Source organism: Falco rusticolus, chromosome 13, assembly GCF_015220075.1.
Source record: "Falco rusticolus isolate bFalRus1 chromosome 13, bFalRus1.pri, whole genome shotgun sequence".
NCBI classification, from domain to species: domain Eukaryota; kingdom Metazoa; phylum Chordata; class Aves; order Falconiformes; family Falconidae; genus Falco; species Falco rusticolus.
In genome coordinates, this window is record NC_051199.1 from 26,569,641 (window position 1) to 26,713,819 (window position 144,179).

The 144,179-nt window shown below is 39.9% G+C and overlaps 1 protein-coding gene and 1 long non-coding RNA gene across 2 annotated transcripts; one reads left to right on the forward strand and one right to left on the reverse strand.

Moving 5' to 3' along the window:
- The first annotated feature begins 6,325 nt into the window (after positions 1-6,325).
- Positions 6,326-59,501, forward strand: SI (sucrase-isomaltase). The gene is made up of 47 exons (XM_037407571.1): positions 6,326-6,449; positions 7,983-8,056; positions 12,351-12,471; positions 12,560-12,669; positions 13,356-13,507; positions 17,098-17,269; positions 18,630-18,729; positions 19,326-19,438; positions 20,237-20,362; positions 21,198-21,329; positions 21,509-21,628; positions 22,814-22,927; positions 25,397-25,481; positions 26,060-26,177; positions 26,587-26,758; positions 27,434-27,550; positions 28,113-28,267; positions 28,926-29,010; positions 30,307-30,363; positions 30,801-30,925; positions 31,318-31,406; positions 34,137-34,186; positions 35,567-35,737; positions 36,660-36,809; positions 38,389-38,598; positions 39,426-39,580; positions 40,817-40,985; positions 41,748-41,844; positions 41,956-42,068; positions 42,170-42,295; positions 43,107-43,235; positions 43,354-43,461; positions 43,714-43,776; positions 44,035-44,169; positions 44,620-44,704; positions 45,514-45,652; positions 49,524-49,657; positions 50,157-50,191; positions 50,283-50,399; positions 51,639-51,787; positions 52,704-52,788; positions 52,885-52,941; positions 53,592-53,716; positions 54,002-54,090; positions 55,389-55,438; positions 57,258-57,428; positions 58,711-59,501. The coding sequence occupies exons 1-47, from the start codon at positions 6,326-6,328 to the stop codon at positions 58,771-58,773; spliced, it is 5,436 nt and encodes a 1,811-aa protein (XP_037263468.1). The 3' UTR covers positions 58,774-59,501.
- Positions 59,502-71,998: 12,497 nt separating this feature from the next.
- On the reverse strand, positions 71,999-75,149 carry LOC119156722. The gene is made up of 3 exons (XR_005107269.1): positions 75,118-75,149; positions 74,571-74,630; positions 71,999-72,063 (listed from the first exon to the last, which is right to left on the reverse strand). It is a non-coding gene; the product is annotated as an uncharacterized LOC119156722 (long non-coding RNA).
- Between the last annotated feature and the right edge of the window lie 69,030 nt (positions 75,150-144,179).

The following is a 144,179-nucleotide window of genomic DNA, read 5'->3' on the forward strand; positions in this document are numbered from 1 at the left end:
TACGAACTATGACAAGCTAACAAGTTTTTCAAGTTGAAAGTGAATTAAAAATGGACCTGTTAAAAGCTAAGAGATAAATGCCGCTTTTTAAATTATGACATTTTGAACAGTACCTAACTTCCTAGCTTGTTTTCCTACACTATTCTCTACAGTCTAGCTTATACTCCTGGGCTTCTAGTAATTCTTCTTACCAGCTGTTGGAAACAAATCAGCTTTTAATTCCTGGAAACCAAAGCAGGACACAGCAGAGACCATGCTGTTCCTGCTCTTGATTCAATAGAGTTCTTGGTTGTCTTTATGGTCTCTCAGTGTCCCTGACTGAAGAGCCGTCCCCATTCCTCCTCCTTGCAGTTCGATATCACATCTTGACCTGAAAGCCCTGTTGTTGATATCCTTTGTAGACTAATGAAAATATACTTAGCTAGGGAACCTGCTGGTTAACCCTCTTGTGAGACCTTTTTGTTCAGTGCTTTTACACTCTCAAGTTGCATAGAAAATGTTCTCTAGGTGATTGATAATATGTTTGTAGCACTGTGAATTCAGGAAAGCACTTAAGCAAATGGTTATATTGATGGCAGGGTGATTGCAGACATGTTTAAATGAAACACATGGCCATATGCTTTGCCAGACTGAATACTTTCCTGGAACAGTTAAATGAAGACATAAAACTTGGAAAACAGACATATATCAAACAAAACCCCCAGGCCTCCCAAGCTACTGATACCTTCATAATCCATGTGAAACCATTATTTCTCAATATGCACTCATAACGTATCATATTTGGCAATATTGAGAGGGATGTTAGAATTAAATTTCCAGAGTTTACTTGCGCACGTGAAGACATACATGATGTTACAATGAAATGGAGAGGGTGAGGTAGCTAAATAACAGGCTGCTTTTCAAAAACAGAGTCATTGAGAGTGGTGACATTGATTTGTGTAGAGATGGATGGTTACAGGAAAGCCCTAGTGCTCTATGTGTGTGATTGATTTTCTTTCTTTCAAGTGCTGACTAAGGAATAGAGGACCATTCCCTTTGTGCTCAGAGAGGACACATCTCATTCCTGCACTTCACAGTCGGAGGTGAGATATTGAGGAAACTGAATAAATTTATGAACAGTTCAAAGTATACAAGTGGCCCTTCTGAGCTTTTTTTTGTCATTACTGACAAATAACTTGTAAATACTTCAATAGTATGAATTGAAAGCTTTCCTTTGGAAAATAAGGATTTAATGATAAGAATCTATCTGTTGTGAGAAAAAGACTAAACCCAGTTATGTATGAAGATTTTATATTAAGATCATTATTGAAACCTCTTCCTCATAAACTCTTTTCTATATTAATCTTTCATCTTTTTCTTCTGCTTTTGACATTTATTTTTAGTATCTCATGAAATCTGTTTATATTAATATTAAAATTAATACCTTCTAATTCATTCCTAAAAAAGCTTGAATGGTCATGAATTCAATTTTCTCCTGCAACTATTTCAATAGCTCTTTTCCTCATTCAGGAACATTTAATGATTTTTTGTGGTACTAAAAGCAGAAATGGTAGACAAAGAATGTGAAGGTTCCATGAATGTTCTAGTAACAAAGATATGAAAAAGAAGACAATAAAAAATGTTTAGTCATGCAACATAGATAAGGTTATTGACATTTTATGGCTGCTTTTCTCTCATTTGCAGAATCGGATGCATCATATTGAACCAAAATATTATTAATTAACCAGCCACTCCTTGGCTACAATAACCACAGTATCTGTTTCGTACAGTTTCTGCAATCTGCCTGTAATTACGTATGTACCTGCCATTGGTAGACTGGTTAGCAAACAATGCAATGAACTGATAACAGCAAAGGATAAAGCATCAGTTTTAATGTTGAGCATTACAATCGAGAGCAGCAGATGAAGCAGGCAGAGGAGCTTTAAGGTATGTCATTCCTTCTACTGCATCCAAGTTTCTGGAGATTTTTGCCTCACTGCTGAGTACATATTACAAAACAGAACTTACCTTTATAAATTATAAAGCCTTATTTTCAAAGCCACAGGTTTTAGGGGAGACCATGAGAAGGAATGAACTGAAATGCAACATTATAGCTGGGAGGGGTTGGGGCTTGGTGACAATAACTGTAGTAAAATTCTGGTTTTCAGAACAATGAACGTTGCTTTTTAAGACTCTTAACTGACACACATTGAGCCAATGTTAAAGGGAACTCAGGGGAGGAACTGCTGGAGTATCATTTCCTCCTCATAAAGACCAGGCCTTTAAGATGTATGCTTTTCCATGTGCAGTGTGGTTGCAGGCTTTAAGTACAGTACTCCTTGGAGGAGTAACAGTAAACATAGTATTAAAAATGGCTACAAATTTTGATGTTAATGGAGAAAGTACAAAAGCTTCTTTATTAATCACTAGCCTGAAAAGCACTGTTATCGAAGTACTAGCTTCGCTTTTCTGGGGAAAGTTGATGGGGCATTTCAGATATCTGAAAGGGTACTGGTGGGCCTTGGAGATGGAGGAAATCAAGAAGCTGTCTACCTTGTCTGGTCTCCCAGAGGACCCTTCTTGTTGTGGGGTTGCTGAAGGTCAAAGAACAGGTGCTGGTTGCTACCACAACAGTACATCAGTGACAATATTGCAATGAATGAGACTCCCTGATACCCTTTCATCGGCTGGAAAGGCAAGGAGTGATCAGCAGGGCTCGCTCACCCAGTCCCATATGGCCAGTTCAAAAGTCTAATGGAGAGTGAAAACTGACAGTAGATTACTGTGGCCTGAATGAAGCCGTGCTGCTATGGAGTGCAGCCATAGTGGACAAGCTAAGGCTTTGTTATGAACTGGAGTCAAAGGCAGCCAAGTGATATGACACAGCTGATATCACTAATGCATTTTTCTCAATCCCTTTGGTAGCAGACTGCAGGACACAGTTTGCTTTCACTTAATGCACCTGGAATTAACTGCCCCAGGGGTGGAAACACAGCCCTACCATTTGCCATGGACCAGGCTGCACTGGAACAGGGTGAAGCTCTGAAACATCTGCAATACGTTGGTGACATCATCATATGAAGCAACACAGCCAAAGAGGTTTTTGATAAATGGGAAAAAAAATTAGTCCAAATCCTTCTGAAAGCTGGTTTTGCCAGAAAACAAGCAAAGGTCAAGGGACCTGCAGAGGAGATCCAATATTTTAGGAATAAAATGGCAATGTGGACGTCATCAAATCCCAATGGATGTAATCAATAAAATAACAGCTATGTCTCCACTAACTAGCAAAAAGGAAACACAAACTTTCTTAGGTGGTGTGGGTTTTTGGAGAATGAATATTCTGAATTGCAGTCTTAACCATGGGCACTATTGCACAGGTTATTCACATATGAAACATGCTGCAATCAAACAAGCCAAGTGATTAAAGCCTCTTTGGTATGGAGGACAAAGGCTTCAACATAAATATGGGGAAGCTGGGCAGGCTGACTATATCACACTCCCACAGACCTGTCAAGTTAAACACTGTGTGCTTACAACAGTGGAAGCAACCACCAAATGTCTGGAAATATATACCGTGCCCCATGCCACTGTCTAGAACACTATCCTGGGCCTTGGAAAAATAAGTCTTACGGTGATGTGGCACCCCGGAAAGACTTGAGTCAATTAATGGGATTAATTTCCAAATCAAACCCTTAGGCACTGGGGGCCAAAGCGCATGGCATTGAGTGGCATCCTTTCTCACGCACCAGCTTCTGAGAAAATTGAATGATGTAATGGACTGTTAAAGACTGCGCTGAGAGCAATGGGTGCTGGGAACTCAGGGTGCAGATTTAGCAAAAGCCACCTGGTTAGGCAGTACTTCAAGGGATCTGCCAATCAAGCTGGCCCTGCCCATCAAAACCTTTACATACTATAGGAGAGGATAAAGCCCCTGCAGTGCACACAAAAAGTATGCTGGGGAAGATAGTGTGGGTTATTTCTGCATCAGGCAAAGGCAAACCCATTCATGGGACTGGTTTTGCTCAAGGACCTGGGCACACTTGTTATGTAATGCAAAAGGATTGGGAAGTCTGATGTGTACTTTAAGAGGATTTGGTTTGGGGTGAGAATATCCAATGATGTGAATTCATGATGTTAATTGCCATATAATACTGTATGCCATTAGTACTATGGTTTCTATATACGATATCTATGGTATTACAGTAAGAATTACCCAGATTGCTGAAGAATGAATTCTGATGAAAGCAAGCCAAGTTCGGCAATGATAGAACCAGATAAATGCAGTGGTGATGGAATCGCAACTGGCTTCCGCATGCAACAATCTAACACTGCACACCATCTCTTGTGCCCTGCAGGACTGTTATGATAAATGGAGCCCAAAGTCTAAATGAGCTCAGCAGACATTTTAGAGGGATGGCCCATAGGTTAGGAGAATGATATCTGTGTGTACATATCAAGAGACAGGAAAGGCAGTGGTGATTAATTGGGTTGTATTGGAAAGTGAGGTACCTGGGCTTGACTTAGATGGTATAGAATAAGGGGTGGGTGTGGTCCTGCTTTCAGCTGGGATAGAGTTAATTTCTTCCTAGTAGCTGGTACAGTTCTGTGTTTTGGATTTAGGATGAGAATGATGTTGCTAACACAACGTTTTAGTTGTTGCTGAGCAATGCTTGGACTAAATCAAGGACACTTCAGGTTCTCATACTGCCCTGCCAGTGAGTAGGCTGGGGGGGTACAAAAAGCTGGGACAGCTGGCCCCTGCTGACCAAGGGATATTCCATACCATATGACATCATGCCGAACCATAGAACTGTGGGGAGTTAGCTAGGGGGTGACAGCCCGTTGCTTAGGGACTGGCTGGGCATCAGTCAGTGGGTGGTGAGCAACTGCATTATGCATCACTTTTTTTGTGTGTTCTTTTATCAGTATTATTATTATTTGTTCTTTCGTTTCTGTCCTATTAAACAGTCTATCTCAACCCATGAGTTTTTTCCAGTTCTCTCCCCCACCCCACTGTGGGGGAAGTGAGTGAGCAGCTGCCTCGTGTTTGGCTGCCTGCTGGGTTAAACCATGACAAGCCAGTGTTGCTTTTACTCTTCCTTCATTCCTGTGGCTGTGGGATCTCCATGAACAGGGGGGTGCAAGTGGGTTGATGAGTTACACCTGGAGGAAATGGGAGGCAAGCATATACAATAGACTTAAACTGTTATTTCACACATGCACCAACAAAAAAAAAAGTTTCTTCTAAAGTATTTTTCATTCCTTTGGGTCATCATTAAAACATGTAGAAGCATTTTGATAAACCAGTGCAATGCACATGTATTCCCACACTTTCTTGCTTTAACTAAAAAACCCCCACCATTTCTATGTATTTAAGGTTGTTTTATAAGGTTAAATATTCTTAACCAAATGCAAAATGCAGTAGCAGCTGTCAATGTATCTTGATCTGGATGCTGGAGATTAGTTTTAATTAGTTTTATTGCTGGTGTGCAGTTCAGTGTTCGTGGTACGGCGTTGGTCTCACGGGGCCGAGCAGCTGGCTGTGCAGCCAGCGCAGCCCCTTGGCGCAGCGTGCCTTGCTCCTCTGTGCCTCACAAACAGAAGTAATACCGGAAAAAGACGACTTTTACAGAGCAGTTTAAGGCACTGACTCCAGTGACGTACGCTTCCTCATTTCAGTTGTGATTCCAGCAGCAATCAGTGTAGCTCTCATGGCATTTTGTTCTGCTTTCACTGCACTGAAGCCCCCATGAAATCCCATGGGCTGATACACATGATATGTTCTGCTTCTTCACAAATAAGAAACTTAGCCTGTTACCTATGTCTTGTTTTTCTCAAATGTCATGGGCATGCTATTAGAGCTCATGAGAGGTATTTGTCAAGTCATACTTTTGTCATCCTCCTTTATTAAACAAAATATAGTTTGTGTTCTTGTAAAGAAGAAAATAAAAGAAAGAAAAAGAGGTTTGTTTTTTGTTTCAGGCATTTCAGTAGCATGTAAGAAACTCCATAGTTAATCTCAGGAGAAAATTGATCTTTGTGTATAAAGTGGGTTTACATGGAAGAAAATACATTTCACAGTGATTGCCCACTAGTGTAACATTGCAGTAACCTGTGCTGTGTGAACTATTCTGAATTTATCGTTAAACGTGGTTGAATAAATAGGAGATTTATTGCACGTAGCCCTTGAGGAGTGTTTTGTTTAAATGCAGGGATTAGGGGGCATGGTTTAAAGCCTGAATCATTTATTAATTTTGCTAATTGAATAAATTGGTACTGTAATTCATGAGTTTTCAAAGCTGTTCCTTGTGTTTTCCTTTGACTAACGGTGTTTCCCTGGGTCTAGATGGGCAAGAGGAAGTTCAGTGGGCTGGAAATCACACTGATCGTCATCGTCTGCCTGGTGACAGTCATAGCCTGTGTCCTCATTGGGCTTTTAGCATCAGGAGAATCCGGTGTCAAAACTGCAGGTAAGTAGCTGCTGCTGGTGTAGGACCAGAGCAAAAACCCTGGGTGGGAACTGCTCAGCTCTGCTTGGTGAGGTTGTTGTAAATGTTGCAGAGATCAGGAACTACCTGTTGGCATCATTTCTGTCACTGATTCAGACTTTGCAAGTACATGGACGTTCATGTGAGGAAAAAAAAAAAATCACTCTAAGCACTGTAAAACAACAAAAAAAAGTAGATTTATGACTCTTAGTGTTACTATGATGTTCTTATCATTACCCGAAGGTGAATATTGGTCATTCCTTCCTTCAGATAATATATGTGAAGTTATCAGTTATGAACATAATAAATAGTGTAACCCAGAATTTATCGTCATGGTAGCAACTTTTATCCCTTTCTCTCAAGGCTGGACTTGTTTTATAAACATATAACTAGCATGATAAAATTTTTGAATATAAAAAAAGAACACTGAAAAAAAAAAAGAAAAAGGATCAGGAGACTATGTGGGAGTGGCCACATTGTGTGGAACATAAATTGTAACTGAAGAAACCATATACTGTTTCCTGCTAATGTGTTGGTCATTAGAAACCACTTGTCTTACAGCGATGTGATATAGAGCATCCGGCTTACAGTCCCATTTTGTCTGAGTAACCCCATTTACACATGGGGATTGAAGTGAAAAGCTTGAAAGTGAAAATGGCAGTAAATATAAATAAGTGCTTATACAAAACAAACACTTTGGTGTTTTAGTAAAACTGCCTATACAGGCTAATGCCTCCATCTTTTCTGCTTGTTTCAGTTTCAAGACAAGTAGGAATCTGCCTGAGCAAAAAGCACAAGTGCATATATGGCAGATAACATAAACGGGTGTGTCCATGTATTTGTGTGCATCTTGGCCTGAGACAAGATTTCTACACTTCACAGTTCTCATTCCAAACATACACAGTGTTCCAACATATATGTAAAGTGACTTTCCGTGTTGGAAGAAACTGAAACGAGCCATCAGGTGCCCTTTTTGCAGCTAAAGTTGCCGAGAGATCACCTTAAATTCAATCTGACAAACCTGAGATCTAAAAGAGCATCCTAATGGAGCTTTAAGGTGCTTTGGCCTGATGCTGTACTTCAAGCCCCTGTGAAGAGCAGTATTTCAGGGGAAGGAACACCTCTGAGAGCAGTGGCACAGTACACCTTAAGAAAAAAGTCCTTCCAATTTCTATTTGGCATGTGTTTTCATGAGAAGCAATGCATATTGAGCTACAGGATGTACTGAAAACTGGATTAAGGTATACCTTAAGAAATAAAATTATCAGTCACCCATATGTTCAAGAACCCTAAAGTGAAGTTGTCCTAACTTTATCTGAAATAATTGCATGCAATTTTTCAAAGGTAAAAATGAATCACACTAGCTGTAACTTACACTCATTTGAATCTATATTAATGGTTAGGGTTTCAATATGGTTAGAAACAGCAGAAGTAGTCATTGAGTTAAGAGGTGATCAAGTTATTCCTACATTTTAGAAATGCTGGTAATAACCTGTTATTTTATTTCCCTAACAGAATTTTCACCAGAATGTCCAAACATATTAATAGCAGAGAGAATTGACTGCATCCCAGATCAAATATCAACAAAGGTCTGAAAACATTTAAGAAAAAAATAGAAAATAAGACTTATCCCATAAAGCCTTGTGCTTAATTGCAAAAATGTAAATTGTCTCTACTATAACAGTTGTTTACTTAATTTTTATTTTTATTTTTTTAATCTGTGATTGCCTGAATGCTTTGCAGGGTAGTGTAACTCCTGTATAACCTGTTTCAGCCCATTGACAGGTCTCATTTTTCTAGCCACTGTAGCCATTTGCTGTCAAAGGTTGAAGACCACTGGCAAAGTACTCCCTAGCAGTGTGGTTTTGGGATAGGTGGGAATAAAATTCATCAGACAGCAGGCAGCTGAAAAAAGCCACTCTTTTAACAAGTTTGCCTGAAGAGTTTCCTTTTGTCTGATGGTCAAGTACTAGCATTTATAATAGATCAGAAATAGCAGGTGAGGATGCCCTTTACCCAGATGCACAAGACTTTTATAATATGAGACATTGTAGCAGTTTCCTTTCAGAACCCATTTGAATCTCAGGGAATCTTGCTTGGTTGTGGTGTCTCTCATTTGGGAGAGTGCAGAGTTTAGAAATGACGTTTTGTCTTAAGGATCTATGAGTTAAGATTCCCAGTGAAAAGAATCATCTGAATTTTTCAGTGCTCTCACATTCAGAACATTTGTGTAGTGGTTGGTCTTGAAAGGCTATTATTATTTGTATTATCATAATTATTTTTCATCTTTATGATGGATGTTGTCATTTTCTGTTGGAAGCTGGTGAATGCCTGGCATCTTTCTTTGGGGGGTGTGTGTGTGCAGCTTAGGAGATAAAACAGTGAATATATTTATGATGTGTGGTGTTTGTCATTCACAGAGGTATAAAAAATTCTTAACCAGCTGTCTCAATCTCTAAGGAAATTCCATCTAATTCTGGAAATGACAGTTGTTAAAGCTTCTGTCATGCCATGGGTTTTGTTACAATATATAGTTCAATAAAGTCCTGTGAGTGAACAGGTTTGTAAAAGCTCAGAACACAGTCTGTTCCTCTACTCTTTTTGTTCCTTCACCCCACCCCCATCCCTTACCCCACCCCCACCCCCAGAAGCAAGCATACCACAGTAGGAGCACTCATGCAGATCACTTTAATCTTGAATTACTACCTTTGAACCAGTCACCCCACATTCACTGTATGATAACTGCAGCACTTAGGGAAGTAGTTTTGCTCTGGTTGCAGGTGTAAGCCTTATTGTAAGTCTGTCCTTGCTTTTTACCATCAGTGATCAGAAAGAATTAAAAAGAATGAAATGATAGATAACAGCAGAAATGTAAGGCCAGATGCAGGTTTGAACATTGGGGTACTTGCTCTGGAATATTCTGTTCTGAATTATTTCTAAATCTGTTTTTTTTCATTAGTGAAGACCAGGCAGCAGATTTCACAGCATTAGAGACAAACATCACCTTTGACCTGTGCCCTGATGAAAGCTGTTGGGTCCTTGCCTGACACAATCCAGTCCCACCCCAGTGTGTCTGTTCATTCTTGTATAAATTTTCTGCTGGAAGCATTTTGATTGTCCTTTAGGCTATTCTAATACAGCAACCAGCAGAGCTGCAAAACTGCAGGTACCTGCTTAGAATAACATAACTCTTCTGTAGTGGTTTCCATTAGTGGTTTTCAGAATAAACAGCAGCTAGGAAAATTATGATTTGCTTAAGGTCTTATGGCAGGTTAGCGTCTGTCTTGATTTCTTTATTCACTGAAGATGTCCTAGATGATGCCAAAAAATAAGTAGGATTGCAGGGGATAGAAGTATGGAAAGCAAATAGATATTTATTAACTGATCACAGGGCTGATGAAGATAGACATGCTGAAAGAAAGTAGATGTGTATTAGCTGTTCACTGCTGTGGAAAATTGCCATGAAGTTTGATTAGACAATAATGCACCGGTAAAAAATGAACTACCATGAGCAGAGCTAGTAATAGTCCATTATTGGACTCATACCTCTGAAAGCTTAGGGGAGGGGGTATTGTTTTTGTTCTAATTTGTGTGGTTTTTTTCCCAAAATAGCCTGCTGGTAGAGGTTTGTTTGGATACACGTAAGAGAGACATTTTAGTTCAGCACATAGACAAGCTATTCTTTTAATCCTTGGTGCTCAGTTCAATGTTCAGAAGCTATCTCATACTGTACCCCAGCATAAATTATTTCCTCATATCCAGGATTAGTTCTAATTAAGTTTTGGCTTTCTTGGGTATTAGTATCTGTTATGCTGGTTTTATAGCTCAGAAGCTGTGATCAGCTCACATCTTTATTTACACTAAATGATAGCTTTTATAACAACATCTCTGGTGTCTTGGGATGAACTCTGCTCCTTTCCCTGTGTCAGCTGTATAACCAGTCTTGCACTTCTGTATTTATTTCCTTATGCAGCATGCTCAATGTACCATGAAAATACAGAGCTATAGCTTACAAATCCACTAGAACAAGATCTAGCTAGATGAATATCACTGGAATGGCAAGCAACTGCTGAAAACAGTCAACAAGTATTCATGAGAAGTAACTGGAGAAAAAGAAAAGCATGCTTATGAAGTTGGGAATGCAGATGCTTAAACTACCAGGCTTTAGGAAAATGTGTTTGAGCTATTCTGCATTGCATGGGATAGTCACTACTCTAGGAAGGGATAAGAGGACAGAGGCAGCAACTCAGTTCTTATGTGTTTGGGATCTTCCCCTGTCTATGAATGAAAAGAAGTAAGGGAGTAAAGCTGCGATCTCTGCAGTCATGGAAGGGATCAGTGCTTTTTGTCATTTACTCTGAAATAGTTTATAAAACGGTAAACAGGGAGTCTCATGGTAGAGTTGGGAAGGTGGAAAGTGAGCATGGGGTTTTCACAGCCTTAGAAAGCACATTGATTTGTGGATCGATGTGGGGGAAAATGAGTCACTACATCTCTCCTCCAACTGTCGTTTTTGCTTGGAAGATAATGAAAATGACAGCAGAAATGTTTTCTGATGTGATGATTCCATGACAGAGAGACAAATATCTTCTCCATTAATCTGAGTTTTATCTTGGGTGGGTTTGCAGAGATTTCTGTGCTCTGTGCAATCACTACTGAATAAATGCACTAAGACCTCCCAAGCCAGTGCGTCTGTGAGCTGGCTCCATGCTTTCCTTCAGCACTTGCACGACTCGGGCTGGAGGTGGCTTGTCTTTGCTCTGTTCAGAGGCTGCTAAAAATTTTTGACCTGTACGGACCAGTTTGGCCTCTATAACCCAAAACCAAGTGCTCTCAAAGACAGCAGCAATAGAGATTTTGGACCATATCAAGAGGCAGAATACTTTAAATAAGAATGGCACAAACAACAAAAATACTTGGGCATGATCAGATAGAGGCAGAAACAGCTTCTGTTAGTGTGCAAGGTGGAGGGAGGTCTTGAAGAGCTGTATGTTGGAATTGGATATCTGAGATTAGTTATGGACACTGCCCTTTGCCCACAGTGAAATTTGTATTACTACTACTGCTCTTTGCCCTAAGTAATGAATTGAGGTTCTTAAGGTGAGAAAATGTGTGGAATCTTAGGGGTGTATTACCCATATCTTATCGTATTACCCAGATCTTATCTTCAAACATAAAACTTAAGGAAACAGCACATGAATAAATTAATTTCTAACAAAAAACAAAGATAGAATCGTTTTGTAGCTTATTAGACTACAGAAAAGTAGTGTAAGGGTTGGTGCCACTACACTGAGATACATGCTTTAAACAACAGGTTTATTTGTTTGGGATTTTGTTTGTTTTTCTTTTGGGTGGGGAAGTTAATTTACCTCAATTTGAAGTTCTGCAAAATTAATATGAACATTTCTGCTTTTTGGAATATTACACTAAAATGTAGATATTATACATGGCAATCAGTTATGTATATGTTTAACCAGTTGTTTACAAGATATTAAGCCAACTATAACTTTCACCCCCTCTCCAGTGAGTGACTTTTGGTCAGACTGTACTGTATCTACCACACCTCAAATGTTTCATATAATTATTTTAAAATGCTTATGTTGCCTGTGGACCTCATGGTTTTAAGAAAGAATGAATGGCTACTAAGCAAATTTCTGCTCTGAATGCAGAAAAAAAATCCTTTCCATTTAGTGTGTTCTGTGCCATTGAGTTCATTCAATAGAGTTTTAGAGAATGAGTAGATCTGATTGCAGATATTATTAAGGTTTCTGATGTTTGGGATAAAGTGAACTCCATGTGCATTTTAAATGTTTTAGTATAGCTATATATATATTTATATGGTTTAAAATCAGCTCACATGTGCCCCTCATTTCCTTGAATCAGCTCACCTGCATCCTGCGTGGCTGCTGCTGGAGTCCCAGCAGTGATACCAGTGTGCCCTGGTGTTTTTTCCCTTCAAACCATGGGTACAAAGTGGATGGGTCAACAAGATCAACACAGGCAGGTAAGCTTCAGGCTGAGCTCCCCAATTTATGTACGTGCCAATGTTCAATTCAGTACAGTAACATTGCAACACATGTTTTTTTCCAAAGGATTCGAGGCTACGTTAACAAGGCTGCCATCACCTTCCCTCTTTGGAAATGATATCAACACTGTTCTCCTCACAGGAGAGTATCAGACACCAAATCGCTTCCGGTTCAAGGTTAATCTTTCTTTTCTGCTGTTTTAAGGTTCATGTTCTGTGCAAGATTTTAGGTGGGTTGTAACTCTGCAGTGAGGTTAGAAGGGCTGGACTAATTCCTCTGATACAGTCTTAAGACTCCCATTGAAGTGTTTGGCTCCTCTCTTCTTCATCCTCTGCTGTTGCAATGCATCAGGTTAATGAGCGTTTAGCACAGCCAGATTTCTGCATGAAAAATTACTGAGAATTTTGAAAAGCTCAGCTTTTATATTATCTATGCTTTTTCCCCATCCTAGGAAAATTTTGCAGATAAATATATTTGTTTACTTTTTATTTATGGCCTGGCCAGATCTCTCAATCATTTTAACAGACAACATTAATACCTCCAATGATTTGTTTACTATGGAAAACTCAACAGTCCATGCATGAATGTAGAGTAGCAACGGGTTCTGGTGTTAAGCAGGGCTTCTGTGGGAGATTTTCTTCTTGAAGTGGGCTCCTGCTGAGCCAGGGAAAAAAAGTAAAGTATTTTGATGGTAATGGCTGAAAAACGAGTGATGAAAATTGGAAGTGAATAACGATGAAGGCAGGAGTCTGGGACGGGTTAGGAATATCCTTAGCCAGAACTGTATGCTAATATTGTAGAATATTTGAATTAGGCAATAATTTTTAAAAGCTCAACACTTCTGTTGTTTAAACATGTGCAGATCACTGATCCTAAAACGCAAAGGTTTGAAGTCCCTCATGAGCATGTGCAACCTTTCACTGGATCCGCAGCCTCCAATTTAAACTACAAAGTGGATGTCAAGCAGAATCCCTTTGGCATCGTGGTGACCAGGATAAGCAACGGTAGAGTGCTGTATGTAATACTACTGCTTTTTCTGAACGACAGGGATGTCATTGGTTTTCTTTGAAAGCCGACGTTGCCACACAAAAAATATATGTCCAAGATGCCACGTGCAATGTGCCCTCTTGGACAAGGAATCATAGAAAGGTTTGGGTTGCAACTGACCTTAAAGATTGCAATCTATTTTTCCTCTTCTGAGTGATGGATATTCTGCAAGGACTCTTGCAAGGCCTTTGGAAAAGAATTCTGTGATATGGAGAGCTCTGTCTAAAAGGTTTTAGGACCGGTGCTCTGTTCACTTTCTCCCAATACCAGAGAAACCTTTACAGCTTCTTCGTTCCTTTAATTTGGGGAATTTCTGTTTTCCAAAGTATTCCTTTCCAGTGCTTCAAATCACATGGGAACACTCTTCATTGCATCTTTTATTTCTCACAATCATGCTGAAGCCCTGAATCACCAAAACCAGGTTGCCCTTCAGACCGGTGTGATATCCAAGCACAGCTGGTGCAGGCCACTGATCAGCCAGGCAGGTCCTGCTGTGAGTAAAATACTTGGTGGACTTCCACATTGAATGCTTTCGTGCCATTTGGGTTCTAAAAAGAGATACATAAAGCAAACCTAGAAATCTAACATCATGGCTTAAAGAACCATTAGAAAGGGGAAGTGTCAGGACAAACATGTTTATTAAATCAGTCCAAGAATGATTACCTGTGGGAGTGCTAGAGCAGTTGGATTATTAACGCTTCAAGTTTAATGAATTAGCGGTTACTTTTGTGCTCTTATTAGTATTGTTTTCTTGCTTAGAATCCTCTCTAATGATTGATTTGCAATTACAGAGAGAGCACAAAAGATGGACTTGGTGTTCGGTAGTGCGTGACTGATTAGGCAGGTATATGGAGAGGGAATACAGAGCCTAGTCCAATAGAACCATGTTGAAAGAGCGCTCTGGAAGATTGTCTGTCTTTCCCTTAGGCCTTTCTTTAATTTGGTAGAAGTGGCTGCACTTCTGTCTCCTAAAGAAAAAAATCACAGCGGTGCTTGACTCTGAGCCTCTGAAAGCAAGCTGTTGTTAGCGTGGGGTAAGGCAGCCCCTGGGAGAGGAATCTTTGACAAGTTTGTCTACACAAGATGAGTGCTTTTCCACAGCTCCTAAACCACCAAAGGAAAGGGAGGCCTCTTTGGAAGAGTGGGGACCAAGTTGTCATTACAGTTCATTACAAAAGTCCTGATTATCCAGGTTGTTATGAAGCCTTCAACCCTCCATCACTGTTTGTTACACTTGAGATCCCACCCCCCCCCAGCCAAGAGTTAGAGTCCTGACTGAACTATGACTGTCATCATTTGCAAGAAACCCTGAGATTGCCATAGTTTCACTGGAAACACAGGGGCGCGCGCGCACCCCCCACCCCCCTCCAAGAAAGCAGGTTTCAGTACAGTTTGTGAGCAGATGGGCATGCTAGGCTTGGAATTATTAAAACTGGATAGAAATAAATCAGGTGAGGATTTGACCTATGAAGCCCGTCTCATGTGTTAGTATTTTTAACTTAAAAAAAAATATATATATGTAAATGAGCAGATTAAAATTTTAGCAAATCTAGACTCTGCTGGTTTGGTTGCTTCTTTGTGCAGTGTTTGCAGTTGCTAATGCACTGTGTATTTAATAGTTTGAAGACCTCTTTATGCATAAAAGGATTTTCTGATGGTGACATAGTCATATATGTAGTTACAGTACACTAATACACCTGAAGTCCCTTAAAATTAATGTGGCTGTGTTTGCGTAAAGCCAAGAGAAAGTTACCTTGCTCTACTCCGTATGCATGTGATGACTGTCAAATGTCACAGATATCACAGAAAATACAGTTGTAAAAAGAGTTTCTAATTAAAACTACATAGAGTGGGGAAAAGCATATTCCTTCGGAATTGTGTATGATTTTAATATACATCGAGGTAGCTTGCTGTCTGAAGGCCAGTCACTTTCTCAGATTTCAGGGAAAGACTGTGTTTCTGCATATCCCTCTAAGCTTTTGGTTTAATGAAGCTGAAGGTAACCTTCAAATCTGAGAATCAGCTTCATTCCAGATGCTCTCGGTTTTACATCTGGTTCAACTCACAATTTCATTCTCTTTATGATTGTATCATTTAGAAAGTGATGAGTGGTGGAAACTCCAACTAGTTCTGGGGAGGGGTCAGTTGTGACACATTTGCCGGTTAGAAATGTTCAGTATGTTAGAGGAATGAAAGAGGACAGTGGACATGATTGAATTTCATTCCTGTTTTCCTTAATGTTTTGACTGATCCATGAACTCGCCCAGGGTGGTATTTGCTGTAGCTTCGGAAACCACCCTGGTGCACCTGGTTTCTGAGGGAGATATTTAATTGTATTGCTAAGATAAACATGACCAAAATAACAGCATTATTGTCACATGACAAAAAAGGACCACATTTTGGTGATGATGTGGACACAGACCTGTAAAAAAAGATCCCAATGGATGGTCTCCTCTGTCCATCGGGAGGGAGGATGCTTATGGCTGTACTTCTGTCTCCTAAAGAAAAAAAATCACAGCGGTGCTTGACTCTGAGTGTCTACTTGGAGATGCCTGATGAAGCCTCTTTGGCACCATCAGGGACTGCAGGAAGGAGCGAAACCTGAAGCTTCACTGGCCAAGGGAGCCGAGGCTCTGGTTCACCGTTACGGCAAGCTAAAGGAACGAGAGGAAATCACAGAGTCCATTGCCCTGCAGCGAGCTGCTGCTTGGGGCATCCCATGGCAGGAATTGGGCTGCCTCCCGCCCCTCCCTGCCTCAGCACTGACAACCAGGCTTCCCCACCGTTTCTCATGTCCTTTCCATAGAAACAGGGAGTGACGTTAGGTTCTGCTGAAGTATTTAAAGTTGTCATGATCCTTATTTGGAAGAGGAGTTGTTTGTCTGCAATGAAAGGAATAGAGGAAGGTGCAAAACTAAATGAAGAGAAAAAACTGTATTACTGAAATGGACTTGTCCTGTGTGCTTTGCTAATGGATGTAAAGGAGGAATATTGATCTCGGCTTGTTCTGTTTGTACAGATACACACAGTAGTCTCCGTGTCTATTTTCAACACCAGCAACTTCACACTCCTTGAAAAGCCTCGCGGTGGCTTTATGCAGAATTTGCTGCAGGAGGTGCGATAGCCCTCAAATGGGACTTGATCCATGCTAAGGACGATGTTATTACTTTTAATCTACGCTCATCTGTGCTCAGGTTGTTTGAGAGTGAGCCCATTTCTACCCCTTACTGTGAGCTTGTTCAGGGAGCAGATTCAGGATGCAGCGCAACAGGTGTGGGGTGGGAAGCTGAGGTGGAAGAGGGGAGTGCAGATGTACCCCTGAAAGTAGATGGGCTGTGGGTATGAGACGTTTCTGCAGGATCAACAGGCTCCGCTCACCTCGTCGTCAGTGCAAGGGTCGCTCTGCTCCAGCCCCGCACCATCCTTCCCCCCTCTCCTTTCAGGTCCCTGGATGGACACGGGAACCTGCCTCCCAGCTCTAACGGAAAGCAGTGGCAACAGTTGTTACAACAAGTCTTGGTTAAATACTGGTTTTGTTTTTTAAACTGTTTCATCAGATTTGATACTACCATTGGACCACTGCAGTACGCTGACCAGTTTTTACAGCTGTCAATCAAACTACCTAGCAGCAACATTTACGGTGTGGGAGAGCACGTGCATAAGCAATACCGACACGATGTTAACTGGAAAACCTGGCCCATGTTCAGCAGGGATGTTGGCCCCTCTGGAGTAAGGACTGGTTTTCTTCCGCTTCATTCTTTGCAGATGATTTCTGAAATCCAAGCGTGTTCTGCAGCTGACACATTAGCAGTATCAATGAGGTTTTCCCTAAAGATGTTTCAGGCACTGCAGGTGCCTTACTAAAAGGTAGATGGTACTGATGAATATTCCCTGAGGAAGAGCTTTTTATAAATATTTTGATTTTTGTGCTGATGTGCAGTTGAAAACCGGTTGTTAAACACTAATATATTAGTTTTCAGTTTCTACTGGTAAGGAAAATAAATAAAAGTTTGTACTAATGCATTGCTGTGTGCAGCATTCAGTACAGATGACACATGCTTCTCCAGTTAACATCCTTGTTGCTTGGGACACGATGGAAACGTTTTCTTTAACAGCTGCCTCTTCCCAAGATAAAATACGTCTCTTAGCTGTTATTAGTTTCTATAGTCGGTATGGCTGTCTCTTTATGAAACGATTTCCAGGGCACCCATTTTGTGATAATTGTAAGACTATTTGATGCTAATACCTCAGTTTTCTAAAGAAAAAACAACGTGCTTTACTTTGAGAGAGCATCTCAGTGTCTTGCTGAAATGCGAGTTATGCTAACAGAAACTAGAGGGTGAGATCACGATATGTAATTAACTATTAATTTTGAATGTGTATCACTTACTTTGAGACACCTTCTCACTGTCCTCTTTATTAGTTCTTACCTGAATGGCTCTATTGAGTGTAGACTCATTAAGCAAAATCAACAATGAAAAGAATCTAATTAGTTTTATTTTAGATTGCTCAAGTTTTGTTTCTTGTTAATTTGTTCTGAATTTTGTTTTGCAGGGGAAGAAGCACAACTATTACAGCAATTGTTAAAATTTCTAAGCTTTTTGTTGCTAATAATAATGGAAGAAAACACCAGAAAGGAAATAAAAAAGAAGCAAGGCATTCTGTTATTTCCATAGATAGACATAAGTATGATTACCTTTCGGGGTTAATAGAAGTACAGATTAGATGCAAAACCTAATCTATGGTGAAAGGTGACGAAGGCACCTTTAAAATTCTCTTCTTTGCTTGCTGTGCATACGTATTACCCAGAAACAGTAGCGTAATATATGCGGACTTGCCTGAAGATCCGTCATACCTGCTTGCTTATTTATCTCTATATTTGGAGAAACTTTTGTTTTAATGGAAAATAAAGGAGAAGGATGCCAGGAAAGAGAAAAGAGAACTGTAGGAAGGTGTTAGGATTTTTATTTTGGTTGTTTGCTATATTTTGAGAAGTTTCAAGTTCTACCTGTGATGTATTTTGAAACATCCCAGAACGCATGCTGTTGTTAGAATTTACTCAGCTGACTTATTCTTTTTGTCCTTGAAGGAAATGCATAACTTATATGGAGTTCAAACTTTCTTCTTGTGCTTGGAAGACAGCTCCGGAGCCTCCTTTGGTGTTTTCCTAATGAACAGTAATGCCATGGGTAAGAAAGCTTTCTCTGCAGCTCTGACCATTGTAGTTAAATGCCTTTTTAGATGACCTGTGGGATTGGGATCAAAACTGTAGTGTTTAGCATACATGACGTAAGCAGCAAGTAGCACACAGTTAACACGAAGACTGTGTTGTAAACTCATGGATCAGAAACCTCTCTGAAGCCTGTGCAGGTCTTTGCAGATGTGCAGGACACTGGAATCAGAGCTTAAATTTGGAGTGAGCAATACTTGAAAGTATATGCCCTTTAGTCTCTTTAGATAAGCCTGCATACATGTATACTTTACAGAGCTCTACACATCTCTTGAAGATGGAAAAATGTACTAAAAATTTGAAGATAAAAGATTGAGCCACTGGATTTCTTTTGATTCTTTTCCCTAGCATGTAAAGGAATGGAAATATGGACAGTTATAAGTGTCATCTGAATACATTTCCCCTTTGTAAGTTCAACTAATGGTTTTGGGTTCCTGAAGTATTTTTGGTTTGTGTTTTTTTATAAGTAAAACTTATAATCATCAATTAGAATATTTCAGTTATTTTAGATTTAGCTGTTATTCAAAATTGGCTTTGTGCACTCTTGTCTGTCAGAGTTTGCAGTGCAGCCCACTCCAGCAGTGACCTACAGAACCATTGGTGGGATCCTTGATTTCTATATCTTCTTGGGGAACACTCCAGAGCAAGTAGTCCAGGAGTATGTGAAGGTACCTTCAGCTAGAGACGTGATGTGTTGAACAGACTTTTTAAAGTGCTTGGGATTTATTGGTGATCCCCAGCCCCTCCCCTCCCCCCTCCCCCTTATACAACAGGAAGCCTTCTCTATGTTACCTATTAACTGAAAATATGTCTCAATATATATTTAACTAAGAATAACTGTTAGTATGTCCCCAATGTGACTGCTGTCATTAGTAATAGGTAGCTGGGGTTAAGGTGGGGTGTAGATATTTTTAGCTGCCCTGTTACAGGCAGCTGAAACTTAAGTACTACTTGTACTAGCTATGCTGGAGCAGAGACCATGCAGTAGCTCAAGGCTCGAGTCTGTAGCTGCTAAATTCTTCAGTCTGTATGGCTTGACTGATGTGCAGCAGACACTGGAGCTAGAGATGTTCTACATGTAATAACTTGTTTGCTGGGGCTCTCTTGTTATAAGGACAAATTCCTCTTCCCGTGGTAGTATTATAGGCTAGACAATGTGCTTACAGGTATGTCATGATTTTAAGGTCATAAGATATTGCTGATATCTTTTGTACTTCTTGAGATCCGCTTATGTTTCAGTGACATTTTAAAGAATGGGCAGTGTTCCAAAATATTTGTATTTCTTAAAATAAACCGACAAAAGCCATAGAAAAATATATCATTTGGGAGTGATCTGCTCGTTTCACATACTCAAGCTTAGCGTATATTATTCAAATAGATTTGAGGAGTAGGGATCTAGGAACGGGCACCAAGGTGACACACAGTATGCACTGATGATGTATGGGATTTTTGCTCTCAACTTGCAGCTTGTGGGACTGCCAGCATTGCCATCCTACTGGAGCCTGGGCTTCCAGCTCAGCCGCTTCGGTTATGGGTCTCTGGATGAGGTGAAGCGAGTTGTGGAGAGGAACAGGGCGATTGGGCTCCCTTATGTAAGTATGGGGTCTGAGGAGGAAAAAGCAACGCTGTGAAGGCAGACTTCTGCAGGAGGAATGACCAGGAGATCCTGAACATTGTGTTCTGCAACTGGATCATTTCACATCAATTTAAATTAGCAAATTTCCAATATATAGGCTTCTGGTGTCAAAGGTTTTTGTGCATTTTAACAGTAGACCCATTATCAGAATGTGGGACGTGGTGGGACTTAATTACAGTAAGTTTTATTTGAGCACTTTGATATTTCTTCAGTTATACTTTTCATCTGTATTGATTTATCTTCTCATATTACCTAATCCGTGATTTTTTTTTTTTAATTCTCTTGTGAAAATTTAGGGAACCATATGTTACTCTTAATTGACATCCAAAGGTAAAGTATAATAAACTTTAAAAATTAGATTTCAGATTAGATTAGCCTGATGGTTTGGTTCAAATAGAATAAAAATACTGTAATGGTAAACCAAGAGTTGAGTAGGATTTAAGGGGATAGATGTTGAAGTCAGGCAATTGCAATGAAATAGCCACGCATCCAGGGGTTATTTGAAAGGATGCCAATATACACATTAATTTAAATCATGTTAATGTTAAATGCAGCTCTTTATAGGACAAAAGACGTGTCAGTACCATTAATTAGGGCTGTAAGTACGTGATGAGGTGCACATTGTTTGCAAGTGCTCCTGACAGCATACTTTCTGCCAGGTTGCTGTAAAGTCCCAGCAGTACATTCACTATAAGATAAACAGGAATTGTCAGCAGAAGTTGTATGGAACTAATATACAAAATCTTTACATATCGCTTCTAATTTTAAAGTTGAACTCACTTCTCTTTCAGGATGCTCAGATCACTGATATTGACTATATGGAGGAAAAGAAAGATTTTACATATGACAAAGTGAAGTTTCAAGATCTCCCTTATTTTGCATCTTATATGCATGACTATGGACAAAAATATATTATCATATTGGTAAGCATTTCACTATTTCTTTTTCCCTTGTAAATACTATCATTATAACTATTGATTATTATACTCTGCTTATTCTACATAATTATTACATTTATTGCCTAACATTCTAGTGGCCTTTAATAATTGATGGAGTGTATCCTGGTTTCTTATTCTTTGTTTTCCAATTTATTTTTTTTTAGGATCCTGCTATTAGCATAAAAAATCTAGTGAACGGTAGTTCATATGAAAGCTATGTCAGAGGAGAGAGTAAAAAAGTCTGGGTTAATGAATCGAATGGAGTAACAGCATTACTTGGGGAGGTAATTGAATTTTTATGCATTTGAACTTGATCTGTTGTCACTGTTATGGTTTACTTTAGGTCAGAGAGCTCCTCTTGAAGTGTAATTTTCTAAGTTTCTTCTTTCAGTAAAATTCCCTGCCAGTGAGAACTAAGTTTATAAGGACTCACTAAAGATATGATACTTCTCAACCTTTCTTGATTATTTTATTTTTTAGCAATTTTTTACGTTAAACAAAAAGGAAAACTCAGGTAGTTTGAAGGCTCAAGGGACAATTCATCAGCCAGCTCCTATTTATTTTCAGTAGTGACTGAAAAGCCAGTTCCCACATTATCCTTTTAATTTATGATTTTAAATTCTGTTGAGAATTTTTTCTGGTGTGTATAGTTTCTTGTATGACTTAAAAGTAACTGAAAACCTCAAAGTTAAGAAACTCATATTCTTCCTGCTTTCTTTCTGCATGCAAGCTATTGTCACTTTAGCAGTTTGTTGTTCAAAAGTCTTCATCGGAGCTCTGTATGGAGACTGGCCATGATGGCTAACTACGGGGTCCTGCTGGACAACAGGCTGAACAGGAGTCAGCAGTTTGCCACTGCAGCAACAAAGGCAAATTGGACTCTGGGCTTCACCCACGGTGGCATTACTAGCAATGATGGTGATGTGATCATCCCACTCTACTCAATCCTTTTCAGGCTGCACCTGAGAGCTATGTCCAGTTCTGGCCCCAGTAATTCAAAAAACATGCAGACAGACTGGAGATGATCCAAAGGAGGGTCATGAAGGTGATCAAAGGGGTGGAGAACCTGCTCTACTAGGAAAGACTGGATGGAATTGGGTCTTTCTTCCCTAGAGAAGGGAAGGCTCAGGGGTTACTTCATCACAGTGTTCCAGTCCTTGAAAATCAGCTACAGAGAGAGCAAAGGCTGTCTCTTCACAAGGAGCCCCATGGGGAATAGGAGGGATAACGGGTGGAACAGCTGATCACTGGAACAACCTCCCCAGGGACATGGTAGAGTCCCCATTACTGGAGGTTTTCAACTTGCAATTGGACAGGATACTAATGATCTCATCCCAGTCCCTTTGCCAAGAAAGGTGGGACCAGATGATCTGTCAATGTCCCTTCCAACCTGGTCTGTTCTATGATTCTATAAACTCTTATAAATATCATTAAAAGTTAAATTAATTATTTCCCTTTTCATATTTCAGGTGTGGCCAGGGGAAACTGTGTTCCCAGACTTCACCAACCCAGACTGCACTAGCTGGTGGGTGGAAGAATGCAAACTGTTTTATAGCATAGTGCCATACGATGGGATCTGGATTGTAAGTAATTCAGAACTTTCATTTTTATTTTTATTTTTAAAAATAGACAAGCATTGATGTTTATCAAATTCAATTTGCATTCAATTTGAAAGGGATGTTTACTATTATGAACCTGAAATCAGTGCAGTATGTGTATGTCTTCTGGTGTTGAATTTGCAATTCAAATTTTAATTTTAAATTTTAATTTGAATCATTAATCATGGCATTTAAATGATCAGTGTACTGTTTTTTGAATCTTCAGTGACACTTTAAAATGCTTCAATTGATGAACCATTGCTAATGGCAAATGCTAGCACACTCCTGTACTCAGAATGGTAATATTTGCAGACCTGCATACCTGCTCAGTGAATGTGTGCTAAACAGGCTCTGAATATAGTGTAAAATATATATTTATGAGCTCCAAGTAGCTCATGGATTTTCTGGTTAGTGAATCTCCAGTTGCTGTTCCAGATAAGGATTTGGAAAAACCAGGCTCTCTAGACAGGTTCTCCCACAAAAGGGCTAAAATACAGTCTTGCAAAGCAGATTTCACATACAATTCATGGGAATCAGATGAAATTAAGAACCATTTTGGCTGACCAGATTAGTTTTTTTAAGGAATATACTGCAATGAAGCTTCTTAAAGAAGGTGTCTGAAGGAAATCTGTACTTAAACTTCTCAATCCCTGTCTCAGTGCCTTCTTCCCTTTATTCTTTTTGTCATTTTCCTACTTCCTTTTATTTAAAAATAAATAAATATTTTGAAAGAAGACAAGAATCTACTGAATATTTTGCCAAGCATTTTAAAAAGCTGTAACCATTTTAAATTAATCTTTGTGGCAAAATACAGCCCTTCAGCTGCTGTGTGTGTGGTGGGTTGACCCTGGCTGGACACGTGTGCCCACCAGAGCTGCTCTGTCGGTCCCCTCCTCAGCTGGGCAGGGCAGAGGAAATATAACGAAGGGCTCATGGGCTGGGGTGAGGACAGGGAGCTCTCTCAGCAGTTACCATCACAGGCAAAATGGACTTGATTTGGGGAAAAAAAAATATTTCATTTATTACCAATTGAATCAGAGTAGGGCAGTAAGAAATAAAGCAATTCGCAAAAACCCTTCCCCCCACCCCTCCCTTCTTCCGAGGCTCAACCTCACTCCTGATTTCCCTCCCTGCTCCCTGCCAGCAGTACCAGGGATGGGGAATGGCGGTTATGGTCAGTCCATCACATACTGCCTCTGCTGCTCCTTTCTGCTCCCACTCTGCCCTGCCCTGGCATGGGCTCCCCCCATGGGGGCACCCCTCGGGCACAGCCCGCCACGAGGGGTCCCTTCGGGGTCCCCAGCCTGCCTCCAGTCCTGCCCCAGCAGGCACCCCCTGCCCCAGCTTGGGCCTTTCCCTGGGCTGTGGGGGGGGGGGATCTGCTCCCCTATGGGCTCCATGGGCTGGGGGCACAGCCTGCCCAGCCAGAGGCTTCGCCACGGGCTGGGGGGGCATCTCTGCTCTATGCCTGGAGCCTCCCCGCCTCCTCCTGTGCTGCCCTGGTGCCCGCAGGGCTGCTGCTGTCACATACCCTCACTCCTCTCTCCCGCTGCAGTTGTACTTCAGAAGGGAGAAAACCCCCGCACATTACCCCCATTGTGGCCGGGCTGGGCCATGGGCAGTGCTGGGCCCAGTGGCACTGGCTGGCACAGGCTCCACCGGGCACGGGGACAGCTTTACAGGCACCTTCACACCCGGCACCAAACACTGGCCGTGCAAACCCAATACAATTTGATAAAATGAATTTTTCTCACTTATTTTTGCTGATTCTGTGTTCCATCAAGTCAAGCTATTAAGTGTTAAGACTGCACAGCGCTCTTTACGGAGAGCAAGTACTTTGAGTGAAGCAAATTGGTCACTAGACTGTGGTGCCTCCATGATGAATTTGCTCTCTTCTTCCATACATGCTTTTCCTGTAGCATATTCAGGGATGCACGTAGAAATACACTGACAGAATTGCCAAATAAAATATTCATGGAAGGAGGCAGCAAAGTTTGAAAGTATAATGGCTTGGAAAGTATTATAAAAGAGATGTTTAAGAATATCTAGGTATCTTGTGTATTTTGAGAGGAAGCATCAATGTACATTTACTGGTTCAGCATTTCTCTCTAAACAAGCACTCCATACCAAAGATATTGCCTTGAGAGATGTGTGGAGTAGGTCATAGGCAGGGACAACGTATACATAAGCATCTCTTGCAGTTTCTTTCGGTGGAGGGATAAGATGTAGCTCTTGCGACATAATGTTCGCCTGCATATAGAAGTCTGTCCAACAGAGAGCTATGTTAATACAGGAATGAACCAGGTCACTATCTGAGTTATATTATTCTTGCCTAGTTGTATGGTACTAGTTCTAAGTAATTATTCATTAAAGGCTAAGAGAATAGAATGTAAGACTTTGTTAAGAAAATGTACTTGAGGAAAAAATTTTACATTCTGTGTCTTACCTTTTCAGGATATGAATGAAGTAGCCAACTTTGTTAAAGGCTCAAAAAATGGTTGTGCGCAGAATGACTTAAACTATCCTCCTTTCACTCCCCGTAAGTCCATTTACTTTAATTAGAAAGCAAAATATCAAAAAATGTATGAATTACTGTGCAATTGGCTACAAGGATGTAAAGTGATTTTAGTTTCATTCTTACGGGTGAGGTTTGAACATTACTAGTGATAGAAAACACCAATATACTGAAGCTGTAGTTCATATAACTGGCTTTGTTCCATTTTCAAAGTATTACTTAATATTGTCCTTGCCTTAATTATGTCGGATAATATAATGATCTTCTTTCACTATCAGTACTTTTTGAGATGTAGGCAGAGCTAAAATGGAACTCACAGTTTGTATTAAATAGTAGGTTTATGTAACCATTGCCAACATGTTCTCAGATGATGATTCACAATTGTAGAATGTAGGTCTCAGTTGTTCTTTGTATGGGTGGAAAAGGTCACAGACAAATCAAACCAGCAGCCAAGAATAACATTTTGTTTTTACAGTAGTAATACTGGCCTTAGTGCAAACAGAAAAGGGCTTGAATGTCATGAATGTGCATTAAAGAAAAGATTGGAAATATTCATACTGAAAATGTACCTTAAAAATTATATTTGTCTTCCTTTATTGAAGGTATTCTTGATAATCTCATGTTTTCTAAGACACTTTGTATGGATGCAGTACAGAAGTGGGGGAAACATTATGATGTCCACAATCTTTATGGATATTCCATGGCCATATCAACACAGAAGTAAGGAATGTATCCTAAAATCTTTACAAAAAGGTTTCAGAACAGTGCATGGCCTGCGTTTTGAAAAACAGCAAGAGACTTCACTTCTAAAGGGAACCAGTTCCTAGAAAACACTGTATTATATTTAAGACAATGCAGCTAAGGCAAAATCTACTAACTAAAGCTGATAGTAAAAGCCACATGTTGCTTTTAAAAGCTACATATTGCTTGTAAAATCTGTATGGAAGGATTATTTAACATTAATGTATTGAACTTCGCTAAAATACACCTGCTTAACTGTAAAGGAGTTCACATATCTGGTACGAGTAATTATTGTAAATCAGTCAGTGTAAATCTGCCGTATAAAAAAACATTGATGTCCAAATTGTCTTTTTCAGTTTACATAATTCCAGTCTTATTTCCTTTCAAGAGTCATCAATACACTGTTTCCTGGAAAACGAAGCTTCCTTATTTCACGGTCTACTTTTGCTGGATCAGGAAAGCACACAGGACACTGGCTGGGAGATAATGCAGCAACATGGGATCACATAAAGTGGGCGATACCTGGAATGCTGGACTTCAACCTCTTTGGAATTCCCTATGTATCACATTACTTTGTGACATCCTTTCAAAATATATGGATGAACAGTATCTCCATCTCTGTGATAACAAATTATCTAATCAAATGCTATCTAGATAACCATCTTATATTTTCAACTCCAGATTAATCCCCTTTAGGAATTTGATTTAGACTTTTTTTCCCTAATCATTGATTTTGAGTTTAGGCCACTTATTTTGATTGCTGTGTCTGTATGGTGAGATAAATATGGGTAACATATTATCTTATATATCCCAAATTACCTGTTACTTCTAGTAATTTTTAAACACTAGTGATAGATAAGAAGCACTTGCTGTTTTTCTTACCTTTTCTGATTAAATAGAGGCATCTGTTTATAAGGGAAATAGCCAATCTCCTTTCCATGATTTAAATTTGTATGACTCTGGAGCTTTTTTCCTAATGTAGGCATATTGGCATCAAACAGGAAGGTAAAGGTTTGGAATAATAGAACAATGAGCAGTGTTAGTTACTACTCAGTATAATTTTTTGTACAACATAGCTAAATTTGAAAGAAAAGAGGTACAAATATGTTGAATGGCTCAGTCACTCTGGCTAGCAATTAAGTTTGAATTAATGTATATCTGAAAACGAGAAGTTTTATGTACAGATTAGAGGTGCAGCATACTGTACATACAACACATTCTGTTTTTATTTAAAGGTTGGAGCAGATATTTGTGGTTTCTTTGACCACACCACAGAAGAACTTTGTAGAAGATGGATGCAAGTAGGAGCATTTTACCCATTCTCCAGGAATCACAACTCTAAAGATCTCATAGTAAGTTGTGCTTTCTCTTACCACATGTTTTGTTACACTACCATATTGCCTTTACTAGTATCACTAATAGTCATTACTGTCACTGACAGTTATACAGTTGACCAGTTTGAAAACAGCAGAACTTTAAGCTCTCTTTATGAAATCTTAGATTTGAGAGGTTAGGCTCCATAAGGGTTAATTCAGACTACACATTTTTGCCAACAGTTTCATCACCATTGGTTGTGCATACCACTAAGGGCAAATACTAACTGTTATGTGACCCACCAGACTGACTCCTGGCAGCCCTTTAACATGCACCTGACTGCATGCCAGGATGAAACCCAGGCTGACCCTGATGCACTCTCCTTGAAGATGGGCAAGGAGGGATGTGGAGTGCAACATATGGTGAGCCTGGAGGAGCAGGACCTCAGGTCACACCTCTGAAAGGCCAACACCACACAGATGTCCACCACTGAATTTCAGCCTCTCTGAAAATGCAGCCACTTTTCCCATGTTTGGCAGAGCGGTTTCTGCATGGTGAAAATAATAATTATTATTATTATTATCTGATATTTCTTTTCAGCCTCAGGATCCAGCTGTGTTTGGACCTGATTCCATCTTGGTGAAAAGCTCCAAGCATTACTTGAACATTCGCTACACTTTGCTGCCCTACCTGTATACACTCTTCTATAAAGCTCATACTCAAGGAGATACAGTTGTGCGGCCGGTTTTGCATGAGTAAGTTTAGTCATTGCCTTTGGTGAGTTTTATGAGGAACAAAAAAATCAGACACTTGAATGTTGTTAGGGGCTTTCTAAACACTGATGTAGTCTGTGGAAATGTACGTTGGAATATATATAGACAACTTCTCAATTCATGAAATACCATTTTGGAGCAATCAGAAGAGCAATCAGAAACCATCTGTAATTTCTGCATGTACGCATATATTATTGTCAGTCACTCTTAAGAGTTGCTATGAGATGTTATTGTCAGCTAATCAAATTATTCTCCACCATCATCATATATATGTGTGTGTGTGTGTAAGAATCATCCTCTGTGTGTGTGTATATATATATATTTATGTAAGAATATATGCTTCCTTGCCTGGAAACTCTTGAATAAACTGTGTTAAGAGCACATGCACACCTACACTTTCAGACACATGTAGAGAACGCTACCTAAACTAGTAAGACCTTACCTTCTTCAGGTTGCCTCACATTTAACAAAAAAAAACAACATAGGAGAGAAAAAAAAAAAAAAAGGGACTTTTGAGATGAGAGATGACACTCTTCAATCGTGTTTCTAGAGAACCCGTACCCTGAAATATTGGGATTGCTGGTGATGGTGTAGTTCCTAAACTAACCAGTTTACTGCTATATCCTTCACACTTGCTCAGGTTCTACTCCGATGAAGTGACGTGGAGTGTTGACAGGCAGTTCCTGTGGGGTCCTGGGCTGCTTATTTCCCCTGTACTTGACCCGGTAGGTTTGGCTGGTTGAGTACCTATCTCATAACCCTTGGGGGGGGTGCAGGGACACGCTGAGACACCATTTCCAGCTCTTTTCTCTGGCAGGGAAGTGCAGCCTGAAATGCCCAGGTGACACCATTCCTGTCACTCCTTTATTGCTCTGATTAGACACCACCTTCCACTTCTGAGGCTTTGCTGTTCAGCCTTGTGACAATTCTATTATTCCGGCTGGAGGTTATAGCTCCTCTCCTATGCATGTGTTTCCTGCTGAAATCACACACACACACACCCGACCCACTGCTGCTTTTTTATGCTGAATGTGCTGAGGTGCAGAAGCAGGCTCTGCCGTTTCCCTGCGGCTCCCAGGAAATCTGCTCTGGCCCCGTTCTTGTCAGGATGTTTCTGTCTTGACCAGACCTGTCAGCTCTATTGGCAAAGCAATTGCAGAGGGCCTTGTTAATTAGCATCAACACAGATCTATCTCCAGTGCAAATATCTTTTGTTGATGATGTTGTTGTTAGATCCTTAGATCATATTTATTTTTGCGTGGGTTCCCCACACTACTGGCTTGTGGCTGAAGATGGATTTCTAAGAAGCCTAGGGTTTGATTGGGTTTTCCCCCCTCCTTTCCTTGATTGCTTCCAGTGGGAGAGCCCACAGAATGTTTTTATCAGGGTTGAAATGGAAAATCTTGCCCTTTGTGCTATTAAATCCCACTGGTATTTTCCAGTCCCCTTGGGAGTCAGGGTCATGTAGTCCGATATTGTGATTCACTTCACCTGTGTATCATCTCTGGATTTTCTTCAGAATTGGCTTCTCTTGCTGCGTTTCAGCTTGTCTGTGGTGCAACAAGAAAGCAGGTAGATCATGGCTTATTCTGTGGCAGAATCATGTAAATAATAGTTCATGCCAGCAACACATGCCATGGAGAAACACAAAACACTTGTTAAATACATCAAAGAAAGTAAGAATCTGGAAGATGCCAGCCAGGAAAAATTTGAAAATCAAGAAGATACTTGAGGCCACGATCTGAGCCAGTGGATTTGAAGCACTGCCTTCTGACTCTTGGCTGCGTACAACGAGCTGCCACATTGTGGAGTGGGGATTCAGTTGTCTCCCAGTAGCTTTGCAGGAATTGTGTTTGGGTTGTTCTCTTCCTTTCTGTCAGCATCCTCATGAAAACCATGAAAGAAAGCAGCAAAGAGGGGGAGTATCAATTATCTTTAAAGTGTGAATTTTACTGGAAAATTCAGTTTCTTGGAACAGATTGTCTTCAAATATGGACATTGTTTCTTTGTTCACCTTTCAGGGTGTGGACAGAATTCAAGCATATATTCCTGATGCTGTGTGGTATGAGTATGATAAGGTATGTAAATGCATAGGATACTTTGGGGGGATTTTCTACATGGCTCTGTGATGAACTTTCCAGCTTGCTCTGGTGACAGAGACCTAAAGTAAAGCCCACAGGAAGGAAACAGCGAGGCCAGGGGTGAAGGGTGGTGGGGTAAGTGCCTGAAGCAAGAGCGGACACAGCTATGGAATAAAGCACAGGAGATGGGAAGACAGATTGAGTGGAAACTTTAACAAAGACCATATTTGAAATCAAATGAAATAGAATAATTGCAATTACGCTACACAAAAGTGGTAAATTATAATTCTAGTAATTAATAATAAAAGTATAAGCTACAAATCTCTTTTCCACAAATAAGTTTGCCGCTACTGTGGTAATAAGTTTGATTGGTGAAAAAGGACAAAAGTGAGTAATGCAACATGCCCGTTCCCTTTTACATCCCTGTCAATAAGGGGGCAAAAATCCCAATGAGAAAACAATGGACCAGTATGTTCCTGCCAGCCGACAAACTGGGACTCCACCTGAGAGGTGGCTATATTTACCCTACTCAACAACCAGCTAACACAACAGTTGCAAGGTAAGCTTCAAAAGGGGATGCTTTTATGGTGGCTTTTTTTCAAGACCGGGCTGAGGACTTTCACGTTCCAAATCAGTAGCAGCCCCTTGTATTTAACATTTTCACCTTGAAGAAGTCTGGGAATAACTGTGAGCCACACCTCACTTCCCCAACTGCTTACATTACAGGTTCAGTGATTAATCACAGGTTTATTTGCCTAGCGTGTTGTAAATTTGCCATGTATTTTCCTCTGTTTGCATGAAAATGAAAGGCAACCAAGGGCACATCTAAGGCAATTCTCAGAGTATTGCAACCCTGTTGAGTGTCACGTTCTTACCATGAAGAGGAAGGCTTTAGTGGGCCTGCTTCGGTAGTTGTTACACGTGTCAGACGGAAAGTCTCTCTTTCCACAGCCGCAAGAATCCCATGGGACTGATAATTGCCCTGGATGACAACAGTGCAGCTTCTGGGGACTTGTTCTGGGATGACGGAGAATCTACAGGTGCGCAGTTACCAGTACTGAAATAAGCAGGGTTAGCAAAGCATCAATACGTACAAGTGTTGCTCTTCCTGCCGCTCTCACGGAGCAAGAAGGCGGCATTGTTGTAATGTGATACTAATACTTGCTTGTATGTCAGTTGGTTTTCATCGCTTTTAGGTGGAAATCTGTAGCGATTTTAACTTAGAGGTTTTTCTTGATCAGGTTTCACTATAGCCTTAAAGCTGCAAAGGTTTGGTATGTTAGTGCGCTGACTGTCAACCATGCTGTCAAGACTGATATATATTCTGTTACACATACCCAAATTGGTTGCCTTGGGTGCAAGAATGCACATGGTTGGTGATTGATACTAAGAATTGGTAGAAGAGGAATAACTAGCCCTGTTATTAACTCTCTGGGTTTATCGAAATTGCTCGTGAAAACAGTAGGAATGTTGTTAAGTCAAACATATGATATTGGAGCCAACATTTTTTATGCCATGTGGGTTTCCACAGCATTCTGGTGCACGAGCACGTGAGTAAGCGCGTATGGGATACATTTGTCACATTGCCAACCTCGCTGTTAGCAAAGCTTCTGGAGAACTTGTTTCCCCTGGGACAGTCCCTATGATTATGCCCAGGCCTGTCAACCTCATCTCTTGCAACAAACTGGCATTGATACTACTTACCTCACCAGTTTTTTCTGTCAAACAATTTATATCACCACGTACCTCTTTTGCTTAGGGTAAGATTAAAGGCACTGTTCAACTGAAGTTAAAATTAAAAAAAAAACAAAAACAAAACCAAAACAAAAACCCAAAGCTAACAATAACAACAAAACAACCACAACACAAACCTTAATATAAGGTTAAGGTTGTTCAGGCATTCTGTAAAGTTAATAATTTTGGAATACATGTATGACTAAGGAAAGCAGAGTTTGTTCTAGAGCAATGGAAAGAACCTTTCCATTATATATCCATAGATACATTGTTTATTTTAATCTTGAGATGAAGGAAGTTTTGAAAGATGAAGTATCTTGAACTGTGGGATTTTCTGTGAGGTTTCTGAAGCTTTAGTTAGGCACCCTGTTTCCATTAAACTAAAAGTATTTGGGGAACTTTAAATCCTTTAGGCTGCTTTACTAGCCTTTGTCCTCCTTACGTGTGTTTCTGAAAGTCAGCAAGCCATTCAAAGGGTTATTCTGAAATGATTTTTGGAAGAACTTCTACCAAATACTCAAGCTTGCGTTAAAATGATTTAAGGGCTTGTATTTTGCAGATGTTATTGTTTTATTTGCAGTGAGCCATAACGTTCAGAGCTAAGGACTTTGGTTTATGGCGTATGCCAGCTTCTATCGTTACATTTCAAGTAGACCTGATCTCTGATTCATGTCCTACCGTATCTGTAGACTGCTGTCAGTGGCAAAAGCGTCAGAGCTTTCTTTAGCTACACTGGAACAGAATGTAGGTTAGAAAACAGGAAAAACTGCAACCTTAAGAATGGACAGATGAGAATGAAGTCAGAGTGGTATTACGATTGAGGTAAAAATAAATAATGCTACCATATTTTGCACAAGATTAATATATGATCTTGACAGTTAGGTCCAAATCCTTCAGGCAGTTGTTTATGGACATATTTTGTCTAGCCATGCAGGTCCACAGACCGGTATCTGAATTAGTGCGTTCTTACCTCTGTCTTCTAATACAGCTAATCACCTCTTCTAGATACCAAAGTGTCCAGTTTCTCTGGCTTATCCTCCAGTTCCTAAAAGCTGCCTTTATCCTTGGTCACAATCTATTTGTTTCACTTGGGCAGGGGCCAGGTCTCTGCCACAACTTCCACAAAAGCAAACAACTTTTGGTGTTCAAAATTGCCTCCACCTTTCCTAATTGCATAGCTACCTTGTCCTCCACACCATGCATCCAACTGTCGAACTCTCTTCTGGTCTTTGAATTACACCAAACATATCTTCCAGAAAAACTTTCAAGCCTTTACTTTTTCTAAATTTTATGGATGTTAGGGATGCTTTTAAGAAACAGAGCTGTGATTCAGCTGATTATTGCTGCCATAAATTTTGAAGGCCTTGGGTGGTTGCAATACGTATGGGTGACAGCTATATGCACTCCTTTGTCAAGGCCTAAAATAATGAAGCTATATCATTGTACTCACTTCTGTTAAGAAACAAAACAATAAAACATCTTGTGATTTTATTTCCTGTTCAAAACGTATAGGTTGCAGTCTTTTCAGGGAAACTTTACAATTTGCTTGCAATGACAGTATTTTTCTTTTTGTACATGGGAAAAAATGTTAGATTGACTCAACTTTTGTATTTCTTCTCCCCAGATGCATGTTATTTCCTCTCTTATGGTTCTGTAGCAAAGATTATTAATATTGTTGTCATTTTTGCATGAAAAGTGCTTATTTAGGGTATTTTAAAGGATTAACTTTAAGCCATACATCCATATGTAAGAGAAGATAAGAAAAAATAACAGTAAAAATTTGCACGTTTTAGAAGAGCTGATTTAAAAAAAAAATTGAAAAAGTTGGAGAGATAGGTCTCCTGGGAGACTGGGCTATGGAAAAAACAGAAATTTCAGTTCCTCAAAGAAACATTAGTAAAAATTTGAGATGTTCCGTGAAGTCTCTGAATGCATTAATGATAATAATTAACAATTTATTGGTGCCCAGCAGTGGCACATCCTGTTTTTAATGCTGCTTCTGCACTGCAAGTGTAACTTCTTTCTTTACCTTTTAGGTACAGTTGAGAGTAAAGCCTACATTTACTACAAGTTTACAGTTTCCAATGTAAGTTTTTTATTTCTAACAATCATATTTTGATTTATTATTTTTATCAATCATATCTTCAAAAGAACATTCTTTTGTCCCTCCTTATTCTCCTAAAAGATTTGCTACGAAGCAATATATTTGACTGCAAAGTCAAAGCGGAGTCATGTTCAAATTACAGTAATTTAACAGAAGTGAAAATCTGGTGTTTGTCTTTTCTTCTCCTAGTTAATATAAGTGTCTGAAGAACACCTGTTCTTAACCTCCTAGTTAATATAAGTGTCCTGTTGTCCTGTTTCCTTTCACATAACAAACTCAGGAGCAATGTTTATTGAGCAAGACAGCTATAAAACATCAGTGGCAGTTAAAACCGAGTCAGAGAGGAGGTGAATGTAATGTTTGTGATACTCAAAATACTGAGAATTTGAAAAAATCTTTGTATGCTACAAAAATATAGCTAAATGCTTCCAAAGAGTGATGAAAATCTATGCCTAGTCTGAACCCAACAAATCTACTTCATGACTGTTTACTTTTTATTTTTTTTTTTAAAGTGCTTTGGCAAAGTGAATTTATGTCAAGCTGGAGTCCAGATAGCTTTCCTGTTCAATATTAACCAGAGCTATCCTATGACAAGGTTTCCAAGAAAAATGATATCATATTTTTAGTACAACAATAATAATGTCTGCTAATTTCCTTTGCCATGGTGAAACAGCAGGGCAGGAACTGAGAGAGAATGTGTAGGAACGTGGGAGTGAAAGCAAAGGAATAAAAATCGGAAGCACACACATTAGGTTTTGTGGGTTTTTTTGTAATCATATGTAATCATATATTCATATACAGATAAGAAACCTCAGTTACTGTTGGAGTTTGGAACCCTTGTAGCCAAATCGTCAGCTGACTGTAATGATGTTGAATTAAAAATTAATAAGGAAGAAATTTAAGAAGTATAAGGAAATATAATAAGAGTAATAAGGAAGTTATACACTGGCATATGTGACAGCCATGGTACACTTCCACTGTTTGAACTCTTAATGTAAGTAATGTGATTGAACTAGAACTGGCATTTTTATATCAGGAAAAGTGAATATGAACCGTCACTTGTTAGCACCTGGCAAGATCCCAGTCAAGTAGAGGTTATCTGCCTTGTTGCAGACATGTGTCAGACTTTTGCTATTTCTAAAACAAGCAAAAAAAAATAAATATGGAGATGAAACACAACTAGGAAGCATATTACATACATGGTGGAGAAGTATTATTGTAATAACAAACAATAATTAATATTATGAACAAGGTATTGGCTTACCTTACGCTACAGTAAGAAGTTCTAATTAGAAAAAGTTAAATCAGGAGGATTTTAGGTAGATTTTTTAATAAGAATGTGATCAATGCCTTATTTTTCAGAATGTTCTACAAATGGATGCTATAAACAGCAATTATACTGATCCAAACAATCTGAAATTTGAAGAAATCAAGATACTGGGAGCGCTCCAGGAAATAACAGCAGTTACTGTATCTCAGAAAAATGTTGTGGAAAGTTCTCTGCTTAATATCACCTATTATCCTTTAGAAAAGGTAAACATTAAAAGGAAACATCTTTCTTTGGGAGATAAACATCTTTGAAATTGCATCACCTTTATTTTATATGTTGCAAAGGACAGTATTCAGTAATAATGTTGTTTCAACAAAACACATTGTGTATTTTATTACAGAAAAAAGTACAATTGCATTAATCTCAACTGCATAGAAAGTTCATCTAAGTTTTGCTCTCAGACCCTCAGTGCAACAGAAAATATAGTTAAGCAGTTATTTATGTTGCAACATGTAATTTTTAAGAGGAGGACTAGCTTTGTGATTTTGTTTGATATTAGAGGAAGGAAACAAATACTTATGTTTTAGATGTTTCTTTTTGCACTAATCTGTAAAACAAAACCAAGCACAATGTTTAAACCTCCTTTATCACTTATACAGAGTTTTTCACAGGATGAATACAGGAAAGCAGCAACACAGTGCATTTATGTGCAAGGCAAGCAAACGTGCTGCTGCTAGTGGGAAGCTTTCATACAAGTAGTTTCCAACACTAACGATAGTGCTGACATTGCTTTGAACTTGCATTGTACACCCTCTTTTATTATTACAAGCAGCTGAGTTACCTGTTATTTCAGTTACTGAAACAAAATATTTTAATTTTTTCTTACCTCTTGCATTCATATTTCAAAACACAAAGGAACTGTACCTTTATCTTTATTTCTGTTTGCTTCCAAGGAAGCTATGGGATGAAGTAAAACTTTTTTAGATTTTTCAGATTTTTATCTGCAAGAATATCAGTTGTGTGTGTTTGTAAAAGTGACACTGTATCAAAACCTACGGGACAGGGGTTTCTTTGAGTTGTCATGTAGCAAAATGTATTACACCTGAGGACTCTCATCTCTGCTGACTGAAGGAAAGATGGATGTGATGTGAGATTTAATAACTGCTGATTTCTTAATATTTATAGGTTGCTCATATAACAGGACTTCAGCTTGAACTGGGAAAATCTTACACAATAACATGGACTCAACAACTGAGTGTCAATGAAAGGTTTAATTGTTACCCCAGTCCTGACCCAACACAAGAAAAATGTGAACAACTTGGCTGTGCTTGGGAAGTAAGCAAAAATAATTTCCCTAAACTAATGAGACAGAAACATTTCCAGAATCACAGCTTGCTCTTTATAGCTGTTATAGTGTAAAAAGTAGTCTGGCAGATTTGTCAGACTTGGAGAAAATGGGGCACAGACATCAGCTGGCCGGTGCTAGCAGGTTTTATTTACCTGACCAATACATGGTAGTTGGCAACTGTGTAAGCTCTTCCAAAGTATGCCAGAAATCAAGGAAAAATGTGGTCTTTTTGAAAGATGGAAAGAAATAATGTTAGTTATGAAAATATAGAGTAGGCTAGATATCTGCATCTTCAGCTCCCTCTTCTGCTTCACTGGCGCCGTGGGCCTGAAGGGCTTAACCCCTTTGTTTCGCCCTCGTGGTCATAGAAGCATCAGATTCCTCTGGACCTCAGTTTGGGAGGAAATCCTTGAAGCCCCCAGAAGTTTTGGTTCGTATGTGAACTCAATTGTTTATACCTATATTGAGGAGGTATTTCCAAATCATAGTCTCCAACATGCAGTTCTTTACCACCTGGATTCATTCATGACTCTCCCGTGGCCGTAACCAAATGGGAGCAGCATGCTTTGGCAAGGTTGAACTGATAGAGGCTCTCTCCAGCTGAAAAGACTCCACGCTCCTCTAAGTCTAAAATTTGCGACTTAGACATATCTCTTAGGCATGAAGACCCAAATTCTCTGCTAGCTTCTCTTGAGCCAGCTACAGCTAAGGTGAGTTAGGAATATTTTCTGTACTTTTGGACATTTGGAAATGACTTTTCATGTGCAATTGAACTCTGGTCCTGTTCTGGACTTGCGTGTGTTTTGAACACTTACTAAGTGAAAAGGCGCTTTGATTTTGGTGACGGCAGTTGAATGAATATTCATGAGCAATTAAGATGTGCAGAGCAGGCCTGGTTTCATCTGAACAGCTAGGCAGGATTGATGGTAAGTATCCAGAGGTGGGAGGCTAATGCATTAACCTACATCAGCTCATCTAACCTCAGGGCACCTAGTCCGAGTGTTTCTGCTGCACTGTAGCAGGGAACTGAAAGTAATTTTGTTGTCAAGAGATCTTCGATAAATAGGATGTAATTCTCAGTGGATATTTTAAAGGTAATACATGTGAACAAAACCAATGGAAAGGTCTCATCTGATGTTACCTGAATATCTAATGGTTTTGGACACATCCCCTTGAAGGCAGCCAGAGACCAGAGAGTAATAAGATTTAAAGGGGGGAAGCTTTAGGAATTTCAACAGGCCAAGACGAAGCTATGTTGTGGGATTGAGGTGAATATCACAGATATAGGGAAAGTAAATCCACCTTCACTGTGCAAGGATTCAGTTTCCTGACTGAACTATTTGTACAGCCTTCACTGGATTGTTTGAGTATGTCTGATTTAGTGTAGAGATCAATGGGTTCGGTGTTACTTCTTTATTGTTCACTAGTTGCATTAAGTTTTCCCCAAAATTATACATTTGACAGATATCTGATAAAAATGGGAGCTTTGGATTCTGTGCTAATAACCAACACAAAATACAGCAGGGCAGTGTAGCTCACTAACCTGTAACGTATTTCTGTTTGCAGCAAGTAACATCAGGCTTGGATATTCCACCCTGCTATTACAACTCCAGCAATGCTTACTCTGTAGACAAAATAGAATACACCTCGTCAGGTTTGGCAGCCAGCCTCACCTTAAACAGTGCCAGGACCAGGGCCAATGACAATTTCACTACACCGATTAGTACACTACGCTTGGAGGTGAAATATCATCTCAACCACATGCTGCAATTTAAGGTAATGCCATTCCAGAATCTATAAGTATACGTAATGTCCCATTGTTAAAAATAGTCTTATTCATGGAAATTAGATGGGCTTTTTATAGTCAATTCTATATGACAGACAGTAGCACCCTTGCCTAAATATGTTTCTCCTTCTAACCAAGCAGTTTATCTTGCATCTTTTTTTGTCCTAGAATTTTGTGCTTGGTTTTACAATGCAATTATATGAATCAAAGATATAATGTCATTGTATATGTGTAATGTCAACTACAAACTGGAACTGAAGACATGTTATTAACATACAAGTTAATTTATCTAATTATAGAATTTATAGATAAACTTTATGATGAAGGTACAGCTTATGTTTACGTTAATTATTCTACTTCTAAAATTGTTTAGATTATAATTTATTACTGTGCATCTAATAATAGTGATATAAATGTGATGCTTTAAAATTTTCAGGCATCAAGAACTAACTTCTGTCAGCTTTCAGAACATGTAAAGCTTAAAAAAGAATCCCTCAAAGCTTGCTAAAACATGAATCAGAAGGATATTTGCCATACACATACATATACGCCTATATTTTAAATATAAGTATATACTTTAAATTCATATAAATACTTAGACAATCCATTCCTGATCCAAAATAAATCCTTAAGGTTTGGGATTTTTTTCCCTCAAACCAAAAATTGTGAAAGAATTTGTTGAATAATATATATTGAAAGAAAATATTCATCTCAGCAAATGTTTTCAACAATTTTTCTATCAGTTTCAGTTTTCTATCACTATAGATAAGAATACAAACAACTCATTCATTGAAATTAATTGATTATTACTTCACAGATTTATGATTATCAAAACACACGATATGAGGTTCCGGTACCACTAAATCTCCCGAGCTCCCCAACAAGCACTGATACGGAACGACTCTATGAAGTATCAGTTCAGAAAAAACCATTTGGTATACAAGTTTGGCGCAAAAGCACAGGAACAGTCATGTAAGCCATAGCCACTTTGTTTTATTTCACTTGGCTTTGTTAGCTCTTTTCAAGTAAAACCTTGTGTGCTATGTACTTTCTTGTGAACTATGTTGTAAATACCTTAAGACTGGCTTTTGCATCCTTCCCATGAAATGACTGGTGCTGCTTCAGTGGAGGTGGCTTCACCACTGCATTGTATGCAAGCACTGATCATGGGGAGGGTGGAGAAGCTGACATGAACAACGTCCGAATTTTTCTCATAATTATCTAAGGTTTCTCCGCTGTCACTTCATAGTCTGACACTTGCAAAAAGCCTTCTGCAACATTTGAAGTGTTGAACACAGAAAGCTCCAAAGGCAGTGTTTTGTGTAGTTTCCAAGTCTTTGAGAGATACAATGATTTTCTACACTTCCTAAAATTTTCCTTAGGTGTGACCACAGCACTGATCATTAAGGATCGATCATTTGGTTCAATTTAGGAAAAAAAAAAAGTAGACGAAAATAGTGTCACAACTAACTTCCAGATAGGTTTTGGTAACATCACAGCTAATAAGTATGACAGGAGCTTCCACATTTCTTTCCTTGATTTAGCCTAAGTCAGAGCTAGAAAACAGAGAACAACAATGCTAGCAGTCTCTGTGTTACATTTGTTATTCAAAACACATTCTTAGGTCATTATTTTAAGTACTTAAAATTTAATTGCAAGCTGAAGTCCTTTTTGCCAAGCAGAGTAATAATTCAAACTGCAATTCAGCCTCCTGGAATGAGGTAATTCTTTGGCAGAGCACCATCATGTTGTAGTTTGTTTTCCAACTGTAAAGATGGTGATTTAAAATAAATGAGACCTATGAATATACTTTCAATGTAATCTGCACAAAAAGTCCAGAAAATTGTTACAAGCAACTTATTTTCTGTATTTCATGTGGCATCAAGGATCAGTCTGTGACAAAAATCCAAGCATACTCTCCTGAAATACATTTTCTCGCTAAATTGCCGAAATATGATGCAACTTGCGGGGCATGATGCCTGTGTCTTTGAGACATATGGAGGACTTTCTGTCTCTAAATCATGTATCAAATTCTTAGACATTCCCATTTCATATGCTTTAAGTTTTCTCAATAACCATAACAGTTTTATTGCACCTTTACTCAAGAGTGAGATTTTCAGAGAGAGTAGCCTAAAAAAAGTGTCTGCCGGCTAAACACAGCACTGAAGACACTGTATTCTTGTTTTTATTTTCTCTTTTCCATTTTAGCTGGGATTCACAGCTGCCCACCTTCACATTCAGTGACATGTTCATTCAGATTTCTACCCGCTTAGCATCCCAGTATATATATGGATTTGGAGAAACTGAGCACAATACATTTCGACATAACATGAGCTGGCATACCTGGGGAATGTTCACAAGGGACCAGCCTCCTACTGTAAGTAGAAGCAAATGTGGGGTTTGGACCAATGAACCTAATGTGCAGCAGGATTTCAAAGTACAGTGGATGTCTGCTGGTACTGGACGCACCTATTGGCTTTGATTGTATTTATTGTGGTTTATAATTTCGATGGTGTCTCAATGGCAATGGTTTCTCTAAACCTCTTCTTTGTGACCAGCAAGACTAAGGTGTGGAGCTCATGTCCTGAGCCAGATGTTGGAAGACAACAAACGGCTTAGAAATAACTGCATATTCCTCCTTTTTATATTATTCTTTTCAGCTAATTATTCTGAAAGCTAGACATGAGTCAGGACAACTCCTACTGCTCTGGGATTAATTTAGTACTTACAGAGGTAAATCAGAAATCTTAGGTATATGTGTGAACTTGTGTTATTTCCTATGAGATAGCACAATGTATTCAGTTTGCAGGGAATGACCGACGAAATAGTGGCAGTTAATTATAACTCTAATTTCCAGTTCAGGTCTGAATATATTTTTGAGTAAATTAAAGATCACAGAATGCCACCAGCATCTTCTGAACATATAGACACCTGCCACTGTTTGAAAAGAAGGGAGAGTTTTGTTCTGGGGGAAGCACTTTCTCATTTGGAAGTTTTAAAGGCAGTAATACCTTTGCTTTCCTTCCTTGTCTGGTCAGCCTCAACAAGACTAACCACCTTTTATTAAACTTATTAATAAATTTAAATAAGCAAATGCATGCAATATTTCCCCAGTAAAATGTATTTATTTTGTTTGCAGTACAAGTTGAATTCCTATGGTTATCAGCCATTTTACATGGCTCTTGAAGAAGATGGCAATGCCCATGGAGTTCTTTTGCTTAACAGCAATGCAATGGGTAAGAAATCCTTCACTTTATTTTCTCAATGTGTTTTATATTTATGGTCAGTGTTTTACAATAGTGGCAAATCCAGGTATCATTTTCTCATTTCACTTCCTCCATTTCCAGATGTGACATTCCAGCCAACCCCCGCCCTGACATATCGCACCACTGGTGGAATTCTTGACTTCTACATGGTTTTGGGCCCAACGCCAGAACTTGTTGTTCAGGAGTACACTGCAGTAGGATCCTTACTCTATGACAAACTAATCCTGGGTTTTGGTTGGTTGGTTGGTTGGTTTGGGTTTTCTTCACCTTCTCACCATAAATTTCTTATTTTTAGCTGATTGGACGACCAGTCATGCCACCTTACTGGTCTTTGGGATTCCACTTGTGCCGCTATGGATACAGGAATGACTCAGAAATCGCCCAGCTGGTGGAGGGCATGAAGGCAGCTGGAATTCCCCATGTACGCTGGTAGCAGTTAACATTTGAGCTCATGCCTGAACTTTTGGCTTCACCATATTAACTAAGACCATTTAAATAAGAAATCAAAAACTAATCAAAAAAACCCACCACCATGGTAGAGCAGAGCAGACAGTTTTATGCCAGAGCTGAACATCTCTGCACACCCTGGACCATCTTAAATGTAGGCCTTAGGCTGCTTCATTTGCTTTAACGTTCATACCAGAGAGGTAACCAGATGCCTTTAGTCATTCATGGGCTCTTGCCATGCTGGCTATGAAGGAGAAAAGATCAGCAAGAGAAACAAGCAGGAAAGAAAATGAGGCAGCATTATTTTGATGGTACATTGCCCTGTGTCAAGTCAGCTATGATTTGGCATAGGTGGCTGTTGGGAAAGTTGGAATAGCACATAGGTCTAACAAAATTATACTGTAAATGAAATGTGACTTTTCATTTTAAATGTAATTAACATTGTTATTTCAATACAGAACTGTTTTCAGTTTCCTTATAGATATGGTAACGTGTGCAGTTTCTGTGTACCTACACATATATACTAATCCAGGACTCTTTTCTCTATTATCTATTGATTTCTACCCTCAGACTAGATGCAGTAGTGAAAGGTTTATTTTGTATGGACTTTTTGATAGGTTGTGTAATATTCATTTAATAGCTTTAGCTTAAAGTCACATCTGCTTGCAATTTTACAGTTCAAGAGTTCAGTAGTTTACTTATTTTGGCAGATTTTCAATAAATATATATTTGGGGGAAAAAAAAAAAGAGAAAAAATAATTTTACATTGTTATTGTGAACTGCAGGATGTCCAATATGCAGATGTTGACTATATGGAAAGGCAACTGGACTTCACCATAGGCACACGCTTTGCTGGATTACCAGCTCTGATCAACAGAATAAAAGAAGAAGGAATGCGATTTATAATTATCCTGGTCAGTTTTGAATACTGCTTTTAAATTTCCATATATCATTGCAGAACGCAGAATATATTCAACAGCATTTCTAAACTTGTTTTTTTAAGCATAAGGGTAAAACTGTTTTTCATTGTAGGATCCAGCCATCTCTGGAAATGAAACCAATTATCCTACTTTCTCAAGAGGTCTGCGGAATGATGTCTTCATAAAATGGCCCAATACTGATAACATTATATATTCCAAGGTACTGTTCTTAAAAATTAATGACAGTAGAGGCATGCTTGACTTTACATGCTATCCATAGTGGGAAAGTCTGCTAATGGTATAGTCATGCCTGCTGTAGATGACACACTGAATAAATACTACAAACTGGAATGTCTTCGGTTTGTGCTGTCATTCCCATAGGTATCAGGGAAGAATTGTTATATCTGTCTGTTTATGCTCAGTTTATATTCAGTGTGGTTTGATTATTTTAAAATGTTCTTTGTCCTGTTAGGTCTGGCCATTTCTTCCCAATGTACAAATCAATGAGTCACTGCCTGAGCAAACCCAAATACAGGTAATGTTGATATGGTTTGGTTATGGACTCAAATACAGACAGACCAGCACATTAATTAAGGAAAATAGCAGTATGCTTGTTGACAAATCTTACGGGAGGAATAAGGTGCAGAAATTGGCTAGTTTTGAAAGAGCCAAAAAAGTTAGTGAACAAGTAATTTTTAATTTTTTTCCCCATTTTTTTTTAAACAAACACCAACATTTTAACAGCAGGATGCTTTCAATCCTCTATCTGTTTTGTTTTCCTACTATTTTACAGATCTATGGAGCACATGTTGCTTTCCCAGACTTCTTCCGCAATTCCACTGTGGGGTGGTGGAAGAATGAAATCCTGGAGTTCTACAACAATCCCACCAACCCCTCCAGCAGTGTCAAGTTTGATGGCTTGTGGATTGTAAGTATGGAAAGGTATTTGATTACTGGATTTTTTTTTTCTCTGCCAGACACTAGTAGAGGCAGAGGGTATCTAAACTATTAAGTAAAATAAAAAATAGGCTGGAGGGAAAGCAGAGCACCAGGCAGAACCTCAGCCCCCAGCCAAAGACACCACTTTGGTTCTAGATTATACACTGCACTGCTTCAGTATATTGTGACTTTCTTCCTCCGCTATGACACTGTTTGCACTGGGAAAATGGAGCCCAGAGTCATTGTTCTTCCCTTGAAACACTTCATGGCTCCCTGTCCCTGCATTGTGCCACATGTGAATGTGTGGGGAAAACATGGAACAGCAGACAGCCTGCAGCTGTAAGGGCTCTGGAGAACTTCTACAATGCTGCTTGCTTGTAGTTTACTGTGTTTAGTAGGTTTGAAGCAAATACGAACAGGTTTTACTCTATGATTTTAGGACATGAATGAACCAGCAGCTTTTCTGAATGGTGCCATTGGCGGATGTAGAAATGACCTCCTAAATATGCCACCATACATACCTGGTAAGTCTGATCACTCCTTAAAACAGTTTTACATCATTCTGATTATTATGTTATTTCTTCTATGGCATACGTGGCATAAATGCCTGAAGTTAGGTATGTAAACCCACAACTCCTAACTGAAAGTGGCCCTTTATTTCTGAGATTATGGGCACACTTCAACGTCATCTATTTCATTGGGAGCAGTAACTACATGGCACTTGTTTTTAAGAATAAAGTAATTTTCAGCTCCTTGCCTGTATATGGATTTTGATACCTATTTTATATTTAGGTGCTTTGCTTTAGGCATGTTAGAGAATGTAGCTCTCTGATTTGCAGTTTTCTCAGATGAATACTGCAATTAATTAAACATTTAGAAAATATTCTTGTGATACCTCTTGTTACCATTTATCTATACAGTCAAACACTTAAAATACTTCACTTTCTTAGCTTGGCTTTACTTAAGCATTGGTGTAAAGTAGTACTAATTAGCAATTATTTATTAATGGTTTATTAGCATACTCCTGTTTCTTACAGTTGTCTTAGTTATTATGAATAGTTTCTCAGGAATTGTCAGGAAGTTAATATTCACACACAGACCATATCGCCCACCCCACACATTTTTCTGTTTATATGGATGATATGACAGGGTTTACAAAGATTCTCAATATCTTCTGAATTTGAATATAGTCTGTTCACTCTCTGAGCCTTTTCAGTAAAAGCATCTGTAACCTACAGACCCAAATGCCTACATATGAATATTAGAAATACTCTATTTTTAAAAAGCTATTTATATATATATAAATATTTTTTTTTTGTTCCCTCTCCGTTAGATTTGGGATACCGGTCAGATGGATTAAATGTCAAAACTCTATGCATGGAAGGTCAACAATATCTGCCAGATGGTACCCCAGTTAGACACTATGATGTACACAATCTTTATGGATGGTCACAAACCAAACCTACCCTGGAGTAAGTGACGTTTGCATGCATTCTTGCTGTCTCCAAAACATGTAGCAAATGAATACTGTGTGCCTACATTCTTAGAGCCCAGACTTTCATCAGTTTATCTAATATGCCTGAGAAATCTTTCTTCTTATTCAAATGTCTTTGAATCTTCAACTCAGCCAGAAGCGGAGCTGGATACTCAAAACCTTTTGAGCAATACTGCTGAGCTCTGGCAGTTGTTATCATTTCAGTCCCGCTACTGCTCAGCGCAGTGATCTCACCTGTGGTACAAGCAGGGTGACATGAACCTCAGCTGCTGCAGGGGAGGGGGGTCTGCGCAGGTCTGAGCTGAAGCTGTGCTTCCCTGCCTTCACTGCCATAAATACCTTCTGCACTTGGAGCCACCTAGAAGGGAAACCACACCTGCCCAGGCACGTCTGCTCCTGCAGCTGCATCACTGACTGTCTCGGGACAAGCAGGCAAGGTCTCTTGAGTTTAGCAGCTTTAAAACCACTGACCCTGAGCAGAGACACAATTTTCAAGGTACGATTTAAAGACAGCTTACCCAAGCGTGGTGCTAAAGAAACTTATTGCTCCCTGAGCTGCGGAGCAGCTCTGGGTACACTGGTCCCGAGGGCTTCATCCATAGAAATGTTCTGTTGCGCGAGCTGAACTGGTGACCTGTGTTACAAAGTGAGGTGGCCACGGTGCTGTTTCTCATATAGTTTAATTTGGATGTAATTACTCGCCATCGAGCGCTTCCTTGTCTCAGCACCTTCAGACACAACATGTTGCCTTCTCAGCAGAGATTTCTATCATGAGGCAGCGCCAAGGCCACCCCAGGGCGATGCTGTGCGTTGTAACCGAGAGCAGTCAACCCAAAGGCACCGCGCGGGTGTTCCCTTGCAAGGCAGAATGGAGAACAGGTCTGAACGTTTTGATCAGCCTTTGGGAACAGTAATTACTCAATGATAGCCTCCCATACTTACTGTAATCAAGCTATAGAATACTTTTTGTGGCTAGGCTTTGCTGGGATAGCCTGGTTTATTCCCAGGGCTGACGCTGCTGTTTTAGCCTTACGTTATACACCCGGTGAGGGAAAATGAACATAGCTTCTTAACAACGCAAATTTAAGGGCTCATTTATGTCCTCTGTTTGAAACAAATGAGCAGGAGTGAAAAGGGGAAACAGTGACTTTTATTATGCAAACCTTGTGCATAAAGCTTTGCTTTTAAGAATTTATTTCTTCAGTGCCAAGGCAACTGTCGTTATCTGTTCCTTTCTGAATAGTCCCCCAGCCTGCTTTAGATAACGTCTGATCTAATGATAATGAATCTGTGCTGTTTCATTTCCAATTCAAGGAGTAAGCAAGGGAGAGTGTTGCTTTATAGGTCTTAACGACCTTAAAGCCCTTGGTAACCTTGATACTACCATAAAGAAAGAAAATATCAAGGCTGCTTGAATTTCTGATGGAGTGGATGTTACATCTGGCAGTGGGCCATTGCAGCGCTGCCAGTCAAGGCAGGAGCGGAGTTGCTGACAGGGCAGAAGGCAGGTTGGATCCCCCTGCTGCCAGCCGAATCACGTCTGTCTAGGCGCTGGGAGTAGACAGTCGTTTGACAGTAGGAGGATAGTACCATCTTTCCTGTGTATTAAGTATGAACTGACATGTAGTGAAATATTTCCTCTGTTTTGAGAGGCACCGTAACAGCAGTGACTACAATAAATTACACGGGTTATGCAGATATTCTTGCAGTTCCAATTTACAGAAAAATGAGAGCTTAGGTAAACAAATATTTATGTATGTCATCTCCCAATTTATTCTTTGGAATTCGGTGAGGGAGTACTTGTGCAACTGAAGACATATTGTAGCGATCCTTTATTCTAATGTCAATCCAGCCAAACAGGAAGATCGTTTGTGCACAAAACTGGCAAATGCCTGTAACTTAGGTGAACAGCAATTTTCTAATGTAACTTGATTTAGCTTCTCCATCCGTTAGGCAGAGGGAGCTTCTGGATATTGGCTTAACGCTCTTATTTTGTAGTGAGGCCTTTGCACAGACCTGAAAAGTGGTGAGTAGTGTGACCGTTGGGAGGTAAATTTGGGCTTTGTGACGGGAGTAGTTGCTTTTCATGGGCACAGTCCTGGAGCAGAGAGCTGGCACCTCCTGGGAGCAGAGCCCTCATGCTCTTGCTTTACGTTTGGAATTTTGGCTGCAATTTCCAAAGCATCGTTGAAGTAGGGTAAACCAAGCGGAGGCCGAAAATACTTGATAGTACGTGGCAAAGAAGTAAAAGATACTAGAAAACTTACTGTTTGTCTTGGAAGAAATAATTGCAGCACATTAGTCTAGTTTAATTAGTACGGTAATTTAAGTGACTTGTGTATTTTTGCTGTAATTACAGTGTCACCAAAGCTGCAAATCCTGTAGAAAAATAAATAAATCGTGCCTTATTGAAGCAGCTGTTTAGGCAATTATTGTGGAGCCAGCACTGGAGAGAGTGCGATTTAATCAGTGGAGCTTTCTAACTAGTATTGTGGTTTTGGATTTTGCTGTAATGATTTACAGTACGTGTGCACGGCTGCAAAGGAATTGTTCTGAGAAAGCGGAGCAGTAACGCATCCATGCTGGTCACATAGGATAGACCAGCCACATACGCTGCAGAGAACGGTGCTTGTATCCTTGGTGGAGCAGCTAGGAAGCATAACTCCCCCTGAATTCAGCAAGGTTTTTTTTTTATTGGCCCTAAAGCTTACTTGGTTGCTTTCCAGGTGCTTTGTGGCAATGACCAAGGCTTTATTTAAGAAAATGATGATAATTTTTAATTTTTATTATTACTTGAGGAATGAGGTCAATTGGTGAATCGGTTCTCCACCCAGCTCATTCATGGCCACACCTCTGTGGCCACAGGGGCTGTGCTCCTGTATCATCACCAAACCACAGTCTCCGCTCCCTGTAATAATGATCCCAAGTAACACCACTGGGTTTTAGTGCCAGAGCATCCCGAGAAGTCCGTGACAGTTCTCGCCTGGTGCTAGCTGTTCCCTTCTATACCACAAACCCAAGCATCTGTATGTTTTCCACTCTGTAGGTTTTTGCCTCTAATTTGGAAAAGACAAATAAGTTCCATCATCCTCAAAAGGTTAATAACCTCTGGTCGAAATCTCTTCTGCCTATGAGAAAGCCAAACATGATCAGCCCAAGGTGTCAGCCAACGCCAAGGTAGACACGCACATTGGTAGTCACTCCATAGCTGTAAGGCCTATTACCTGCTCCAAGGAGACTACATCTGGTTTAATACATTTGTTCCTAGACAAATCCATGTCATTCATTTCATATTGAATCCTGCCATCTCGGTGTTTCTGAAGTGCCTACAGATGACTTATTTTTTGTTTCAATACCTTTTCAGTAACTAGTTATACTGACAGGTGGAATATTCCTGGCACCTCTCTTTTCCCCCTTATGATCTTTCTGGTAGGAGTTTTGCTGAATTATTTTAACTGTTGGTGCAAGTTTTCAGTTACTTAAAGTACAGTAAGTAAAGAAAGGAGTGACATGCCTGGAACGCATCTTAGAGCCCTTAGAAAATGTGCAAGTTGTGTTATATTGGTATTTTCCCGCACAATAATTGGACTGAGCTGGAAATCTTTATTCTAACACCTCCTTGTTTGCCAGTTTTCTTTCTAACTACAGCTTGGCTGACACAGCCGAGTTTCTGTGTATGTGTGAATAGTAGTGAATTGCTGTAAAAAGCACATCTGCATTGGATGTATGCATGTTCATTTGCTATGAAAATATAAACCCTTAAATTTATTTTCAGAGGATCTGATGTAAAAAAGTAAGTAATATTTCTCATGTAATTTTTTTGTTTGTTTGTCTATTTTCAATGTCAGTGGTTTGCAGAGTGCTACCAAGGAGCGTGGGATCGTTATCACCCGTTCCACATATCCCAGTAGTGGAAAATGGGCAGGACACTGGCTTGGTGATAACACTGCAGCTTGGGATCAGCTAGCTAAATCTGTTATCGGTATGTAAAAGGAAAAAGATCTGTATTCAATTTACAATGTGCAGCTACTTCTTTTCCTTCATTTACTTCCTTTTAGCATTCCTGTGGTTTTAGCTAAAATAACCACTTTAGTTTAGGAACCAGAATTCATGGTCAATTCCTTTTTCACTACATCTTCTTTGCTTCTGCACCAGGTCCTGAGAGCTCTTTCATTCCATTGGGCACCTTCATGCCCTGTGTCCTGCCACTGATTTCTCTAGTCCTGACCACCCACCTCCCATCAACTCCTGTAGCAGAAAACCATGAAACAGTAGAGAAATCATGGGGTTTGTGTGTGTTTGGGTGGTTCTTTTCCTTCTCATTCAGCATTATTATGTATTATGTATACATAATACATATATACACACATATATAATATGTAAATAAATAAATATTATAATATGTATTCTATGTAATCATAAGCACACCAAAGGTGGGGGAGAAACCCCAGCTGCTAATGTTGACTTGTTTTTCCTTTCAGGTATGATGGAGTTCAGTCTCTTTGGAATATCTTATGTAAGCTAATGAGTTATTACCCTACATTTAATTATCTTGATGTTGTACATGATTTTATACTATTCCAATTGGATCATTTTAAAAATTTCAGACAGGAGCTGATATCTGTGGCTTCTTCAAAGACTCGGAGTATGAGCTGTGTCTTCGCTGGATGCAGCTGGGCGCGTTTTATCCATATTCGAGGAATCACAATCAGAAAGGAACACGGGTGAGTCACAATTTTTTAATGGTTGTCAACAGCTGGGCCTTGGCAACACACACGTATAGAGCAGCCAGAACATTGCACAAGCTGGCCTGGCTCAAAAGAATGTACATTCCGAGCAAAATGGACAAGACAGAAACATGTTTGGCTCTTTATCAAACAAAAATTGCCTTTATTCATAGGCTGGCTGTGCTGTAGGGCTCCCCCTCACCTGGGAGGTTTTGTGCCCACAGAGGGGCTGCTCGGGGATTTGGGCCACTTGGAGGAAGCATGTGCTAAGTTTCCTTTGACTGAATCAAACTCCTCCGTATTTTTCCCAGTGTGGCATTTTTATTTCAATGCACTACACTGACAAGACTAAAATAGAGTGCTTTTACGGCAAGCATACTTAAAGGAACAAAACTGACCTTGGTGCTCTCAGTCCTAATTGTCCATCATTATACAAGAGACGAGAAAATGGAGCAGTGTAATAAGATTCTGGAGTAAGACTCGGCAATGTCTGTACTTTGCAAATTTGCCACCATCAGATATTGTACTTCTTTTAAGAGTAAAGGAAAATAATTGCCTAAATATAGGTCTGTGCTGGCTAAGGACCCTAGTGTAGAAAGCTGTAAAACAAGATAACTGGAAAAATAAAAAAAAAGTGGAACGAGCACTTCTGTTCCAGTTAAAGCTTCTGGTCTAGCAGAGTTGAGCTATTTATATGGCGTCTATCTAATGGATTAAAGTCTCCTTTTTAAAAACTGTGTGCTTTATCTTGCAGCGGCACACCTTTCGATAGGACTTTTAAAGCCTTTAAAAATGCAGATTCAGGGTTATCATGTTGTTTCCAGTCTTACCCAATTTGCCAAGGTATTGTTCAATACATTTAATAAAGATTGGAAGTGCTCCCTGAAATCAGTCATTAATGCTTCGGTCTCTTCTTGCAAGTCCTGAGTGCTGCCCTGCAGAAAAGAAGGGTAATAAATTATGTACGCTGGGATGTGTCACGCCTCTGGGACGTTTTGCATTAAACATGTTTTACGCTACTTCCCCACCCCCCACCCCGAGGTTTTTCTCTCCTTTCCTCTTTCTCGTTCCCCTCTTAGGGCTGACAGTGATACCTACTGTTTTCTGTGTCACTGTGTCATTTAATTAAAGACTATATAAATGAAGGTGCCCTAGTTCGGTGGAGAACTTTATTTTATTTTATTTTTTCTGAACGAAACAATCCAGTTTGACTAACTGCGGTCTCTTTTCTTTCAGAGGCAAGATCCTGTTTCGTGGAACTCAACTTTTGAGGAGGTTTCCAGGAATGTGCTGAATATAAGATATACCCTGTTACCTTATCTGTACACGTTAATGTATGATGCCCATGCCCATGGCAGCACTGTGGTCCGCCCCATGCTCCATGAGTAAGTGGAACTTACTCTTTTGGTCTCCTTACCAGGAATTTCCACTAAAACTTCTATAGTTACAACCTTCCTAGCAAGTCTTCTCTAAGTTACAGCAATTTTCCTACCAACAAAAAAAGCATGAGATTGAGACTATGAGCTTTCATTATCAAGTCTCACTTTGAATAGCAGTAGTTCTCCATTTTTCACTATGAACATTTGAATATTTTCTTCTCCAGGAGTAATACTTAAATTGTAAATCTCTTTGGGGTGAAGGAACAAAATGCTGGGCATCTGTAGAATGAAAATAACAAAAAAAGAGGGAATTCTGCCAGGAATCATGAGAGTTTTACAGGGGAAAATGGCTTTTTTGGTGTGTGTCCAAGCTAATAGAGCAGATTTTTAAAACAAGTGTTAGACACACAAAGCCGCCTTTGTTCCTTGTCAGGTAGGGCAGTACCTGCAAAAGCTTTAACTCCTTGTGTTGTGGAATTAGATGTGGTCTAGTATCTACCTGAATGTCTTGGCTGAGGAGCAGAGTTGTTTGCATATATTGACTTGCTTTTCTGAAAGCAACTATGAACAAAGCAACACAAATTAGAAAGTTGTTCTCAGTCTGTCCACTAACTAATCTTATTATTGCTAATACTGGCTGAGCTCAAAAGACCTTCTAAGATTTGTGATCTAAATACCCTGAAACGGCAAAAATAGAAAGTTAAGTATTACCTTGTATTTCTCTAATGAGTTTCACATTAGGATCTTTATGCATCTTTGGCAAGCATTAATTGATCTATGAATTATTAATTGCAGAATAAAAAGGAGGAAATAGTAGATACTGGGAATAGTGGATTCAATTACTGACAAAAATGACTTTCAGAAGGAACACTTTGGAGAAGTTCAGCACCCAATATCTAATCAATAGTCTATTAACTTACAGGTTTGTAGAAGACAGAACCACCTGGGAAATATATGAGCAATTCCTTTGGGGACCTGCACTGCTCATCAGCCCTGTGATGCAACAGGTATATTTTTAAGCGCTTATGGAAATAACAAAGTCACTTTAGCTAAACTTCGGGTTTTTTATTTAAGGTATCTAAAATGTGCATGTTTAATTCCAGAATGCTGTAACAGTGATTGCTTACTTACCCAATGCCCGCTGGTATGATTACTACACAGTAAGTAATTTTTAAAATTCTATTTTATATGTCTTCTTCAAAGTGCAGTTCAGACAGCAGCAGGGGGTGCTGAGAGTGGTGGTGAGGTGTGAACCCTCTCTCTCCCTTTTACAAACCTGCATTCGGTATCACTTCTTAGCAATATAACATCTACTTAGTTGATAAGAATTTTTAAATTCTGGTATAATAATGTAAAACAAAATTAGCACATTTACAGTAAAGTCAAAGGTTAAATAAATACCTTTAATCTGAAGTCCTTCTCTTGACTTTTTTAAACCTCAAATGATATACTTAATACCTTTGTATGAAATGCTGTAATGCGGAAAGACAAAACGGGTTTAGCTGCATCATCTTTCACAGAAAATAAGAAAAGATTTGGTAATAAGAAGGGCAGGCATCAAAACTCACTTCGTTAATCACAAGTATGTATTTCACCTGGCTGGCCCTTTTGGTTCTGCTGTTGTCACCTACAATCAAGCCAGTCTTTCATAGATCCAGAATGTTAGTTTCTCTTAAAAGCATTGAGTAGTTACTCAAGCAGTAGGAACTCCTAATTAATCTGGCTAGCAAAACAAAATAATTTCAGTCTAAAAAAAACCCAGCAAGGCGAGAGTAATTCAGTAGAAGGCCATTTTATTTTTCATACATAGGATGAAGAGATTGGCTTTAGGGGACAATTCCAAATTTTACCAGCTCCTTTGGACCATATCAACCTGCATATCCGAGGTGGATACATCCTTGCTTGGCAAAGACCTGCTAATACAACTTTTTACAGGTAAGATTAGCTGAAATGTTAGATTTAGGTTTGAATAATTACTGTATAAATGCTGCCAGTCTTCAGATCACCTATATGTATGATAGCACTGGATCCTTATGGCTGGTTTTACTTTTTAGTTTCCTCCTAATGGTCTCCTTTAAATTGAATAGTGTAGATTTGGGAAGTTGACCATGGGAGATCAATTGCGTGGTACACAATACTTTTAAAAACATTCTAACATTGGATGAATATGTAATGTGATTAACTAAGGAAACTGAGGAAGAATCATTGTGTTTTCCGTAGCCGAAAAAACCCGATGGGACTCACTGTGGCTTTGAATGACGCCCTGTTTGCAGAAGGACAGCTTTATTGGGATGATGGGGTTCGCATTGGTATGTATGGTGCTTCTAGCCTTCATGAAATCCTTTTTTGCTGTGAGGATTGTCTAGCAATTTCAGAGTGGGAACTCCAAGCTGTAGGAGAGTGCATTGCTTAGGCATCGCTTTGGAAAAGAAGCGCTGGTGGCTGCTTCTGCCTTAGAAGCTTTCAGTGTAGCGAGGGGTGTTGGAGGAGGAGCTTTGGGAGCACAGGGAAACGATGGATCCTGGCCAAAGCAATCACATTTCTGGAGAACATACCTGAACATGCCTTCAGAGGCAAAACTGAATTTAAACCTTCAGGTTAACATTAGAGTAAAACAAAAATAAGTATCCCAATTTAAACCGCATAATACTATGATTTCTAGAATCAATATGCCGTTTAAAAGAAATTGTGACCTGGAACCTAAGGCAACAGAGATAACAAAGATTTTTCCTCAAGCCTATGGGAACCAGAACCATGGATTATATGGGAAGCTTTAACTAATTTCTTCAACATTACTACATTTAAATTGTCTTCAGGTACGAGATACTTAAATGTCATGTATCCTTTCCATCCAGAATGTATTACCCTTGGAACAGCAATAAGCTATCACAGAGATGGCTGCAAGTAATGCAGAAGAGGGTGGCATTTAGCATAATGGTGTGTAGGGAAGTTTTCAGGATGCTGTTTGTGTACTTGGAGGGGCTGCTCATACGCTGCTGCCTGTTAGCAGTGGCATTCAGAAATGATGGCTGTGTTTATGGAAGCCCAGTGATAAATGAAATTAGCATAGATTCCAAGGTGCATCTTGCCAGGAGGCCTGTGATCTGCTTGTGGTAGTGCAGAAAGGCAAGAACTTGCAGTGCCCGTGATTACCAGCACTACTTTGCGTGCATTTATTGCTGAAGGATAGGATTGATGACAGCGATTTCAAAGAAGCATCAGCATTTATTGTGACCATGTGTGACTGGACAGTGAACGAGCTGGATGTGGGAAAGCATTCCCATGCCTTCTTCAATGAGAAACGTTTTCCTCTTACTGGTCTTAACACCCTCGATCTTCCTAATGCTGTTTGTTTGCCGCCTTTGTATCTTAGCTTTAAAATGTTTTTTGTTTAAAATTTTGTCTTGATTTAAATAGCACGCATAACAACAAGAAGGTACTTTATGCCTAAAAGCATGTGAAGTCTGGAAATAGAGAAATTTATGTATCGATACTTACCATATATATGTGTATAGTATATGGACACAATTCTTGAACTGAAATTTTGTTAATGTGTTAAATAAGGTGAGTAGTAAATACATTTTATTTTATTCTTTCTTTTGAACAGATGCATATGAAGACAGTGTATATCTGCTAACATCATTCACCGCTAATCAGGTACGTAGTTTTCACTCACATTTTTTGAATCATCATGTAGGGTGATAATTATTGTATTTTTAATTATGGGTATTTTAACTTGGGACTTCATAAAGTCTAGAGAACCCACTGTAACAATAAATTGTGCTCAGAATCAAATAGACTACGACAAATATGATTAAATTATTAGGTAAAAATTTAAGAATCATTCTGAAGTTATCAGTTATTCTGTATTGGTAAATAGTGTGTGCATTTATGGCACTGTAATTTCTCACATAGTTCTGAAAGTACAAGTTTATTTCATAAATTAATTCTGTAAAGTGAAAACACATACCAATATAGAATATCTGGAGCACGTAGATGGGCCAGAACAGCCATGCCAGGAAAAACAGCCCTTGCTGGTGAGAAGGTAGCCGGAGGCTGAAGCCGGGAAGCTTTCAGGACAAAAGGCTTTGACCCTTTTATAGCTACAGAGAAAGATCACTGCCCAGCAAAGAATTTGGGTTTCTTCTCAAGAACTGGCACCTAAAATTGTTCCTAATCCATTTGGCAAGGTCAGGGTCCTCCTTGCTATTCTCTACCTTGTTGTTCAAGCTATGGCATAGCTCCAAAAGGAAGGAAAAGGTCACACGGTCAGCAGGAAGGCATCTATGTTAGTAATGCATTTGCCCATATTCACCATAGAATGTATTTATTGTGTGCAGTCTGAGCTCTGGGAGGAAGCAGCAGAATACATGGTCATTGGCAAGCACAAGATAAATCATTCTCTAAAGTAGCAAAAGAGGGGCACAAGGCCTGCCCATTCACGTCTGGCATGCATTCCTGGGTAGTGAAGTCAGTGAACAGGAGTGTTTATTTTAAGTACTGGCATTTATAGGATGTTGGGTTTCAATTTTTATCATAACCAGTTAAATATCTGGAATTAAGTTAGTCTGTAGTTATATGAACTATATGATTCTATGGTAATAGAAAACACACTTTATTTCATTAGTTTTTCAGGGTGACAGAACGTCTTCTAATTTTACATGCACCGTTGTCATTTAATTCTGTCTTTGTCAAATTGTGGAATGTTAATTGCTAAGGAAGAGAAGTTTATTTTTCTAACATTCAGTATTTGTATTTGCAAGGAGATTATAAAATAAATTCACCTTTTCCTGCTCTTAGAAAAAGTTGGTAAGGAAAAGCCTAATTGAAGAGGTCTTGAATCAACCAACAATAAAAAATACTCACACCGAAAGTGATACCTTCTAAACACTAAATGTGTAGAATTATATTTGCAGGGGATGACACCTGGGCTGGCACTGTGTCTGGGCTGCTTAACATGGCATTCGCTCCCTGGAGACCTGCTGGACCTGGGTACATCCCAAAGAAACCACGTGCCTACCATCTTAAAATCATAGCACCTGGAAAAGGGAGGGGACCTGTGAGTGCAGAGGGAGGTAGCGGGGGTGGAGGAGCTGTTCTGGGAGGGCTCAGTGCAGAGAGAGCAGAGCCTGGATCAGGCCTTAGGGTCGCTAGCAGATAAGGCTGTGACAGTGAAGGAGGGGGTTTGTCCATGCAGCAGTGGCTGCTCATGTCAGGGGTTAAGAGTATCCTGTTGTGTCCTCCTGACATCTATCAGCAGAGTGACAATTAAAGACACAGCAGAGCTCAGGATTTAGCCAGACTAACAATGTGAAGAAAACTGAAGCCTTCAACATTTGGAAAATCAGTAACAACATACAGGTATTTAAAAATAAATAAATAAATAAGTAGGAAGAGAGGACAGCAAGCGAATAGCTCAAGTGGATTTGTAGCAGTCTGACAATCTCTAATATTACTTTTTTCCTTTTCCTTTCAGAATGTTTTAAATATCACGGTTTTGCATCATGGTTACACTGATCCAAACAACTTAACATTTACTGACATTAAAGTCCTGGGGGTGCCCACCAGCGTTAAGCAGGTGACAATATCACAGAATGGTGGGATGATCACATCAGCTCACACTGCAAACTACTATGATGCCAAGAAGGTGAGATGCCGTTTATGGGGATAATGCCACTTTCACAACTGCATATGTGCTCTTAAACATTTGGCGATTCAGCTCCCAGCTGTAATACCCTATTGAAAATATATTTCAGCAAGGTACACAAGCTGCCATCAGGTAATGAATGCTATCAGGTAATGATTATATAATACACTGTTTAATATATAGTAAATATTGTGCATAAGTGTGGTAGAGCTTTTAAGCCTGGAAATTACTGTTAAAGAACCCAAACTACTTCTGATAGTAGAAAATGGTGGATATCGGATTGTGTCTGGTTTCCACTCTTCCTAACAGCTTACTTGCAACCTGTGAGATTTGAAGGAAGGAAAAGTAACTACAAGTATTTTCATAGTCTCTGCATGACCCTGTTGTTGTCAGTCTTGTCTGACAACATTTTCATTTCCCAGCCCTGTTTGCCTACCACCATTTCTTATTCTGTCATGTCATATTTTGGCTGCAGGCATTGCAGCACAGGCTTCCTACATGTAGAAGTCAGATCTCAATTCTTCTAAAGTTGCCGGCACCCCTTCCGCCAACTTCAGACCACCAGGCTTTCTGCCTGCATGGTTTGTGCCCATCCAGGGCACTACCCCCTCCTGCCTCCCCGGACCATACAGTCAAGCACTCCTAAAGGCAGCTGCAATAAATGTATAAAAGTGTGCTGCCTTTCGAGATGGCACTTCTAGGGAGCATCTTTCAAACACGAACAGCGCTGCTGGGGCATTCAATCTAGCCAGTCTTCTGGCAGAGGGAGACTGCCCAACCTCTCCTGCTGCTGGCGTGTTGCTACCCTTCCTTTGAGATTCAGTATTCTGTTAAGTCTTAGTTCTTCCTCTCTTTCAGTAGGGAGCCAGGACTGTGTAAGCTCTGTACATAATCAAAAAGATGAGTTAAAAATGTAAAAGAGAATGGAAGTGTTTCATTGTGCTGTTCACTTTTTGATAGAAGAATGGGAATTCATATGCACAGTTGAATTAGAGTATGTTTCATGTTTTGTTGCCTTTGTTATTTTATTTTATTTTTAAGAAGAATATCAACTCTAAAAGGGCTTCTGAATGCAGGGAAGGCATCAGAGCCTCATGATCAGAAATGCAAAAAATTATGCTGCTTGAACTGTGTTTATAGTGATACAAACAGAAAAGTAAAAGAGGAGGAATAAATTCTTGTAACCTAAACCGAGAAGCCACTATCTCTGTTGAAGACAGAAAAAGTAATGTATCTTCAGGGCAGAGTTACTAATTGTTCATTTTGTCTGTTATATTCACAGTTGCTGATAATCACGAAGCTTCAGCTTGAATTAGGCAAAAACTACACTGTGCAATGGAGCTAAACTGCCTGCAGAATAGCATTGGCCACACTGAAGAATTTTCTCATTGTTTTAAAACAATCTTTCAGTTTTCCAGGTGCCTCTTTGTCATCTTGAATACTTTTTACTATCAAAACATAAGACTTACAGTCAGTTAATATTCAGGCATTATGCATATAAAGGAGTCACATTTCAGTATTTTTGAAGAGTAAATATGACGTCTCCACATGTTGTAAACACCTGTATTTTAAACAGTATGGCACTTCAGTGTAACTTCATCTTTCAAAACTGAGAAAGCAATGTAAAACTCCGTGTTTTCTCAGAGTAGAATTTCTGGCTGCCTTAATGCATGACAGATTTTGTTGAAAAGATAGGGTTGGCGCTACCTGCATGGATTTGGGGCTGTAATTCTGCCTATATTTAACTTTCATCTTATTTTTAATTATGCCTATGTAAGTCACTATCCTGAGAAGTATTTAAGCCAAAGTAAATGTTTTCAGATTCGTGATTTTAGCATGAAACAATGTTTCAAGTTGTTGATCTATAAAATACTAAGATATGTGCAAAATAAATTTGAAGTTCTTTTTGTCTATGACTTTAGCCAGACATTTGTGTTCCCCAGTGGTTTGATCTGAAGTTGTAAAATTAAGCCTGAAGTTTCAAGGTTAACTAATGAATGTTGGTCTCTGAGTGTTTATTTCACTGAAGGAAATGTTATTGTATGTTTACTATAATAGTAAAGACTCTTTGTATCCCAAGAGTGCAGCATATGATCTAAACAGATTGGTAAAGAATGTATATAATTAAATTTGATGGGAATAAACGGCTGTCCAAAGGTGGTAGTAATCTCTAGTGACTATGCTTAAGGTTCATTTAAAGGATTCCTCTCTGCTTTAAAATTTTCTGGTAAAACAGCTAAGTACCCAACATCTCATAGGTGGATCAATGTATTTACAGGGCTAAATTTAATGAAACTTCCCTGTAAAATAATAATTAAATTGACAATCCAGAGAAAATGATCATTTACAACTAAACATTTGATTTTGACAAAAGTTTTTGCCTGAAGGAAGAAACAACAGTTTCTGCAGAGCCTGTGATGACCAGCTACATAGGTAAGCAGATGCAATGACGCGTCCTGTCGCTGCCGAGGGGAGGTGAGGGTTTCCGAGCCTTCAACCATTCCCTCCAACATTATGTCCTACTGCTTTGTACCTGCCTGACTGACGTGTGAAACCTTAGGCACAGCCCAAGGCTTCCAAATGATTATTTTAATAATTTTTTCTTATTAGATTTATTTTGGGAATCTCATGGTTCTGTTTCCTTGGCTTTGAAAAGCTTAGCACATCAGCTGAAGGAACTGCATTTCAGCCATGGGGGAAGGCTTTTACTACGTCCCCAAGATTATAATATATGAGGAACTCATACAGACTAAGAATCAGAGCTTTGCACAGACATCGGCCACCTTGGGGAGGTACTGATCTTTAGGAGATATCTCTTCCATCCTGCAGTTCGCACGTGCAACCCAGCAGAGCCTGGCCCACAGCTCACTCCTGAAACATCTGTGCAGCATCACATCCTTAGGTGGAGACAGAAGAAGCTATATGCTGAACTTGGGTGCTGTTTTTTGCAGGTTGGTAGCAGCTCTTCATGCAATGCTTTTCTTTAGTTCAAGTATGCATATATGTTGTGAAAAACTCCTGCAGGAAGTCCCATCAAAGTCCATGAGCTGTCCTGAGTAGTTTCAACAGAATTGAGCAGCAAAATAGACTGCTTGTGTTGAGGATGGGACTTTATGACTATTGCTTTCTGCACAGTTTAACTTTCTAGCACTTAAAAAAGTTACTTGTAAAATAGTGTAACAACATCCAGAGGTTTGATGCAATCCTGCTGCCCATTGCACCAGAAAATTCTCACTGAAGACACAATACCTTCCCTGAAAGCCATAAAGTTCTGCTTTCAATATTCTTTTTTTCCTGAACTTCATTGGCCACTGTCCTGGGCAGCAATTGAGGGGAAAAAATAAAAAAAAAGGGAAAAACAACATACAACCAGTACTTGTGAAAAGTCAGAAATTTGTTTGGTATATTAAAATTTTCAGCTATTTTTTTCCTAGTATGAAGTTACCAATTACATTATGCATATTGTTGTGGGTCAGCCCTGGTAGGCAGCTACATAGGGTCAAAGACCCAAGAGGCTGCTGGAAATCAGGAGGGTGAAAACATGCATCCTGGTCTGAAACTGGTACCAAGCATGGCCAGTGGCAGGATGCTGGGTGATGTAGCTCTTTGTGCTGAGCCAGCATCTGTTCTGCATCGTGATCTGGACAGATGAACAAAAGGAAAGTCCACTTCTTAATGCCATGTCTTGCGTTTTTAATTCCTTAACAAACTGGAAGTTTAACCCCAACCATTTTGAGCAGGGTTCTTCATGTCGTATGTACAGCTGAAATCTGCCTTTGAGAGAGACAGGTGGATATACTGAGAAGTGTGTGTTTATACATCAGTATATGCGCGTGTGTGTATATATATATGAGTATTTTATATAAATATATACACACACCACTATATATATACATATACACATAAGTATGCAGGAATATGTATATACACCTTTATCTCTGATATATACATAAACATATATGTATATATACACACATATGTGTGTATATATATGCACATGTAAATACATGTGGTTTGTTTCACCATTAAATGTTCCACTTTACTGAGACTTTGTAAAAATATTAATGATGTTCAGGTTTCAGGGGACCTATACCAGTGAACAGCCAGATGGAAACAGGACCTGATGAGTATACTTTTTTTTCCTTCAAGAAATGTTTAAGTAGCTCATTCCAGAGCTGATCCAAACCTCATGGGCATCTGGTGAGGGTTTTTTTCTGTTGGCTTTGGATCTACTCCTGAAAGCTTAGGTCTGTTTTTTTTAAAACCTGTGCCTCCTGCTGCTGGCACGGGTGCAGCTTCATTCATCAGAGCAAAAATGGCCTTTGAATCTATTGTTGCAGACCAAAACCACAGCCTAGACATTAAATCAAGGTCAAGTAACAGGTTAATGAACTTCACAAAACTGTCTCGCCTAGCTACCTAATTAGGAGTTGCAACCAAACAAGAACTTTGTCATTCCAGTTGCTCTAACCTCGGTATGCAAAGGACTTGAGAAAGTTATCATAGTACAGCAACTGCACTTAAAGCTAATGTTGGTTGTGCAGAGCCCTCCGGCTCTGGCTAACGTACTTCTGTAAGAGAACAGCGGATACAGAGAAAATGCCCAATGAATCGCCTCCCAGATGATGACAACTTTTCAAGTACTAGCAGATAACCCTGACCCTTTTAAAGAATATAAAATATATTTTTTTTTCCATGTAACAAACAGTTAATATTGTAGTTACACGCTGGAGCTGCGCTCCAGCTCCCCAAATCAGCCTGAGAGCAAGGCCAGTGACGGGACTGCTGGAGGCCAGATCTGTATCTCCACGACAAATCAAGAGGAAATTACATTTCCCATGACAGGTAGCATGACCTTCAGTACCTTGCAAGACAGAAGCATTTCACATCCAATTATTATTAATTCACCAGCCAGCCTGGCAACCACCGTGTTTGCCCTCATGCGCTGAGCCCACGCAGTCGACCCGAAGGAGAACACGCTCTGATGGGATGTGGCTTGTTTGGGTTGCAATGCCAAGGGGGTGGGTGACTTCCCACCTGGCCTCTGCTAAGAAAGTTCTGCTTTTCATTTTAAAAAGAGAGAAAGCAGAAAACCTGCAAAACTGGGTTTTCACTTCAATCCTTTTCCTTCCTATTTCTCAAATAGTGAGTACACCAGACCTCTCTGCAGGCTCCTGCGCCGTTTAATCGTTTGTATTTCAAATATGGTTATGTGGCTGTAGCAATGTGTAATATTTAGATCTAATTAACTTTCTCATGCTTCAAAAGTGGAAAGATCCAAGAATCCTTCAATAATAGAACACGTGAAACGCAAGCCTGGAAATAGCTGGGAGCTTTCTTTCTAGGGACCATAACGTGATGAGCACTATCGAGACGACAGCTCTGCAGATTACATCATTGCCAGACGCACAGCTGGAGGACGTTTTCAGAGCAGTGCCCTGTAATACCCAGAGAGTGACTTACCTTAAAAAGATTCTGACTCCAAACCTATGGAAACAATAATGACATAGCGGGGTTCCCACCATGCTTTTGGGTCAGCACCCGGCTCCCCAGGCTGCAAGGTGAATTCCTGTTGTCCCACACCTAATATTACAGCTTTATGGGAGGATGACAGAAGCTACAGATTTCAGTGGTAGGTTTGTTATAGCATATGCTACATAAATAGAAGATTTTATAAATATTTCTGGTTCTCACAGACTAAAAAGTAGTTGGGATGCTTACATTACTTGCCTTTTAGGAAGATGCTCTTGTTTGATTGTCCTTCCTCCGGTCTCATGTTGCAGCTGAAGGATATTCACAGTGAGCTCTTCAATATAAGATCTCCTTTAGCTTAGCTTTTCCTCCAGGAAACTACTGAATTTTGAAAGCAGTTCTTTCACCACTAAAAAGAAGTGCCCTTTTATGCCAACTTAAAAGAAAACCGCCACTAATTGGTGTGGGAAGGAAATTTTAAAGCATCAACTCACGTTTGCCTTCAGCATGACTCTAAAGGATTTCCAAACGATGCTCGCACTTACTCTGAAGGACTTCTTCTGGTACCACGTATACGAGTAGGTGGATGGGTTGTCTGGGGGTGGAGTGTCTCTGTTGAGCAGGAGCATATACTGTTGTGCTAGACACTGATGGCCCTGAAATTACTATTCTGCTAATGTAAAAGACAAAACCTTGTCTCACTTGGCTGTGCTTGTTCTAATGAAGCTGCCACACATGCACGGTTAATTGGATTGGTTTTTTTTCCTTGGAGCCTGGAAGTAGCAGCTGGATGGCAACATCTGGCAACACCGCAGGACTGTGGTCTGGCTTGTGAAAAGCAAGTAGTATGTCACCATTCAGGACAGCATGGGGAGGGTGTCTTCACTTTATGAGAAGTTATCCCTTCCTTCCGTTTTGTTTATCCTGAGGTGGTGAGCAAACTAGCATGGCCATATATTTTAAAGCTTGTGCCAACTCCAGTGATAGGCACGAGGACTAACATATTAATTCTACTTAATAAAAATAATTTTAAAAAACCTTGCTTTTTTGTATACTTTTTTTTTTTTTTTATTATCAGTTGATAAAATTTTGGGGGTTTCTTTAGCTACACCAGGAAATTGTGGTAAGAAGCTACACCGGTAATGAAGAGTTTGTATGTTCCTGTTTACATTTACTGAAAATGCTAACCTCATATCGTTCTGAGAATTAAGTCAAGATTCATGGTTTTTCCAGTGCTATATTGCAATATGAATTTTTGAATATTAATAATGAATGCTGATGAATTGAAACTGAAACATTAAAAATTAATCCAATGCAATATTACACTTCAGATTGTCCTGTGTGGGAAGGTTAAGTGTTTAAATACGTATTTGGTATATGCTAAATATATGTAATTCATAGGTGCATGTATACACTTACTTATACATACACTATACATATAGTTTAAATTTTAGTATGTAAAACAAGGGGTGTGGCAACAGTATATGGTTATTCTCAAATTCAAAGCCAATTCAGTTGAATGTTTAATGCACGTGAGGCATTATGCACATTACAGTAATTATGTAATAAGCAATTTAGAAATGCTCCCTGACCAGTGGTTCCCTTTTAATAATGTCACGAGACCTTTCAGGCAGATTAGTGCACCGTTTACTCCCACTGATATAAACCCTATATTCAGGGCCAGGCCATAAAGTAGCTGATAGTAATATATTCCAGCTTGTTTTAAAAATTGAAGCAATTTGCATTGAGCACTCAGTGTGAGAAAGGCAAATAAAAGCGACGGTCAAGCAGGATAGCCCAAAAGTATCTGTTAAAAACATTTTTTGTCATAAATTACCTCTTAAAAATACCAAGAGGATGGAGGAGAGCAAAGGATCTGGTCTAGATGAGTCCTTCCAGGTCCGTGGCTTGCTTTGGCAGCATGGAAAGACCTGAGCTGGAGAATATGCTGCATAACAGAGAAAATATTCAAATTCTATGTAGATCTGAATTTGGCTCAGCAGGACACAGCCACGGCAGTTGGAGTTAAATCAGACGTGTACAGGAGTTGATCCAACAGCCTTCCCATTCCCTGTGTTTGTGGACTGTTCCTGTACAAGGTGTCATGAGGACAGTTCAATTCACTTTGAAACAGCCTGTTAAAAAAATAAGCTCCTATCTGCTTTTGATAGCTGGATAGAAGTCTAAGACTGAGGAGTACAGTCTGATGTTTGGAATCCAGAAGAGCTGCTGCCTAAACCTTACAGAACTTTGATGACTTGTGTTATTTTCTCGTGAATATGACTGTAACGGGGAGTAACATGCTGTGACTTGTGATTGTGGTGGTTGAAATGAAGCCAGCAAATGGAAATTTGAGAAAGAGCACAGCTCTTTCTCAAGCCCAACCATTTTGCTCTGTTCATTTCATTATTGCTTTTGCTAATATATGTAACTCTAGTGGTTATTATTTTTAATAGATTCGTGAGAAAATAAACAGCATTCCTTAACAATAGTTACACTGTCAGATATGTATTTAATAAATGTTATCTGCAATGACACTGTCTGCCTCCTCTGAAAAGACTGCACGACCCAGTGCATTCACTTAAAATAACAGCTGCAGAATCTCTTTTCTCCTCTCTGTTGTCTCCTATTTGATCTATACAGTTCCTCGCAGCATCCTGACACCTATATCTTATCATTTGTGCTAGGACGTTTGGATTACAACAGACAGAAAAGAAAGCTCCAGGAGGATTGTCCTGTTAGGAAATACAGTTGGGTTTGCTGTTTAATCATGACACTGTTATCCGCCGTGTTGGGATTAATACTGCTCCACTCCCTGCCCGGTGCCACTTGCTGGAGACAGGCGAAGCTGACGAAGGACCTGGCCAGACACTGCTGAAGGGCAAAGCAAGGTTTGCCTTCTGTGCTAATACCAGTAAATAACATCTCCTCGGGTAACAACTTTCTGACAATGTTTGCAATGCTAAGAGAAACAGGAGCCCTCATTAAAACAACTCCCCATGAGTACAGGAGCCACCTTTGATGCGCACGTTTTTCTGCCCTTCGCTGTGGCAGGGGCGCGGGTGCCTGCCTGTGCCACTCCTGTTTCTTTCTGCCTCTTGGCTTATGGCATGTTCTGGTTGTTGGCTTCGGGCAGCAGCAGGCTCCAGATTCCCCAGAGTCATGCCTTGGGGCTGCAGAGTGGGATGTTCTTCAGTTGCTTGCTGATGATTCAATCTTTAAAAGTGGAAAGCAACCCATGGCCCACTCTAACCAGAGCCCCTTTGCTGGCAAGCAGCAGGAGAGCTTTGCCCTCGCCTCCCTCTGTCCCATCTCACCCCTGCTAACTCTTCCTCTCAATTCCCCGTGGTCCCCCACTCCCCAGCCCTCACCCCCATGGCCGCGTGCTTCCCTGGCTCCCCCCACATCTCCAGAGACCGAGTGAGACATGGGTTCGGCCGGTGCCTCGTGTCCAGATACACAGGCAGCCCCATCCATGGGCTGGCAGAAGCCCTGACATTCAAAAGCTGCAACCCAGCTACACGCTTTCTTACAGCAGGGCACCAGTCAAAGGAGTTTTTGATATTTCAAAATGATACATTTCCCTTGTATTAAATAATGAATGAAAAGAAAATAGGATTTCCTGCACTGCATATACAAACTCTCAGATTAATTTGTTGCTATCCAATATTCCTGGATTAATTTTCCGTTGCAGCAGGCAGTGATGCTGGGGAAGCATGTTTTGTTATTTTTCATCCCAGGCAGCTCTTGCTTCCTCTACAAGTTTCCATCTGATTCCTTTAATGAAATACCTCTCACAATTGAGCTAATCTCCCCCTCAGCTACTCCTTTTCTCATTTTCACTGCCACCCTTTGCCTTCTGTTCAGCACTCTGTGCTGCTATCAGGCTCGAGAAAATGCTTTTACGGGTTCTACCTATTCCATCTCTAACTTTAGAAAACGAAATATTTTCATGCCACCTCTACAGCCTGCAATTTTAAATGGATCTAATCGGTTCTGCCCTCTACCTTTTATAACTAGAAACATTTTCAAATGAAAATTGAGATATTCCATCCTTCAGTGATAGCCTAATCTCTCTCTCTTCTCACAAAATGTTTCAAGCAATATATATATATAAAAAAAAAAAAAAAGAAAGAAAGAAAGTTTGCCTGACTTTGAGAACTTAAACACAGCACAAAAGCCTTTTCCAAGACTTTTAATTGAAGCTAAACATCTATTTAGGTTACAATGTCCTATCTTTAACTTGAATAGAATAATTCCTTTTCTTGTAGTTAACCTTTGATCAGCTGCCTACCTTTGAACTCTCAGAGAGCCACCCTCTTCTTGTTATCCTCGTCCCATTTCTCCTGTAACTCTTGTGTAACTGCACCCTATAAATCAAAACAGAATTCTCTTTGGTGAAATAGCTTTTTTTTTGTTTTCTTTCTCTTTTTCCCCTACAGGAATGGTTTCAGTCACTTTGTCCTTTTGGTTTTGAATATAACCACTATAGAGAGCTGGGATATAATACTGTAGGATGTTTGTACAGTTTTACATTATATTTTATACATATATATAAAAAAAACCACCAAAACCCCCCTTTGAATCTAATACCGATATTCCAGATTACATCTGAAAAGTCATCTTTGTGGTGGCCTTTGCCCCACCTAGTCCATGGTCACTTACGGGATTCCCCCTCGGAGTTGGGGCAGGAGGTTGGGAAGGGGCAAGAGGGATGGCTTTCTGTGGGCGAGCAGCTTACTCCCACCAGGTGACAGACAACCTTCAGGATGCTCCACTTTTCTGCTGGGGTTCTGAAATGTCAAGATAAAATAAACAAATAAACAATAACAAGTGCAAAGAAAGCAATTGCATTCTGTTTAATTTGATTGGCACTCTTTTCAGAATTACACCTGCTGGTGTCTCTCTTTTCTGCCTCCCTCTGATCACGCAGATGATCTCCGGTGATGCAGGAGGGAAGCAAGTGCCAGGCGGGTTCCTTTGGATTGCAGCAGCCTTTACGTACAGAGCTGAGGCAAGCTGCTCCTGCGCACTGACTGCTCTTGCAGAGAGGGGGAACCTCAGCTTTGATGCAGCTCAAACAGCTGGAGTAAGGCAACATGCAACTTGGTCATTTAGTCACCCAACTTTTGATGTAGGTACCTAAACTACCCGTCTGACACTTAAAAAGAGGTTCTGTTAGCACATTTTAAATATCGTAGTTCTGAATTTATATACTTGCAAACATACCGTCAAATCCTCCCAAGTTAATAGTAGCACTCAAAAGAATATGTGGTTACACAAATAATATTTTTTTTAAAAAAAATAACATAAACAAAAAATTAACTTGTTAAAAATCATGGCATGGTTTCAATTGTTCTGTTTTGGTTTTGAATATCAGCAGTGTATGACTTAGAATGTTCTAAACTATTAATTACCTTGTTTAAAGTGTTTGCATTAAATAATGTTTTGCTTCAGGATAGATGCAGGTAACGATCTTCCTTATTAATACTCGTCTCTGAATGAATTCAGAAGAGAGAATTGAATTTCTGTACCCATAATGCACAGCCTAGCAAGCAGTTATCAATCCCTTTTCCCCAAACGGTTTTGAACTATACACATCCAAGCGATTTATAATGCAGATGGCACTTGCAGAATTGGCACAAGTACAAAGGGTTTCTTTTCCTTTCGAAATATTTTTTATCACACATCCTACCCCACTTCTCTCACTATCATATCCCAAATGAAGAGTAAGTATTTTCTTACGTAGTGTGCATATAGAACTAAGTAAAGAGCTGGTTAAAAATTACACAGGAATCCTTCCACATTGGGGGTGGTCTCAGAAAATCAGAGTAGAGCTGCACAGAAGGGCACGACACCTGGAAGGATGGCATGATGTGGAATGAAACTACTGGTTAAAAGTTACCGTGTATTTTTGACATTGACTTTCTTACAGGCAAAGCTAAATATTTAATTTCAAAAGGTACACCGACTATAGCTGGAGACAGCACCATTCTCTCAGTGCGTATCTTTTCCCTCACTTACACAAATGTGTATCAGCCTCTGAAACGCTCCCAAGGACAACGGATTCCCCCTGCAGCGCTTCCTTAATGCAGCACTAACCCACAGAGCCTTACTTCAAAGTTTCCAAACCTTAAAACAGGAACACAGAGGAAAAGTTTCGCTACTGGAATAACCCAACAGCCTGGTTCGCTTTGAGATCTGTTTCCCCACAGATTAACCTACATTTCCCTCTACTGAGTGGCAAGCTCACAAGGAAACCTAACGTTAATGAGCGGTGGGAGAGGTTACTCGCCATCGAGGAAAGCTGCGCTGGGTCCTCGCCACTGGGGTCCTGGGGATGCTCAGCTTCTGGCAGGCTCTCTTCGGCTCAGCATGTTCCGCATGGCAGCACCTAACAAATAAAGCAAAAAGAAATGGTTTGAATAAAATAATCTGAAATGAAATGACTTCTGAAACCAAAGAATATGACCAAGATGACCATAAAGATGAATCACCTCACCCAAACTAAAACCCTGTGATAAATAATACTGCTGAGGGGGTAAGTGAGGTGAGACTCGGGAGATCCTGGGACCGCAAGGTTCAGATAAATCCTTTTACTTTGAGCATCTTTATGCTGGCTCTATTGCGCATCAGAGACTCGAGAGGCTGCTTGTTCACGTGCCTTATTTCACTGGGACAACACCTCTGTGCTCAGGCATGTTTTGCAGCCTGCTTTAAATAGGAACCGAGTATACTAACACTGCCCAACTACGGTAGCGCTGGGTGACAGCTCAGTCAGAAGAACCTGCCTATAGAACTGAAGGCTGTAAAAAGCACGTGAGAGTGTAAGGAATGTGGATTTGCAGTTATAAAAATATTAAAATATTTTACCTGACCCAGTGATTTTTACACCTGCAGATATGCTTGTAAACACAATTTAGCCAGGCTCGTTTCAAACAAAAGTTATGTGCTAAGATGAGCCAGGCTGTGAGTCCCTGTATATTTGTTTATAACAGGGAGCATGAAGAATACCTCAGATATTTTTTTTCTTTATTCTCTAAGATGAAAAGTAAGCTATTTAATGCTTTTTCTCCCAGTTACGTGAATGCCCCAGGAACAGGGCAGGACAAGAATGTTGAGAAGGGGGATCTGCCTTACACTGGCATCACACGCATGTGCTGGCAGGGCCATGGGCTGGTGCCGATGCACCCAAGAGGTGCCCTCTGGGCCATGAGGTACCAGCGTGTCCCCTTGCTGCGATGCATATCAGAGAGCGGCCACAGAGCATCACGTACGGCTCTTGTATGAGGCAGCCAAACCAGTAAAGAGCAGATCCTCTGCCCTTGGATAACTGACTAACCACCAAATAAACCTGCAGCACAGAAACATTCAACATATTAGAATAATTTATAGCACTGGATATTATGTCCATGAGAGAAAACAAATATTTGCATAGTTCAGACTAATGAGACAATGTAATTCTCAGCGCACTTTCTTTGGCTTTGACCATTTCATTAAAAAACTGATTTGCACATAATTTAAAAACATTATGCATATATACATACACACACATACCCCACGCTGATACACAAATATATCAGCATTATTACTCCACCCAAGTATTACACCGCTATGCTGATAGCACGTTAGACACCTGCTGCCGTGGTAAAAGCACTGAATATTGTGGAACTCGGTGTGCTGCCCTGGCGGAGCCCTGGGACTGGCCCCACAAAGAGGAGCTCAGAAAGGTGGCGGGGGAAAGGCAGCAAACGTGCAACCCCGGGATTCCCCAAAGCCTCAGTGACTGAAATCCCCTGGTGTTAACACAAGACCGGCCGAATGCTTGCCTCTCAGCAGAGCTGCAAAATCCTCACTGCGTTTGCTCAGCACGTTTTGGACTTGGATTTTCTCATAGGGTGTAAGTCAGGTAAGACTTCACCAAAATCGCTGGAATGACACTGAAAAAAACTACCAGAACAAGATGCCCATGTGTTGTCTAGCAGTGAACCACTCTGACTGTTCCCCAAACCTGTTGGTTCTCACATGTATACTGAGAACACTTTCCAGACCAGCATTCCCCTTACTGGATGTACCTCCTGCCCCGTTACACTCACCTCCAACAAGCTTAAGGTTTTGGTATTTCTTCAGACATTTTTATGCTTTTACAACTTTAAAAAAAAATGAATATTGCCAACAGCCGGTGCCTAGCAGCAGCACATGCATGACCAGTGATTATTTAAATAGCCTCCCAGTACCTAGAAAATAGAACCTTTCATTAATATCTTATGAGAAGAATTTTGGGTCAGGCGTTTTGTCGCTCATAATGCATTTTAATGTACTTCTTATTGAGTCTTCCCTTTCAGTTCTGGAGAGATAATTCATACTTTCCTTCTATTCAATATTTCCTTGCCAGAAAAGAACAAACGCTGGAATTCTCTACCTACTGCTAGATAATTCCTATGAGATTTTTTTTATTTATTACTAATAGATGTTAGATAGGGAATATACTTTCCACCATATCATAAGGCATATTTATGAGAATACAGATACATATATGGGTCAAAAAGGAAATTTTTTTTTCCTTAAATAAAGGGGGAGCAAAACCACACGAAGCTTTTTTTTAATGACTGCACATTGAAAATGTCAAACTTTGAATCAGTCTGTGTTGGAAATATATAGCCTCAAAGTTCTTTACATATTGGGTAATGAATCCTGGTATGCTTTTTGTTGTTGGTGTGTAGTAACAACACCCTGGAGAGGAAATATTTTCAGCTGCTAGAAACGTAGCTTTCACATTCACATATAGCATATATCTATATAGAATGTGACTATTATGATAAATATTTACACACAGAGACATGCATTTACATATTCGGCAGTCAACAGGAAAATACTTATTTACTTGACAAAAGACACTCCTTTTTTAAACGTATAATACATATAATAAAAATCATAATATATTGTAATATTCTTTCCAGCATCTATGAAGAATATTATTTTCATAATATGATGACTCTGTAAAAAGTTAAGATGTTTAGAGATTTTGCAGATTTGTTTTTATGGATATTTATGCTTAGAAAACCCGCAGCAATCTACATACCCTGCATTCACATACATACCTTTCCAGCCATACATCATCATCAACAGATGTATGGATATAAGCCGCGTGCTTCCTTTGTTTCTGTGAAATAATTTTAAATAAAATGAAATTCAATAAAACAGTACATCTGTTGTAGCAAGGCTTAAAATACTACATTTTTCATCTTTTGGTAATCATCTTCAAGAACGATGACAAAATAAACGTTCCTTTCCTATGGTGTGATATTTTATCATTTTGTTAAATGGTTCTGAATTTTTGGAATGAAATATAAGAAAAGCAAATGCTTCAGCTTCTTTCACTCTCACGTAAAATTAAAAAAAACAACCGTTATGCACTTATTGCAAAACATGTATCAGAACATCATCGCCGTGCTTAGACGTGGAGGGCAGGTAGGTCTGGGCAGGGGCTGCCCGCAGGACCATGGCGGTGCTGCAGCAGAGCCGCGGCCCTGCACGGGGAGAAAATGCTGCTGAGAAACTCTAATCCCTTAGCCCCTTTACTGCAACTATCACACTTTTTTTCTTGTTTACTTTATAGGTACCTTATAAATATTTAATTTTCACAGGACCCATGGAATGAAATGAGCTTTTAGTACAAGGTGACCGCGTAGTTATTCGGTTTAAATTTCAGGTGCAATTAAAGCTTTTCTTTGCCGTCCTACTGGAAGAGCATAGAGACAGTAAAATAAGTGAGATGGGGTGGTCCAGCCCAGCTGCAGCCCTCTGAAATCCTGAAAGCACCCTATGTCCCTGCATGCTCCCCACTTGCCAGGTGGGATGTGGCTGGGAAACTGCATTCCTGAGGCCATGGGAAGGCAAGCAGCACTGCCCTGCACCCCGATAGCTGCAAACAGAGGTGAAAAAAGGGAGTTTGCATGTATTTGCATGTAGTACTGTGGAAAAAAACAAAAAACAGGATTTTTTTTTTATTTTTCTTTTTTAGAATTCCAAGTCACATATTTTAACAATAGGGGACAAAAAATATTGTTGAAACCAAAGAATTTCAACTTCCCAGTCATCTTTTTTGTTGTCACCTTCAGAAGTTTCCAAAGCCTAACAACATTACTTCAAAAACATTTGGTTTAAATGTAGAGTAGATAATGAAAGAACATCTTTTAAGAATATTTTCAGACACATAAAAACCCCCAGCAAGCTTACACAACTGACATTTTGACAAACGGTGTACCAAAAAAAAAAAAAAAAAATCTGGTCACAGAAATAAAGTTGGTGGGGAGAGTGACACTTTTTCTCCTGCTAATTGACAACTTGGGAAACCAACACATGAAAAGAAATATATTATGATATTACTCCAGTGAATACAGTCTGTCAGAAAATGCAGCCTGTTTATTAGTCTGAAATAAGCATTCATTTTGATCTCAGGCAGGGTACAGAGAAGAGTTCTGGAAGCAGAAGGCATCTATCTGCAAGGGCTCGCAGCACTATGTGCTCAGAGAAACAAACCAAGGTTTGAAGGCCCATTAGACAGCAGCCAGAGAATCTGAAAAGGCAGCAATTAAAATATTTTTAGTGCTCTGCGGCTTCTTTCTTACTTAACAGCTTAGCAGGGCTGCATATATTAAAGACAAGTTGGAAATAACTTCCAAGATGGGAAGTTGGGAGAGCAATCCATTAAAGGCATGGCTCAGCCGCCTGAATGACCCTGGGTTCAGGACAGTGTAATTCAGGACGGACCCCCCCTCCAGGGGTTGTGTTTGGAGAAAAATCCAGAAATCCACCTTTTGATGTCAAGTGTCTCAGACCCAACCAAGCTACATGCAACTGTTTGAGCCCTGGACGTCCTGTGGAAATGCAAAGCCAGGAATCTCCCACAACTGCCACCCAGCAGCAGGGGGACGGACTGCTCTTCACATGACAAGCCCACATCATACGCAAGCCTGCCCCAGAGCACTAACCTCGGCGTATCTTGGACGTTACTAGCCCCTGCCAAGTCATTCATTGTTAGCAGTTTTACTGTAAGAAGATCTACCAGCTCTGGAAGTCCTCCCACTGCACTCATTTTTAAAGATAAAATTAAGGAGTTAGGGAAAATGGAGAGACATTAATAAATGTGACATTCTGGAAGTTATTAATGAAACAGATAAAGAATTACTACAAGATAGAAATGGAGAAGAATATAATAAGACTCCCTTAAAAAGCACAGAGAAGAAAACAGGGCAATTTAAGCACAGCCCAAGAACTTTCCGACCACCCTCCCACCCTGAAGTCAAATATGCAGATTTTATAGAATTCAGCAGCAGATCAAATTCACTTCTAAATTTAATGCCATTGACCACCTGAATTTCAGACCCACTACAGTGGTCTATGGTGCAAATGCAGGGAAAGGGGGGGGGGAGATAAGATTTTCTGCGAAATCTGTATGGATTTCTGTATGCATCTGTATGGAGCAGGTAACCATTTTATTATTTTACAATTCTAGAAACCTCCATCAGTGTGAAATAAAATGTTAAAAAGTTAAAAAAGTTGTATGCATCACTTATTTCTCACATAATTGATTGCATCTTCAAAAAAATGTGCATAAAGTATAAACAAAATGTCCATGCAACTGTCCCTTTCCATTTTAGCCCTTACCACCATGAACGGGGACGGTGACACCTCGGCATTCCTGACATCAAGCAGCCTTTCTGGTGACTGGATCCAATAACACGTTTTCATTTTCAGGAAGAGAAAAATGCTATTAAAATAAGACGTTTGAAATGAAGAAACCGTATATGAATGTTAAGCCTTATTTAAAAGGGAACTGCAATATTGATTAGTCAGAGACCTGAGCTATACTTTTAATGATTTTACCACTAATATTTAAAGTAAATAAATAGCAAAACTTCTTATTTTTATTTGCCTGTAATTATGTTAAAACAAACACAAATTTTCAAGCATTTGCTGTATTGCCTATAATGCCTTCAGTGGATAGTCCTCTGCTGCTGAACTGCAGATTGACAGCATCTGTTATTTTTAACTAGACATTTGTTCGATCGTGAGACATAATGGGCAAAACCCGAATTGTCCATTGCTCATTTCTATACCATGGTATCACAATTATAATGTTGGAAAATATATATTAAACATCATTTTTTTCTTGTTTAGATAGTATTAAAATAGCACTGAAAGCCAGGAGCACCTGGTTTATTCATGGACTGGTGAACACTTTCCATTTCCTCCAGCAGCAACCTTCACTGTGGTACTGCAGCGTCTGATACATCTTTAAAAAGAAAAACCTTCGTTTTCACACGTGTTTACACAAGGTAATGGTGATACGCTCACCAAACACAGCAGGAAAGTACAAACTGCTGCTTAAAACCAGAGATGCTTTTCGCCTGAGAGAAGTCCATGCCAGATTGCTGTGTCCTACCTGCCTCCACCAGCCCCTGCTTTACCGCCAGGATTATTTTCCCCTGAACAGGTAACGGGCTGGCTTCCCACATGAGGCTATGCAGACACCTGTGATGGCTATGTTAACTCATAAGCAGAGACTAAAGCGAAGCCTGGCTGAGCCTGGCTCAGCAGAAATCGATGTCATGGGCCTCCAGGGGATGGAGGGAAGTGGTGAGAACACGTGCCCGTGGCCACAGACAGCACGTGGCTGCATCAGAGCCTTCCTCAGTGGGAGGGAGCAAAGAGCAAATCACCGACTTCCATGGGAGCACGCCTACAAATCCATCTATGTCAAGTCAGAGATTGCCTTCTCTTCAAAATTTATACTTACTAGAAAATGACTGAAAAGATTTAACCATGACAAACAATCAGAGCAGACAGCAGCAAGCGCCACCCCCCTGGGCTCATTCGACAGCCTAACGGCACAACCACCCACACAGCAGCACCGCCTGATTTCAGAGCAGAGACAAAGCTCTTGGCAGGAATGAATGAAAACCATCGGCACTCAGTGGGGGCAGCTTGGTTTAGCTTCTCTAGACCGATAGAACACATCCCTCTGCCTCCGTCAGCCCTTTCCAAACAACTTCCTTCTCTCTTCTGTGGAAATTTTCCACTTTTAGTTTAATAGTATTTTCCACTGTCAGAGAAGGAGGAAAAAATCATTCCACCGCTGTCCCTTAATAACTCCCGAGCACCGGATAAGCAGTAGCCTGCCTTGAGATACTCTAGCCTTTTCTCACTGTTCTTTCCCAAATAACTTCTGCAGAGTTAATAAATAACTGCAAACATCAGTGACCACTAAAAATTAAAAAAAAAAAAAGAAGGAAAAGAAAAAAGAGAGCCATATATAAGCCCACCAAACAACAACAAACCTGAACAAACCTGAACAGTTTTCACATATTATTGCAGAACAGCTTCAAATCCCTTATGTACACAAGTGAGGACCTGTGCTCAGCCCCGACAGCAAAATCCATCACACAGCCTGGCTGTCCTCAGGCATTTCTAATGTGTGCAGGCAAATTTTGATAAAATCTCTTTCAGAGAAGTGAAGATGCTCCATCAGTTCCCCAGAACTCTTACAGAAGGGCTTCCTGGGCAGCCACTGGTGTGAAGGGCTGAGCAGTTCTCCTGGCTTGTTGGCGAGGGGTACGTTAGCAGCCAAGCCATTTGACGGGCTAGGAAACCAGTGAACAAATTAGTAACACAAATCTAAATTAAATTTCACAAAAAAGTTGAACTTGCAGTTTGAAGCAGCATCACAAGAAGAAATGCAGACCTTGGAGTACACATCTACTTACAGGAACATCAGGTGATGTGATCAAGAGATCTGTGCAGGCTTATTATGCTGACTCAGTGGTTTTGGTAGTGATAAATCCTTCTGCTTTTCTCCTAAATATGGTGATTATTTTTTTTTCCTCTCAGTATTGTAAAATCAGCAATTATTTGATACGCTTACTACAGAGGTCTTTAATCATTCCGTTATTAGAGCTGCCAAAAGTTTTTGTCTTCTGTAAATTACACTAAGTCTGAAAAACATTGGGTATTTTATTAACCCTCTTCTCACGCATTTTCTATGCAATGATGAAACAGCCTTACGTTTTATATTCTGCGCTAGAAATTTTGGCTAAAATGACTACAAATCAGATAAAAGACATTTAAGATTAAAGGCAGTCACCTACTTGATATTCTTAAATAATAAAGAGAAAAAAAATGGAAGAGGTGACCCTCTGGGGAAACTAAATCTGGGAGAAAAAAAAATTTTTACAAGTTTGCACTTTTATCCATGCTACACCCCTTACATGCACAGAACCCGTCACCAGACTGCTTCACGAGGGGACCTGTGTGTTCCTGCACTGCTGCCTGACTTGCTTCTGCCATGAGATCATCAGCCCACGTGGCAAACGGAGTCCGCTGAGAGCTGAAATCATTCTCCTGAAGAAAGGTGCGATGCCTGTAAGTCTGAGCAGAGAAAATCTACAGGAGAAAAGCCCTTCTCCGAGCAGGAAATCTGTGCGAGGTGCGACGTTACTCTGCCGACGGCAAGAGGGACGGTTCCCCCCAGCCGCTGCCCGCGGGGCACCCATGCCTGCGTACAGACCTTTCCCAATCTGGCTGTGTTTTCTGCTCCAACATTCTGCATTTTCTCTCTTCAAACCTTGTAATTTAATAATTGTATTTAAAGTTAATTTAATAAATGTAGATTTGTACAACGTCATCTTATAACTAAGTGTCCTTGTGCTCTTCTGCTTGTTTTCCTTTAACTTAGCTGTAATATCTTGTCTATCTGTATCGAGAGGGCTCTTAAAAATTGTACCTTTTACAGGCAAGAACACTGGTCCGGTGTCTTTTTTTTTTAAAAAAAAAAAACCAAACACACAACACTTTTTTTTCTCTCTACCATAAAACCATTCCTCCATGAACTTTTCACCATTGAAGACAATAATAGAAAACAAAATGCACTGATGGAAACTTTAGCTCTAAGTTCCAAGCTACGACCAACCCTTGGGGCTATATTAGAAATACTATAAAATATACAGTGTTTACAGAAAAGCCGACATATTCTTTTCTCTGCCTGTCATCTCTGTAGACCACAGCTGTACTGAGTACTTTTGATGATTTTGTCACCAGAGTTACGAGAAACTCTAAGGAAAAGGACACCAGATTGTATATTTTGCATCCAAAACCGACATGTAGAGCATTCAAGTTTTGGCTTGTACATGACTTGCCATAGTGATCAGTCAATTTAACAAATTATTAAAAATAAAGCCAATTGCATACCAAGTGCTGGGCATTACCATTGCAGGCTCAGCTATTACGCATTTTATTTCACTTTGCAGAGGATTTTGTTGGGTCTACTGCAGAAATATCATCATCAAATATTAATAGTTTTTCCCTATTCATAGTCATAAAATGCTAAGTGTTTGTTTTCCATCACTCTAATAAACTATTCTGGAAGGAAGGAATTATGAATTGTCTTTGATGATGCAACTGCGCTCACAGTCAAAAACTACATTCCATTTCTGCAAAGCACAATAGAGAGCAAGTCTACGTGATTGATGACGAAATGTCAGGGCTCTCGATCTACAAATGCAACTTGGGAATCTTTTATTTTTTTAAATACCAGAACACTCGAGATATTCTTCTACCTTCTTCGCACAATTCAAAACCCACTTGAACTTCTGTGGGAGGCAATTAACAATAATGAAAACTAACTTTGGTTTTAAGTACAATGTTTTTAAATAGCACCCACAGAAGTTCAGGTAGATCTTGAATGCTGTAAAGGAATAAAAACTTCTCTTTCAGAAAGGAGACAGACAATCTATCACACACCAAGAACTTCTGTTTGCTTTCACTGCAAATTAAAAATCTTGCTCCCATGGCAAAACTAATGGTTGACTTGGAGAAGATGAACACACCCGGTACAGACTCATTTCACTTAGACTTTCACCCCTTTCATAAGACTAATCATGGCATGGGCAGGGAGGAACTCAACCTCCAGATTCCCCTCAAGTTCTGGGGATAGCTGTCTACATCAAAGCCAGATTTCATGCCTCTTTTATACTTCGATGCATCTAAAGACAACCAGCAGAAGTTTAAACTTCTAATTTCTCATAAATATATGTTTCCTTTCTGAAATGCTTTTAAACAAAAACTGTCTACACAAAACAAGACAAAGACTTTGTTAAAATGACAAGATTCTTTCTATAGTATTTTAGATTGGATTTGTGATTTAGTAAATGCAACTATTCTGCTATTACGCTTCCACAGCATTTAAAAAAAAAAAAAAAGTAGACAGCTAGAAAAACCACGAAGAATTGTTGCTAACAAAGACATGGTGTAACACATTTAAAGCTCCTGTGAACTACAAAAGTAATAAAGTTTGAAGAAGATAATACAACAATCGTAATGGTTTGCTTTGCATCTTAAATAGATAATGAAGCAACTAGAGGCAATATATCTAGCAGTTAATGCACTCTGTACTACATAAATAACAGGTTACTGCAATATAATTTAGTACACTAATAAAACTATCAGATGACCAAATTACGGCTCTTTTGCTCACAGCGTTGGTTACACTGGGTGACGTTCCCCCACTGAAGTTAGCGGGGCAACCCCCATGAATAAGACAACAGCAACCTTTGGACCGTAGAGCCAAATGTAAGCCAAAATGCTATTAGTCCCTTTTGTGCAAAATAACTGATGTTGCAAACGAGGAGAGATGGCCAGGATTTAGGAACAGTGCACCAAATGTTCCCAGAGGACAACAACGTTGGCAGGTCCCACAGGAGCCTCCCTCCCCAGCCGGGGCAGCTCCGTCCCCATGAGAGGGGGCTCTGACCCCTCACCCCAGCCATCGGCACCCTCAGTTTGGAAAGAGCTTCATAATGCACAAGGTGGAGATAACCAGTCCTCACACAGCGGCAGTCAGGGCTGAGGCTGAAATTAAACATCTTGTACCTAAATGCTCTCCTAGCCACACTAGGAAAATCCTCTTGGCATAATTTAATTACACCTAAGAGGACATTATACCACAGCACAAGCAGGAAATTCTGAGAACACTGTGTCATGGCTGATGACATTATCTGAGTCACTTTTGATGGGATTAATGTTTAAGTAAGCTGCAGAGAACTTCACTGCACGGGATAGAACAGCAACACAACAACAGGTCCGGAGTGTGAACAATGCTGCTACAGGCAAAGGCAGATAATTATGAAATGTAATTATACTTTGAGTTTCTCAGGGAAAAGAGCTAGACTTGATCAACATTTTAGCACATTCTTACTGTTGGGGAAAAAAAGGACATTTTGAAGAAATCAAAACCACAAACCAGCAGTTATTGCAGCAAGAGTTTAAGATGCTGAATCCGGGGATTACAGGTCATTTAAATCTAGGAAAAGAATATTTATTTCATGTAACCTATCTATACCTGTGCAAATAAAACCAATAAGAGGTAACATGAATATTATACTTGTGTCCATATACATGTGTGATGAGAATTTTAGAATCTAGAACCAGTAATTGATTAAACCTAACACAGAGCTCCTGTCTCTTTGCTGGCGGCTTGCCCTCACCCCATCGCTCGGAGGCAATCCCACCGCTTCTCCAGTGGCAGTAGGTATGGAGTGGATCCAGCCTGGATGCAATTTTCTAAACTTTGCATAATATTCTGAATAAAAATATATTAAAAAAACTCATAAGAGAAAGGAATAGAGGTAAGGAATACCATTTTTTTCTATTTCCCTATCTCTTAGTAGTAAACTGTGTGACACTGAGTAGTACGCACTGACATTGCCCAGAATGGGGAGAAATGGATCTGACACGTCTTTTCTATTCTAAATTGTGAAAAAGAAGAGGATAAGAGGATGACAATGACTATGATTGCCAGAATAGCCAAACACACATTACTGGATAAAGCAGCAAAATTTTTGTTGACTTCTTACAATTTGTTATGAACTAAACTTTTCACACATAGCAAATCATATATAAAATTAATGATCTGATCCCTCTCCATTTCTACACACACAAAAAGTGGGACGTGCTTTGCCAAGTACCCCAAAAGTACAAAAAAGTTGTGAAAAGAAGCATTTTAATGGAAATATTTTTGACTAGCTGTACTATTTGGATAATGCAGTTGGATTAAAAAAAAATTGCCTCCTCAAAGCTGTTGCAAGACATGGCTTGAGAAAAAATGTTGCTGTTTGTGCAAAACTGTCGTTCTGCCTTATGTTTATCCAATTTAGGACAGGTGTAATGGGGCCAGAAATGTGTGATGGCTGCAGAAACAGATGTGCTATAAAATGGGAAAATCTGTAGCTGTTTTACCTGGTATCCCTTGCCTTTTGTCAATTCAAATCAAGTTTTTGGTGTGGTGTTGTGCATGGTTTTGGCTGTTTGATGAATCCATTATTGAAATAACTTTGCATATATTGAAAATAAATCCAGTAGATCAAAATCTTCTGATACCATCAGTGACAAACTACAACTAAAATTGTGAGGTAAATAGGGAGTAACTAGAAGATACTTCTAAGTGTGTACTTTTGTCATTTGGTGTCCCCCTTAACAATGAAACCCCATAAGCTGTCAAAATGTCAAGGTTTGTTGACTTCACAACAAGCAAAGAAAGGGAAAACCTAATGAAACAGCACAAGAATAGAAATGCTCTAAGAGAAAAGAAAACTTTGGGTTACCATACATTTTTCAACATTTATCCAGATCAACTATCTAAAAATAAAAATGTCTGCTTTTCCCACTAAATTAGACTCAGCCAGAGTATGTTGTCAGATACATACATTACATAAAACCAAAAGAAAAGGGTATTAAAAATAGAAGAAAATAAATAAATCAATAAATAGAAAGCAAGCAAATATCTTGCTTTGAAATAAGAGATTCACTTTCATATACATAAATACAAATGATCCTTTTATCGTGGCATATGTATCCTTAATTAGAGGTGTACGTACAGGATTTTTCAAAAACTACAGAGGATCTGTCAATATAGTTCACAATGTGCATCTGAATAGTCACGCTGCACGAAACTACTCTGCAGCAATTTCTTTTGCAGAACAATGTGGAGGCTTTTTTACAGCAATATATCTATAAGTGTTTTTTAAAAACAAATTTAAAAATCAAAAAGCAATCAATTCTGCACTAAGCATTGCCTGAAGAGACCATCTAAAACGAGTAGCTCACTATCTGATAATTATTTTTTTCCATATACTTATTTCTTTATCTACCAAAAATAATTTTGAAACCTATTTGACTTAGTGCAGCATCTTAATGGAAGAAATTGTTACCATCCTGGTAGACTTGTAGCCTCTGGTTCACTCATATCGCCATTATCCATCCAACTGGTTGGCTCTTTTGACCTGGCAAAACTCACGCACGTATGGCACAGCCTGGCACCGATCTCCCAGTGGGACTGCAGAAGGGAAAGGGGGGAAAAGAAAAGGAAAACATGAAGGATGGACAAAGTGTTCCTATAGGCCTTGATTTGAGAACTTGGTCCTTTCAGAAAAGGTGTTACAACCAGAACATTGGCAGAGTGCTGCAGAATATGCAGAGATGCAACATCTCTAAATCAACTACAGTGTTATTTTAGAGGATCCGGGGGTGGGGGGAAAAAAGGGAGAAGGGAAAATACAGGAACCCAAATGCCCTGGATTCCTTAGAGCTCCCATGATTTCAAATTCATAAGGTTGAAAGCATTGACTGCCTGGGTCAGTGGGGAAAACACTGGAGGAGAAAACCCACATTTGACCCAATAATTTTCCTGCCTTCCTGACCATTTTTTTCAAGAAAAACTGGATATCTCAAACTGCGTATCCACTGACCACGTTAAAAACTCAGGATTAAATCTAACGACCATCTAGTGATCAGTGACTCATATAACTATGAGCACATGAGGTGTTTCAGTATAAAATCACAAATTATCACCAGTAGAACTCAGTGGGCGGCTTTTTGAGAAACTAAATAGAATCAGGCAAGAAAGGAAATCACTACCCACGAGAAGGCAATATTTGGGCACAAAATATAATGGGAACTATTTTCTTTGAAGTAATATATTAGAAATCCAACAGTTTGTTTGCATGAATTAAAAAGTAATGGAAAAATGGAATTATTTTCCACACTGATGTTGGAAATGAAGGATTTTTTTGGACGTTCAGAAATTTTCTAGATTTTATTTGCCTATTGAGATGTCTTCAAAATAACTTCCAATGTAAAGCAAATAGAAATAGTAGCAAACTAATTCACTAGCAGTGAACATGAAGATTTAGTAGTTCTGATATATTTAGACAAACAAACATTACAAGGTCTGATCCACTAACAGTAGTATGTGTGGTCTTATAAACTTATGGGCCATTCCCCCAGTCCTAGATCATATTCTTAATATCGCTAATGATGGACAAACTGTTGGTCTTAGAATGTATTTGTGAAAAAATGCATATTCAGGTCAACAGAACTATTTATATCTAATTCACAAGATCATCTCATCTAAGGGAAATTGTCTCATCTGAGAAAAAATGTTTTAGTAGACATCAAAGTGTTGGGGTTTTTTTTATTTCAACATTTCAAAGCAAAATTGTTTCTATTTTTTACTTTCAATGTTTCATTTCAAAGTACTCCTTTTTTAAAGAATAAAACATAAAGACATTGTTAAGATTTTTGTTTTGTTAGAGAAGCTAATGAAAATAGTTTAGACTAACATGAAACAACCCATGAGCTGTCTGAGGGTTTTTGGCTCACCTGGCAAAACAAGTATTAGGTAACCACATCATTTCGTAACTGCTCAATTCAACTGGAATAAGAAATATGAGAAACTGCATCCCTTCACGTGGTAACTAAAATAGTCAATGGTCATATCATATGATAAAGTGTGTGTGGCAAAGTATACTTTTAATAAAGTTTCATTTTCCTTATTTTTTACAGAGCTGGAACCAAATAACTCAAGTCAATAGAATTCCAGCTGCCTGCTGGCATGTTCTGAAAGCTCAGAGCCTCTGGTGTGCTTGTGGGTGTGCAAGTGTGTGCGGTACTTGTCCATTGCATGTTTCTTATCAGGTATACGTATTAAAATTACACATGCATATTTACATCTACTTCATACAAACATTTTTATATAAAGACATGGAAGCACTGAGAATTGAACATGCATTTCTGAAGCTTCTGCTTGCTTCTCTGACTTGGTCACAGAAAAGTAGATAGAGTTTAAGAGCCGATATGGTGGGTTTTTCTCTTTCCTTTCCTCTCCTTTATTTATTTTTTTTTTCTCCTTCTAAGATTCTGTGACCTATTTGCTAAGGAAAGAGCTTGCTTGTTGGGAAGGAGTCTGCCTGCCTGCCTAACTCGAACAAAGCCATCAGCTTGATCATAGGAGATGCGGCTGTTTTCCCCAGCTAGACTGCACACAACAAACTATGTCACATCGTTTCTAAACATTTACCTGGGAGGTACAAATACTATCATTCTTTACTTTTAAACCACACACCACAAACCCAAGAATATTTGGGAGACGTATCAGACTTTAGAATTATTATTTTTCATGCAAGAGAAACAGAGCATTCAATCAGTCATCTCCGTTAAGAGCATTTTTCAAGCAATGTTGTAAGAATGTATAGGGTACTCCTAACAGCTTTTTTTTTTTTTTTTTTTTTTTTTCTTTTTCATCCTGATGGCAATTTCAACATATGGAGTTTGTTTTGAAGAGTTCACAAGCCCAGCAAAACACTGAGACAAAACCTGGAAGAAGATACTGCTTTGCTTGCAGTCTATCTAACGATCTGGAGAGAAGCTATTTGGATAAAACCTCTGTTTTCAACAGCAAAGTGTTTCAAAGCTATAGCAAACATGTCACCAGACAGACTCATCCTCGTGACTTCTGCCTAACGACAGATAAAGTCCCAAACTCTCTCTCCAGACCTCCGAAAGTTAGCCCGGTGGCATAATTTTTCTCTTAAAAAACCCTGGGAACAAACCCACACCTGAAGGATCCACTTGCAGTGCTTGCAGGTTAGGAACTAACTGCAACGTTTTGTAACAAACTCTTCTTTTTATGGGCCAGAAGTCAAGCAGGGATAAAAAAAGCATTCCTGCTTCTCAGTGGTAGGGGAAAGATAAATGCATTAAGGAGTGGGAACTCCATCACTAGGAACAAAACCAACTAGCCTTATAAATAATAAGAAATAGAATGTCTTTCACCAAATCTAGGAAACCAAAACCAAATTCCAGACTGGTATGATGGCTCTGAAAACATAAATAAAACCAAAATTCATAGCAGAGTGCACTAAGAAGAAGAATTAAGCAACAGACTTTCCTTCAAGCCTATAAGATTCAGTCTAATATGTGAATTAGACCTTAAAAAACCTAACCGGGTCTTAACAGGAGGTCAAAGCCTCAAACCATGCTTCAGGCTTTTGTATGGAGGGCTCCTTAAAGTGCACAGGGAAAAGCAGCACTTCAACCGGAAAAAAGAAATAAAATTGAGGTTCTCAATCATATTTACATTGAGGAGGAGGAGCGACCAGGTCAACAGGAGAGCTCTCCACGAAGGACGTGTTTCCATAGAGCTACTAACATCTCGAGGCAACACAATAAATCCTGCAGCAGATCATAATCGGATTTCCATAGCAGAATCTTCACATTCTGATATTATTCTAATTCAATTTCTCAAGTTGCTGAGACATATTTCTCTGAGGGTCTCACAAAGACCATTTTTCTCAACTGCTGTGGGACACCAGCAGACAGAGAAGCGCTGGGTAACAGATGGCACGCTTACCGCTTCGCAGTATCAAAAGAAGGCTTGCACTGGTTTTGTTTTCCAATTTGTTTAATTTTACAGATCTGTGGATATGCAAAATTAAATAAAACTTGCTCTTCCTTCTGCCCAATGCATAGTTATGATTTATGTTCTGAATACCCCCCCAAGATGTTCAAGGACTCCATTACAGGAGCAACAGTTCAAATGCATGATGAATGACAGTCCTTGTTCCAAACTGATAATTTAATGGTAATTTAAATGGAAGGACAAAAATGTTGAAAAAACGGAATTGCTATTTTCTCATCCTAAAAGTGGGAAAAGATGCTTCTTCTTGGGCAAAAGATGAGAGTGTTGGGTGTGGGTCTGCCAGCTCAGTGAAGTGATCCTTTTCCCTTTCTTACAGCCACTTTATGTAGAGGTAGCTGCGGGAAATAGTTAAATAACAGAGAACTGATTGTACACATCTGACTGCATATTTAAGCCTAAAAGGGTAAAATAAATCCAGGAAATCTGGAAGTCTCACACAACTCCACTGCCACCAGGCTGTGGGGGTGGATGGGGCAGGCGGAGCTGGGGGCTTTCAGGGGTGCCCAAGAGCCGGATGGGCAGAACAGGGGCTGGCTGACATCCCATCCCTTCTGAAACCTGGCTCCACCAGGCAAAACAGCGGAGGCTCGAGCGAGGCCTCGGGATAAGGCAGCTGCGACCGACAGCCACGGAGGCCCTGCTCCACCAGCAGCACTGCTGACCTGCTCGGCAGCGAGCAGCAGCCGCAGGGTTTGCAGCGTCGCCCTTTGCAAGAGCAGGCTGGCAAAGGGCTGGCGGGGGTGGTTGGTGAGAAGTTTAAAGTCTTACTGTTGAGGTGCACCTTGCCAGTTAACCCATGCTTTGCTGCTGTGGGTGGATGTGAAGGAACATCTTTCAGAATGAACAATGCTGTTAGGCTTTCGCTCCTCCCAGCCCTCCAAGTAACGTGCTGGGCAGGGCAGTGCGCTGATGCTGCAAGGCAATCCATCCGCCCGCGCCCCTCCGAGTCTTACTGGATATACCCTAATATGGATAACTGGCTAGCTGAAAAGGGTCACATAGACATAGTCCAGCTGGCTGGACAAAAATGCACATCGCTCTCAGCTTATCTGAAGTAAAGCAAAATACACTGTCTTTGGCTGTCCTTGTTACTAATAACAGGAAGATCGCGGTGGGAAAAGAATGTTACAGGTGGGAACAGAAAACTACAGAAGAGAAACTAGGGGCGGGCTTGGTATTTAGGCAACTAACCAATAATGAGCTTAACTTTTGTAATATGTATGAGCTAATTATAAGAAGGCATAAAAGGTGACTGTAAGAGACAATAAACGAAGTCTGCTGATCACTCATATTGAGCGACTGTGTCTTCCCTCCGTCGCGACACCCTAACAGTGCCTCCAGCGCTCACCCTTGGCCTGTTGGTATTTGCTATCGATCCGAGGGAGCAGCAGCAGGGCAGACTCACGGCCGCTCCGCTAAGCAGGCTGACGGGACAGGGTCAGCGCCGCCAGGTGGGTCCGTTAAGCTGGGACCACAGCTCCCGGCACACGTACAAGAACCGGAAGGCCATGGCCGGAACATTCTATGCCCAGATGATACTTGCGGTAGAGCGGGACAGTTTATCAGCCTATCTTACCTGTACCCAGAGGCTCAGGTGCCCTTCTGAATGGCAAAGCCAGAGCCTGGAGAGCTGTTCAGTGCTCGACAACACCTGAGCAGCACAAGCCACCGCTTTGCTTAATCAGGCACCCCGTCCTCCAGTATTTAAAACAGTGAGAGCACTGAAAATGTCACCTACCTAAGAGATGTGCCCGGAAAACATTCGACCTCAGCAACACCGTGTATAAACCGGAGTGAACTTGGTGGGTGCGGGGACCGAGCGCCCGGCACTGTGCGAGCACACAAGGGCGAGCCTCGGCTGGGCCAGAGGGGTTCTGCCAGCGCTCAGCGCCCCAGCGCCACCTCAGATAAAGGGGTTTTCTACTGTTTTATACCATATGAATCCTATGAATGACACCAAAAGTTGAAGAGGCTAGATTATATATATGTGGATGTATGTGTGCATATAGATGTGTATATTTATAAATATCACACTTCAGCTCTCTCCTAAATGTGAGAACTGAAATAATTACGCTGTTCGCAACTTTAATTAAAAGACACTGGTTTTACTGCCTTTCAGGAGCCTTTTTAAATGTTGGGGGGAAAGTATAGAATCTGATGTAATGAACTCGTGACTTACGCAGTTCTGGAAATTTCAAAAACATATTTGAATTTGCTATTTATGTTTTCTGTAAGTTTCTTCAAATCATGGGCAAACTTGTAATGAAAATCTGGACTGTGTATTGCACAGTAACCATTTACTAAACCCTGCTGCTCCACTGCCTCGGCAGTAAATCGCACTTCTTGTGCAGAACTACAAGGAGTTTTTCCCTTTTCAATACCCATCCAGGAAAGCCAGTTGATTTTTTTTCTGCAAAACTCAGCCCGTCAACTTTTAAACTTCTCTCAAAGATACATCGTGATACCACAAGTCATCCAGAAGTCTATTTGGATTTAGGAAATGAATTTTGCCTGGACTGTCCTCAAATCCAGGAAATCCACATTAGGCTTAGGGGGTATCTGCTCCGTGGAAAGCACAGAATTATATTTACCACAGAGGTTATTCCCCTTGCAAAGCAAGTTGAAGGAAACAGAAACAAACAGAAATTGTTCAAAATAAATGTCTGGATATCTACAATCCCTCCACAACTTATTCCTACAATTAAAAAAAAAAAAAAATAATTGCCTAATAACCGTGTTCATGGGGGAAACTGCTTTCCTGATTATCAGATTCTTACATGAGGAGTCACTCTATGTTAGCGGGCAGATGTACATATTTGTAAAGGAAATGGCAAATTTCTAATCAGGATTCGCCTGCTGCCAGCCTCACTGCGAGAATGTACCAGTGGCTGTCAACCAAGTGTCACATGGAATTATGCAATGTTCAAAGTAAATGTAGGGAAAGATCATTTGGGAGACATTACTAATCATGTTAAATACACATAGCAACACTAAAAGCCTGAATTTCAAAGGCCTGGAGGTGCCTGATGAGATTTTTTAAACTGCCAGCACTGAAACACGGTGGGCAGTGCCTGCCTGCACCCACCTGCCTCTGCAAGGAGCGCATTCTGCTTCTGTTGTCAAGTGGAAAAGTACCCTTCTGAGGCTGGGGAAGGACCAAGGCGACTCCAAGGAGCGATGCCATCTCTGTTCATTCCAGATCACAGCTGCATTTCAAGGACATCTCCTCTGACCTCACCTGCCTTCAGACCAGTCATCAAAAGAAGTAAAACTGCAATTTCTACAAACCTACCTGCACCCCACTTTGCACTGGCTCTTGGTGCTTGCATTTTCTCGCTAAGACACGTACCTTCAGGATTTGTGCCACTTCATTCGTTTATTGCCTTCTTTCCTATTGAAAATAAGAACTGTGAAATAACTTCAGCGACATATGTACAGACATCTGTAATGTGTATTTACAGAGGCTCCTGCTCCAGGCAGCCATCAGTGGCCAGCAGCAGCAGGGCTCAGAGGTGGTCTCCTTCGAAGCCACCTGAAACCGTATCACAACCCCCAACCCAGGGCATTTCTTGGGCTCCATATTTCTAAGAAAAAGGTTCTGTGAGTTTTTCAGCTTGAGCTGAAGCCAGGGGGCTGTGCTGCAGCCGGGAAGAGTGGCTCAAGCTGTGGGTCAAATAGAACAGAGTGCCATCAGGGAGCCTCAGGACAGCCTTGGAGCACTACACAGAGTCAGTCAATTAAAAAAAAAAAAAATCCTGGATTTGATTTCACTTTGAAACAAGCCAAGCCTTGCTGAGCAAAATTGCGAATATGAACAGCTTAGTGTAGAGGACTGGGGCTTGGGAACAAACCAGGGAGCTAAGCTTTTGACAGCACAGATAGAGTTGCAGTTTCAAACAACTCTATTTTTTTCCTCCTTTTAAATGTGCTGTTTCCCTCTTGGTTCATAGCAGAGATATATTCTCTTAAAGATGAAGGGTAAATATTGCATTTGAAAAACACAATAAAAAACCATTTGCCATTTTTCCCCCCACAAAAAGCAAACTATTTGCATAGCAATGCCCAGGCCATCCTTTTCCTCCCCACAGGCAGGCTCTGATGCTTCAGAAACACAAAGAGCAGAATACAAATCAGTTCCTGCTTCCATGACATCCCATGATTTCAGCTGAGAGCAATTTACTTAAGATGTATTTCTTTGGCTTGGAACATGCAGCACCAGTTCTCCTTATTGTCCTGGACATTTCACCCACTAAACCATTAGTTTCCTCTGAGGACAGAAGTAAATAGCACAATTTGTTCTCACAGAAGACTAGCTGTTTCTGAAATGTGAAGAAGCTCATGGCAAATGGGCAGAACGTTAGGAATAAATAAGAAAAATGGGGCAGCAGAAATAAATCTTCTATGATGACTTCTCTCATTCATTTACATGGGAAACAGCCTTTGCTGTTGCTTGCAGGAATCAAGACACAGCAAAGTTTGCAAATCCCAGAGAAAATATCTTTCGTTCATCGGTAATTTTCTACGCAGATTTGACATATAAACTCTAAAGAAGAACGTGAAGATACAGGCTTCCAAAACAGAAAGCAATTTAAGAAAATTGTACCAGCTAGGGGAGAAAAGATGTATTGCTATACCCATTTAAACAATACATTGTTTTAACCATGTAAGTAAACCAATGAAAACAGTAAACCTTATCCTATTTTTCAGTAAGCTACTGCTGTTACACCAAGGCAGGAATTAAACAGTACATATTGTACCTGATCTTACCAAAGTTTCACCTCACTCCCGTTTCATAAGAGTCTGAAACTTAATCTGCCCAAAGATTCACCTTTTCCAGGTACTATTTCATGCTTTTCCCTTGCTATAGCAGAGTTTTCCCTCTGCAGTTTGATCAAAGTCTCTTCAGATGCTCAAGAGAGATGAAAATGGTAAGTCACCTCTCTTGATATTTCTCAGATTCTCAGGAAGACTCAGTACAAGTGCAGGTGACAAACCTGCTCCGGCCAGATTTCATCAGGAATTTCCTGAGCAAAAGCAGAAGCAAGATATCCTACTACTTGTCTGAATTCTTCCCAAATGTTCAGGTGATACTGTGATCTAGACAGTTTTTCCTTGAAGATTTTCAAATGATCATACCTACTGGAGCAACACAAAGAGGAGTTATCATCAAAGCTGCCCCATCAGGGGGCAAAGGAAGTAGCTTGCAAACAAAACTTCAGTTGGAAACAGCTGTTTCTAAATATTTCTGGATTTTAGCTGATGCCAGGGAGAAGAAGACAGCTCAGATCAGTCAGAATCACAAGTGTATCTAAAGAAGCTAAACCCCAATGTCCCACTGGTGCTCTTCCCTGCACTGCTCCTCCCTATCACCCCTGGCAGATGATTCACCCTCACCGTCCTGCCAGCCCCTCACCCCTGTGAGCAGCAAGCACAGCGGGACCTGCAACATGCACCTCTGGTGTCCAAAGTCTTAGCCCAAAGGCTCTTTTAATTCAGTTTTTTTCCTATCCTTTCAGGCCAGAGAGGAACTAAAAGAAACTTGCATAACCAAGTGTGTCCAAAGAAGGTGGTCCGCTCAGGAACATTTTATTTCAGTAACAAAGGTCCATGAATTTGTTGAATAACATCTAATTTGTTCTCCTCAATATATGCTGTGATTTCATTCCCCAAACAGCATTTTCATTCCCAACCCAACAAGAATGAGCTATCAGTTGGTCATCTGTCTCATCGTTTCTTCACTGAATTCTGAAGAGGAGTTACAGGTAAAATAAATTCAGAAGATAAAGAGTTTGAAAGTATAAACCTTCAGATTTTAAGACCAAATTACAACACTTTGCCTTTTTCTCTAACTTCAGACCAGCAGAGATGCGGACATTATACCGGTGCTGAAGCACCATGACTTGTGTGCTGCAGAGCAGAGCCGCGCACGTTACATTAAAAATAACCAATTTAAACTTTCAGAATGTTTCACACTCAAATGCCTTAGCAACTATGGGCTTTCCTTTTATGCTCAAGCAGAGTTGAATTTAGATTCTTCTAGCATAAGAGGGCAAAATACGTGACTGTAAATATGTTTACATGTGGGTGAGAGTGAATCCACACCTGCTGATGAAAATGGCAGCGGCATCCCGTGTGCACGGCAGGGTTAGCAGAAGGCATGAGTTACAAGCTGCTTCTGTTTAGATTCCCTCTGAACATGGACACATTTAGGAATTTGGTCCATAAACCTTAGTGATTATTCAATTTTTTCTATTCAAGTGTGTGCCTGGCATGAGCTCCATTAACCCTTTGGTCTGTGATACGGGCACCAGGCAGACTCAGGCGAGGGCAGCCCGCGGGTGGCTGCGGGGCAATGATTGTCACGGGGAAAGAAATGGCCCAGCTGCAGCTTTCCAGAGTTCACTGACACGCAGCCTCATCATTAACAGGCTTTTACAGACCTGCAGGAGCCTACAGAAGGAAGACTGAAGATTTTCCTACCTCTGCACACAAAGAAGTTGTCTTTCCAGAGTTTTATAGCCAATAAGACATCACAGAGCACATGATGCCCAGTGCCAGCACTGGTAACAATACGCAGGAGACCTCGGCACCAGGTGTGAAGGCAGGGTGTAGCGAACAGCTCAGCACAGGTGGCCCACTGACGGTCCCCGATCTGGACAACAGCGAAGACGCCCTCAGGCAGCCCTGCGGGAAGCTGGAGCAAGAATGATTGAATTTGGTTCTTAAATGTGAATAACTGCTGCTTTCAAGAAGCTGCAGGCACAGCGATACAGTATTAAAAAAGCCTACAGAAAACAATTCACTTACCTCTGCCAAATTGTAACACTGGTAACGGCAAAGCAAAAGTAGCCCCGCGATGTGACCTTGGCAGAAGGCATGAGATGCACGAGGCCGGTCTGGGCTGAAGCTCAGATGAGTGGCGAGGTTTGTGGTGGTGGCTGTCATGGCACTCGTGGGGACCCTGTGGGTTCAGATCTGGTCACAATCTGAGAAGCTACCTACAGAAATGGCTTTAGACACGTTTAGCAGCCCACACTCCAAAATTTCCCATAGAATTACTAGAAGAGGTTGGTTCCACACTCAGCCTTGGCACTGACCAGTAAACCAGGCTTTACTGGTCAGAGATGCCACCATTCCACTTACATTTCTTTCTGCTATTCTCATATAGATGACTTAGCACCGAAACATTAACAGCATCATAATTTCAAAAAGCAGCAGTCAAAATAGCTTTGGCCAGTGAAACAGTAAATCAGGTTGTTCAAATGCAGGGGAGAATCCCTTTTAAATGAGAGCATTTCTCTACCACACAGAAAGCACCGAAGAGAGGAGGTATCAGACAAATTTAAGATGAACTAAGCTTCACAATAAATTGTTCACCATATTAATAAAAACTCTGTCCACACAGAACATTGGTAGGGTTTTATATTAACTTATAGCACTTGGGTCTAACAAAGTTGGCAAGCTCAAAGAGGTGCATGCAAACTAAAAACTTCCATCTGGTAAGGAGATTATATTCGGATAGTGTGGTTTCCAAAGCAGATGCTGTGTAGCCAAAGAGGAACAGATTTTATTTAGCACTTTTATTCAGGAGTGCATGTTGCAGATAGTTTAATATAAATGTCAGCTAGGGAGAGGATTTCACCTTAGCACTATTCAAAGGTTAGGACAACATGTCAATGGAGATACTTTGTTAATGCCAGTACAAGGGCTACATAACCACCTGCAACAGAGAATCACGAAAAGCAGCTTTTGTAAGTTGAAAAACTCAGTCAGAAGGTGTTTCTAAAATGCGTTCAATACTCCAGGAGTTGTTCAGCAAAGAGAGGGAATCAGTTGTTGGAGTGGCAAGACCACGAAGTTGTGGAAAACAGCTGTTTCAAAGACACAGCCAGCACCCAGGCCTCATGCAAAGTCTCCGCTATCGTGAATTTCTGCATCAATCATTAATTTTCATGCCTGAAGGTGGTCTTGCATATTTTATTCTGACTTAGGATGCCTGAGAACAATAAATGCCAAAACCAGGAACAGATACTTTGTAAGTTCACCCAAAGTGATTAATACCTTTTAAGTTCAGCGCGACAATAGGACGCCTGACCTACCCCACTGAAGACATGTAAATCTTCCTTAATTACATCTCTTTGTAACATGGCAAAAAAATGGGTGTAACTTGAAGAAGCAATAATCAGTCAGTCAAATCACAGAGCAGTGAAAAGGTCAGATTCTTACAACCCAAATATCGTGAATTACAAGAAATATAAAGCATTAAAATTCCAAATGGCTTCTTTTTGACAGAGGTTTTAATGAGAATGGAAAAAGAGAAAGCAATCTGTCCTCACGACAAAAATTGTAATGAGAACATTCTCCTCCTTTTTAAAATCTCTTCAATGAGGGAAAATACGCTTCAGCACCAGGACCGTGAAGGATCCGATGCATGTCTGCACATTGCACATTTCAAGAAATCCGCATGATCAATTGATTTGCCTGCCATTTCTCCACGCGAAAACAACTGTGCTGAATCATCTGGCATGGCTTCCAGCTGCCCTCTGCCACGGCTCCTGTTTCCCAAATTCTCTAGTGGGCAAGAAGTAATTAGGAAAGAAGCATGAACAATTACAAATAAAAGCTAAGCAAGCCTATCTAGTTGATGAGATTTTAAATCCACCATTAAAATATTAAGCCCATTAGCAAAACCATCAGAAGAAGATGGTTTTATTTTTCCTCTGTTACACTCCAAACCCCATCTTGCCCTTGGACGAAGGTCCCCAGAGATCAATGCCATCCCCTCCCGCAACTGCACCGCAGAGCCGTGGATGGGATGTGCTGGGAGCGCGGCTCCATCCTGTTCCAGTGGTCACTGAACGGGGGCTCAGCTGCCACTTACCCGTCCTGCCAGCACCAAAGGGACTTCTGCAGCCTCTTTGCCTGCCCAGCTTTCGATGAGCTCCACTAAGGCCGTCCTGAGTCCCAGATAGCATTTATGTACTTAATGATCCTTGTTAGAAACACATCTAATGATGTTAATTCCACGTGAAAAGCAGCATTTTTAAAGCTTCCCAGTGTTTCCTTCCTAATGGACCTCAAATACGCCCAGGAGAACAGTGGCTCCCGAGTGTGAAAGTGTCTTATTCTGGTCTTGGCTTCCCCACTGCACATTTCATCAAGGATGTAAAGGCAAGTTTGGTTTTCTGTAAGAATTAGAAAATAGACTTTTTTTGGTCTTTGGTTTTGGTTGGGGTTTTTGGTGGGGTTTTTTGTTGTTGTTTTGGTGGTTTGTTTTTTTTTTAATATATCTCTAACCAATATCAGGTTTGGTAAGTGGCAGACAAATAACACGTATTACTTCAAGGTGATTACATCTGAGGCTATCTTTAAAGATGCCTCATACTGATACCATCATTACCATTACAAGTGGGTATAACAAGTCCTTCCTTCTATGTTTAAAAAATAATCACGGTATCATGGTGTTTTACCATTGCACTTCCTCTTTCTCTTGCTCTCTTACTACATCAAGCCCCATAGGAAGCAATCATTTCTATGCAAATGCTGTGTAATAGAAATATAACTTCTCCATAACCTGGCTTTCCTTGGGGAAACCAATCTGCTGTCTGCGTTTGGATATGTACAAAATAAAACCACTGTGGTTTCCAAGCAAAGCACTAAGCTGCAAAATTTTATGGTATTAATGGCCTTCTGCATCATTTACATATTCATGTACCGCTTCTGACTTGTGCACACTTTATTATTTTTGGAGGAGCAATAATAATCTCTACACAGCAACGGGCCTTGCCAGATTCAATAATCTGAGGTAACTGGTACAAACACCGCACGGACCTTCTCAGCCATGCCACTCCCTGTAGTATTATCTTATAAAGCACTCAGTAAAAAATGTTTAAAAGATGATGACAGCTAGGAGGGGGACCGATGGTAGGAACAGTTAATTGCAAAGTGCTTCATATTCCCTGGTCTCCATGGGGAATGTCAAGGTGGTAGTGCCCAGTGACCGTTTTGGGGCTAAACCAGGAGAAATTGGCCTGTTCACAGCAAGGTATGCAGGAGGCCACCTCGTGTATGGACTGCTTGTCCCCTCGTGCTCAGGGGTGAAGAATGGCACATATGGATAGCAATGGACAGGAATTATTAGCAGAAAGCACTTCTGCCATCTCCACTAATCTACAAAGCAGCTGGTCATCTCTTAGGCAGGTACGATCTTGCTGATGAAGCAAATAACCCACTCCCTCTGGACGGCAAGACATGCTGCAGCAAGGTTTGGGCTAGAAGGAACAGATTTGTCCTGTTTGAAGTCCAGAATGTCACACTGGGCGTCTCGCTGTCGGAAGGAAGAAGAGGCTCTGCCCAGCATTGCACAAAGCCTTCAACACTCCTCCTAAATGCACAAGCTGTACAAGCTGTGCTATATTAATTTCAGTCCAGCTGCCAAAAAAAACTCTTTGCCTTTCTGAAAAAAAAACCCAACAATCAAAACCCAAAACAATCAACCAAACGAAACCCAAACAATTAAACTTCCAGGGAAAATTATATACACACAGGAAATTTATGAGAACTTTTGAATTAATACATGGGGTCCTCTGTGCTGATCTTAGCAGCACTGCTAATGCTTTCCAGAGTGTGAGGCTTTAAAAGGGGGGTGTACTATGCAGCCTTTTCATATGTGTGCCCAATTACCTAAACCAAATAAATAAATAAACAACGTGAACCCTTTGTCTGAATAACATTAAGAACAAAGGCATCAATAGCTATTTCTGGTGAGCCTGTACTGTTTGCTCTTGCACATCTTACAGTCACACGGTGCATTTCATTTCTCCTGATCTTAAAAGGTCACCATATCAAGAAGGCAGGCCCCTAAGAGCTGCTTCGCTCTAAACACTGCCAGCATGTGTAACACCACCACCGTGTCTCTTCCTTGCCTGACGCGGCTGTCCAAGGACGTGGGAGATGATCCTTACAGCAGCTGCTGCAAGCAGGTTCCCAGCTCCATGGAAGGGGGAGAAACTAGATGGTCTTTAAGGTTCCTTCCAACCAAAACCGTTCTGGATTCTCAAGCATATTTGTGGAGCAGGTGTTGGAGTAAATTTGCAGTCCTTGCAGGCACCACAAAATGCCCCACTGCTTTACTGCATATCCTTTTGGTACTTTGGAGAAACTGATGCCTGGAGAAAGGATTTCCTCACATAAGAAGGCACAGCTCCAAAGCAGGCTTTGAATGGAGAAAGGTGCTGAAGTGCACGGCAGTGAAAGACCTTCTGCCTAGCAAAGGTTAATCCAGAGAAGAATTTGTGCTGTGAAACCTTAGTTACACAACTGCCAGCACACTTCTTCACATGGAAAACGGTCTTGAACGTGGACAGAATATTGCATTTCCTTTGATGGTGCCTTTCTGGCTGGCAGTTGCAGCTGTTTGCCAGATGCACAGTTTCAGAGCAAGAGATCCAATTACTTTTCCTACCAAACAGATGCAGACAAGACCATTTGTCCTCACAGTTACTGTGGATACCTTTAAGCAAACACACATGTTTCCATCCTTACCTCCAGTGGCAGAGTTCAGCCTCCTGAACACCCATCTCCTTATCTCGGTGGGTAGGGACCAAACCACCTCTGACCACCAGCGTCTCATACCGCAGTTCTCCATCTGGAAAAAAAAAAAAAAAAAAAAATTGATAGTAGCACTTTCCTGTCCACTGTGGCTGTTTGGAGAGAAAGCGCAGGAAAAGGTGTGAAATCTTGCAGACCAGTAGATAAAGAGCCTATAAGTGATTAAATATAGCTACAAAACAAGCACTAGCCGTAGAGACTATGGCAAGTTCTGAGCATCAAGATGTTCTGAATGTAAAAAAGATGAATTGTTAACTCTGAAATGGAGGAATGAAATCCTTCACCTTTTAAGAAAATGCATACAATTGGGGAAAATAAATAAATAAGTCTGTCCAAAATACAAAATTTCCTTCAAACAAGAACTGCCTGAAGATAGCTGCACAGGAATTCCTATTTTCTATAGTTTCAATGTGAAAACTGATAACTGCACACAAATTAGTAAGTTAAAAAAATGGCTCATAAAATATCTCATAAAGATCTAAAAAATGTTCATATTAAACTTAACAGATTTTTTTTCTTTCTTTTCATCAAAGCCCTTGGCTGTACTTCACCTGAACTTGTTCATCTCTCTAATCTTCTCCATGGGGAGGTAAATGAAACCAAATGCATTGTCTCCAGCTGATGAAGCACTTTAGCCTGCTTCATCAGGCTCATCTTCCATTAATAACTCAGTCCAACCTCTAACAAAAGCTTGTATTTTCAGAACTGAAAACAAAGAATAAGAAGAAGAAGAAGAAAATCAATGCATAGGTGACACTATTTGAAGAAGTAAATAGAAAAAAACTTTCTGTTAATCAAATAGAGATAAAGAGAAGCAACGTGAGAGTCAGCACTTTGGAGCCAAATCTGCATCCCTTTGCAGCTTCTGGTGTCTGCAGGTGTCTCGGTTTTTACTTTTTCTGTCTTGACTGTTTTGGTTTTGGGTTGGGTTTTTTTGGTTTGGTTTTGTTGTTCTGTTTTTGTGGGGTTTTTTTGTTTTGTTTTGTTTTTTGTTTTGTTTTGTTTTGGATTGGGGTTTTTTTTTTTCATTTTGATGTATTTCTGGGGCTAAAAAAGATTTATGGAAGGTTTCTGTGCTAAATCAGCACATCCTTCCACCAACCTGGATGTGCCATCTCTCCTGCTGTGGGTGAAGCAGAGGTTCATTTTGGGAAGAGCTGTGATCGCTGCTGGGTGCTGCAGTGGGATGCAGTCCCTTAATCAAACAGGGAAGAATTGAGCCCCAATCCATTTGTGTTTGAAATGGCTGAAGTGTACTTTTATAACCTTGTGGGAATTTAAAAACATTAGCCTAATTAAAATTGTTGTTGCATTTGTTTTGTCAGGCTCTCCCTTTTATCCGCCCGATAATGATTTTGCCTCATCAGCTCAAGAAGTGTCTGTGGGTGGAAACAGTGAGAGACAGATTCATATAATGAGGCTCTAAATGACTACAAAAGACTTTACATCGCTGTGAATCATCCATCCACTGTGCTGCATTATTCAGAAATTAATGCAACCCTATAAATGAATAATGATTTAAATGTACTTTTAAAAATTGTTAATGCTCCAGCATTTTTTCCTTCTCTACATAATCAGAAAATTGATTATGACTATGACTAGACCTATGTTCTTAATTTAACTTATGTAATGGCAATGTAGAAAAAAACCTTGTGACAACAATGAAAATGGAAAGATTTCCAGGAGACTAGAAATGCGTTTATAACCTTCAGAATTCCCTAGCCAAATTCAGTCGACTTCAGAGGGAATTAAAACCAAAAAAGCCTCCTGAAAGGCTGCAGGGTCTGGAGACAATTGAATTACTGCTGAAGTTGATGAAAAATGTACAAAAGAAATGAAATGGGAATATATGTCAAATAAGCTAAGGACAATATGACCATAGAAACTTTTTGCTCGTTATTTGTTTTCTCATATTACTCTTTCCTTTTTTTTTTTTTTTTTTTACTGAACGATTAAGAGAATTGTAAACCAAGGAGCTGTATGAGCAGTAGAAATAACACAAACTAATCTCAGGCATTTGTCTGAGGATGATCTCCCACATAGATTATCCAATGAACAAAACAGGGTGAAAGCAACAACAGCCTCCAGCACAGCGGGATCTATAACAGGATTTCACTACTCTGCCTGGATTTTTATTTGTAGAAAATACTGATAGCTCACTTTCTTTGAGACAACTGATAAACTGATTCAAAACTGTGGAAGGAGTTAACATATAGATAAATGGAGACAAAAAGTTGTAGAAAACAGTCATACAAGAACTCAGAAACCGGGATAAAGTCAAATATGATGTTACAACATTGGTTTCAGCATTTCTGAGATTCAAACCTGCAGGCTGCCCCTCCGGCCACACCATGTACTCCGTACATGCCAGGCTCCTGTGACACAGACCATGTGCCCAACTCCAGCCCCTTAAGGCTTATGCTATTAAAATATCTGAATGTTTTCTGGTGGTCTTAGGAGAATGGAGGATTAGAACTGGTGAATGCATTTTACTGAACGCTGCGTGATCAACATAGAACCCCCTTCTTTAGGCACATGTTTTAAACCAGATATTGGTACATTATTAAATGTTTTTCTGGTCAAGTTATAAGAGTGGTTTTTTGTTGCAGCATTCTCCAAACTGTGAAGCTGCAACAAGGTCTTTCACCACCTCATACTAGCATACTCTTCATACAGTCCCTCTGCTGCCTTTTCCTCATCCCGCCTCATCCAGGGCGTGTGTTTTCTCTCCCTCTTGCTTCTTCCTCTCTCCTTTTTTTACATTTCATACCTTATGTTTTTAATAATCATTACAACCTTTTTACAAATATTTTTTTCATACAGTCTCTAACTCCTCTACAGTTTTTCAGAAGCAGACCAAAGATGAGAAATACACTAAAACAAGGGAAGTGTAACAACTCTCTTCACCAAAAGACCGTGGAACAAGGTTTCTTTCTTCTGCAATAATAAAAGTATAAAGAGCATGTATTTATAGTGTTTCTTGAAACTAGATACTTAAAAGAATCTTCAACCACAGAAGATAGTTTCAGTAAAGTCATCTTCCACTAGGGTTGTTTTATATCCTGCAAGTCCCTATTAAATTATCTTAAATTATTGATGCTATAAAGGACACAAACTCTACTAAGGCTACAGTCACAGATGTCCCCCTATTAAAACTTTGTAAAAGTTGTTCCCACTTGAGCAGCAGAATTGAGTTTGTATCAAAACCGCAGTGCAATATTGCCACCCACCTACCAAACCACTGCCCCTTCCAAGTATGCACAGTCTGAGGGACTTACCAGTGCTTTTGTTACCACCTAATTCTTCTGTTAACCCGTGATCTCAACATTTTTGTCAACAAATGACTTACTAGGTTGAAAACAATATTGCCTGTCTTAATTAGTCTTAGCCAGCAAGGCTTTATTAAATGTCTGGATGAACATTGGGACTGTGCTGTTACCTGATGCTCTGGTATGTGACCATCCTGCCTGCAATGAGAATAATTTCAGGGGTAACCCAAAGAAATCTGCCTTACAGTCACCCGTACTCACTCTGCCAGTTATGGGGAGCCATGGTCCTGCTCCAGATCACATTTAATACTACAAGTGAGATTTTGACAATATTCAGGCACGTAATAAAGACCAAAACTGTTCTCCTTCTGCCGGCTGCCAAGCCAAGTAGTATTTCTGTTTCTGCAGTCTGATGATTTGCGTTGAGTCAAACAAAATTTCTCAAGCTTCATATCCAGGATTATTTATTTTTCATAGGTGGGCAAGAAGAGAGGCTAAAGTTTTCAATTTTTTACTAGAATTAAAGGGAGACAGATTTTTGAATCTTTTGAGTTTTTCCCTCAACAAGAAGAAAGTCTGATCTCAGTGATAAATAGTAGCCAGCTACTGAAAAACAAGTATTTCATATTAATATTGGTGAGGATCTTTGGTGTCTCCTTTTACAGCTGACTAAACAGTTAAGCCCATACCCCCCAAATCAAGGTGGCTGCAATTTTCAAATTGATCCAATTAATTTTATTTTTATTTCCCCCTCCAATGTTTCTTCATCTATTTTTTAATTATTTGCAGTAGTTTCTGACTTCAGTACTTTCTTGAGTGAACTCATTAATTAGGAGAAAAGCAAATTTCTACTATTGCCTGGGACTTGTTTTGGGGTTTATTCCAAACCCAAAATGTAGACTGATTCTTTTGGTACTCAGTATCAAGGAATTGACTAGAAAAAAATATTTTAAACCACCTCACAACACAGAACTGCATGTGTTTTATCTGTTTTAAAAAAACATGTACATGGGTTAAACTAGGGGATGCTCTACTTTACCCAATTAACTTTGATGATTTGTGAGGAAAGCATACAAAATCTGGCTCTCCTTTATTTTCGAGATAGCTGGGAACACGGCTTTTACTTGTATAAGCTCACACAGGAAGAGACATGAGCAATAAGCAATGAATCCAGCTCATTTAGCACTGCCTGGACCGACACACAAATAGAACTTTACTCATCTGCCTTGTACTGTCTCCATTTTCGTCATTAAAAGCTGCCAACCCTAAAATAACTGTGTGTCACTTGTTTTTAATAATTCTAGATCCTAATTCTTGAGGTTTGATCTCAAAAGGTCTAGGAACTGCTTTACCTGAAACTTGTACCATTAAACAGCGATTGCCATGATTCATCAATTATTCCCTTTTTAGTGATTAAGACTGAAAAATGTGCCAACTTTTCAGTTTAATTAGGGAAATCCTCTGTTAAGAGATGTATTTTAATCCAGCTCTGTTCTCCTAGTTTCACCTTAGGTTTCATCCTTTGCATCAACCAAAGAAACATACTCAATTTGTTCTCTCGGAAATCAACTCATGTAGATAAAACAAAACGTTTCATTTTACCTATTTATACCTATCTTGAAAGATGCCTTCACATCCTCCTCTGCCTGGCAGGGAGACCCACTGCTCTTCTGAGCTTCGGAAAGGAACAGCTTCCCAAAGCAGGGGAGCCGAGGGGTGTGAAAACCATCACGCAGCCGCCTTTCACAGCCACTTCACCTTCCACCTCTGGTCCACAAATCCAGCCACTACATTTCATTCACAGAAATCTGCACCTTGGGAAGGCCATTTAAAAAAAGGGACAGAGAAATAATCGGGGAGGAATACATGCATCCATTACATTGAACGTTTAAAGTGGAAAAAAAATCTCTATATATCATTTCTCTATTAATCACAGATTTTGAAAAGAAACAGAAAACATCTTTTCAGTGGAAGGATTTCAGACATTAAACTTTCATTACTATTTCTCTGCATTTTTCTTCAAGACCCTGAGACACAGAAGTCATGGGATCTTTATGCAATGGCTTACAAGTTCCAGTCTTAACTATGGATTTACTGCTATTGATGCATAACATAGTAGCCTAAGAGAAATATATCAAGTTGATTAAAATTACCCATTTTTATTGAATTCTTTTGTAATTATTTTTTCTGTAGCTGAACAAAAAGGACATTAATGCCGTATAAACTTCTCCTGTAGGGAAGAATCAGAAGCAGCAAAATGGACAAATGACTCTGAATTTACCATGTGTTGTCTGTTCTAATCTCAGCTATGATTGCAAAAAATATTTTCCCCAAATTACATCAGATGTACATAGTTTGAATGCATGTATTGCTGTTACTGCAGTGCAGCAGCAATATCCATGCCATACTTGATAAAGTATATTATTCTAATATGATTAATTTTATAGCTATGGTTATACTTCAAGAGCCTCTTTTAGTGAGTTATGGAATATGCAGGGACTGGGATTCTTAGATGTGAAAAGCGTTGCTTGAGACTAGTTCTAGAATTAGCCAAAAAAAATCAGTAAAAAACCCACAACTTTTTAACACAAAAATAATAATAACATAGAATTTGTAGAAAGGCTGTAATGGACACACACAAGGATGCTATTCCTTTTCTTTTCTGTGTGAAATAAGGCAGATTAATTTAATTCCCAGTTATTGGACCTTTCCCTGACTTCCCTGTTTCTTGGTTTTCCTAAATTATAATGCTCTGAAAATTTTTGAGCTACTGTAGCTTGAGTTTTCTAAACTTAGTGAGCGGTAGGTAGGACATGATATTTAAAAAAAAGATTTATTATGTTCCTGAATTACACATGCATTACTCCTATAACTGGCAAACCCACAAAGATTTAATAGAGGTTTTGTCCTGGGTAACTGTTTAGCCAGGTATATTAGTGTATTTTCTAGAACCCATAGACTTTGGTGAAAATCCTTTTTGACATATATATAATTTTGCAAACTTTAATCACCATTAGCTGACTGAATACCTGCATATGAGAAATTAATCAAAATCAGTCCTTACTAAAAATCTTTCCATTGAAGTAATGAATATAAAGAATTTATGAAAGGAAATCTAAATATTACCAAACTGGAGATCAAAATGTCACTCCCTCAAACACCAAGGCGGTGACAGGTAGGCATGGACTAGGTAATGAATGAAGCCTAGAGAGCGTGACCAAGGGCACAGTGAAAGGAAGGATTTTGTAGGTTTTTGGGGATTGGATTTAGCCTCCTTCCCTTGGTGAACAACACTTGTTTAAGTATTCTGATAATGGCTTGGAGCTCGTGGGCCAACCTGAACCAAATCCAACAGCTGAGTAAGACACAGTGACTATTTTCCTACTGATTTGGTACTGTGGATAGATAGCTTAAAAAAAAAAAAAAAAAAAAAAAAAAAGGAAAGGAGCACCTACACTTGTCCCCTCTTCATAAGCCATCTGACCGCAAATCTTACTCTTCCATGTAAGCACAGCTATTTTGCAAAGTTTCATAAAAGAACAGGTTTCGCAAAAATAGCAACAGCAGTGTGGTTCTGTAGCCCAAATCCTTGATCTGATTTCCCACACTCATCTTACTCATCTTGGCCTCAACCATAACCATTTTCTTCCTGACACTGTTACCCTTTCCGCAGTTTTCAAAACTGCTCTGTGAGACATCTCTGGATTGTTACTTCTATTTTTCACATTATATTAAAGAGCATATGTTTTATATTTTTTTGTTTATTTATTTACATATTTAATGGTATTGTGACTTACCAAGCTTATGACTTTGTGACTTACCAAGCTTATGACTATTTCTCCATGTTTTTCCCCAACAAAATGTAGCAGCAAAAGATGCAAAGAAAAAAATAAATTATTCCTATTTTGTAAAACTAGGGGGTTAGGTAAAGGAGAAACCAGGTTTTGAACAATTTTGTTCTATTAACTATTGATCCTACTGGGGAATTTGTGCAGCAACTAGCATGTAACTGCCAAAATATTCAGCAGAAAGGGATGATAGGTATATGCGTAGATAACATAATCTTCATATAAATCAGTTAAATAGTCAATCAACCAAGAGACACAAATCCATAGGAATCCTGGCTTCATTAGCTTCACTGCTCACAGAACTACTTGGATTTACTTTTTTTTAACGGTGCTTTAATCCTGTTAGATTTCAGAGGCAAGGCAGTTACGAGATTGAGCTAGAATCTATTCCCTCTTATGCATCATTAAACAACTCCAGAGTGAATTAATTACATCTGATCAACCCACTGAAGGCAATGAGGCCATGAAAGGTGCAAGTTAGGGGTTGAAAAACATTTATTACTGATGACAGGGCACCAGAAAGAAAACTCAATGACTTTCAGATCCAAGTGTGAGCTAAAGATCTAAGCTTGAGTTAGTAAGGCTGGTTTTAGTGAAATAACTCTTTGAATCTATAAAGTGGTTGCATTTGAAGTGGAAAATTGGAGTACAGAACGCTGTGACATTATTTTCCTTTTTACAGAGCCAATCTTGAGAGTGATACTACAATTTTACTTTGATGCTTCAGGCTTCACCACCGACCTCAGTTCCTGTAGGACTATATTCAGTGTACAAAAAAGCATACTGGGCAGAGTCTCAGGAGCCCCCAAACCATCTGGATGGCAATCCATGAAGCTACTTCTGAATAGCAGAAGTCACAGTGAGATTTCCTAATCACAGCCTCTTCAGCTATGTGCATGCTGTCGCTACCTCCCCACCGGAAACTTGGTGGTTCTCTCTCAGTATCAAAACCTCACGGATAACCACTGCACGTCCTGTGAACTGCAACATTAATATTCCTACAAGGAAAGAAACACCACGAATAGGGCACTGTCAGGACTATTAACCATTTAGATGACAGCAGCTTTATAGAGCTTCTCCCTTCCTTATGGACTGGACAAGGCTGTATTTTTTTTTTCCAGATTGACATAAGACCAAGATGTCATGTCACTCTGCAGTGCTGAGACAGTTCTTACCCACAGCACGAGCGGGACTGTACAGGAATAATGGTAGATCAACCACTTGGTTCATCCAGAAGCTGCACGTGCAGGAGCAGGGCTGGGCTCAAAGCTGGGTTTAGTCAGCTAGCCACAAAACATGAGCCCTATGGGACAACGTGGGTGCTAGCACAAGTGGAATATGAATTTGGAGATCCATAAGGCTATCTGCATCTCTCTCTCAAAGAAAAGCTTCGGTCTCCTTATAAAATCCATCACAAATAGATAAATTATGGCCATAAATCCATCTTTTGTTCATCATCCCCATGATCTATGCCCTCCTGCCTCCACCTCTGAACACAAAGTCTCCTTGACAAGCCAAGACTTCTTCCTGGTCAACACAGGAAACCTGATATTTTTTCATCCCTCCAGAGACCAGGACTACCAAGGAGTGTCCATGGGCCAGTGGTCCCACCAGGGCCACATGGACCTGCTCTAACCGCTGTGTGGCTTTCCTGCATAAATTTGCTTCTTGGACTGCTGTAAACTTGTTACAGGAGAAGCTGGGACTTTCTACAAGCACAGCATCACCTTGTTTCTGCTCTCAGGATGCCACACAGAACTCCACCCCCAGCTGAAAGGCATGGCCTGTCCCTTCTGCCTGCCACACATGAGCATCTTCAACCCCACAGTGACGCTGCAGTTACAGAGTAAACCCGCCTTCAGAAGCTTGTGAAAAGTATCAGTGAGAATGCCGAGATCTTTTCAATACCACCATCACTGGGAGACACATGCAAAACCTCTCTCCTTGGGCAATTAAAATTAATCTTCCTTCTAGTCCCCGTGTATTTGTGACCCACTGGTTATTGTGCCAGCAGCAGCACTGTAAATCATTTTCTCCCAACTCTTAACCCCTTGAGGTATTTGCAGATAAAAGTCTTATCCCTTTTCACCTTTCATTTTGGGAGGCTAAGCAAACCATAATTCAGGTTCTTTGATCTCCCTGTCACCCTAACAGTCTTTCTCTGTACACATTCGTATTTGAATTCACATTTTTTTAGCATAAATACACCGTCTTTAAATGAAATTTAACTAATGACCTGAACTATATTTTGCATCAGTACTATAACTGCATACCTGCACAAACACTACATTACCCGGCCCTAGAACAGTGACATCTCTATTTTATAATACCTTAAATCTAGCAATCTAATTCTCTTCTGTCAAGACCAGGAAGTGGATAAGAAAAATTACGATAAAGCAATTTTGTTGGGGTCTACTGACCTCTATTACATGGAAATATTTTCGCGCAGTTGACGCTGGCAGAGTCCACGCAGCAATTTGTCTGCCCAGCTCCCAGCAGCTGCCCTCGCCCACCGCTGCGCCAGCTTTGGCTGCACGCTGCCTGGGGGCTGCCCGCCCTTCCACGAGGGTCTCCAGAACCAGGGCTTGCTCCCTTCGTGAGTACAGCTACACTTCGGTGTAACGTTCTCTGCAACACAAAATGGCCGGTCTTTAGTGAGTCCCCATGTTAATATATGTTATGTAGCTCTGTTATATATGTATCTATATCTACATTGTATCTATGTTATATATCTGTTATATATCTCTCTATATCTACGTTGTATATGTTATATATCTGTGTTTTATATATCTCTATATCTGCATTGTATATATGTTATCTATGTATAATATGTGTCAATATATCTATGACCTAGTGAGTGACAGGATACAGGGTGCTGACAAATTTATACACCGGACCTTCCATCCATACCAGCCCAATTTATACAGAAAGTAAACCTGATCTTTGGATAGTTCTTCTTGTCTATTTCACCTAACCTTTTTGAAAATACAGAAATTGGCAACATTTTTCTCAGTAATTTCAAAATACCTATGAAAAAAGTGGTGTATTTTTTCAACAAGATGTATTACAGAATTAACAGATCCTTTCCCCTTTTTCACATATATATGTTATAAATGAAAAGAAATTTAAGAAGTAGAGCAAGTTAAACATATTTAGCACCAGTACCTAAAGTAGATTTTAATAGTTTTAGTATTCCTAAAATATCACTTCTGAAAAATATGTAGCTAAAAGAAATACATTAGTGTGCTGTGCATTTTTTTTTAGCATGACTCTTCAAGAAGATATTGCTATAGATCAACTTGATTATGATAGATTATGAAGGCCTTTTGAATTCTGCTCAAGAGGATGCTTCACGTCACACCGCCTGGCACCGGCTGTGTCCAGCACTCCCCAGCAGTCAGACCTGCATCCTCACACGTTCACTTCACAGAACTGTAATAATTTTGGGAACTACCTTGATGTTATCTTTATAGACCTTATGAATTCTTGTGGGAAGGACCAACATTACTACACTGTTTAACCCCTTAATGTAGATAACAGTCAGGCATTTTTTTGGTGCTTCAAAACCCTGTGCATGCCCACCACGGCCATTCTGGTTTAACAACTCTGAGCTGCAAAGGAGGGAAGTTTGTACAACTGGTGTAAGAGTACTCAGAAGGATACCCAAACACATGGCTTGTTTCACGTACGTGAGCAGTCCACTGTGGAGTTGGGACAGGCAGCGTGGGAAGAGCTTCCTGTCTTACAGAACATCAGAGGTTGATATGGAGAGATAGTGGGAAGAATAAACGGCAGTTTCATTATAAATGTTAGTCACAGATAAGAAAACTGTCCTTCAGATCCTTTCATGTCAGTAAGTGACAGAACATGCAACTTATTGCTAACTGCAATTCCAATTAGTCAAAGACTTTTTCACCTCTCCTAATGCCAAGGCACTATGAAGAACCCCACTGAAGCCAACGGTCCCCTGCTCTGTCATACAATTAAACATAATCCGCTCCTAGATCTAGCAGAACTCAGCCATCAGACAGATTCCCTTCTCCAGATCCTCAGCATGTCCCAAAGTTTACGCCAAGAATTTTCAATCTACACAAGCATCATGGCAGTACTTGGCACTGACTCACACAAAATATTGAAAAGTTATTTTTCTGACACTGGTAACAGCTGTGTTTTAAACTTCATCTCTTAGTACAAATACAATTATAAATCAACAAGCGCATGCTTACAGAGGTTTCACTCATTATCAGGTAATGGGTAAACGATGGCACCCTTGAAAATTTATAAACACCAGAAATGTACAAAATTAAAATCTGTAACTTCTTAAGTAGAACAAGGTAAAATTAAAACTAACTAAAACTGGTTAGGGAAAAAGGAAAAAAAAACTGGTTAAAGCTAAGTTACCTATGCTGTCATTACAGAATGGAACTAGAAATGATTTCATGAATAAAAAGAACTGTAACTAATTCATTGTTACAGAATAGTAAATATTAAATGTTATAGCCTGTAGTAGAATATAGTCTTTTGACTAAATCCGTCATGCCTCTGCACTCATGTTGAGCTTGCTAAGTGTCCTGGGTACCAAGCAGTAGGGATAAAGTCATTCAACAGCTAGCCAATGTGCATTGTAAAACAAATGTGACAGTGTCTACACCAGGTTAAAAACAGGAAGTAAAGAAGAGCATGATAAAAAGGATGCGTGTACCAAGTTATTAAATTTTCCACAGGCATGAAGCTGTCAGTTGTATCAGCAAGGAGGTGGAGGGGATGCAGCAGCAGCAGGAGCATGGCCACTGCTACAGCAAGCCTGCCCACAGATGATGTTACCAGCAAGGTAGGGATGGAACTAAGTTTTAAAAGTGAAGATATAGGTACCTGATCACACCAAAGAGTCAAAAGATGCAGACAAAAATACCTGCCAGGTTTCACAGGACAGACCAGTTAAGTGCCTGGAAGAACCTCCGTCCGGCCAGTTTTCTAAACACGTGTAACAATCTGAAAAAAAACCCCAACCATATCTGTGTTCACTCTTCAAAAATATTAAAACTGTAAATTACTACAGATCCTTTTAGCTCTCTTTCTCTGTAAAAATCTGTCTTCTTGTGTTCTTGTAACTGCTGTTTAAATTATATTTCCTGTTATTGGATCCTGATTTTCCTGGGAAGCTGCTTGCCTCCTTTTCTAGATGCAAAGTTTAAAAAAGAAAAAGAAGAAGGAAAAAAAAAGTAAAAATACAACTGTTACTGGATTTTGCTTAACTGATCTTGAATGTGTGTTGGCACGGTGCAAGGTTCATTGACTATTCAGACTTTTTTCCTGGAACAGAGAAAATTGGATTTTTTTTCCCTTAGGCTGGGAGTTTTATTTATGGATGCTGATAAAAAAAAATAAATAAAACTTAACTGATGTTCAGTAGTTATTGTGTATGTGCTCACAGGGCCTCCTCTTACCAAAAAAAACCCAGCATTAATTAGTTAATCTTGTATAAATGACCTAGATGTGCCATTGCTGTAGCTGTCTAAATAGGTGTTAATGACAAGGCATTTCAGTATTTTCTTGGGAAATCGTTTCAAAGTAGAAATTGTGATTTTCTGCCAAAATTAATGAATCTGTTGCTCTAGAGGTCAGGATGTCATTTGTAGTGTACTGCACAGGCGGGTAAAGAAATCATTTCTCAGTGCACTTATTCACATTGAATTGTAGCATTGGTCCAGCCCGAATACTGATAGATGTATGAGCAAGAGGTTAGAGGTTAGCAAGTAGAGCCTGGAATGTAAGGGAACAAACGCCTGAAGTCAGGGAGATAGCCAAACTAAAAAAAAAAACAACAACAACAACAAAAAAATTAGTTAAGTTTTTGTTGTAACAAATTAATGAAATTAAGTATGTCAAGTTCCCAGAGTGATATTTTTTTCTGTGGCTAGCTCCCTAAGAAAAGTAAGAGAGTTATGAAACAGCCCATTTCAAGTGTTGTCCTCTATCTCAAGTTGAAACAACTGCAATAAGCCCTCCAGGCCGCTTCTGCTCCCAGATCTCATTTCCACGACCTTGGCCAGCACAATAATCCTGTTGTTCCAACACATAAGACACCATCAGTGGTGGGCTTTACCATTTACTGGGATGTGGTGCCCAGGCTGGAGACCCAGGGAGCCTCCCCCTGCTCCAGCCTGAAGCTCCATGTTCTTTAGTTACGACCTGGACTTACCCCCATGTTGCAAATCCCACTGGTTTCCTCCTGGAGTTGCCTGCTGGGTGATGAGAGAGAACCCAGAACCCAGACTGCATCGCACGAGTGCATCGCGGTTTTGTAGCAGAGATCTACATGTTATTCTCTGAATCATCACCAAGAAAAAGGCACACACCTACCTGCAGCAGTTTCCAGAGTCTGTGGCTACTTTAACTTGGATTTTAAATACATTCCTCCATTTTAAAGTATTCTTCAAACTTTCTGTAAATAAAAGTTTCCCTTGTCCCTAGGCATGTTTTCCCAAGGTTTCACAGCTCTAATTATTACGAGCAATATCTTCATGGTCTCCTGCTACATCGCTCAAAAATACAAGGAAAAAAGATCTATTTTGAAAGTTTCTTTGAACTTCATAAGTCTATGATTTCTTATATAACTGCAATAAAAACCTCTGGGAAAGAACCTATTATGAGTACTGTGTCAGCAATTTTAGCTTATTACAGATGGCTTGCTCCCCTTTCCGCATAACTGTTTAATGAATTTAAACTAAGGATTTCATAATTTCATAGCAGATAGCAGCCATGAACTTTTACCGGGAGGTTTTTAAGCTGAGATTACAGACCAGTTTAGCAAAGGAATTTAATAAAGAAGGTAATTCTTCAATGCAGCTGAGTAGTGTTTGACTTCGGCCATTTCGGTGAGAACTCAGCACCAGACAGCCCCTTCCCGGGGCCGTTCCAGGACCCTGCGATGCCTTCCAGCGCCGTGGCAGCTCACCGCAGGCATGTTGGGGCTGTTGGCTGGTGATGCCGGCACAGAGACAGCTGCTACAGGAACAACCGGGACAGCACTGGGAGCAGCGGTGCAGAGCCGCCATGTAACACAGCTGTCCTGGGAAGCCAATATCAAAATGTTTCCTATTTTCCTGTTTCCCTATTTTCAGGTAGCTGGTAGGAGGTTTCAGCTGCTAACGGCAAACCTCCAGCAGCAGCTGTCACAAGGCAGCAGATTGCCCAATTCAAACCTACTGGCTGTTAGAACTCGGCAGCGGGATGTTTCCTTATTTTGTTGGTTTTCATTTCTTATCTGTTTTCCAGCCAATTATCCTTACATTTTAAAGCAGTTATAGTAGGAAGTATTCTCTGTCCTCCCTTCTTTCTGTTCTGAAGCAATTGTTAGTGCTCCTCGTTAGAACAGCAGCTATCAATAAAACTATTTGTAACCTTATGGTGTGCTCATTCGCTGGTCAAAGTTTAATTGCACTGAGAACTGTAAATAGGATAAAAATAAAACAAAGCAGCTTTCCATCTCCCTCTCTCCAACCGCCTCCCCATGAAAGAATCCCAAACTGTTTCCTACAGAAATCTTTCTAGGATAATAAAAGAGCTGACAAAAGAAACACAAAGGACAGAATAACAGTACAAAAAACACTGTGTAGACATAATTCTCTACTCGCACTACAATACCATCACAGGCTTTAGTATCACTAAGAGGAGAATGAGGTCTTTTTCACAATGTGAACTGCAACCCTCTGCCTTTCAAAACAATTCTGGTAACAAACACTAGCACAAAAGACAAAGTTTTGAAGGTTTAATGTAACTTTAGATTCTCCTGTTTTAGCGTGTCTTTTGTGTAACACTGTTTCTGCACAAAAGTTTTGTATAAATTGTTGAAGATTTAATATTTGGCGTAAGTCAGAAATTTACTGTTGGCTAAAGACACAGGAAATCTTGCGTGTTTAGGGTGACCTTATGCTTGTGGGAATTTAATTTCTGTTTTTTACAGTTTTGACATTTGTGCACCTGAAAGATTAAACCAGAAGTTCCAGTCAGGAAGATTTCAGTTCACACCTTACACTGGCACCACCTACACCAAAACAATGACCCTTGTGCTTTTGCAAAGTCATTACGACCAAAAAATTCACCACCACCCACTGACTCATCTTCCCATAACAGCCACATCTGCAGCATCACTGTTAGCACATATGACATGTCACATGTAGCATCACTGTGGACACCTAGTGTCTCAAATAATACTAGAAAGCAATGTAAAGGGAAATTCTCTGACGTATACTAATATATTATTATAAGAATAAGAGCAAACGGATTTGTGTGTGAAGTTTTCCATTTAATTGGTATGTAGGAATAAAACCCTGAGCAGTGCTGGAGTGGTGCTGCAGAGCTGCAGGAGGCTATGCAAAATGCCGATGTACTCCAGGTTTCTAGGAATTCCCCATAATCGGGGAGGGATTTTAGAGAAGACAGAGGAACAAGTCACTACAGACTCAAACACCTATGGATATAAAATCAGAAAGGGCTCAATACACACCAGTTGCTCAGTGGTCTGTGAAACTGCTGCTTCTCTGTGCAACACGGCTACTTTCCTAGACATAATAGTTTCCTTGAATCTGTAGTACTCAAGGTAACGAGAGGAAAAAATTATCTGTATTAGTCATAGGTAACCAAGTGCCATCTGTTACCCAGCCTGAAAGCGAACAGTCCCCGCAAACCCTTTCATGATTACAGTTTGCCTTCTGGAAGAGGTACCGCTGGGGGTAAAGCCATGTGCAGAAATTGTTGAGAGTTTTGCCATCCCCCACTGGCAAGCCTGGTTGTTCTACATATTACAGATGCCCTTGTTAATGTTTTCATTATGTTGCTTAATTTTCTTCTGTATTTTATTGGGAAATCACAGTGCATTCCAACAGAAGAAAGGAAAATACTGTGGTTTTCCAGAAAAAAATGAAAACTCGATGGCCAAGGGAAGAATTGCTTGGTTACCTACTTCTCTTGCACAGCTGGCTTCACCTGCTCAGGTTTATGCAAGGTATATCTCAGTTCTAGGTCTCCCGAATTTGGCCACTACCCAAAACCATATCCCGACCATGGTGCATTATAATGTGACAAACAAATAAGGTTGCTTTTTACTGCCTGGTATCTTCCAGATGCCCCCATACACCCCCAATTATCCACCGCTAACCATGTGAACATATACTTTACATCATCTTATTTCTAGTACTCGTGTCAACTATTGTCCTTTTGCATTCTAAGTGCTAGAATTTGCCTTCAAGTAAAGTGAGGTTAAGTTACTAATACATAATTAAAGAAGCCTACAATACCCATAAAAGTAATTTTATTTTTTTTTTCATTTCTAGGCTAACCTATGCAACAGCAGCAGAACAAAATGGCCAAATTCCAACATTTTTGCAAACAGACAACTAAAAGCAAACAAATAAATCCATAAACATTAACATTTTAATACATTCTAAATGCTGTGATAACAACTAGATAAAAAGCACTAGAGATTTCTTCAGCACCAGTATTATTAGCTGCAAATATTGCTGCAGCAAGTCAACAAAGTTTTAATTGTTAAATATGTAATTAAAAAAGAAAATAATATCACATTCACCTAGGAAAACCTGAAGTGATTTGAAACTGAAGATCTTATTTTGAATCGGCACTCCAGAATCTAAGTGGAAGCCCATACCACTAACAACTCAAGAACTTGGTCTGTCTATTTTTTCTCATTCCATAGACCTCTCACAGTGGAAAAATAGGTTAATTTGAACTAAAAGAGTGCATGCTTATTTGCATAATAGTAGCCCTGAAAAAAAACACATTAGGACTATCAGGTATAGGATGAAACAGAAAATTAAACTAACGCATACATTTGTTGGAAGTTTTCCAGCAGTTTTTGACTAAGATTCTGACCTACTTTCTAGTATTTTTCTGAAGTAGGTGTAACTGTCTAGTAATCTCTAAACTGGAACTGAAAAAACTTTATGGTTTAAAATTAACAATTCTGTTTGGAAGAACTGATTCTCAAATACCAGGTAAGTCTCTATGACACTCAGTATTTCTCATAGTTAACAGGCAAGTCACCGTAACTTAATCCATTTTCTATATTGGCAGCAGCATTTAGTGGTAGGCTTATTACTAAGAAGATACTCTTCAGTCTGCCTTTTTTTGGTTGTTGTTTGGTTGGGGTTTTTTTTCTGTTTACAGTATCTTTTGCACCCTTGGTTAGCAAGTACTTCAGACCTTTAAAACCAACAAATCTCCTTTGGGGACTTTTACTACAACGAGGGCTTTACTTGGTGAATACAAGGTAAGATGTGTCTGTGCAGGAAAAACAGAGCGGGGAAAATAAAGTTACATAAAGTTCCACTAATGAGCTGATCTTTATAAATGGATTTTACCATTCAGAATGTTTTTATCATATTCTTAAAATACCTACTTAGACATACTACTTTATTGCATTACGCTATGACATGACATAATTTCATTGATTATACATCAGTAATAAAATTCAGGCATGTATTAGGATGTGAGATAAAGAGATACATTGCCTTATTAATTGAACGCTTAGTGCAATAATTAGCATTGAAAAAGATCATATGGAGAGATGTTTCAGTAAGCATCACCATTTTTCCAGAAATATACCTATGCGAAAATTGGGATGATACGATGGTTAACCTGTATCTGCATCATTGCAGCCATTAATCTTTTCCAGGTAAAGTAGCAGTTGAGTGCCCAGTTCTACATGTTGCTTTCTTAATATTAAAATTTTAGCTGCAAACATTATCTCTATATCTGTTCCTTGCCAGCCTGGGCAAAATTGCCTCTCCACAGCCTCTGCTGGGTAGCTCTTTGCATTCTCTCTCCTCACTGCGAAATTCTGCAGTTATTTCTCCCCTTGCACCTGATTCTGCTCCTCTACCTTCCTTTTCTGAGATCAGTTCTGGCTTTCTCCAGTGCCCAGCCATGAGGATGCTGCATAACCAGCTCCCCTGCCATGGCCACCTCCCTGCCCATGGTGACACCAGAGCGGGGCATGGGAAAGGGATTCTCCAGCACAACCACTACAAAGAAAACGAGTGGGCAGAATGAAAAAGAATCCTGCTGATAAAGAATCTAAGAATATCACCCGTGCACAAAGACTCATGAAAATAGATGAAGGATTTCCCTTGATATACATTTAGACACAGATTGTGTTTACCTCTCTAGGATGTGAAGCTGATTATTCATCATCAGTATCTCATCAGTAACAGAAGTTTCAGTTTCCGCCCTCATGCAATGAAAAAGATATTATGATCGCATCAGCATATTTTATTATTATTGTTACATCAAATCCTCCTCCCTTGGTGCATGTAAACACTTTTTTTTCTTCCACTGAAATAGCTCACTGGGTGGCCTCTTTACAAAATAATGAAGAATAAAGGTGTTCACATAGATTTGTGTCAAAAACTATTCAACCATCTCGGGAACAGTATGGAACAGCATCTCTGTATACCTGCAATAAAATCTGCATGACTGTTTTGATAGCACTAAGTCCCTAATCAAATAAAAGGGAGTTAGCATCATTAAATAGAAACATCCTGAGATGTAGCGATAGAACTTACTCACCCTCTGTTCAACCCTCACAGATACATAGAAACATAATGTCACACAAAAGCAAACGTATGTTCAGACTGCCCAATATTAAACTTAAAACGATCTCCGACACTAAGAGGCACCTTCAAACATGACAAAATTCAGTAACTTTGTGGAATTTAACGCAGTGAATGAATCCTTTCCATATTAATGACAATGGGAGCTTCATATAAAAATTGCCGCTATATAAGTCACCAAGGTCCCAGCCTAAACCGTTCCTTTACATTGACCCAGGATCTCCAAGACCTAAATGAGCCTTGAGTAGCAGAGTTGTTGCGACAATGCAAGTCTATAAACAAAGGGAGGGTTTTAGGACACGGGATTCTGAGGCTTAAAAATGCCTTTGAGAAGCTCATTAAGAACAATCTCTTGAGTCCACTGATAACAGAAATGCAGATAGGTACTACAGTCCCAAAGAGCACACTTGCCTCCTTTGATAACCCTCAAAGCGGAGACTCCAAGCACTCCCTATCCTGAACTGTCTCACCAATTAACATAATTGAGCTTAAATTTCAAGACGCTGTTCTGAATTAAATTAGCTTTGCTGTTGCATCTACCTTCAGGGATGTTTCTCCAGTTCTGTCTCCAGTGAAGCAGCAACTTTAACCGCTGTCTGTAAACCGCTGCTGTGTCTTAGGAGCCTTTCCTCCGACCATTCAAACTCTTTTTTCTTGAAAATTATTCACCCTAATGTACTATCATCTATTTTGGTAAAAGCCCTTCACAGGGCATTCTGGCAGCTTTCCCAAGATGTGACAGCTGTTGGAATGTGCATTCAACACATGAAACACCTTCTGCCAGCTAATACCCGCACAGCGTTCCTTCCCATACATGTATATGCATGAATTTGCATGCACACATACAGCCTAGAGACTATAAATGAAAAAAAAAAATCATGTTTTATGAAGCACATCCTTGTTTTCAGACTAAGAACAGTATTTCATTGTTGACATTCCAGGTAATTTGAAGAGCTCCAATATGAACAAGTCTAACGATACAATTCATGAGACTGGAGAAAACAAAACTCATTAAATGCTCAATGCTGTCACTTAGAAGCTGCGTCCACAAAATGCACAAAAGCATTCCTGAGATAAGTTTTTGATTTGGACAGGAACACCAACTGGATAAGCTACTGTAATTGTTTTTCCCATAACATCTGTGATTTTTTTTTTTTTTAATTACAGGTTTATAACTGAATGCAAATTCATTATTACACCAGCTGTCATTCTAATGATAAAAGCAAATAAATAAAGGTGGATCTTTTAGACCATAACACCTAAACTGTAGACCTGAAAAATGTTACCCATCTATCAAGTAATGAAAACCTTTCCCATCTACAGCTATTTAGATTTTCTAGGAATTACAGTTATTGGTAATTGAGTAAAGCTGCAAAAAAACAAAATGAGGAGCTGCTTGTTTTGATTGATGGGAGGGACTTTTCACTGCCCATTTATCTCAATCCTGAGAGTATATATTACAATATATAGCCCAACACCATAACTAAAATACATTAGGTATTAAAATAAAAATAAGTCTTAAGCCCAATTTTTAAGTTTCTAAACACATTTATTCCATTCTTTGTTTCCTTCCTTAATCAGTTTCTAGTCCATGAAAGTCCATTATGCCCTGCCCTGTGATTACTCTTAGTTTCCTTAATAGCCTCTTCAGCTTTTAAAAACCCAAAATAAATTATATGTATCACTTCTCAGTTATCTGTTATTTTGCTTACACCCTGGAGGAAAGAAAATTTCCCTTTTGGCAGTGCTTCAATTTGTCCTTACAATGCTACTCGTTATAACTTTGGAGTTCTTTTCCAGGTAATTTACTAATTTACTTACTGAAGTAAGTCCTGAGTTCAAGCCTAGCACATATTTTAAAGATAGGGAAAACCTAGCTTTCCCTCTGGCTGTCCAGATTTTAACAATAAGGTAGTTCAGGAAACTCATTCTTTAGTTTCTGGAGAAACACGGAGGAAGAGTTGCCTCTGTTGCAGGGAGCACATGCTGGTAACACTGCAGTTGTCTGCTGGAGATGTCATCTACTGAATGCCCCAGAGCATGGGCGGTAGGGCTCTATTCCGAGAAACGATGCAGAATAGATTATCTGCATCCTTAATCAATAGTTTAAATGTTAAACAATGCGTATTGAGCATTGAAACATGGTGTTTACTGCTTTATCCCTTGTGGAGTATAATTACATTTTATATACATGAAAGCAATTTCATTTGTTTCAAGAGATACACTTGTGTAATGTTCAATATAATAATAATAATGATGATGTGCACAATGATCCAGACAGGATTTAAATGTTTTTAACAACTTTGTATTAAATAATAAATCCTTTTTTTATTTTGGCAGACTATCTGCATTCAGTATTAAAAAAGAAAATCTGGAGTGAGCTCAAGGAGAAGTGACAGTTCGATTAAACCCCATGTTACTCCACCCTTCCTCTGGAGTAAAACTATTCATTTTGGTGGCATTAAATAAATCAAATATGTGGTAAATTAAGTATATCTCTCTCCTATCCTCTAAGCACAGGATTTAAACTCATCGTGACCTAAGAGTGTGTGTTTACAGGGAGAACATGCTGCCTCTGCACAGAAACCTGACATGTTTCACTACCTTTGTGGTTATTTGATAGAAGTATTACCCTTTGTAAGGTTTGGGTACCTCTGGGACATGGAAATCAAATACCAGGGAGATCCACCTTTCACTTCTGGTCCTCATGGAAGGCCACTGTGGTTCTGAGCCTCAGATCTTCTACAGCTAAGAGGCAAAATGAAAAACAAAACTCATGGATGACTGGAGTGGAATAAGACTGTCTTCACCTTTTTTTTTTTTTTTTTAATTAAAAAAAAAAAGTCCTTCCTGTAGATTTTGTTATTAAAGTATATGTTAAGAATGAAAATGTCCTGTGTTCAGATAAACGACACAAAGGGATACACTGCTGCACTCCCACCCGTGCTTTTCTCTGCACAGCAGCGCCCTGCGCCCCTCTCCGCACCGGGGCTCATGGGCAGCCTTGTGCGACTGCCGCAGGGTGGTCACGGCACCCTTCCCCTCCTCCCACCGCTCGAGCCAGGTCCAGAAAACCAAAGAACAAAAATAATCTGCTATCTTTGTAGAATTTTGATAATAGAGTTCTATAATGACTAAGTGATCAGTTTTGACATGCAACACAGATCTGGTTAAAAATATCACTTTCCTGCAAAGTTAATTATGAATCATTAGAAAGACTGAAATAAAATCTCCTATTGCATTCCTTTTAGCTTTTCTGAGCAAATATGGAAAGTATAAACCACTTTAGAGAACTGCAACAATGTAGCAGACACTTGGTAACTGAGGTTTTGTAAACAACTTTAGTGTCTCTAAATCATATGAGTTTGTTGTTGCACCTGGAAGTACTATAAACAAACAGATGTAAATTACATTAGTGCCTACAAATATCTCCTGCTGCAGCCCATTAAAACTAACAGGTACATGAACAGACACAAATTTCAAGAGTGTGATAAAATCTGATACTTACATTGAAAAAGCACTAATCAGTTAAAACAAACCAAAATGGAAACAGAAAAGTAAAGTATCTCTTCGCAGAAAGTAGCCCATGGTCAATTTAAATTCAGCTGCTTCCTACCTTAACAGCATTTCCTTGGGCTGTGGGAAGAAATGATCAGTATTGCTGAAACTACAGAAAATTCCCTTTTTTTCTTTCCACATGTTCTGAAAAGTATTGCTCTTTTCTGTCTTTCAAGCCACTCGAGAAAGAACAGTGTTTCAACAGAAGCACAAATTGGTTTGCTGGTGGATTTTTTTTAAAGAAAAGCACAAGGCGGCAGAAATAGCAAAGGGTATTTCCCCCTGTTGGCACCATCCCTCAGCCCAGATCTCTGGGGAATCTTTTTTTGCCCTCGACCATAACCCCTAATGCTTGAACCTTTAAGCTAAATTTTGTTGTTGGTGGAGGAGAGGGAACTGAGAGAAAGGACAAGGGGAAGAAAGAAGGTGCAAGAAAAGTCAAAGGTATTTAAACTTCCAGGAACATACTAAAGGCAGAAATGGTAAATTGACACGTTTCCCTATATACCCAGCGTGACATCAGCAACCTGTGACATTCCCAGCTACAAATACCAGAAAGACTGAGACTTCAGGCATTTACCGTGTTAGAAACAAGTAAATAATTCATGAGCATATCCACAAGTACAGGAGAAAGGCTATAGTGAGGGCAACATATGGTCCCCCAAACCCAGCTGACCTGAGCCCTTCCCAGGGGAGCGCGCGCCTCCCTGGCAGTGCCAGCACTGCTCCCCTCCTCCGAGTGTTTCTGCAGAAGGCAATGGTGTTACGGGTGGGACCGTGGTGCCCGCACACACAGTCAGAAGCTCACAGGCACAAATCCACTGTATAAAGGCGGTACGTATGACGAAAGACACCGCTACTTGCCAATATTTACAAAACAAAAAAAAGCAGTATCACGTGGGAATGTCTGCAAACTATCACCTTCACCGCCTATAAGGTAAAGCAGGCAGGAGGTGCTGAGCAAGACCGAAACGCATTTTAATTCCACTGTTCCAACCCCTCCTTGTACTTCAGAACTGAGGGGCTGCTCCAGAATCAGTTCCCATCCAAACTCCCCCAGTATCACAGCTTTCAGGGTGGGGAAGAGGTCACGTAGCCAACTGCCACAGCTCGTGGAGGTGTTGCTCCACAGAGAGCTTCCAAAAGTATGTCCTGGGATGAAGCAGCTCCCTGATGTTACTGTGGGGGTGGGAGGCGCTGGCCCAGGCTGCCCAGAGCAGCTGTGGGTGCCCCGTCCCTGGCAGGGCTCAAGGCCAGGCTGGACGGGGCTGGGGGCAACCTGGGCTGGGGGGAGGTGGCCCTGCCCGGGGCAGGGGGCTGGAGCTAGGTGGGCTTTAAGGGCCCTGCCAACACAAACCGTTCTGTGATATGCGGGCAGCGCATGGTGCCACGTGGCTGTATGGCTGTGCATGGCAGAGCACCCTGGTGCTCCCACAGCCGCCCCTGCCCCGCTGGCTGAGGCTGTGGTGGGGATGGGCAGAGGCAGGATGAATGCCTCTGTGCTGCTTCTCCTTCCAGCATTACAAATGCACATCAAGGCTTAAAACACGCTGTTCCAAAAATATAACCTGCACCCCTCTCAAGTGATGCAATTAACATGACTTGTTGAGTGATTTCCCTTCCCATGTACCTAAAGCAATGTTACTGTATTAAATATGCTTCAGTAAGTACCTGTCTCACTCCCAGCATAAAATACCATTTTAATAACCTCAGCAATAAACACGATACCTGCAAAACCCACGTGATGTAGAAAGCCGGGCAGGATGAAGAGGATGCTGCACACTCCTCGGCACGTACAACCTCTACCAAAGCCACGGGAAGGTCAGGAAGGGGATGTCTGACCCTGCCCTGGAAAAACAGGAGTAAGATGGCTCATCTGGGCGTGATGAAACCCTCTGATCCACCCCAGGAGCCGAGAGCCTGCTTCACTCCCAGTGACTGAAGGGGCAGTTGATCAGATGAGCCTGGAAGAAAGCTTTGGCTCCCAAGATGTAAATGAAAGTGTTGCTCGCCTGGGTTCCCCCAGGCTGCTCCCCACCACCGGGGCTCCCTTCCAGCAGCCCCCACCCCTCGGCAGCCTGCAACGTCCCACTGGGGGAGCACTGAGGACACAAGACTGCAACATCCATCATCTTATTTAATGTTTGGCTCTATTAATTTATACTTGTCACATCGAGCTCTATTATGCTGCAATTTCTCTGGTTTGTTTAAGCAATTTTTTTACCTCCTTGTCAGCTTGTTTCCTCATTTTGTTTTTGCTTTGTTGAAATGCCGTTAATTTTAGCAGGACTGTTGCAACATCATGCAAAATCAGGATCTAATTGTGGTTTATTTACATTAAAATAAAAATAGTAATTTTTTTTTTTTTTTTAAGAATGCTGTAGTGTGCACCAGAAAAAGGAAATTTTTTTTTCTAGGGCAGGCCTATAGATTACACTAGTGAAACATCCCAACATGAATACAACGTAGATGTAGCTTCTGTGAGGTGTTACATTAAGGTAGGAGTTAACATGTGCTGACGATACATTTAAAAAGTTGATTTTCTTTACAGACATAGATAAACCGTTCTGGATTTCCTTCATTCCTCAGTCAGCTTCAAGCACAGCACAGGGATAAGTAGGGCTGCCCTTTCCCACTGTCAGTTCACACTTACTAATTTATAAGGAATAGTTTACTGTTATTTAAATGGAAATTACCTGCCTCAAAACCTAGCTTCAGTGTGAGTTAAAAGCTGCTGCAGCTCCAACAAAAATAAGATAACTTTATACACACTGCCACTACTATTTTTTTTTCCTTTTTCTTTTCTTTTTTCTTCTTGATACGGTGGTCAACTGCACTTTTATTTAAAGAAAGAAAACCCTGACCTTAGCTGCCATGCTAACCACCAGGAATACGAGAGTGGCCTGAAATAGAAACAGTTTTTTTACTGAAGTTTCATTTTGTCATGTTGTAACACCTACTTGTTCTTCAGAATAAATTACCTGCAGAGATTGTATTAAAGAATTTCTGGGCACCGTATTGAAGAATAATAATGGCAATTTCATAGTGATTTCACAGTATTAAGTACACACCACACAAGAAAACTATCACAGCAAAATCCAATTTGTTACTTTTCCAACACTGAATTTTACTTCTCTTTGGTTTGCAATTAGTTATTACAAAAGTTTAATCAAAATCTCAGTTTCTTCTTCCTCTTTAGATGTAGCACAGTCAGAATAAGATGTAACCAATAATTAAGTAAATTGGACTCCGCTTAGTACACAGGAAATGGAGGATAATTCAAAAACGTTATCCATTAGCAACTTGTATATTCATACAGTACTTCATTAATTTTAGAAGAGATAATATTTAAATAGGTGATTAGAAAATAAAAGTATTTTTCAAGTCTATTAGAATGATGAATTCTTTTATCTGCATGTAGAGAGAGGGCTGCACTAGGATTTTAAGCTGTTGTTCAGAGAAGTGGAGACTGACCTGCAAGAGACAAATGTAAATGGGAAAGCGTTACAAAATCACAGTATGAAAGAACAATGCAGAATCTTTTTCAAAAGAAGAAAAATCGTCATGGATATCGTGAGAATGGAAAGAGAAACACCTCAAATGATGGAAATTAAAGACCAATTTAGAACTTTCAGACCCTAGAAAAGTGAACAGTAGGACTGAAAATAATACTTCGAATGAAAATTATGTAGAAAACGCTAAGGCAATGTTTGGCTGGTTGCAGTCCTAACTTTTCTTTATCAGAAGGAACCTGGTTCAGCAGTCAGATAACGATGCTCACAGGTGCTGCTCAATCAATACAGATCCTGTGCTGCATGCAGAGAAGTTAAAAATTGAGGTGTAACTGCTGAAATATGCAGGACCTGTCAGAAGGGATGAGAGCTGGAAACCACAGCCAGCAAGTTGGGAGTTCCGTCAGGAAAGGATGCGGATAGCTCTCTGAACTGCTGCTGCTCCCTCAAATGAAGGAACCCAATATTAAGAAGAGAAATGTGGGGCCTGGACAGCTTTCCTGCAGATGGACACTGGCACACATCCTACGAACTCAGAACTCTAACACTTAGACTATGGTTTCTCCAGAAAGAAAGCAAAAAAAGGAGAGGTGGAAGAGCCATAATTTCATCCCCTTTTCATCCTTTATTTTGTACTGTAGGCCAGTGCTCAGACCAGGCGCTAAGGAGATGGACAGCTCAGATTCCAAGACCTCCCCAGCCGTGGGAGGTTTAAATGTTTAACCCCCTCGACAAGCCAAAGTCTCCACAGCCACTGAATCCCACTCATAGGCCCCTGACCAGGAGGTGTTTCTGACCTGAGTTTGATGGTGCTTTCTGAGATGCTTCTGTGGGAGGATGCCCTCCACCCCGCACCGCCTGCACACCGGTCAGTGCAGCTCCCTGGGAAAAGTGCACCGTGCCCACCCACCGCCTGGCAGAGCACTCAATCACCATGCTTTTAGAAAAAGTCACGCACAATCACCTACATTTTCTGCAGTGGCGGTGATTGGAAAGAAAGCTGCTGTGACCACAAGGAAGCTGGTCGTGAAGGCTGTGCTCAGTCAATGACTTCCAGCATCGTGCAACAATGGGAGAACATCTCCTTTCTGGGTCAGGTCTGTGCAGTTTTACATGACAAGTTGTATACACTGAAGTAGTCTTGGCATGCACAAAAGGGTAATTCCAGGTCCCCACAGAACTTGAAAAATCACAGGGAAGGTCCCCAGTTTCGGCATATAAACAGTAACTGATGCATTTTGGCGCTAGCAGTTTTTGCTTGAACACTTCCAATTCCATCTTAGCTCTGCTATAGGTATCAGGTCTTTATATTGACTGGAAATATACTGGATGCGTTCCGTAGAATATTCGCTCAATCATTGATGAAAGGCAGTCTGTGGATAAAAAATAATAGAAATATTTAATTAAGAACTCCATAAAGAGAAGAAGTGTTTTGTGCGCTCTTTGCTTTGCTGTAATGGTTGGTGGATGAGAAGGCCACTCTTACATTTAGAGCTGCTGTCTTTGAAGTGTATTTGCTCAGTTTGTATGAAACCAGACTGATCGTTACAGAGTTCTGCTATTTCAGTTCAATTCATCCCCATTTTCTCTTTGATTTCTCCTCTTTCTTCAGTATATTAGTTTTTAGCTGAACGAGTCTGAGTTGTCATTTGGAGTTTCAATGCTACATCTTTGATTCGTGTGATAAAACAGCAAGTGCAGCAGGCAACATCAAGAACTGTCTGCAGAAATGCTGATTTACTATTGTATTGCTTTGTTCTGAAAAAGGTACTGAAATAATGAACCTATGGCACACAAAGGAATCCTGGACTAGACTCTCAAAATATTAGAGCTTGGTTTACAATACACTTAATGAACTTTCATCTTCAAGTACATGGACACATATGATGTCTTCAAATAGAGTTCATACCCTAGCCACTGCTGTCCAAAGTCTAAAAAATGAGATGATATTGTGGCTATGCTTCACCACCTCTCCTTGCCTGGATAAGTAATTTGCAAGGAACTGAGGACTGCTAATTAAATTCCTGTGTAAACATCTGTAATTAAAACTATGAGGGAAGTTTTGGGCATTCAGTGAGGTTATCAAAATAATAAATTAACTTGTATGCATCTTACGTGTTATAGTTATCTATTTTAACATAAAAAATATGAAATGCAGAAGTCACAAGGCTATTTTTAAGCCTCTACACACCAAAGCTTCAACAACAGTATGACAACAGTGAATTGTGCTGTCGTATGGTCACTCCTCATCGTCACTTTACATATATTACCACTTTATTCTAAGGGTAAAATCAGTCAGTAAGGCATTAAATATACACCAAAATCGCGAAGGATTAAGTGGACAGAGTAGATTTCATTAACGTATTCCAATGCAGTTTAAAGCTACATAAATAGGTTAAGTGCATAAACGCAGCATTTTCACCAATACTGCAAGGCCAAGGGTAGAAACAGAGGACCAGGAGCCTACAATTCTGGTTTTGTTACTTATTGCAGTTCTGATGCTGACATTCTTCAGATTTCTATGACAATGACTATTCTTTTATTTCCTGTGGAAAACACAGGTAGGATTTAATCGTCATGATTATCCTGAAAAACGAATACTCACTTAAAGCAGAAAACTATTATTATAGCTTTCTCGGTCAGCTGAGTTCAGGGTGTGGGAGGATACTGAGTCAAGGCAACAGCGAACACTGCGAGAAGGGAGGGAGAGTCCACAGTGCATTGTGCAAGATTGCGTGCATCTGTCCTACACAACAACAATAAAATGGGAGAATAAAATGTAACGGTGGCTTACCTCAAAAGGTGCTCAATAGAACAATACCGCGAGTTTTAATCCAGAAATACCCAATATCCTCTTTGCTTTGGCATTGCAAGCAAGCATTTTTACATTTCCAGATTAAAACTAAGTACTGAAATGTCAGAGCTTGTAGTAGGACATAAAATCCAAATTTCACTCTGATGGTTTGAGGGTTATTTGCAGAGAAAGATTAATTGTTGATGGGTATAAGAACCCATACTGGTACTGACAGCGATATCGGTACGTGCACGCCTAAGCTCTTGTAATTGGAGTCCATAAAAAAATGAGATAGATTCTTTATTAGCTAAGAGAGACTAGTTTTTTTTGGTTTTTAAACCTTCTTACACTGTTATAAGAAAAACCTACACAAATGTTTGCTAACAATAGTTTGCACATATGGGATCATGTATTTACACAGCATAATGGCTGGTCACTGGAGCACAAGTTGATTATTTTTTTTTAGTTCATGCTCTACAGTAACGTGTTTCCATTTTAATAAAGCTGTGTGTGTCCCCAAGCTATGATTAGTATGCCAATTTTCCAAGGTAAACTTTCCTATTTGAAGCAAATAGCTTAATAGCTCTCTCCATTTTACTACGCATTACCTTCTCCTTTTATACCACTGCTGTCTCCTCCACTGCATGACATAAGCAGTGGAAAAAAACAAGCAAAAAGTATCCTCATAAAAAAGATTGCCAAGGGATATCAAACGCACTTTGAAAGCCGTTATCTCCTAAATGTGGATACTCACTCAAGTGACTTTGGGACTCAAGAATTTACGTAGCCAAAATCTGGCTTTATACATGCATTAAAAACCAAGTTATAACCACTTGGAAAGGCTATAAAGTTTGCTTTTTTGACGTTTCAAAGTCATCAATATTGAGTCAGTGCACCACTGCAGACACGGGGATAGGAAATCAGCAAGCGGCACGAGCAGCAAACGGGCGAGGCAGACAAAATGTGTATTGGCAGATGTGGGGAGCTCAGGCTTTGATGTTAAACACATTTGTGTTTGAGGCATTTCTTCATTTCTTCCTTTTTCTTGTCTTCCAGTTTATTTGACTGTCTGCATTTTGGGGGGTTTGAATACCTGAATGAAACAAAGCTGACAAACTGTTGTGGTAGGAGGCTGGAGTTGTTACCACCACTAAGAATTGCAGCATTATCACTGCTGAGTCTTTGATCAACTTGTTGCCTAAACTTTGAGCGATTTGTCATTTCTTTCTAGCATGGAGATGGAGTGGATCTTAGAGAGAGTTAGCAGCTTGTCAAAACTGTGACTAATGAACAAAGGAGTCTGAAAAATGACTGAAAGAGGCTCTTTTATTTAGCAGCTTTGCTCCACATCGGGTGATGACAGTGGCTGTGAGCTGTGGATGTATCATGTTTTCTTCATTTCCTTCCTTTGCTGTGTAAAAAGGAACAAGAGGAGACCTGGAGCAAGGCAGCCAAGCAAGATACTGAGGTCTAGGAAGCACTGCAAAATCACACTGAGGGACCAGCAGCACTGTAGCAGCACAAGGATGAGTACAAGAGGAAAAATGAATGCAAGGCGATTCCACAGGCATCATTACAGATTCAGCCAATTCCAGGTCATCTGGATAGCACCCTGTCCAGTGACCTGTGGGAAGAAAGGAGAAGTTTCCAGGACATGGCCAAAAGGTGCAGTAGTGAGATGCTCCCACATGCACCGAGGTACTGGCAGGCAGGCAGGCAGGCGTGCATCGTGGTGCCTGTGCGATGCCACACCACACGTGGCAATAGCCCTCAGTGGGGACGTGACAGTAGTGGGACCATGTGCTATTTTTCCAGAGCTAAAGACAAGATTTCTTAGCATGAATGGCTGTAGATGACTGTAGAATAACTGCCACAGTTGAAGATTAATATCTAAATGACTTCTGAGGCAATATCTCAACTCTTGTAACCAAAGAAATGCAGAAGGCTAAAGATCTGAACATGAAGTCGTGGCCAGATGAGCAAGGTAAGTGGGTGGTTTTGCTTTTGAGGCGATCAGCCCATCTTTGCCAAACAGATATGGTATCATAAGGATTGATTCAGACTGAAAAACCTCCTAGGAGACAGACGTTTAGAGATGTACAAAACCAATACAGAGTTTAGTACACAGAATGGTTTGAACAAATAATGAATGAATAAGCCCATTACACACAAAATCACAATGACAGAAATAAAATTAAGCAAAGGCTATAGAGTGCTTCAATGGCACATGTTCCAGTGCTCAGAGTTTCGGTAATAGGATACATTTTGTTTCCCCACAATGAGTATTTTTGACCTAGCTGGTTTTAATAAATGCTGGTGGAAAGTCTTTGTGGGAATAGTGAAGGCCATTGAATTAAATTTATAAGTTTATAATTTAGGAAGGAACAGTGAGCCAGAAGGAAGAAGGAAATAGCATCTTGTAACTCACAGTTCTTAAGAAAATGCCCCTAAGTATTTACAGAGCAAGGTGCTAACACACAAGAAAACTACTTAGTAGCTGCTGTTCTTTAGGACGCCAAATCACATAGAAAGAACAGGAAAACGGTAATCACCAGTTTACAAACTAATAGAAAGCTTTTGTTCTTAAACAGTACCAGAAAATCAGACTTGATTAAATTAAGTACTATTTGCTTACAGTGTCAAAACATTGCACTAATACAAAAGAGAGAGCAAAAAAATTGTAGCCAGCATCTCAGCCTGTTGATATGCAAAGAGTTGAGTGAAGGGCTGAACAAGCAGGTTCCAGGACTGGAAGAATGGAATGGATGCTCAACTTCCCGCAAGATCAAAAAGCGATATCAAATATGTGGGTTATAAACCAGAAAGTGCAAGATCTGCTTCAGGACTTTTCTTGTAGTTTAGCATTTAAAATGCTTCTGCCCATTATGAATGCAGCCTCACCCAGTAAGCTATACTCATGACTGACTTTTGTAGACTGAAGTTACAAGTGTCTCCAATAATAAAGAAAATAGGCCACGTTAGAAAAATACAACCAACACACACATACACACACACCACCAAAAAAAAATGTGGAAAGAACCTTGGGAAACAAAAGCAGTTATATAGCATACATGACTGGGAGAAGAAACTGGTAACCAATGTAATGTATTTCAAGTAGAAGCTGGAAACTGGAAAACTGATAGGGAAGGGTCACAGAGCTAAGCCTCTGACTATCTGCTTTAAGGAAACCATTATAGTTAAAACTACAATAAAGTTCAGAAAACTCCATAATGCATGGTAGAGATGTAGGGAATTCCAGCAAAGGGATTTCTTCATTACTAGACAAAAATGGTAGAAAAATTAACACCAATAAATTCACTATATAGCAGCTTACCTGTTATTTTGCTAAAAGCAGAGTGATTTACTCTGTTCATGAGGTGATGAGTCATTTTCTTTTCAATAAATGAATTGAAGATGCCAAGCAACAACTCTTAAATATAGGCAGCATAAAATGAGGAGGGCAAAATATGTTCTCTCTGTAGGTTTCAAACAAGTCTTATTTATTCTCATTGACTTTTAACACCTACTGGAAAACTAGCAAATTTCTGGATTAGTAAAAGAAATGCCATGTTTTGTCAACATGTGAAGGAGATAAACAGAATGACAATGTAATTATATAATTATCAGTCTGCCAAAGATTCCAGGCCAAGTAAGGGAATGACTGATGCAGAGCTCGTTGAGCACAGAACTAAAAAAAGTGTAATTAATGACAATCAAACTCAAGTTTATAAAGACTAGATCGTTGCCCAGCTAACGAGGCACCTCTTTGTAAGATTACAGGTTGATTAATGAGAGGTGAAAACATAAGAAACATTTATTTTGGGTCCTGGATGGTTCATTTAAAAAAGTAAAATTAGAAATTAACTTGGTAAACAATGGAACAAGCTTGATTATCCCCTGAGACTAACAACTGGGATCAATGAGTCAGGATGTGATTGCCCTGGAGCATGTCCAAGAGGCTCTTTGTGGGTCATCACCCCACACAAGGCAGGCTGAACCATCACACTGCACAAGGCATCAGCAGGGAGGGGACCCACACAGCACAGTTCCTGCGACTAAGCTCATGAGTGGTAATTTATTAAGCCACTATAAATTGATCACTTACAATGTTTGTCCATATTCATTTGCTTTCTTTTCCCCATCTCCCCTTCCCCCTCTAGGACCCCTAGGGTCCCAGTTTGAGTGATGCATCTACAAGTTTATCAGTCACGTTCACCTGATAGTCTTCCACTTTTTTCATTTTTAAATTGTTCAGCCTTCAATGTATAACACTGCGCTTCATCCTCTTAGATTTTAAACAGTGTCTAGTATTTATTTGTCAAATGCCATTCAAGAACTTCTCTGTCACACTGCTGCCCTCCTCTTTTTATAACATATCCCATTTTCTCAACCTATTCCATTAGCATCCTCCCATTTTTCTCCACAGGACTAGAGAAAACATCAAATAAGATCAGTTCTTAGACTGATTCTTCAGAAATTCCATATTTGAGTCTCAGAGTTCCTCACAGTGCAAATCAAAACAGACTTAAAAGTCTACCAGAAACTACATGGTGAACAAGATGGAAAATATATTATTCAGGCCAGCAGAAAGCGATTCAGTTTTTGGACACTGGTATAAAAAGATATACTTAAAACTAAAGATATTTTTTAAACGGTGAGTAGAATTCATCATGATGCTTTGTGATTATTTCAAGCTGAGCAATATTCTGATCTGGACAATATTTTCTAAATGGCATGAATTAGTTTAAATCAGGAAATTCAGGCATGTCTGCTGTACTACATGGTAACGGCAGCTTTTTCATATTTTATGATCTATTTAGTACCACCTTGACTGCAGACAGAGGCAGAATTCCCGACGGATTGAGAACATACCTACTCCCCCTACATATACAGACTTTAAACATGGATGTCCACACACAAGCTCCCTAGTATTCCTACCTATTTTTGCCTCTATCTCTTCTATAGAGCAATCTACAGCTCAGAGTGGATTTTTAAATTTATATTTGCCATCTAATGTTCCTTCTGATGCTGCATTAAGGGATCTAATGATGTTAATCACATATTGCCCCATAGTTCCGCCCTGCTGGGACTGTCCTAAGCAGACACACCACCAATCTATTTTTTTTGTCGTAAGAGTTCATTTGACAAGTCTGGGAAAAACCTGGCAAATCATTTATGGGACAATTTTCTGAAAGGTTATGACTTCATTTCGTTGTTGTACCTGAACACCACCTTTGATAATTAGAGCTTAGGATTTCTGCAGAACACTTAACTGTCCAATAAAATCAGTAACATCTATAAATAAGAACCTGAAGAAGAGTGAAATTGTATGTAATACCTCATATCCATCACAATTTTACTATGCTTTCTGTTTCACAATACAGAGTAATATTTTTTGAGAAGTAAGGATTTGTTCTGGACAAGAAACATCAATAGCATCCTTAGCTGTTGGGTGGTGTTGCTGTATCAGAGTCAGCATGTTTTTCCAAAGAAGGGGCCATGCTGTTGCACGAAATACGAAGCAGAGACATACCACAGAAAAACACTTCAAATACTGAGAAGTTTGGGTAAAGTAAACTTTTGGCAGCTTTGTGCTACACTTGCTTTTAGGGTGCCAAAAACTTATTCTAGACCGAGCCAGGTATTAAAGATAACTTGCAGGCAGCAAAGAGCCAACTGCCAGAAACAAATGAGATATGTATTTTATAAAGAAGCTCTTGTGATACTTCACACTTATTTTTCTGCTGAACTTTAAAATAGAATAAAAGCAGTCATGGATTCAGGTGGGCAATCCAGTGCAGTGAGGACTGCAGTAGAAGGCAGAATCCTTCTCACTTTCTCTTTATTATGAAATAAAAATGGAGCTATGAATCATCACAGCATAGACAAATCATTTGAGGCATCTTAAAACAGCCGCTTGACTGACTGCTGTAATATCACCTGTCATTCAATAAAAAGAACTGCAGTACATGCTTACAAGTTGATAGAAATGTGCCCAAAGCCAAATGGAAACCCTTGGCTTGACTAAAATAACATGATTTTAGAAGTTCTTCAATTAAAGCATTTGAAGGCCCTTTAGAGCAAATGCCTTTGTGAAAGCCAGGTGGGTACCAGCACAACCGACAAGCTCATGCCAAATGGACAAAGGTTACCACAAAAATGACCGTGAATGCATCAGGGATGGAGCTGCAAATCAGCCACAGCATCTGCAAGGGTCCTGGGTCACTCCAGAAACACTTTGTTCAGAACTGCTGCCAAGTTTAAAAAGTTTAGGTTGGAAACAAAATGGAAAAACAGAGATTTATTGACAACGTGTGCTTCCCCGGCTTCCCAGCTCATTAAGCTAACACAGAGAAAGCACGCTGGCCGCCACATCACAACCACTCTGTGAGGCTCACTGTGAGTTCCAGAGCCTACCACCCTCTGAAAAAACACAAATTATAAGAAAAGTCATTATATTCCTGTCTAAGTGTATTCATTTTTTTTCCTATGGCAAATACCTTAATCTCTGCAAGGACTTCTATCTGTGAGAATGAATACAGCTTCTACCAGAGGAGAAAACTCCATGGGAAGTTTAGATCACATCAGACCACTACCCTTCTCCCTCATTTTAGAAATTCCACTATGCAGGCTAAAAAAAAAAAATAATCCATGAAGATAACTTTTGTTATCTATTTTGTTGGGTCTTTTTCCTGTAAAGATGCTGCTTCACTCCCCTCAAAGAAATTACACTTAAAATCAATATCAAGACATAGTCATCTCACTATCAACATTACCTCTGTATGTACCAGCTTCTGGGGTTCTGTGATGGCAGAAGATTAAATTTCCATTACAACATTAGGACGTAAATTTTCTTCCATTCACTTAAGTAGGCACTCTCAGTCAGAACCAGCAGGCGATGCCAGCAACTGTGAGACCCAACGCATCGCGAAGTCAAATGAGGTTTTAACTGTATGCAGATTTAGGCTGAGATGCTTAAATGATTTTCTGGGTTGCAAGAAACAGCCAAGAAATCTTCAGCTCTCTCCTAGTTTAGGACTTATTCAAATAGATAAAAATACGATACAACATGAATTCTTTTTGTATTCTTGCATGTATTTGTGGCTGAAGATACTACATATAGATCTTCTGTTGATTTCACAATTATTCAGACAATTCAGCTATAAATATTTCTGTGTAAAGTCTTTTCGGAGGAAGAACATTTCCTTCAGTCTTACAAAAGTTACTAAATAATTTTAGTATCTTATTGTCCTATTTTTCATCTTAAGTTTATCCTGTAAGTCCCAACCTTTTTCCACAATGCATGTCAGAGCCTTAAATACTGTATACAAATACAAGCCTGTGAGAGTGAGGACACAATTATAGACCATAAGTTGTAAAACCTGTGATAAAATCCTACAGTAAGCCATAAGAACATTTAGGAATCAAGCAAAGACTTGAATTTTTTAAAATAAAATTCTAGCTCAAATCTTTTTTTTTAATTCAAAATACAAAAACTAACCAAAAGAACAACGAAAGAAGCCATGAATCCCTATTTTTAAGTATTTACTTACATTACATAAAGTATTACATGTGTAAGAAATACACTCTTTGCCAGCCGTTTCAAAAACGAGGTCACTAATATTTTAAAAAAACCTGAATTTTGCTACAGGGTTACACCTAACATGGCCTAAACCTAAAATCTGTGAAGAGTTTGCCATCTGTTTCCTATTGCATCAGAGTGACATGACTTCGAGAGTCTTGGGGATTTCTTAGGGCAGATGATGCACAGAAATGTGAAGAAATAAAAAAAAAAAAAAAAGGCCGTTCTGAATTAGATTGTCAACAGTTACTTTGATTTATGCTCTTTTTCAAGGATAAGTCATATCTATAATATATGTGTTACAATATTTGCCATGAACTATTTATTAATATTTTGCTGACTAAGAAAGCTTTTGACAGAGCTATCATCCAAACCCCAGCTAAAGACAACATTTCAAAATAGCTCTGAAAACTGAAGACCATAAATTATTTGTAGCAAAAGGAACTTTACATCCTTCTAATCTTTAAGTAAGCTTCTTACGGCAGAGCTGGCCGTGAGTCCTGCTCTGGAGCCGCCCGAGCACGGTGCTGAGACCGGGGCACACGTTCCCCCAAGCCACAGAAGGTATCAGGAGGGCATCAGGCTGTGTGTGCACTCGTGCTGACCTACCTCCGGCTGCCTGAGCATCCCTGCGCTCCCAAACACCCAGGCTGGAGCTGAGGGCTCCAGTTCTTGCATGCATGGGGCTCCTCGTGCCCTCTCCATGGGGGCCTGGGCTGAACTCGGGTCCCTCAGGAGGGTACCACTTGCACCAGCTCTCTAGGAAATAGTAACTACAGCTTCTTTTCTATTTTATTTGCTTGCCAGAAAAATCAAACTAAAGTATCCATGACTCCCTTGCAATTTTTTAAAAAATTTTTTTAATTGGCATTTTCTTTTGGAAAGATATGCTCCCTTTGCAGTCAGGGTAGAAGAATATCCTTTGTCAGCTCTGCTGCCCGTAATTCTCCACCTTTTCTGAACTCGTTTGCTAGTGGTTCCACTACCACAGTGACTACCCAGTTTCCCCAGCAGTCCCTCTCCCTCCACAGGGATTCATCCAGGCTGAGCAGGAACCTCCAAGCCAGCCTCCGCTTTCCCTGCCAGCATTTCAGAGGTGTCCCCACACCCTTCCGCAAAGGGGACAGTGCCTTTCGCTGGCACCCACAGGTGCCCCACCAATGTCATAGCCCAGACCTTGCTCCACCTAATCTCTCTAAATCACCTTCCTCATCTTGTTAAAAAAAAACCAAAACAAACCAAACCAACAAACAAACAAAAAACACCCACCAACCCAAACCTTTCAGCCCGAACCAGGCCCTTACCATTATCCTTCGAAAATGGATTCTTGTTTACGTGGTGCCTGTTGGCTTTATTCTCCCTTTTGTTCTTCATCTGCTAGTTTCTTCTCATGCTGCTGCTGCAGCTGAGTCTGTGTTAGTGCTGGGCAGAGCCACGGTTTCTGGAAGTTACAGTTATCTGGGAGTACAGCCAATTTTTCCCCTTTCCCATTTCTTGATTTCTTGTGACTATTTGCCTTTGTAATAGAAAGAATTCTCAGTGTGAAGGGCACGGTTGTTGGTATGTTTCTAGCTTTGTAATTACACTGGAAACACTAACAAACTTTGTTTTTCGGGGTGACTGCATTGCCCTGAACACTTAGTGCCTTTGACGGACGCCGGTTTTAATAGCCAAGACCTTGCAGAGCCACTTCTCTCCTGCAAAGAAGGAATTTATAATATCTTGCCTGCAATCAGACCGAGTACCCGGCTGAGAAATGCAGTCTGTACGTGTCAGCTCCGCTTGTGTCAGTCAAAACCTATTAAGTTCACCTGTCACTTAGCATGTGATCTAATTCAGCTCTCGTAATTCCCGTGCAGCCAGTTCCATCGCCGGTACAAGCTTTCAGTGGCGGATAATGATATTCTGAGACATTTAATTTCAACCCTTATAAAACTGCTTAACTGAACGTATCGCACTCAGCTCTCAAGTTATCTAAATGAGCATTCATTTGCAACTCAGAAGGATTAAATCCACCCGAGCCCAGACCGCTCACACCCACAGCACCTCAGACACCACCTCAGACACCGCCTCAGCACCCAGCGGGCCCTCGAGCAGACCATGCATGGATGGGGTGTGGGACACTTGCTAACGGGGGCTCAGCTGTGGGCAGGCTCTCACGGGGAGGTGAGCACTCCCAGGGCAGAGGCACACACTGACCTGGGCTGGGTGGGCAGGGCAGGAGAGCAGGAGTCCTTCCCATAAAGCACTGTTTGTATATTTACACATTTTGTTACAGGTTCTTCATTTTTCGGTCTCAGCATGGGCTGCTGCATGACTGATGAGGCTCAGGAGGCTGTTGGGACTGTTCAAGGAGCGAGCCAAGCCTTCATTTATACGTTAATAGCTTACATGCCAAGGTCCTTATGCAGATTTGGGTTTTATTAAACCCACCTCCACCACCACAGCAACAAACCACCAAAACAATTTAATCAACAGCGCAAGAAACGGGACAAATTTTAGACAGCAGGATATATAAATATACACACGCATCACTCACGTTGTAAAGACTTGCATGGAAAAGGATGTCCTGCAATGCCCCATTTACCAGCCAGTGCCTAAGTTCAGGAGCACAACTAAATGATTCCTTTAATTACAAATACTTTAAAATGATACACACACACACATATATATATAAAATCTGTTTATATATATCTATACATCTACCCATCTACACTGTCAAAGATTTCTTCTCACTTTAGAAAGGCACTCATTAGTATTTAGAAACAGATTCTTTCTGCCTTTATTGTTGGTCTTAAAATTGATCAAGGGAGGACACAAAAAATCTGAATTTTATTTTGAAGTAAAAAGATCTTAGAAGCTACTATACAGAAGCTATAAAAAATCCTAATTAAAACCCCAGAGACCCCAGAGATCTCTAAAAAGCACTTATCTTCTCAGAAGGTATATCTTTGTTCCCAGTATATCTGTGCTCATAAACTGAAAATAGGTGAACACACTTTCGGCTGTATAAATTCTTGTCTAATATACCATGCAACATGTACAGATACATCTCATTACAAAGGTATTTTTTTTCCAAACGTAAGAAACATTTCCTGGCTTTTGAAAGAGAAATTTTAAATTTTATCTTATTTACAAGCATAAATATTTCTTGGATGGAAGATGCTTAGTGGTGGCAAAATATATAAAATATATTTCCACCTGTTTACACTTCCTTTGAAACAAAATGAGTTGCAAAATCAATAAATAAAGTTGCAGGTAAGAAAAGCAAAGAAAAAAGAGAACTGCTTTAAACAAAGGGAAAAAAATCACAGTCTCTTATTTTCTGTGGAGATGCTAATCTCCTTCTACATCACAAGGACTTTTGAACTGCATTTCTATGGATGCTGGTGGGAAGTCAGTTTATTTCTCCTGTGTATTAAAGAGAATAATTTATCTTCCAGAAAAAAAAGAAAAATAGTAAATATGTAAACATCTTTTCGAAATAAAAACATTCCATTAAAATTCACAGTTGTGAATAAGGTAAATGTTGTGTAGCATGCAGCCGACAACAGTTGTGCAAGCAAAAGGTAAAACAACATTCCAACCGATCATTACATTAATTCCATTTTGCCTTTGCCAGGATGCTAGCACAACGAAATTAGGTGTATTTCTCAAATATGTGTATTTTACCATTACTTCACCTACTGGCACTTCAGGCTATACCAACTTCATCATCTGTTTGTTTCTTCAGAATATGAGAGACAGGATTTAATGAATTTATTTATGGAAAATCCTGCTAGTTACCCTTTCACTAGATTCCTTCAAAAGCCACAGCTGTTAGCTTAAATACAAAGTGAAAATATGATTTAATTCAGACATTTGTTTACCACTTTTTAGGTTTGTGGGTTTTGGCTTGTTAACATACAAATGCTGCTTGACAACTTGTCTCCATCCTTGGAGGTTTTCAATATTGAAGCAGACAAGGGCCCAGCTGACCTGACCCAGCGACGGCGGTTCAAGCAGTGTTCAGGCAGCACGATGGGGTCCCTTTCCATCAGCATTTCCACAAGCTATCTGTACTTTTTGTGATGCAATTACCACCAAATACTCTAAACTTTTTTTCATTTCTAGGATTTGTAACGCAAAGGCTGGCACGGCATTTTTTAGCTGTGCAGTTAAAATGAAGATCCAGTCCCTACTGACCACAACTCTGGGATTTCTGAGCAGGTTTTTGAGGTTAGATTTCACGGCACTTTGTCCCAGAGCCCGTGTCCACGAAGGAGCACTCTATGCATTACTGAGGTCTTACCATTCCTCAGTGCCTCAGGCACGGAGCATCCCATTCCTAAACTGGGAAGCTGTGCTGCCCACCAGATGGCCTGCAGATGGGAGTGGGAGTTTGGCATTACAGAAAATTGTTTTACTTAGACTAGAAAATTGTTACCAGAAACCCTATAACGACACAGGGCGAGGGCTGCTTAATGGTGTGCCTAATTTACTTTCCTAACCGCAGACTGGCTACATTTATATTTCTGGACTTGAAAAAAAGGTCAAGGTAAGATATGTGTTGACTATGTAATATTATTTCAGCATTCCCCTTGATAATATCTCCTGGAACTGTTTGTTCAGAAAGAAGCCGTAATAAATACACAGGAGCAGATCTGAGGTGAATATGCAATTGCGGACGTTCGGGAGTCAGAATTTTAAGTGCCGGTACAGGTGCGCGCCAGTGTCCTTACGGTATGTGCTGGAGCTACACCCGAGTTCTGCACATCGGGCTTCATACAGGGTACCTGGTAGCAATGTCTGGAAGGAATCAAAGACGGTGACATTTAGGAGTCGAGGCTGGTTTGTGTCATCTACTTCAATCCTAACTAAACCGCAATCCTTTATGCAAATTACAGTGGGCACAAACAACAGCTGTAGTTCACAGTAAATCAGTCAAAATGAATGCAAAAGTCTAGAATTAGAAAAGTAACGATGAAACCAAAAGGCAAACTTGATTAACTACCAAAAAGCCATCCAGGCCTTCATGTGTAATCACATAGCTATGAAATTTTCAGATTTATATAAAAGATTAACCTTTTTAAACTGTAAATTTTAGATGGGGCTTGTATCTTTATTCTGTGAATTAGTTTTTCATGTAACACTGAAAATAAAATTTTAAACAATAAATGGTACAAATGTTTGAGGTTTTAACTCCTGTTTCCAGTTGGGTAAAAGTACTCTTGCTACTACCACTTTGGTAAATCCTGGCTTTTGCCACCACAGGAGATTGTGTTATTTACATCACTCAAGAAGGGAGACAGCTACCAAGATTATTAAGGGCTTTACTTCAGCCAAATTTATGTATCAACACAGAACTTACTGCTATTTTACATGAAATTTAAAGTAAGAGAGCCATGCACTTTTTAAGATGCTTAAAATCCAATTTTACACTTGTCTTAATCACTGCAAATCAGTTCATCACACGTACAAACAGCCATCTGCTCATCCGTTTATCAAATTTCCAAGCATAAACTCATTTTGCTACTTATATACAGCTACAGAGTGCCATGTGTAAGCGATTCACACAACTCCACCAGTATGAAATCGTTTTCCAGATAAACCAAACACTGCAGAAGTACTGGGACGCCTCAGCCGTCACAAGCAACAGTGACAATGCCCATAGTGGTGTCACAAACAGGGACAAACACCAGTGATGTCATATCACACATTCTAGTGACACAGCGGTCTAGAAACCCTAGAAACCACCCCAATTCTTATTAATACTTTTTTTTTTTTCCACTTATCACTAATCTTCCCTACAATCCAAGGCCAGGGATTCAAATGACTGACACTTAAATGCACATTTAGTGACCTCCTCTCTAAGTGTTGTAAATACCCACTGAAATGAATGAACTAATAGACTTGAACATCAGGCCAGATGTTCAGGGCATAAGAAAGTATGTCAGGACATCAGACAAGGCACACATTTATGCGAAATCATCCAAAAAATTTAAATGTATAAAAGGCTGATTTCTAAGAAAGAGGAAGCTCTATTAGAGCTACGCATCAATTTTGAAATGGTAAGAGATCACAAGTCTACTAATCCATTAGAAATTCTTAAAATATCTGTTCTTAAAAAGAAAAAGTAAAAACAAACAAACAAAAAGATTGTATTACTGTTAAAATGAACTTGTTTACACACTTATGATATTACGGTAGTAGACTAAAGAAAAGGAAAGGAAGACATTACCTTATCTGCTGTATCTGCTTTGTTACTAGATATTGAGACATAAGTGTCATTAATCTTTTCATAACATCTGAAGTCAAGTGTGATCTTCGAGTATAAATTCACTTACCTTTTCCATGTGAGTTTCTGATTTAAGATTAAGAATTGGTTTGCTTCCATTGCAGAAGTCTGAAACTGAAACAGAAAAAATAATTTCAGTACTCTGTTCATTTTAAGAATATTTTGATAACCCAAATTAGGCACTGAACAGTAAAATGGAGAGGGAAAACTATGATTTTTTAAATCAAGTGTCTGCATAAAGTAGTAGGTTCATGTACATGTGTTCTGTATTTTAGTTTTGTAAAAATTATTTTACTGCTATCAGTCTTGCTGATGGAATGAAAAAAGCGCTATCCAGTTACTCTCGTGGGGACATACAGCTCTGCATCCATGCTAATTCAGTTTCCTAAAATAATACTATGATTAAGTCCTCACTTTTTTTCATCCACAGGCTTCTTTGGATACTAAGTATCAAATTAAAATGATTGACTAAAATGAGATACCAGCTAAAAATGACCAATTTATCCATATGTTAATCTTTATCAGTGTTACACACATCTGAACTCCTGTTATTGTAGGACCAATATAGTTCACAGTACGTTCACTGTTTCAGTGTTCCTTCCTGGCTCTTGAGATATATGCTATTTTCAGAGGTTTTAAAAAATAGAAGTGTGAGGACAAAAATATGTAATGATTATAGATGCTCGTGTCATTAGCTGGAATAGAAGTATATTGGCATAGTAGTTCAAAAAATTTTACCTTAAAGATAGCCAAAGCTAAAAATATTGATGACCAGCCTCTACAAGCAGCTGGTTGACCTCAGCTTGCCCCAAATACTAGCAAATAGCTACAAGGTTCAGAAATCCACAAAGAATTTCACTGGAGTTGTAGGATCAAACCTTTACTATTTGCTTCTCAAGGCAGACCACCGTTGTGCTAAAGGAGTCTGCCTACAAAACTGGAAAATATATTGAAATTAAACAATTTGGCAAAAGAAAAAGGAGGTGCAGAAGGCCCTGTAAGACGCAAAATGCCCGCTACAGGGTGGGTCAGTCGGGTAACCCAGGAACATCATTTGTATCAGTGCTTTTGGGCTCCTGTGGTGCTAGGTAGGGCCAACACAAAATATTTCCACTTTGATTATTCTACTTAAATATTACAGCGCTTACAATTGTAGAAGACATTATGAACACCTGTAAATGGGCTTTAGTCATAACAAATGAATAAAAAAATATTTTTTAAAAGCAGTAGCAAGCTCTTAATGTTGCGAGCCATCACTGTGGTGGCCCTCTTTTTGATGAATCGATATTTTTTACTCCAAATTCTGTCTTTCAAATCTTTACAGCAGGTATTTTGTAGCGAACAACTGGAACTGATCTCTTCTGTGCTTCAGAATATTTTACAGAATTTTACAGTCTTCCAGAAGGTAAAACTCAGTAGAGCTACCTGGACTTTTTTCATGTAGTCGTGAGTAATTTTCACATATGCATGCGAAACACATGGATGTGAGAAATACAGCAAAACGGAATCCCCCTTAGTTATTATAAAAGGCTTAACAAAAATTATAATTGATGCTACATCTCATGTGGAAATGAGTTAATGGTGATAATGAATTTAATTTGTCGAAATTACAATTGTAAACATATTCTCACAGCTAAGAAAAAAACCCTGTCCAGATGATTTTCCACCCAGTAAGAAACTCAAAGCCAGAGATTCTCTCTCACAGGAACCCCATTAATACCCTGCTGAAACAAATCTGAATTTAATTCAAACTCGGTGGGTAACAATGCTGTCTGCTTTCCTCTTTACTGCTATGCTATAAAAACACAGGAATTAGATTTAGGACTAGCCACCTGCTTTCACAACCGACTGCCAAAACCTGAAAGTATTCTCTTTACTTTTTTATTATCCTTTTTTAAGCTTATTATCGTTGCAGATACAATTTCATGAAATTTTGTTGCTTTGTTGATAGGCAAAGTTTAGCAATAAGCAAAACTCTCTATATTTTTCTTCAACTATGTGATAATCCCCATCTGACCCCTCCCCCCCAAATAACTTTTCTATTCGTGAGTCCCATATTTGCTAAGAATGAACAACGATGCTCCAAAATTTTTAGTCTGATAAGCACGTGTGGAAGCAATGCAGACCAGACTCAAAGAAATCAGAGAGGACGTTTGCATTGTTTGCACTTCTTCTGTGGGCTCCTGTGCCACAGTTAGTGCTGTCTCATCAAAACCCTCACACTCTGTCGCTGCCTGCATCTGCCAGTATCATTTTCTAACCACACTGCCCTTAACACAAATGTGATGAAGCAGGTGAAAGTCATTCCAATTGGGCTGAGGGTAGCTTTTGTCAAAAAAAGATAAACACCACTATAATTAGCCCAAAAAGGAGGATTTTAGAAAGAAAGCTGCTAGATGAAAACTGAAATCCAACACCCTAAATAATGTAGCTTTAGTACTCTTACCACTAGTATCAAATTAAATGTTCATTGGAAACTTCCATGAGTCTGAAACCCTTCTGTTATGCCTATCTCATAATTACTATTACAAAATAATTATTACGTGTGCAAGCAGGAAGGCTGATGATATCAAAATTACAGACATATTCCAACATTTCAAATGTAGTAACAGAAAGCACTGACATGTCTGTCTGCTGCTAATCTGGAAGCCATTAACCACGTCGCAGTTCAGCGCTCTAACGCATAATCTTTATAGAAGTGCCAAGACTTCTGCTGACTTTCTCTCTGCAATGCTATAAAATTGCTAGGTAAGAAAGAAGAAAATGCTGAAGATTTTCAGAATACGTCAGAGCTAAACTAGTAATAAACTGAAGTACCATCAGAAGTATGACATCTTACAACATGGAATACATTTTCAAGCACCAAAAGGGCATTAACACAAGAATATTAAAGAAAGTTTTTAAAAATAGCTATGCTTCTTTTTGCAGAACAGCATTGAGTATACCTTGCCTTAACCTCTATCCCCAATCCCATTCAATAACAACTTTGTCCCAGAAAAAAAAAATGTAGAAGACCTGAGAGTGAAGAGTGATACAAGCGGTACTAAATGGGAATGGAAGAAAATCGACAGTCTGGTGAGCATCTTAAAATGAACCGCTGAATTTGCTTTAAGGGATTAAAATCCTCCCCCTCAGAAAGAACGAAACAAAGCAATAGCAACCCAGCCAAGCTCCATTTGGGATCTGGCTACCCCAGAAATCGTTCTGCTGAACAGAGCTGTTCGTCGTCTTTGGCTGGCCCTGCTTCCTCAGGCCAATTAATCCCCAAGTATCTCAACATCCATCTCAGCCCAGTCAGTTAGGCAAAATCTCTGGCCACAGAAAAGTAGCCCCCAGATGCTCATCTCCTCTTAATAGCGAGGCACTGCAGCCAGCAGGCTCACGTATCTGCTTTGGTGCCCTGATCTATCCCACATCGACATCTTGCTGTCCAGGACATCCCCAGCTTGCCCATGCAGAGGCTATGAGGCACAAGTCCTCATCAGCGGCCAAACCTAGATTGCTTAACCAAAGCTATAAAGGGAGAAAAAAAATCCAAGTGCCACTTCAGCCTCCTACACTTAACGGTGCTGGCATCTGCATCGTCTTTACCACAGAGGTGACTTAGCACTCTCCACATCTCAAATGCGATGCCCAGCTAAACGTTTTTGAGAAGTAGAACCTCAATATGCCAAAGACTTTCTCCTTGGAGGCAACAGGACCGCGTAATGGATTTACAAACAAACTAGCCAGTTACTGGTGAATCCCCACAGCACCCCAACACATACCAAGTGCAGCTCAGTGACTCTCATTTCAGGAAACATTTTATTACCATATTATTTCAGGTGATAGAACGATAGGAACAGCAATGTCAGCACTAACTTTCCAGAGCTTTCTCTACTCCTTCACCTCAGATCTAAAGTATTGGCTAACTTTTGTCAGAGTATCTGAGGGCTTCTAAACCCACCTTTTTTAGGGGAGATAAAGGTACTTTTCTATGCAAGGGAAGCAGATAACTGCTGGCACTCATTTGATGACTAGTTTCCTTCTCCCACTCACCCCCCCAACCCCGCCCCCCTCCTTTAAATGAGCAGCCTGTACTAAAGGAAGGCTGTAAAACGTTGAGTACAAAACCGCAAACAAATGGTTTGGCTTGGTTGTGAAACAGTTTCAACACTTTCTATTTGAATAAAAAGCTGCAATTCTATCATGGCTGCCTCCACCATAATTTCTATTGAACTAAAAAAAAATTGGCTCAGAATTGCAAACAAGTCCTATTTGCAGGCAAGCAGAATTCATGCAAACAAAACTGAAATGATAACTGAGAAAGCATTTTTGAATAAATGCTGTATTTGTCCTAGTCACTACCCCTCCGTGGTTCCAATTCCGTTTGTCAAAAGGAAGGAT

Bases quoted from the DNA above. Each gene is read 5' to 3' on its own strand.
- SI (XM_037407571.1), top strand. From the start codon at position 6,326: ATGGGCAAGAGGAAGTTCAGTGGGCTGGAAATCACACTGATCGTCATC. The intron at 50,400-51,638 runs GTGAGTCACAAT...CTTTTCTTTCAG, and splicing joins ACAATCAGAAAGGAACACGG to AGGCAAGATCCTGTTTCGTG. The intron at 52,789-52,884 runs GTATATTTTTAA...GTTTAATTCCAG, and splicing joins TCAGCCCTGTGATGCAACAG to AATGCTGTAACAGTGATTGC.